The sequence below is a fragment of the Lygodium microphyllum genome, chromosome 14 (assembly GCF_053477565.2).
Source record: "Lygodium microphyllum isolate KBCC chromosome 14, Lygodium_microphyllum_v1.1.10, whole genome shotgun sequence".
NCBI lineage: Eukaryota > Viridiplantae > Streptophyta > Polypodiopsida > Schizaeales > Lygodiaceae > Lygodium > Lygodium microphyllum.
Window position 1 is genome coordinate 63,259,279 of NC_141148.1, and position 144,179 is coordinate 63,403,457.

The 144,179-nt window shown below is 42.3% G+C and overlaps 1 protein-coding gene across 4 annotated transcripts; it reads right to left on the reverse strand.

Moving 5' to 3' along the window:
• Window positions 1-10,351: 10,351 nt before the first annotated feature.
• LOC148025664 (actin-related protein 2/3 complex subunit 1A-like) lies at window positions 10,352-78,776 on the reverse strand. 4 transcript variants are annotated; one of them, XM_087692878.1, is made up of 15 exons: window positions 78,336-78,775; window positions 54,201-54,295; window positions 52,144-52,220; window positions 51,609-51,703; window positions 51,331-51,400; window positions 50,558-50,627; window positions 49,548-49,621; window positions 49,378-49,420; window positions 32,195-32,272; window positions 32,010-32,102; window positions 30,389-30,474; window positions 30,234-30,297; window positions 11,681-11,787; window positions 11,065-11,120; window positions 10,352-10,564 (listed from the first exon to the last, which is right to left on the reverse strand). In XM_087692878.1, the coding sequence occupies exons 1-15, from the start codon at window positions 78,403-78,405 to the stop codon at window positions 10,494-10,496; spliced, it is 1,149 nt and encodes a 382-aa protein (XP_087549004.1). In that variant the 5' UTR covers window positions 78,406-78,775; the 3' UTR covers window positions 10,352-10,493. The 4 variants fall into 4 exon arrangements, with proteins under 4 accessions (XP_087549004.1, XP_087549003.1, XP_087549006.1 ...); XM_087692877.1 differs by having other exon boundaries at window positions 32,010-32,098; window positions 32,191-32,272; window positions 78,336-78,774; XM_087692879.1 differs by lacking the exon at window positions 11,681-11,787 and having other exon boundaries at window positions 10,367-10,564; window positions 32,010-32,098; window positions 32,191-32,272; window positions 78,336-78,776.
• Window positions 78,777-144,179: the final 65,403 nt, after the last annotated feature.

The window sequence follows — 144,179 nt, forward strand, 5'->3', positions numbered from 1 at the left end:
CCAAAAGTGTTGTAGTAAGCCTGCTTGGCTATATGCATACTATAAACTTGCTCCTGAATCATTCTATTAATGCGCTCACCTATACCATTCTAGGGTGGGGTGTATAGGGCAGTCAACATATGCTTACCCCTCTCATCACAAAACTGATCAAAGACTTTAGATACATACTCACGCCTATTCTCACATAGTAGGCATTTCAGCCTATACCCAAACTTGTTCTCAACAAAAGCAAGCCAACATTGAAATGTAGCCAAGACTTCTGATTTCTACTTTATGGGGTATTCCCAAATCTTATGCAAGTAATCATCAATGAAACTAATGAATACTTCGCACTACCTAATGATTTGTAGGGTATATATCCAAAAATATTAGAATAAACAAGAGCCAGTGAACAAGAGCCAGAGGCTCACACATGCACGTAATGTGAGACTTTCTATACGAGTTACAAGTCTTCTTGCTACTATAAAAACAATAATTAAAATAATCAAAACACTTATAGTCAAGGGGTAGAAGATACTACAAAACAAGTAAGCACTTTCATTCCCTTTAATGACATGTGTCCAAGGCAACGATGCCATAATGATACATGTGACATGATAGCCATTGCTAAAACATAGTCAATAGACCCAAATACAAGGGATAAAGAGTGCCAAACTTGGCATCTCATTCCAGTACAAGATTCCCATGGGTAAACCTCCATGAGGAATCACCAAAAGATATAACATAACCTACATCATCCAATTGTCTAGCCGAAAGCAAGGCTTTTGGTCAAAGCCAAAACATGGTATATAGTATGCAAAGTAAACATACTACTTGAAAGAAACCGCAATTGAACATCTTCAATACCAACAATATCCAAGGCCATGTCATTTTCCAATCTGATATATCTTGTCTTAGTGTACAAATTGGATGTCGTATGCGTACGTAGCGAGCACCGGAAGGTCCCCAAGAACAAAGAACTCCACTTTAAGCTCGAAATTCAAGAGAATAGACTTGCACGACATGAGGCAAAAAGACCAATTGGGTACAATCTCCCCCCGTGCCTTGTGTGAGCACTCCACAAAGCATGTATTTAATATTTTATTCATCTCCAAGCTCAAAAATAGCCCAATTTTACAATTAGCATGCTTTAGCTTTTGTGTTTGCTTTTGTCCAAATAAAGAATAAAGAGGTTGGGCGGCCCAAGAGTCGACAATGCCTAAATACAATATCCAATAATGAATATTTAAACACTGCACCAATGCACATAAAAAATAATAAATATATGTCAAGCGCTTCAATAAATAAGCACGTCAAAATAAGTATTGGCGCCACGCTTAAGATGCACGCCTATCAAAAATGATAATTTCTTCTGAATAACTTATATATACGCTATCGCCCAGTGCTTCCTAGCGCCACCACCGCCTACTCTACACATCAACTGAAAGCATTCACAATTGTTAGAAAATAATAAAATTAAACCGACAAAAGTGAATACCTAACAACCTTCATCTACAAAATAAATAAATAGGTTGGAACTCTGTCCTAACCTTAATTTAATACGAGTGCACACTCTAAACTCATAAACGTCTATTAATTTAAATATATATTTTACAGAATCACTCGTTATGGAATCACCCACTTGCACGTTAAATTAACGTGACACCCAAAAAGGACAGGTGTCCCCATCAACTTTTCGCACAAGAAATCCACATTGTGTACAAGCCCCTGCAAATAAATATAATTTTATGAAATCCACCCCAAAACCTCACGGAATCCACCGTGGAATATGCTTCTTGGCATTATGTCCTATTGTGATAGGACCCACTCTCGATGAGGGATGACATAAAATGATGCCCTTAAATCAACCAACCAATAGGGAGCATAGGTAGATTAGACACCAATCAGCTGTGAAGCATCAAGGGAAGAAGCTGCAAGTATGTAGTCATCATCAAAATCAATCTACACGACATTAATCTCTTCAATCTTAACACTGGACTTGCTAGGGACAATGTTGCAATCATCATTCTTGACACTGGACTTGCTAAGGACAATGTTGTGATCATCATTCTTTTTATGCACTTTATCCTTTCCCTTTTCTTTGCGCTTGTCATCCCGCATTTTATGACACTATGGAAGAATGTGACCCTACTTTCCGCAATAGTGACAAGCTAATGCGTACTTACGGCCACAGGGCTTACTAAGAGACTATCCATGTGACTAAGAATGGGACTTCTAAGAGTCTCTCCCATGATGGTTATTATCTCTCCTACCATTATTGCCTCTAACTGTCAAAACATGAGGTGCAAGAAGCATTGACATTCTTTCTATTAACCTCTTCATTCAAGAGCGTACCCTTTACATCCTACAATTTCAACCCATCAATAGGCATATTTACACACATAGTAATACACAGATGGTGTCCCATGACTCAAGCAATGTAACCAACAAAAACAAGGCAGTAAGATTGCCCTTAAATTCAATTCCCTATAAAGAAAAGTGGCTAAAAATAGAATGAAACTCATTCGAGTAGACATGGAGGTCCCCTCCTTCACACAAAGGTCCATGAATTACTTCATCCAATACATTTGAGAGGCAAGGCTTCGCTTATGATAAACATTGCAATTCTTATCCCATAACTCCCATGCAGTTTGCGTGTCAGAGGAGACAACATCATAGTAGACCTACTTAGAGAGTGACAAAATAATTGTAGATTTATTTAACTCATCCAGTTCATCCCAATTTTCTACATCAAAGCATTGGGCCTTTACATCCTCATGTCTCAATGGCATAATATGTAATTTCTACACTAGAATCTACCAGATTTGTACCTTCCAATAGCTATAATTTATGTCATCCCACTTCTCAATGTTAAAGGTATTCAACCCACCAGCCATAATGCAAGAGATGAAAGCACAATCCAGGGCAAACATGTCATTATAAATGACAACAAAATAGCCCCAAAATCATAGATAAATCAAGGACTAAGCAAGAGAAACTTCCAAACGGATGAGCTATCCACTATCTATAAAATCAAGTAACTCTAAAATCCAAGAGATTGCCCTCATATAGAATGCATACAACTAAAATGGTAGGCTATTATAATAAATTGTGATAATATGCCAACAACTAGGTATGAGCAACCAAGAAAGAAAGACTAGGAACAACTGGCAGTGAAGGTTGTCGCAATTGCAATGTGCCAATAACCATACATGCGGTAACCATAGACATCACGTACATAGGAGATCTCAGGGTAAAGAGAGGAGAGTTGCCAAATTGACAACACACTAACAGACATAAGTGCCAAGTCCAAAGTAAGTGATCAAATCAACCCACTATGGGGTAACTCCATCTCATACATATCAAGAGAGCATGTACATAAAGTGGCTCAAGCTCAACTACATAAATCCAAAGCTCTTTGTAACATACAAAGTAGTGCAAGTAACTCCCACTGGGACAAAATCGAATGCCAAATGAGCAATGCAAGCTCAAAATATCAAGTAAATGACATCGAAGTATCCAAGGTACATAAAACCCGATAGATTCTTCAAGATTCTAAATGTGTAAGCCATTGAAGTAACCAAGGCATATAACCACAACCAAGATCAATGTAATGAAGCCTAAATCTAAGCTCAAAAGCATACCATAGTATATTCGAAAGTATAAATCATAATAACCGAAGTAGTAATACACCCACTTAGTGTGAGCTATTTCAAGCTCAAATAGATCCCAAAGACATAACCATACCATCCAGGCACCAAATTAGTGTTGAGAAATAGACAAATAATGTATGCTCCATGAAGAGATGTCCTGAATCCCATATGCACAATGAGGAGACTGGAACAACCCAACTTCTATAAAGCATTGTACTTGACTATCACTTTCACACATAAATGCAATATCATGATGTTGTGTACTTTCAGTTAGTCTCATTGCCATTTTCAATCTCTTACACAAGATTGTGTTTATGAGTCCAAGCTAATCTATCTTGGAACTTAATTCACTTGTGTAACATTTGATCCAGTCATTATCCATGTCACTATGAACTTAGTCTTCCTCTTCCAACCTCCATAGCTGCCATGCTCTAGATCCATGCATTTTAACATGGTATTAGAGCTCAACTGAGCATGGCATAACTCACTTCTCTGCTCTCTCTGTTCCTTTTAACCTCATGTCAACTCAAATCCAGCTCATGGTCTCATTTCTCACTTCCATCTCCACTTGACCTTGTGGCGATCATAGCCAAAACAGTACCTACCTACCTTGGAGCCTCTGAATCTCCCAAATCAAGCAATATCTACTAAAACTTTCTTCTAGACATATCCCCTACATCTCAAGGCGCTTCTTTATACCATGTCACAACTCAACATTAGACCCTCTAAAAGCCGGAATTGTGGAAATTCATCCTCGCTGTCCAGAACTGTGCCTCCTCTGGTCATGTTGCTGCTGATGCACGCACATACCACATTTCTCTCTGTGAACATAGGGCAATCAAAGATGGGCTAATGAGCTTACTCCCCATCAAAGGAATCATCAATTGGTTGCCTCTACAGGCTACTGTGATCAAAAAATCAATCAGAGGCATCCTATAGCTAGAAATGAAGAGTGTGATGATAGGTACAGATTTGGTTGGGCACTCATAGAGTTGATTTTGTGTTGTTTTCCATTCTTTGTTTCACATAGAACAAAAAAAAATTTCTTTGGATAGCAAACAATAAATTCCATAATGCATATTCGATGCTTCAAGAATGCTATTTGTTAAAATGCATGGATCTAGAGCATGGCAGCTATGGAGGTTGGAAGATGAAGACTAAGCATAGTGATATGGATAATGACTAGACCAAACGTTACACAAGTGAATTAGATTCCAAGATAGATTAGATTAGACTCATAAACACAATCTTGTGTAAGAGACTAAAAACGACAATGAGACTAACTGAAAGTACACAGCATCATGATATTGTATTCATCATTGTGTGAAAGTGATAGTCAAGTACAATGCTTTATAGAAGTTGGCCTGTTTCACTATCCTCACTGTGCATATGGGATTTAGGACATCTCTTCCTGGATCATACATCATTTGTCTATTTCTCAACACCCCCCTCAAATGATGAGTATCTACACTTGTTGGCTTTTGCCCCCCTTACATGGTGGCATGGCCCAAGAGACTAGCTCATAGGCAGCCTAGTCAAGTTAAAGCTTGAAACTTTATATCTTTGGTAAGGGTTTTGTTTTACAAAGCAAATTCACTAAGAGAAAGATACAAATAATTCTTTAGAACAATCTGTCAGAGTTGTTGATGGTAGCGGAAGCATCTTCTTCTTCTTCTTCTTCATTCATGAGCTGGTTTTGGTGGTGATCATTTTGCATCTGCTGTGCTCTTTTCTTGTGGAAACATTCACCGGATGTATGGCCAATCTTGCCCTAGTAATGGCATATAATCCGATCCTTGTTGTTGTTGATGTTGATTCCTCGACCACGACCTTTTGGTCCATAAGTGCCCTTGGTGTATAAGAGACTGTTGTTGGTGGTGTGTTCCATTGCGTCCTTGCTTTTAACTTTGCTTTCTCCATCAAGTAGTGAGTGCTCAATATCTTTAAGTGAGAGACTTGGAACATTACTCAGGGTCGACACAAGATTCTCATATGGGTCCTTATTTACACTTGCAAGCAGTACGCTTGTTGCTTCATCTTCATCAATATTTTTCTTAAGAGTTGCAAGCTGGGTTTTTAGGCTCTTGAACTTGTTAATGTGTATGGTCATGGAAGTACTATCTCTTATATCCAGTTTATAAAACTGCATAAGTAATTTTACCTTTGAATTCTTTGCTTGGACACCAAAGATCCTATCAAGTTCATTTCAAGCAGTTCTAGCATCTCTGATGCCAGAGATATGATGTAGCACATCATTACTTAGTCCCTAGCCAATGACACCTAGTGCCTTGTTATTCATCTTCTTCTATTCTTTGGTTTTTGGTGGAGCTACTACAAGGATCCCGCTTTCTGAATCTTCTTTCTCACTATTTGCATCACCTTCATCATAAGATGCCATAGTTGTCCATGACTTCTACATCATGCTCTGTATCCACTCAAAATGGATAAAATTCCTACTCCTTGGCTCAATAAGCACTTAACAAGGATCAGCTAAGCCTTGGGAAGCTCCTTAATAAGTACGGAGCAAGCTGGAATAAGCCAGAATCAGGAAAGACTCAATGCATATCTCAAGAGGAAAAAACAATGGCTACCATGAAACCTTGAGTTGAAGCTTTGAATCTGGGTTGAATCAAAGGATGAAGAAGCTCCTCGAATGGTTGGGTGTGATACTAGTCAAAAAGCAGAGCCCAAGTGGAAGCACACAAGTGAAACAAGAGCAAAGCAAGAGCTATGAAAAATGGAGCAAGAGATCGAGAGAGAGAGACACCCTATGTGGGAACTCCAATAGTCACATCATCATGTCACTTTTGTTGATCTTTCTACTTTGACATGCGTTGTAAATACCACTCATAATTTACATGCTTTGACATTGGCTCAATTTTTATACTTTGATATCTTCAATTGTGTGCTTTGTTTTCAATCATATACAAGTTAGTTGCATTACACTCATGTATTTAAGATTAACTTGTTTGAAGCTAATTGTGTACGAATCAATTATTTGCAAGTCTTGTCTCTGAGTTTATCACATACTTTATAAGTCAATCATTTTAAACCCTAGACATTTTGTGTCTACCCTAAACATTTTGTATCTACCCCTTTACAAGCTTACTTGAAGAATGCACTCATTAAATAAATTTGTTACCATTTTCTAACTTCCCTCCTAACCCTAAGCAAGCCTACTTGAAAAATAAATTCATCAAGTAAAGTTGCTTCTACTCTCTAAGTTTCTTTTCAAAATATATTTTAGAATTATTTAATTCAAATGAGAGCAAAACCTTACCTTACAATTTTTTAAACTTAAAGATTGATTAACTTCAATAAAAATTCATTAACTATCAAAGTTTACTTATATATTACCTAAAATTTTTAATAATCTTATTAAACTTAATAATTTAAGAAGTATTTAATTGATTTTAATTATTTTAATTAGCCATAAACTTGAATTTATTTTACTTGATTACTTAAATTAATGTAAAATATATTTAATATGTTAAATTCTTTCTTATTTATTAAGTTAAGTTATTTACCAGATAAATGTAATCTAATTATTTTAGCTTATTGATCCCATAAGAGACCATTAAGCTAAAGTATATATTCAATTCTCATTATGAATTGATTATTAAATTCTCTAGTTTGTCTTCATAATCCCTTCATTATAAAGACTAGTCAGGAATCATGCAATCCACATTTTTATAATGGAATATTCTTTCATACGAAATATATTTTGAACAAAATAGTTTTTTGTACAACATATTATTTTGTACATTTCATGTTCACATATTATACCTTGTCTTTTTTGGGATCATTGTATTATAGCCCTATATTTTCCAAATTATACAAACCTTGCATTCATTTCAATGCAATCTAGGTTATTGTTCTCTAGACTAGAGTTGTGAGGTAGAGCCTTGTAGAGCTCTTTGTTCTTAATCCCATCAATAAGGAAAATGTCCACAATTTTAGGACTTGGTCTTTTAGTTGGGGGGATCCTCTTTATAGAGACTTCACACAATTGTCACATGGTCTCTTATAGCCTCATTTTCTCATAACCTTATGTTCATTAACTTAACTATTGGCATATCCACATATTCAACTTCAAAGAAATTTTTAATCCACATATCTTTTAGTAAGTCATAATTCTCCTTTTCAGCAATATCATGACTTCTAAACTATGTTCTTCATTTTCCATCAAGGCATGGTCCAAAGGCTTGAGCCTTTTGTTAGTAGCCTGAAGGCTAATAGCTTGATTGGCTTGCTCACATTGTTCTACAAAGTTCAAGGGGTGATCTGTGGCTCTTTAAATTTCTCTTTTGTGGTCAATGTCACACTTAAACCATTGATCAATGTAGTTCTTATGGGTACACATGTTTGGGTAATGTCTAAAACCTTCCAAATAGTAGTTTGGTCAAAGTTTCTCAAGGATTTGTGAGAATTTGTAAGAGTTTTATGATCTTCCTTGCTTCATCCACTTCCTTTACTACTATAGCTTAGCCACATGATGTCCTCTCATGAAATCTAACAATCCCTCTACTAGGCTTTCGGAAGCTCTTGAAGCAACTTTTGTCTTTTTTAGGACTATATTGGGATTGTACTCCAAATCTACATTGGGTGCCCTTTGGTACTAGCTGAACTAAGCTCATAGATACTTAGGGATGTAATTTGATCGTGTGATCTTCCATCCTGGCTTGTTTCTCTTTATTTAGGAGATCATTGAAAAGGTGGTAGATTAGAGGGATAGGAATGTGTGTCAAAGTCTCTTTCCTTGTAAGAGACATTTCTCAAGTATGTATAAGGTTATGTACAAGGTTGTATATTAGAGGTGGGAGTTCGTGTCAAAAGCTCTTCCCTTGTAGGAGATACTTCTCAAGTACGTATACGGCTGCATATATGGTTACTTCACAATTTTTGCATTTCTTTCTTATTTGGCTAGATAGGCCTTTTCCATTTCACTTTTGCGAGGATTAGACTTTCAAGCTCTAGTTATTAAATGTTTCCATGCTAGTTATGTTCAACTTTTTAAAAGCATTCGTAGTCTCAATTTTTGGATTTCTTTATTTTCTTTTATCCTTTGATTTTGTTAGATTTAGGGTTGTAGGAAATGCAAACACACAACTTTGAGAAGAAAAAGCTTGAGAGCACATAACATAAATTATTACTGAGTGGTATCAATAGGGAAGGTTTACAATATTAAATATATCCTAGAGTGAAATAGGCATACATATAAGATTAAGGGGGGAAAAGACCTCCTAGAAGGAAATATGAGCCCCAAAATTCCTAAGTGTGTATTCACATACAACATTATTGAAATATGGTAACAAATCCACTAGAAGTGATGAAGTAAACAAGAGTTGGCACTTAGGTGTAGGGAAGTGCCAAGCCCAATGGACTATGATCAATCCACAAAGGGGAGTAAGCCCAAAGCTTTATGAAAATCTTTGACCTTGTCACTAGGGAAAACCTTTATTAAAATATCTACAAGGTTTTCTTGTGTTGGTATATAGGCTAAGTGATCTCTCTTGCAAAGAGTCGCTCTCTAGCATAATGATAATGCACCTCAATGAGTATTATATGGGCATGGAATACTAGGCCCGTCCAACTACCAATACTCTCTAATTAGCTTCATAACTAGAAGTGGCCACAATGGATTCTACTTGAACTTGTCACTAGGGAAAACCTCTATTAAAATATCTACAATGTTGTCTTGTGTTGGCATATAGGCTAAGTGATCCCTCTTGCAAAGAGTCGCTCTCTAGCATAATGATAATGCACCTCAGTGAGCATATACCAATACTCTCTAATTAGCTTCATAACTAGAAGTGGCCACAATGGATTCTACTTCTTGCTCAACCACAATATGCATGAGGTGCCAACATGAAGCAAAACCACTTGTAGGTACACAAGTATTATAACAACCAACCTAGTTAGAATTCAAAAAATCATGTAAATCTAGTGGTAATAATCCCCTCTTGGGGTAGAATAGCCCAAGGTGCCAAGTGCCACTCAAGTACCAAAAGATACACTTCACTCCTTGCTTGGTACTTACGTTATGCATAAGCATGATCATCTATGAGGCTACTACTAAATGTCAAGCCTCATAATTGTTGGAGGTAAAGGCACCTAAGCCTAACCACCCATGTATTCATTACACTAACAATACTTGCACACCTGTACATTATAGGTGGTGGGTGCCCATCACTATCACTTCATTATTTATTCTCAACCTTCATATCTGGTTGAAATGTGCACAATGGGACCTTCGTAAAAGACACCTAGTGACCATCTTGGGTGGTTGTAAAACTCTAGCACAAGGTCGTGATGGAGGTATCCAGATTGGTCATTTTCTGGGTGACCATGTTGAAATAAACAATATGTGCCAACTGCTCCAAGTTCTATTCAGCAAGCAATTTGTTGTGTGCATCTTCCTTGTGCAGTAATCTTTCTTTGATTAATAATTCTTGCTGACCTCTGAGTTTTTAGCAGCCTTCACCTCCCAACTGCATATCCTAGACAGTCATGTTGTACATGCTAAACGTTAAAAGTTCCTCATAGGGAGTTCAGCAAACCTCTCCAATTTACTAAAGACACTTACCTTTATAATCATCTACCTACTAGAGTACCCCAACTCATTAGTGTAACACCTTCAGGACAAAGACCCTTAAGCTCTTCCAAACTAAATTGAAGACAGTCTATACTATTTACTTGTGATAGCATAATCTGATTAAGAGGGGCAAAGTTTAACTCTATTTCAACTTTATATAAGATAATGGAAAAAATAGTTCAAGGTTCAAAAGTGAACCGAATTAGATGGTTTCACAATAAGAAGCCATTAAGGATAGTGGCCCTCTGCATTGTTAAACATTGCAGCTACAAATGAAGTCCTGCTACAGCATCATTCAAGTTCTTCAGTTCCCAGATGACCACTTTCCCATCCAAACCTGTGAAGGAATTTGGAAAATATAAATGAGCTGCATTTATTGAACAATTTAGTTCATATTGGTTCAAAAGCACAACCTACATGTGCCCATACCAATTCTGGTTCAGATTTCATGGCCCAAATTATTAAGGGCACTTAAGAGCCTTTTCATGTCTTTCCATAGATATGAAAGAGAATCAAAATGATATAACCGTATAGAAGGGTGTTTTCTTGGCTACTCCATTTATAATGTCTTAAACCACCAGTTTTCTTGGCTACTCCATTTATAATGTCTTAAACCACCAGATTGCTACATGACTCTACTCTGTTATTGTGGAGGCCGACTAAAATTTCTCACTCCATGTGTGAGCCTTTTAACTATAATGGTTGACATAGAATTTAGCTGTCATTATCATAGCAGACATTTCCAGCAGAGAATGGAAGAAAGTTTTCCAAAACGCATTACACTGGTAGATATTGTTACAAAAACATGAAATAAGTGAATTATGATTCGTGTCATACCTGAAGTACTGAAAGAATGCGAAACACTTGCACTGGCAGGTATCTGGGCAATTGTCCTGACAAAAGAAAGAAAGATTAGAACCTCACTGTATGATGAACAAAGAGCGCCTTCATCTGATGCTCTCAGACCACTAAAATAAACTACTGCTCTGCAGGTAAACGGACAGGTAGGCATGTACAGAATACACACTGTCTGTACATAAATGCATGCATGTATGATCATGGATGAATACATGTGCATGCAGGCATGTAAGTAAACATGATCAAGATGATATCCTGGAGCAGAAAGGATTGGCATGCCTAGAAGATGGCACCTGCATAGTTTCATTATTTAATCAACAGAGGAATTTACAACAACAAACACAAAACTTGATAATATTTCCCTGGCATATATACTGCAAGCTTGTACAAGTTATATACCTGCACAGTTGTATTATTCTGTGCATAATTAGTAATGCAATCTTGCTTCCTGCACAATCCTATAATTTAGTTGATATGCAAGAATTGATTATTTATTCGATTGGCATTAAATCCTCTTTAAAACATTGTACTCTTTTTGTTGCTATTCGGAATATGGTAGCAAGAACAAGAGCAGGAGATATAAAAATAATAATACATTATGCAATTTTCATGAGAAGCTCCATAGGCGTTTGTCCCCTCTGCAGCATCAAAACTGGCACCACGCTTTGCTTGACCATAAAACTTGCTAAATGCTTCAGAGAACTGTGTAAATCAACAAACAATCAGTTGATGTGTGTTACATTCTTTGAGGCAAAGAGACCTTTTCAAAAAACCATGAAAATGAAGAACTGAAACTATGTAATCCTTTTGTGATAAAAAGCAAGGTCTGGTCCATATGCATGCCTTAAGACCTGCACTTTGGGATAAGTTAAATGCTTCTCACACTAAGAAGATTCTCTCATGGGATAACATTGTTTGAGATTCAAACTTCTCTACCATTTTTGGTCAAAAACAGTAAGGTATTAAGTAGCTTCTAGGAGAGAACATAATTTATATTGAACTGTTCCTTCAAAAATTTTAAGGTACCAGCGGGTGGCATCAGCATCAAACGCAAGCTGCTCTAAAAAAAGCACCAGCTGCACAGGGGCAGACAGCAGTAAAGGCAGTCTTCTGGGGCTGGAGGCAAAAGGTGGCAGCTAGTACAGCAGTTGCCTTGCTGTACACTAGTGAGAGAATGGCTGGAAAGAGAGGAATGGTGAGAGAAAGCTAGACAACAAGCACCAGTTGATGGATAGCAATGGTGGGAAGCCCCAGCTAAGATCTCGTCTGCGAATAGGGTGTGGACAGCAAAGCTCTAGCACCTGCAATCTACAAAAACGAGATTGGATTGAATGGAGGGCAGCCTATCTATTTATAGAAAGTTTGGGGTCTCCCAAATTAGGATTTGTATTTGGGAAACAAAAAACTCTAGGATCGTGTTTCTTTTTAATAAAAGGTTCAAATTCATTAATTCATTTCAGTTTTGGGGCTGTTTTAATGAATCTAATACATTTTTAGCTCAACAAAGGGAAGGGACACAAGCAAGACAAGGAGAGGACAAGCAATTGTAGGGGGGGCAATAGGTTGCAGATGAGGAGGGGTGGCATGCAAGGTAAGGTGGCAAGAGTGTAGAGTGCAAGGTGCATGCAAGAGGCAGCAAAGTGCAAGAGCCCATAGTGTAGGAAGCATCATGCAAGGTGAAATGGTAGGCAAAGGGACACACAAGGTGAGGCGGCTAGCGCAAGGTTGCATGCAAAGTGGCAATATGCAGGGTTAGGCACCATGAGCAAGAGCAACTCACACAAGGGGGGGTTTGAGAGGCAGAGATGGCAGCCAACAAGTAGCTGGATGGGGGCCATCAACAACTTGCGTGGAATGGGAGCAGCTCAATCATGTCTCTAGACATATACAGAAATAAAGAAATGAAGATGAAGATATACTAACGTCTTCTAAGGCCAAAATCAGCCTATGAGACAAAACCATGTACAATGATGATTGTCACTAGACATCAAAGTGTGACATGCTAAAATAATAAGTGGCATGTTATGCAAATAAGCTAAAGTGGTGTATAAGGCAAGACAATGCCCATATACGGATACAATGCAGGGATGATGGGGTGGATATATGAAGCAGTATGTGCCTAGCTGTGTGGCTGAATATAAATGTGATACACTAATAACTAGCTCCATCTGGTCAAGGTCAGCAAATAGCCCAAAAGTTAGGCCAGCTAAAAAGATTTTCGTGGTGACCCAAAACCAAGTCGAGTGAACAAGGTTAGAAAAATTTTAAAAGAGTTACAATAATCCTGGCCAATCCCACCACATTCCAAAATCTAGCACCTCCGAGGTTCAGTGCTTTATGGATAAATACATTCTAGGAAGGAGTTGAGTGACACGTAGTACTTCCTGTGAAACCCTAGGAGATGCCACATGTTGAGGAATCATAGATACTAGAGCTACTGCTATTATAGTCAACCACATCATACTCCAAAGCTTGGGGCAATCCCATTGAACTAGTGCATTTCAACCTAACTGTCGTTGATGGATTCAAGGTTAGACCTGGTGCGTACTACTCATGTCACTTATGGATCTCCCTCATCCCTCTCTAGAGTAGCCTTTCTATCACACACCCCTGCATCCGCAGTCAGCATGCTGCTCTAATCTCCTCAGCCCTATCAACTAGCACCCCTCTCTATATAGGTGTTGTGTGATCACAATTTGGAGAGGTGGGGGGAGTTATGTAAGGGTATGGGCTTTGTAGCTATACCATGGCATTGGAATCAAAAACACCTATATAGGGAGAGGTGACCCTGATCTCAGCTTGGTTTCCACTCTACGTGTGATTCCCTATACTCAGTAGTGAACCCTCGCATGTGCAGTGTCATGAGGGTGTAGTCTTGAGGTGCACCTCAATGTTGTATCTTTCAATATCATGAATACAAAGATTTCTTCTTGATATATCTTATGTGCCATTCCACTATCCCTTTTTGTGCCTCATGACAGGTTATGACTTGAAGTCCCGTAAAGTTCCGTAAGACTTGGTATCAAAGCAACTCTAGCGCGGAGCATACTAGCTCAAGATAAGAGCAGACTCACGGATGCAGAGATCCTACCATAACACGTCGCACAATGCGACGCGAAGACCTTGACACAACGCGACACGACATGACATGACACGATGCGGCACGACACAGCGCAATGCCCCCCCCCCCCCCCCCCCCGGAGTGTGTTACCTACTGAAAATTGGAAGAGAACCTAATGTGCCAACAAAGTTGAGAGGGAGCCGTGGGGTGATAGGGACGTGCAGCATACCATTCAAAATGACTCGAAGAGAGCTGAGGCAATGGGAGGACACTTTCTTTGAAGAGGAAGATGAGCTATATCACTGGCTCAAAATCACATACAAAAAAAAGAGCTATGGCTCAAACTGATCGAGCAGATGAAGACCATCAAAGCGCTAAGGAAGACCTACAAAGGAACAGATGTGCTGCACAATCTTGAAGAGAGGGTTGAAGAGCTAGATGAAGACTTGGAGGAGGTTGACTACCAATTGATCCTGGTGCAAGAGAGAGCTAGATTATGGCAAGTGAAGATGACCTGAGACCTTGACACGGAATTGCAAGAGAAATCATGCTGAGGTAGGACTGGGAGATTGCCTTTGGAGCTGCAGAAGCCAAAGAGAGGGCTGAACCATACTTGAAGCAAATGCGGGCCAAAAGAGTCCAAGAGCTGAAGAATAGAATGAAGCCAACCAAAGAAGGACCAAGGAGCCAAGAGAAACAAAAATAGGTGAAAGAAGAAGAAGAAATATGGTCAAATGAAAATGAAGATAAAGACTTGTGAGAGGCTGAGCTCAACCCAGATCTTGGAACACCTCGTCCCCAACAAGGAGCCAAACTACTACCCCAACTACTACTCGCAAGACCACTACCAAGAAGGCTGCCCTGAAGACCAATACCTCCACATTGAATTCCCTCCTGAAGAATATCAATACTACTACCCTAAAGATGTTCCCATTGACTACCACCCAAAAGGAGAATACCCCTACACCGACTACCACTATCCTGAAGAATGCCAACCCGAAGGAGTTCAAGGAGAAGAAGAAATGATTGAATATTATCTGAAGGAAAAATGATGGAAAGTGAATGTGAGTTCAAAGGTATAAAATATTATGATGGAGTTAAGATACACAAAAGAAAATGAAGCAAGGTGGACATGTCAGAAGGATGAACCACTGCACCCACAAGTTGCGGCCCACTTGAAAGAAAAACCAGTGTTAAAAGAAGAGAACGGGGAGGATGAGCTCAATCCTAATCTTGGAGCACCTTCACCCATTGAGATTGAGGGTGAGGCCAAGTTTGCGCCCTCTTGTGAGGCACGAGATGCCTTTGATGAAGAAGTAGATGAAGAGATAGAGTTAGAAGATGAGAATGGAAGGACGAAAGCACCTGGGTAGGGCATCCGCTACATGGAGCCAACACTTCTACTTTAGATGATGATATAGAGGAAGGAAAAGAAAAAAGAGAGGAATTAGAAGAGAAGAAAGAAGAAAAGGGGGAGGATGAACTTAACCCAAATCTTAGAACACCTCTATCCCAACAACCCAAAGAAGAATCGAAGGGCAAGGAGGAGCTCAACCTAGATCTTGGAACAACTTGACCCGGACAACCCTAAACCCAACAACCAACCAAACCCTCACAGTTTAATGATGATAGTCTAGGAAAAGAGTTTAAGGAGAGAATCATGCAAATATGGGATGAGATAAAGAAGATGATAGGAAAGAAGAAGAAAAAGATTTATTAGATGGAGCCATAGAGACGATCAAGAAAAAGATGAGACAAGAAAAGAGAAGAAAAGAGATAGAAGAGCAAGTAGAGTTAGCTAGGAAGAAACTAGAAGAGAAAAAAAAGCTAGAGCAAGATATGAGAAAACAAATAGAAGAAAAAAAAAAGTTAGGAAAAAGATTAAGCAAGTAGAAAGAGACGCAGAAAGTAAGTTAGAAGAATGAGTATGGAGAGCTAAGAAGCCAAAGGAAGAAGATAGGCTAGAACAAGGAGAGCAAGAAAAGATAGATCAAGGCATGAAGGCCAAAGAAGAAAAGATAGAAGGCAAGAAGGAATAAGAAGAGCAAAAGATAGAATAGAAAGAGAATGAGAATGAGATGAAGCAGAAGGCGAAACCAAACACCAAGAAACAGAGGCAAGCCGCTAGAGCCAAGATGAGAGATGAGAATGAAGATGCCTCCAAAACCCCCCAAACTCAACTCGTGGCTAAGGACGAAGCAAACCAAGCTTTTGATCCAAGGCCGCATCCCATCCCAGCCAACTCGGATCAAAGTAGGAACCAAGCGCACTTCAACAATAGAGTCATTGGCTACGCCTCTTTGAGCCTGAAGAGGCAAAACCTTATGAGCTTTGGAACAAAGCCTCAAAGAAGGGAGAGCATGAGGGAGTGTTCGCAATATGGTCCAATCAAGGTAACTTAGTGCCATGGAATGGAACCTTGCTAGTTGAGCCTTGGAGAACTCTCCAACTCACTCTTAAGGTAAATGTCTTTGGACTATGGAACCCATTGGGACTCAATGCTGGCAAAGATTGAGATCTTCGCATTCAGGCCGCAAGCAGTGCAAGGAGTTGTCATCCCGATCTTATGGATTCGTGACACACCAAGCACCACACATATATGGGCGTCACCCCAAGAACTTCAAGGATACCTCTACTTCCGCAAACCAAAGTCCGGTCTAAGTGTGACGACTTAGTCCATTCCCCTCCAAGAAATTCAACTCCAAATGAGGCTAAGAAGAGCCACAAAGGTGCCATGCACCAAGACCGCACCTTCCATACGAGAAGGCAAGTTGAACCAACCGGCTTGTCTAAGTTCAAAGCAAGCAAGAAAGATCCGGTAAGGAGGCCAAGGAAAACAGCCCAAGTTCTTAACTTGGCGATGAGGGCAAAGCGTCTTGGCAACCGAACCAAGAGGCCCAAGTCCCCAAGGCCCAAGGCAATGGCACAAAGAAAGGAAGGAACGGCACAAGGAGCAACTCAATGTACTGCTAGACGTAGCACAACATGGCTACGACTGCGCCACCATGCCTTGACCCCAACAATGCGACAACTTGGGATCGCGCCTACAAAGCTTGGTATGCAAAGCCATAAGCACCAAGCCACCTCAAGTTAGGACCATGAAGCCTTCACTCCTCAAATGTAATTGAGTCAAGGGTGGATTGGAATGCAAAAGAATAAAAGAATCAAGTCTAGATGGGTAGACCCTGGTCAGTTTTGATAGAATAAGCTATGTTAAGACCCCCAAGTCATAGTGCAGCAAACACTAACCAGCTTGATAGAAAAGGCTGCATTAAGACCCCGCTCATGAGTCAAAGTCCTAGACCGGCAAACATTGACCAGCTTGATAGCATAAGCTATGTTAAGACCCCGGAATGAGTCAAGAAACACCTTAGATTGCTAAGGACAGCAATTCATTAAGCGGGGGTGAGTGTAAGGGTATGGGCTTTATAGCTATACCATGGCGTTGAAGCCAGAAACACCTATATAGGGAGTAGTGGTGACTCTGAGCTCAGTTTGGTTTCCACTCTACGTGTGATTCCCTACCCTCACATGTGCGGCATCACGAGGGTGTAGTCCTGAGATGTGCCTCAATGTTGTATCTTTTGATATCATGAATACAAAGATTCCTTATCGATATATCTTGTGTGCCATTCCGCTATGCCTTCTTGTACCTCATGACAGGTTATGACTTGAAGTCCCGTGAAGGTCCGTAATTTTGGGGGGGGGGGGGGGGGGGGGGGGGGGGGGGTTTTGTTGGGGTTCTCAAGAGAATCCATGGAGATGAACTGTCCTGTAGCGTGCATCAAACCTGGAGAGCAGTGATGTCGATCTGGAGCAATATATCTCATGCCAGACTACCAGCTCACAACAGAAACAATCGGCAGATCAAACAGAGACTAGCAGGACCTACACTGACTACACACCATACCAGCTGCACAATATTGGATTTGTCATCATGCTGCCCTGCTGTGAAGCCCTTCACCAATGCACCAGCCTGTGTATCTTCAACCTGTGTGACCCTGCACAGGTTGCGAGCAGACAGCTCTCTGTTCGACATTGTCAGCTCTATTCTACTCTGTGTGCACTGTTGTGCAGCCTGCCTGCTGCAGGTCATCAGAGAGACAGACACGGGAATACAAAGGTGTCAACCTCTCTGGTGCTGTGCAGACCTAGGGGCCTGCTGCACCCCTGCTATTCTGCCTTGTGCAACTGCTGCTCTGTTCCTGTAGCATGCAGGAACAGGGTTGCCAGAGAGGGCAAACGAGTAAAAGAGTCCGTCTTCTTCTGTTCAGCCTGTGGGATGCCCTATTTCTGACCTGTGCAGTGCTATTGTACGCAGCCTTACAGTAAATTCTCTTTTTCTACCAGGGGTATACAATGAATTCTCTTTTTCTACCAGGGGTATATCTACTGCAGCGCTTATCCAACGACAGAGATAGTGGCAGAATTATTGTGGACTGTGGGTAGATTGATCTACAGCACACCGTTTTAGTCATCATCTTTGAGCTCAATATAGCATTCATAGATCAGGTGGTGGATGCTTTGGGACCCAATTCAGAGGGCAAGGATGAGATGGTCCCATACATGGAGATGGCTGAGGAAGTGCCTCCAAGCTCCGATGCACAACCTGCAGTGAAACGCAGTAAACATGATGTGGATGCTCCTATGATGATTGTTGATAGCCCTGCCCCTTCGGAATCCCAGCTGTGCTCGTATGCCTAGGCTGCCAATGCTTCCAATGATTCCCCAAAATTGGATTGGAAACATCTACTAGAGTTTACTAGGGGAATATGTTCAACACAATCATAGTAATCTTCCAAATTGTCATGAACAAGGCATTGGATGCACATATTGACATGCAAAAAGTGCTTCGATCTTTTTTTGCTTTTATGAACGTGGAGTTATACTTTTTGTTATGGGCAGGATCCAAATGATCCCTTGGATCTGCCAGTGGTTGGCTTCCATTCTCAGCTGTGACTATGTTAACAAGGTTTTCATGGGCCCCAAAGGTTTCTATGAGGTCACACTTACATCATTCACAAATAGATATGACCTGCCCATGAAAGGTAGTTGGTGCATGTGGTACAATGAAGGCCCATGTCTGATTTTTAGAGTCTACTTAAACAGGAATGTCCAATGTGGATTAAAGTAGAAAGCTGTCTTGAAGTTTATTGGCCTCTATTAAGGAATACAATGGCAGCTATTGGTATTGTATCGGTGCCTCCCAGTATGAGAGCACGCAGCAAATCGTTTATGCATGTTGTGGAACACCTCAAGAAAAAGGCCCAATTGGTTGCACCTTAGTTGCACCACCATGCATCCACTATGTTTTCAGCTTAACCAATTCACCTTTGCAGGTCACTATTGTTGAGCTAAAACACGCTTTACAACTGATTAGCATCTTTAAACAACCCCAAAAAACGCTTAATTAATGAAAAACGCAAATTTGGTGCACAGTTTGAGAGAGTTTCAATGGTCCCTCAAAACCCTATTTTGGGGCACCCTTCAACATCTATAAATAGACAAGCTGCCCACCATTCAACCTCATCCCTTCGATGCAAGTTCTTACTCCTTTGCAACATTTGGTCCATTTGCCATCACCAGCACACAAACTACCTCCTTCCTGCATTTGACTCTCCATCAACCAAGCAACAAGTGGCAGCCTCTCCCTCATCATCAGGTGTCAGCCCTACAATTTGTGTTCGGCCTTCTTGCCCTGGACAGCAATTGGCGACCATCTTCTTCCTATCGGCAGCCATCCTACACCCATGTTTGCAGCTTCCTATTGCCACCTACAGCTCCAAGCATCATCCCTATTGCCGCCTCTATCTTCTAACTGCTTAGTGATTAGCATTTGGTGTTTTCCTCGCCTTGCGCACTCTGACTGGTGGTCACAACACTTGGGATCCATCTCCGGTGGACATTACTCCCCCAACAATCCATTACTCTGCTCTTGGACATTCTGTACACTCTCACATTCATTTACAACGTTCATTCACTTCAGAGTTTCTTCTCTACACTTCATGTTATCTATCTTTTCTTGCTTGCTAGAGAGTGAGGGAGAGGGTGAGTTTTGCTTGTCACTTTCTAAGTCTTTGTGTTTCAATCTTGGCGTACATGTTGTGTTTCCTCGATGCAAACCTGAGCATATATTCACAATTGTTCCACTTGTGGCAAGCTTAGTCATTTCATGGTCGAGTGCCCAAACAAAAAGTGCGCTACTCTTACTCGTAATGTGGATACTGATATGATGGTTGAGGCACCACTCGCTGGGGAACAACGGCATTCGCAAAAGGATGTGGTTCAACATAAGCAGCCCGTGCTTTCTCCAAACCTAGATGATTCAAGATGGGTTGATGTTCAACATAGAAAGCGTTAGAAGGTTAAAATTCAATAACTAATGTTTCATCATCAGGCACCCAGGATTCCTTCCATACACATGTGCATAGAAAGGACAATCTTCTAACGTACCACATGCACCTGTCGTGGACCCTTCTAGTTCGAAGCACACTACCAATCAAGATCACAAGCTGAGCGCCCTTGAGAGCATCCCAAGGATCCTCCGACACGCCTTGCTTTTGAACACAAGGGCAAGGCGATCATCCCATGGGATCATAAATATCCTCATTTGCCTACAACAAATGGAAGTAATCCTTCCCCTACAAAATTTGCTCGCACATAACTAAATGCTTTTGTGGTTTTGGCAGCTTTTTGGATGAAGGAATTTTAAAGGCTTTGGTTGAGAAAGTTCAAGCAAGGTGTGAACAACCTCATCCATTAGTTCTTTGATTTTACATATGCAAATTGCCACTTGGAATGCCTGTGGGATTTGTTTCCACAGTAAACAACATGTCATGTGGCATATTTTGCATGAGAACCATCGGGTTGCTTTATGTGATGTTGAGCACAAAAGTCGTGATGATGCTAGTCATATTTTGGATTGTCATGGATTCCGTCTTTTTTATGTTGGTTGCAAGGCTAAACACTATTCAGGCGTCCTCATGGTTATACACGAGAAATTCCAGCCGGTGCTTGTTAAGAATGATATTCGTGGACACTTCTTGGTGGTTGAGATTGTTTTTGAAGAGCAGGTTTTATGGCTGGTTGGCCTTTATGCACCCCATGACTCATTGCATAGTCAAGCCCAGTCAACCCGCCTTTAGGATTCTCCAAGCCTAGAAAGAGGATTTGCTTATGGGCTACTTTAAACGTGTGTGCTGACCCATCCCAGTCTATTTCGCAACACTCTTTGATGGATAACCCAAAAATCAGAGCATGGCAAGCTTTTGCAACAGATGTCCTTAAACAAGATCTTTGGCCTTGGCTTTCCATTGGCGTCACGATTTACCTTTCATTTGCCTCAATACTTGGCCACATGGTCTCGACTAGACCATATTTATGCCATGCCTGAAGACTCCTTATGAAAAATTTTGGAAATGTGAGTCTTGCAGCACACAGTCTTATTCGACCATTTCCCCTTGTAGCTTAACATGATTAGGCAATCTAGTGCCGCATTCGCTGGTCTCCTAGGTAGGCTGCCCTTGAGGTTCAACTCTTCCTTTTTGAGTCATGCTATTTTCAAGGGCTACATGACCCAACTATTGGAGAGGATTTCATGTGATTTTCCACTAGAAGGATTGGACTCTTTTAACAGATTGATTTCCAATGTTCAATGTTGGGAATAAAGGCCTTGTGCCTTTAAAATGTGCTCAGGTGTGAACACACCCTTAGCACTTGTAGTTACACATATATATCTATCTAAAAACCTAAAGGTACACTCTCGTCATTGTACCTGAAAACGTGCTCATTCTCTACTTTGCTCTCTCTCACTCTCTCTGTCTCTCATTGCGTGTAACGATAGTCTGTCTCGATCTCCGTGCCTAACTAGTCCCTACAAACTGGTATCAAAGCGTAAGGTGCTACAGACAATCGTCAGGCTGAGGCAGAAGACCAGCATGGTGACAAGACAGCTCAAAGGCGAGCAGGAGAGTCACAGGCGTGAGCTGCAGGCATCGTGTTGCCACTCATAGGTGGCAGGGCCAAGCATGAGCTGCAAGCATCGTGTTGCCAGTCACAGGGGACAGGGCCAGGCTCCAGCGAGGAGAGTGTGGCGGACTGGCGTTCAATCGTGAATTTAAGGCTACTTTCTTGCTTTGCACTCTACCAGAGAGTTGGGATATATTCCAGAACTGCTATGAGCAATTCTAATGTGATCCTTTTGTATACTGACGTAGAGAGTGCTCTACTTATGGAAGAGATGAATTGGCAGAACAATGCATCCGGTAAGTCTTCCAGTGCTTTGCATACTAGGAGCAGATCACAGCAAAAGGGCAAATATGATGGCAAGGGACGCAGTAAATCATGTGGCAAAGATGTTGAATGCCATCATTGTGGCAAGAAGTGTCACTCTAAACGTGACTGCTACAAATTGAAAAAAGAGAAAGGAAAAGGCAAGAAGACAGATGATAGCAAGGAAGAGAAGAAGGACAGTCAGCCTAAGAAGAGCAGTGTAAAAATTGAAGAGGTGAATGTAGTCACTCATGACAGTGACAGTGGGAGTGACGTACTCTTTGACTCTTCACACTTTGGTGCACATGCTCTACTTGCAAATACAGATGATAGCATGCATACCTGGATTCTTGATTCAGGTGCTTCCTTTCATGTCACCCCTCATCGTGGGTAGTTCTCTACCTATACAGGGAGTCGACATGGTGTTGTCCATCTTGGGGACAACTATGCATGTGAGATTGCAGGTATTGGCAGTGTGTAGTTATAGTTTCAGCATGGCTCTGTCTTTACGCTTCAGCATGTATGGCATATACCTCAGCTCAAGAAGAGCTTGATTAGCACAGGGCAGCTAGATGATGATGGTTTTCATATCACCTTTGGTGATGGAAAATGGAAGACCTGTAAGGAATCTAGGGTTATTGCCAAAGGTTGCAAGAGTGATACTTTGTATCCACTTCATGTATCTAGTGTGCGTGACCATGTTGTTACCATGACCGAGCAGCCAAGCATTTCTTTGTGGCATGGCCGGTTGGGACACATGAGTCAAACAAGAATGAAAGTGCTTTCTCGTTTGGGTTACTTGCCTTGTCTTCGTTATGCTGATTTTGAGCATTGTAATCATTGTATTTAAGGCAAACATGCACAGACGTCTCACAAAAAGTCTCTTTCTTTGAAATCTTCTCCTCTAGAGTTAGTACATTCGGATGTATGTCAAATGCCAAGATTATCTTTAGGGAAAAATAAATACTTAGTCACATTTCTCGATGATGCTACACGGAAGGTATAGGTTTAACCCATTCGTAGCAAGGATGAAGTGCTTGATAAGTTTAAAAAATTATTGGCATTGGCTGAAAATCAAACAAATAAGATACTTAAGTGTCTTCGCTCTAACAATGGTGGGAAATATGTGTCCAAGGCCTTTCAGACATTTTGTGACAGCAAAGGGATAAAGAGAGAGATCACTACCCCTCATAATCCGCCCCAAAATGGAGTTGCAAAGCGTATGAATCGGACCATATAGGATAAGGTACGTACAATGCTGTCTCATGTTGCATTACCCCATGGTTTTTGGGCAGAGGCTGTTATGACAACCGTTCACTTGATTAATCGGTCACCAAACAGGTCTTTGGGGGGGGGAGTTTCCCAAGAAGCGTGGTCGGGCAAGCCACCTTCATATGCTCATCTGAAAGTGTTTGGCTATGAGGCTTTTGTGCACATTCATAAAGAAAAACGCAGCAAACTTGAGCCAAAGTCTTGTAAATGCATTTTCCTAGGATATGGCGACGAGGGTGAAATGGGGTATAGATTGTGGAATCCCGAGAAAAGGAAAGTAGTACGCAGCAATGACGTTATCTTCTGGGAAGATTGCATGCACAAACAGCCCGAGACGACTGAGGAGGCCCATAGGGTTGTATTCCAGGAAGAAATACCTTTTGGACAACAAAATGTGCCCGCTGTACAGCAGCAAATACCTGCTGTAAATGAACCTATAAATGCAGGAAATGATGCTGGAAATGATCTGCTAGCTATTGCCCATGAAAATGAGCCATTACATGTGCAGGAACAGCCAGGACAGCAAGCTGTTAATGTTGATTTGCAGGCTGAAATGCCAGGACAGCATGCTGAAAATGGTAATTTGCAAGAACAGCCAGCAAACAATGACCATTGGGTTAGCAGATTGTCTAGGGGTACTAGACAACCTGACAGATTTGTTCCTGGTGCAATTAATGTGGCTGATTATGTCATGTTGACAGATTGTGGTAAACCGTCTTGCTTCAAGGAACCAATGGACAGACAGGACAGCAAGAAATGGTATAAAGCCATGTTGTCAGAGATGGAATCTCTTGAAAAAAATGGCACTTGGGACTTGGTGCAATTGCCTAAAGGGCAGAAAACCCTTCCATGCAAATGTGTTTACAAGATGAATGTCACTTCTGGTTCCTCACCAAAGTACAAAGCAAGATTGGTTGCAAAGGGGTACAAGCAGGAGCATGAAATTGACTTTGATGAGATTTTCTCTCCTGTAGTCAAGATGACTACATTGAGAACCATTTTGGGCTTGGTTGCAGTTGAGGATATGGAGCTCATATAGATGGATGTAAAGATTGTGTTTTTACATGGTGATCTACATGAAGACATATATATGCAGCAGCCTGAAGGGTTTGTTGAACAAGGGAAAGAAAAAATGGTATGTAAACTCACAAGGAGTTTGTATGGGCTGAAACAAGCACCAAGAGAATGGTATCATAAGTTTGATACATTTATGCAGTCCCAAGGCTTTCATAGAAGACAAGTGGATCACTACTTGTACACCAAGAAGGCAGCAGATGGCAACTTGATTATCTTGGTTTTGTATGTTAATGACGTGATGCTGATTGCTGGCGGGGATACTCATGCCTTGGATTCATTGAAGCAAAGTCTTCATGGCAGCTTTGACATGAATCTTAGTGATGAAAATCACATTCTTGGCATGGGAATACTCAAAGATAGATCGAAAGGCTTACTCTATCTATCTTAGCAGGAGTATATCTCCAAAGTTTTGCAGCGTTTCAATATGGAGGGGGGGAAAAACAATTGGGGTTCCATTGCCTCCATATGTGAAACTTAGTGCAGAGGACAGCCCTACATCTGATGATAAGAAGGCTGAAATGGCCAAGATACCATATGCTTCAGCTGTTGGCAGTTTTATGTATGCTATGGTTGCTACACGTCCAGACATTACCTTTGCAGTGGGAGTGGTTAGCAGATACAACCCCTGGCAAGAAGCATTGGGATGCAGTGAAAGGTATTATGAGATACCTCAAAGGCACAAAGGAGTTGTGTATCTACTTTGGAAAGCAAAAAGCATCTGTTGTTGGCTTTACGGATGCAGACTATGCTGGTCATGCGGACTGCAGGAAGTCCACTTCTGGGTATGTGTTTACTTTCACAGGAGGAGCAATCTCTTGGATCTCCAAGCTACAAAAGTGTGTTGCATTGTCTACTACAGAGGCAGAGTATATGGCTGCCACTGAGGCATGCAAGGAGACTTTATGGCTTTCACGTCTAGTGGGAGAGCTTGGCATCACAGAGTTACCTGTTCTCCATTGTGATAGTTAAAGTGCTATCATGCTAGCACGGAATCTTGTCTTTCATGCAGATGATAAACCTGCAGACCTTCTTATGAAGGGTCTTCCAGCAGAGCGGTTTGCTCATTGCCGATAGATGATGGGAGTTGGATAGATATATGTATTTCAGCTTTGTATATACCTAGACTTAGCTTATTCTTTTCTCCTCTTCGGGCACATTGCCTTTAGGTGGGAGGTTGTTGGGAATAAAGACCTCATGCTTTTTAAATGTGCTCAAGTGTGAACACACCCTTAGCACTTGTATTTACACATATATATCTATCTAAAAACCTAAAGGTACACTCTCGTCATTGTACCTGAAAACGTGCTCATTCTCTACTCTGCTCTCTCTCTCTCTCTCTCTCTCTCTCTCTCTCTCTCTCTCTCTCTCTCTCTCTCTCTCTCTCTCTCTCTCTCTCTCTCTCTGCGCGTAACGACAGTCTGTCTCGATCTCCGTGCCTAACCGGTCCCTACATTCAAAAGGTATCAAGACAATATGGGATCTATCAAGCTTCACTTAATAGGCAATGTTTGCATGTTGTGGAAGACATGTTGGCCTTGGTCCATCTAAGGTTACTTGATTTGCCACATGATAATAATTTGATCTCATTATCGGCACGGCTGGGTGAACTTATTCAAAGTTTTCAGAAGCAGTCTTACCAACAAGCTAAGCTCAAGAATTTGACCAATAGTCTTTGAGACAATTCTTGTCAGACTCATAAATTCTTTTGAGCCTTACATGTATCCCCAACGCACGAGAATGTGGTAAGATTGCAAAAGGTAAAAGGTCACATGGTTACTAATCCCCAATCTATTGTATGTCTCTGTTAGGAATACTTCACAAATCTTTTGGATTCACAACAGCTATGTTCTTCTCGGATTGCTTAAGCCTGTGTATCCTTTTATGCCTTTAGTAAGACATTAGGTTCCCCACAACATGCAAGACTTCTTGGAAGCTGATATTCGTGAGGGCAAAGTTATGGATGTCTTGTTGCATCTACCAAATGATAAAAGGCCCAGCTAGGATGGTATCACAAATGAATTCTTTGGCACTTATGCATCTCTTTTGGCTAAACCTTTCGCTACCATGTGCCAACAAGTTTGGGCTTTGAGCAACATTCCTTTAGCGTGGAAAGAGGGGATAATTAAGTTGATTCCTAGAGTCCCTCCCCGTCCAAACTGTTGATTCCTAGAGTCCCTCCCCGTCCAAACTTACATAAGTGACACCAATTTCATTGATGGACTCTATGTATAAGATCTTTGCGAAGGTGTTGGCAAAACATCTCCATAGACACTTGCCTGATCTTATTCATCCTCACTAATATGGGTTTATTAAGGGCAAAAACATTCTTCATAATATCCTGAATGCAAAGATGGCCATAGATTATATAGGGCACATATAGTAGGAGGTCATTCTAGTGCAATTGGACTTGGAAAAGGCCTTTGACTTCTTGGAATGGTCTTTTGTTGCAGATCTCATGCAAGTCATGGATTTTTAACCTCACATGTCTAGATTGATCTACACCATCAATATGGGTACCATTTCCTATGTTACGCTAAATTGTAGAGTCATTGAGCCCTTTTCCCTTGCGTGCTTAATCCCACAGGGTTGTTCTCTCAATCTACTCTTTTTAGCACTTGCTACTCACCCTATTCTTTCCATGCTATCACATCTTGTGGATACGAGGTAGGTAGTTGATCTATCTCTACCTTTGCAACGACAGTTTGTTGGTTGGGCACTAGCTAATGATACTTTTATGGTTCTAAAAGCGGTCCTCCTGATCTTCGAACAGCCTTGGATGTATGGGAATTATGTAGGCATGCGTCGGGGTTGTGAATCAACACTACCAAATCTTCCCTTATTGATTGTACAGGCTCCAATTTGCCAAATTTATGGTGGCATGGTATGCTTATTGTAAGACATCTTGGTTACCCCTTGGGGGTTGATGTGTAGCCAAGAGCTTTGCTGAAATGGATATTGCAAAAATTGGAAGCCAAGTTTGTTTATTGGAAATCTCAAGTTGGTCATTCCATGTATGCCCCAAAACAGAGCCCAAATCATTATGCTTGCCATGCTAACCTATTTCTTGTGTGGGAGGTGGGGTTGTTTTGAACGTGGGGACCCATATGACAGCCCTCCATTGGTCCTTATTTTAGGCACTATGTATTGGTCAACAACCCTAGACTCTTATTGCCCACGCTTGCCTTTAGGATTAGGGCCTTTGGCACGGTAATACAAAGACTCAAGATTCATTGGTGGCATGTGCTTAATGTTGAGGTTCACTTTTCTATGTCTACCTCAATTCATGGTGGCATATGCTTAATGGCATGCTCATGGAAAATGGTCCTTTCCAAGCCCAATGGCATCCAGTAGAGGACAAATGGACAGCTAATTTATTTTGCAAATGGAAATTCTAGCGGTGTCTCCTCTTCTTTCTTGGGAAGGAAAATTGGAGCAGAGACCTAAGTTTAATCGCATGGCTCATCCTTGATTGACCTCAGTGGTTGGTACCACTCTCTTGCCTTGAGGCACTCAGATGTCCTTTCACACTATCAGACAAGTCTTTCAAGTACATCATGGCTAAGGTGATCTTTGGGGTAGAATCTCCGATCTCTTGCAAGACTGGTGACCCTTTCTTGTCATGTGCCCTTCGCCGGATGATTGGAAACTTGCAAGGCATTTGACCCTTCAATCTTCTTCAGTTAATCAAATATATCATTTCATGATCAAAGACCATGCATGGTTAACCACCAAAGCCAATATATGCAAATCTAAAGCTTGGTGGAAATTGACAAAATAATGGAGGGATGGATCAATAAGACGCCACTTAAATGCAAGGTATCCATTTGGAGAATGTTGGTGGGGGGGGGGCCTCACCCTCGTCTCACCTCTTCACCGCAAAGGTATTCCTAATGGGAATTGTCTCTTCTATACCACTATGGTTGAGTCTTTCCGTCACAAATTCATAGCCTGCCCCTTTACTCAGAAAATTTGGGCCCTTCTCTCAGACATTTGGCGTGCTGTGGTGGGGACTAGGATGCATCCGCTTGATTGGATATTTGGTGAAGCTAAATATCATGGTACACCACAACCTCATATGAAGATTCTGTTTCACTTTTTCAAAACTTGGGGTTGTCGGATATTTAGGTCATTTGCAATGCATTCATCATTTATGCCACCTTGGGCATTCAGCGTCATATTGCAATGCTTAAGGGATGTCTCCCTTGACCTTATATAGCATGCTGATATCTTGGTCAAAGATGATTTAGTTTCTTGACATTGGATGGTCTCTTTAGTGAACTTGCCCCGACTTTTGTATTCCTCTGTACTTTGTCTATGATTTAATATAATATAACAACTCATTACAAAAGAGAGAGAGAGAGAGAGAAAGTGAGAAAGAGAGAGAGGGGGGAGAGAGAGAGAGAGAGAGAGAGAGAGAGAGAGAGATCCCAAGGTGCCTTTTGCACTCTCGTCTTGTTGTACTTCCTGATTCAGAGTATTTGGTTCATACATGATGGCCAAGAGCCAACCTGCACTTCGTAATCTTGATATGCTGTACTTTTTTTCGTAATCAATATCAAAGTACCCATACAAAAGAGAGAGAGAGAGAGAGAGAGAGAGAGAGAGAGAGAGAGAGATTGGTTTTATTGTAATGAGTAATTGAATTAATTACAGAAAGGACACGATTATCAAATTGATTTTAATGAGAAAGAGAAAGGATGGAAACTCATTTATTTAATGAAAGAGAAAAGAATGGTCCCACATTATAAAGAAAATGAGAAAAGCCACAAAATGTTATCATAGACTTGCAAAAGCATTAATTCTTATTTATTACTCAATTTTATTTCTCATTCGCACAAGGAAAATACACACTCCACTACATAATCAAAAAGGCCTTAGCAGGCCAAAGTAAAGCAATTTATATCCAAGAATTTGTTATCTAGCCCAAAAATAAAGCTAGGAAAACATCACCTGATAAAAACAAAGCAACAATAGGCTTTTTTGGATTAACATCAATTTGACTGGCAAAGCTAAGGCAGCTCACACAACAAAAATTTAGATGTAGATGAGAGTTGAATACACAACGGATAATTTACTCTTAAACAGCTTGTCTCTCTCCACCTAAGCCTGAAACAACTCCTGAAGAATGCACATTGGCAGCAAACTCTTCATCTATTTGCTGATGACAGGTGTTGCAAAAAGGTTGCAGGGTTCACTACTGCCTATTCTTGCAGCAGGGGATCGGCAGCAAAGTACTCTTTCACTTGGTTGTGACAAAAAACCTAGTATCTTGCAGTGGTGAATGCTGTATATTGTGGTCAGTTTGAACTTTGTATTGATACCTTACGGTACTAATACATACAATATGGTACCTATAGTATGGTGTAGTATGAACCTACATTTACAGCCAAAATCCTTTCAAGTTTACATTTCTACATCTTAATACAGCTTTCTCCCTTGATACTGCAAAAGAAAATTGAGTCATTACCTGAGTTCCAGCTTTGATGTCACGTAACGCTTGCTTTTGCTCATCCACATAGCGCACCAACCTCCTGCCATATGAGAATATTAAACTCAACTGACAACCAAAAGCATTGACTAAATCGTTATCTCTAGTATTTTCATTAGGATCGTAACCCTTACCAGATCCCCTTGTTGTCTCCCACAAAAAGCATGGGATTGCAATCATAGCCTCCAGCTACAAGCTTGGTCTCTGATAGAAATAACACCTGATTTACCAAAAAAATTTATTGATCAGATCTTTTACAAACAATTCCCAAATTTCTGACAAGTATAGCAAGCATGCTTCTTTTTCTTTGATGTTTGACATGTTATCCGATGGTATAGTCTCCTGAAAGAAGTTAGGAACTAATTAATCAGCTCTTAGAGATGAGCTGACTTTAATTGTGGTGCACAACCTTTTGTGATATCATGTGCTTCCAAGTTTTTGGAAAAAAGAAAGAACAACTCTTAAGAAAAGAAGTTGATCAAAACTAATTTTTGCAACTGGCAGAGGTAATCGTATGATTGGCAAATGCATAACAGCACTTCAACCAGTCTCTAGAGCATGAACCTGACAACAACCATTTAGCAGTTTCTGGCATCTAATCCCTTTCTCCATTCACATAGTTTCCTATAGTTCTCTAGTCTAGAGAGAGAGAGAGTGGCAACTATGTGCTGCAATTTGATCTGTAATCTCACAGCTTGTGAAGCATTCCTAAAGGCAGTTCCAGAATTCATGCAATGGGACTGTATCCAGATAGATAGCCCTGCACTTGAGCAAGCTAAGCATGTTCAACTAAGAGAGCAAGGAGTACTTCACGAAAGTTGAGAGGAAAAGCGATCAACCCTACAAGGAGATTCAAAAGGATGTCATAAATATAATGCACTATACTACACATCAACTTCAACTTGTCAGTCTCAACATAACTGACAAGTGGGACATTAACTTTCTCTTCAAGCTGCCACATCCTCCGCCGCATAGCACCCAACCTTGGATGTATCTCTTGGGGAGCTTTCTACTAACAGGCAGTCAGCTAGGGTCGTCACCTTCTGTATGTGGCTGGGATGCAGGACACGATCTTCCTTATTGAGGCGGGGTCGTGCACAGTAGCCGGCTTGGAGGCTCTACCCATCCGCCAGGTACTGGAGCCCACAGTAGACCGCTCTGAGGTATGGGAGATCGTAGGAAATCTCACTAGATGGCATATCTCAACGGCACAGTGTGAGAGGTTTTTGGAGGAGATAGACTTTCTGTACAGGTGACTTTGGCAAAGCTCTAGACCTCCATTATCCGCTCCCTTCGTGGCCAATGGGACCAAGTGCAAGGCGAGTCCCGAGCTCGTCAGGAGCTCCGTCTTCACTTCATGCACACTTGGGGCTGCCGCGACTTGTTTTTCGTGATGCAGGCAGGCAGCCCCAAATGGCGATACACCCCCTCACCATGGCTTCTTGCCCCCATCCCCCCTAGACCACCCTGAGAGGCATGTATATTTGATATTTCTGTGACTTTGTATCAGCTCCAGCTAGTCTGTTGAGCAGGAGCACTCCTTCGTATTCAAGGTTTTTCTGAAGTAATATAATTAGCCACTCTTTATTTGCCCAAAAAAACAAAAAAAAAAAAAAAAAAAACTTTCTCTTCAAGCTAAGAATACCGTTATCATCTGAGAACTTGATATTAACGGCTTCAAATGACAGGACACTTACAAAATTAATAACAAAATGATCAAAAGCATGTGTTTAACAATCAAGTAAAATCTCTTACATCTCTCAAAGGAAGCCCACTCAGACTTAGAAGTTGTGGAGAAGCTGTTCGCCCAGAGATTTTGACAAAACAAATGGTAGAATCATGACCTGTCTAATGTCCATACAAAAGAAGGATCATAATCACTCTCTTCCAAAAACCTCTTGCTTGGATAATACAAATTAATATGGGCAGGACTTACCTACATATGCAAGGGAATTCCCACTTGGAGACCACTTGACACCAAATGTCCATCCAAAAGTAACATTAATTTCAAACAGTTGCTGCATCCACATAAGTTCACACTGAGGCATTACTGGACATCAAGTACATAGCTGCTGATTAAATAGCAAAGTTTCTGAAAAGTTTGCAACTTACAGTTTGATGTGTCACTAGAAAGTGCATCTAGATTACACCACCTATATTGAACCTGATAGCTCATAATTGCTCTCTGAATATACAACCAGCTATTTTCTAGTACAAACAAATAGCTGTGTCAACAAGGAGCTGCTATGGGAGATCCTGCATACCATGCTCACTAGAAAAGGTAGTGATCATAAACCCTCTCCAATTGAGCTTTTAGATTACTTCAAAACCATTGAAGCAAGTCTTGTCACTAAATGCATGCTTGGCAATGGCAGAAGAATGAAGGGTGAGTGAAGTGTCTCATAGTTGGGTGGCATTGAGTAGCCCTGCGGTTGACTAGGGTTTAGATGCGGCGCTTAAGATCGAGACTTGGTGACTCAAGGTGTTTGCCCAGTCCTCTGTTAGCAACTCTCACATCCAAGAAGGCACCTTGCTTGGCTAGTATGTTTATGATTCAATTTGTAAGGAAGAAAACAGGAATTAACAGGGAAACTTGGTGCTCTGCTCTAGGAGCATCATAGGACAACTAGCATAGAACAACTAGGGGGACGATGGGGGGATGGGGATATGTATGAATATTAGATTTTTTCATAGCTAAAGAGAGTGAAAAAAAGAGAAAGAAGAAGAACATAGCTAAAACTCCTTTGGAGAGATTATTCAAACTATCTACATTATGAACATTAAGGGCCATGCTCAATGTGAGCATAGCCCATGTCAATTCTTGTAACTCATCATGGTGATCACAGTTATAAAAGTCATTGGGTTCAGCCTGGCATGACCTGCCTGACGTGACCTGACAGCGCCGCGAAGTCAATTGCCAGACATGTTTTGGCTCTCTACCTTGCCCGCCCTCACCCACTCTGCAATACTGCTGTTCATCAGAACCTCGTCTTCCAGCTGTGCTGTCTTTCACCCTCCCAGACACCTGTTGCACTATTCATCAATGCCTGCTCCTGCCAGTCCTGCCAACAGCCGCCTGCCACCCTGCCTCTTCTGCATCTAACCCAGCCTTGCTCTCCTCTTCAACCACCCACCCCCACCCCCCACGCCCAAACTCCCAAAGCTTCTCTTCTCCTTCAACCATCTCCAGCCCCAGCCAGCAGCTTCCTTCTGTGCCATGGCAACCTCCTCTCTTGCAGCCTCCTTGTATACAGTGACAGCTATCCTACAGTTCTTCACCCAAGCTTTCTTCTTCTCCACCTCTTCAATCATCTCTTCCCAACAAGCACCAGATTCATCTCCGAAGGGTTCGGATGTGCACACAGTCCAAGACACTACAGCACATAAAAGAGAAAGGAATGAGCAAGAATAGCAAGATAGTATCCGGTCTTCTGCCATCACTAGGGGATTCCAGTGCAGCCTCCCATGTAGCCGCGCCTGACATTTTCCCACATATCTGCTTCCCTCCGAATACTAATCTCACCATCATGGGCAGAGTGTGGTTTTGAGGCATTGTCTCTGGCCTGCCAGTTGGTTGGAGATCACCCTCCTTTTCACCCCCTAAACAATTCCATCAAGCACCTCTCATTGGCACCCCAACCAAGGTCATTCAAGTGGTACCCCTAAGGGAGGGATGCTTCAAGGTAGAATTTGGCTCATCCAAGCAGATCCGCATGCATGTCTGCCACAACAGTGCCATGTCACCTTCATGATCATCGTCATGCCAACACTCATCATCTTGAGCCTATCAACCTACCACATAAGCTTGTAATTCAGCATCTTAGTGATGTGATCTTTCAAGGTTGTACAACAAAGAGCTCCGATAGCTCCATCCTAAGGGTCATCCTATGGGCAAAGGTCTTCACCTGATAAAGAGAGGATAATCTGGTCCAGACCTCAAAGGCATTACCCATGTGTCAAACATGCATGAGCATTGAATTATGGTAGCTCATGAAAAGGAAGGAATGGGCTCAAGAGCTGAGCTGGTCCCACACGGCTGCCAAATCCACTATGGAACAAATCTGTGGCTCCACAATTGGATGGGGAGTAGGAAAAGTGGCATCAAAGTCCCAAGGATCAAATGCGTCAAGGATGCACACTCAATCTTGCATAACCAACTAACCCAATTAGAGCCATCCAGCTTGTCTCTCTCTAGGAGATTAGGGCGCTTGTATGGGGGGTGCCATAATGGTCGTCCATGGAATTAAGATGAAGGGATGGAGACATGAAGGAAGCTGGTCACAGCCACATCTTGATCCATGTCACAATCTTTTCAAGCTTCACAATCATACTTGTGATCCTCATGTTCACAATGGTCTTCACAACAATCACCTCGATCTCTATGGTCTTCAAGGCCATCCTCACAGGTCACAATGGTTGGAGCACTGGTCTTCACAATCTTGATGATCACTTTGGCAGTCCTCCTGGTCTTGCTTGTATTCTCTATCCATGAGATCTCGCCAATCATACTCATACCATGTATATCCTTCAAGAAACCTACAAAAAACAAGAGAAAAGTATGTTGTTTTGGTGTCAGGAGGCCCCAAATGATGATGACAACCTGCTATAGGCTGCGTTTCGGATGGCACCCTGCAATCATGATGACATCTGCTGCAGATGATGAGAGAACTGTTCCAAACAATGCATTTTCCGGTCTCTAGATGAGGAAAGAACTGGACAAAGGCAAAATGCAGCAAGCTAAGGATGCAGCAGATTAGTAGGTCTCCATGGCGCCACATGGTGATGATACCATGTGAGAGTGCAACGGAAGCAGAATGAACACATGGAGAAGAGAAGAGAGCTAGAGAAGATAAACAATAGAGAAATCTAAAGAAAAACACTCTGATCTGAATGTAATACTTAGGCTGTGAATAGTCAGCCCCTGCGCATGTGGGAGCCGAGTCAGTGAGGGCACTAGACTCGTGGCCACTAAAAAGGATGATGCAGGTGATGATATGACAGCTGAGAGGATAGGCTGCTGATAACCAGAAGAGGAATAAATATGGCTGCCCATATGGGCAATGACATGAGCAACTGCCACACTGCTAGCCCAAAAAAGTGGCTGACCTGATGCAACCCAAAAATATGGTCAATTTGCTGTTTAAGGCTTGCAAAGACTCAAAACATTCCTCTCATGCTCCAAATGAAATTGCCCACACTGCCACGGCCCACATGGCACAATTGAATGCACCTAATGAACCAAGCTGTAACCAATACTAAGGAACGAATCCTAATGAATGCACATGCAAAGACACATCAAAGTTCTCTATCACACAGCCGTGAATTTTTAACTTAATGCCCTTTGGACGCCCAAGTTATCCACGTGTGGCACACATGTGAGATTAAGTTAAACATGTGTCATGGTGACAAGACAATCCTAGCTTGGACAATCATTGGACTGAGAGAAAAGAAGCTGAGAACTCGGTCAATTCAAGAATATCTGATTAAATGGCAAGGTTTTACTTTTGGAAGAAGCCTCCTCGAAACCAGCAACTATTTTGGAGGCATTAGCCTACCTGAAAGATGCAATTTTTGCTGAATACTAGCTTATCTTGGCCCAGTTTGGACTGCAAACAGCACACTGTTTTAGAGCAGTTCTTATCTTGCATTAATGACAGTCACATGTAACCTATATGGGGCTGAAAGTACACTTCATGAGCTTTGTTTGACATGTCACGCGTCTTAATTGCAGCCACCCATTGAAAGTTACAACCAGTTTTCTCCAGCAGGACTGTTTTGGACAGCATGCTGTCTAGACCTAACTATCAAGAATTGATGGCCAAACTCAAACACTATCAACTTGTACATGATATTCACATCACATATACATCTATATGCCCATATTCCACATGAGATTGAGCTTTCCCACATATATATTGCCCTTTCTAATGCTGAACAGAGTAGTACTCTGCAGCCCCACTGTGACCCACACCAATAAGTCCTCTTTTTGTTTTTGAGGGTAAAAACCTTAGGGATCTAGATGGAATGTAAAAGAGTGGGATAGACGGGCAAGACATGGGATTAGCATGGACAAAGCCCAGTTACAATGACAAGTTTTTTAAGGTGTTGAGAGACTCAATTGGGGCAACAGTTATTTGCATAATCAAATCTCTTCGCCTTTCCTTCTAGTTTTCATGGCTTCTTTGCTCTCTTTCTCTCTCTTCCTATATTTCTCTCTTCTACAAGTTTTTCTCTCCAGTTCTCTCACTTTCTCTCTCCCCTCTATAGTCTTATGTCTCTTCTCTCCCTCTCTAGTCCTCTTCACTACAATAAACCATACATGGATCTCGCCCCAATAGCCCCATCCCCCAAAGATTCATACTGCAAGGACCACTTTATCAAGACAACACTAGAAGGTTTCATTGAGAGACCTTGATACCTAGACAGATACATGCCACACGAGATGGGGGTAGCCATTTGCCAGCTCAAGGTCTCCTCTCATCAACGTGAAATCAAGACTAGGAGAGCTGTCCACATTCCCAAAGCTGAGCAGATCTCCAAACTATGCCAAGAGGAGGTGGAGAGCAAGGAGCACTACATCTACAAATGCACAATCGAAGCTAGATACCCCACGTTGTTTAGAGGGGACACCTTCGTTAGACCAATCATGGAGTCCCCAAACCAACGCCACTAAGATTTAGAGGCTCCACACACCATTACTACATGCAAGCACTCTGCAAAAAGGGAGACGACAATCACATCTCACCGATTTCTTCTAGACGATGACCATACACACTACCCCCACATAGAGAGGGGTGATAATCCAAAGAGCTAAGGAAATCAAAGCAACACACTAACCACAAGTGCAAGGTTACCAAACACAAAGACTGCGCTAGAGAGAGATGAGGGAGATCCGCCACCAACGCAAGCCATACCTAACAAAGCTAAGGGATCAATACAAATGCTACCCCCACACTACGGATATATCACATGCTTTACCCACCATTGATCCCAATTGAGTGGATCTAGTTATTAGTGTATCACATTCAACCACACGCCTAGACGTGTATTACTCCATTTATTCATCCTATCATTTTCTTATTATATCCCTACATGGGCATTGTATTGTACATCACTTTAGCTTCTTTGCACAGTATATCACCAATTACCTTTTAGCATATCACACTTTGATGTCTAGTGACGATCATCATTGTATATGGTTTTGTCTCATATACCATTTTTGGCCTTATTTTTTGCCCACCAATCCACGTCTTCACTCAAGACACTAGAGGAGAATATTGATAATGTTAACATATCATCGAGTGGCTCTACCTCCACACGTCAGCCTATACATGCTAGACAAACCCTTGAGGGATATCTTGAGATGATATTGATCCCTATATCAATTCCCCATCATATTCGATTGCTAGTGCTTTTTAGTATTTTCCATTATTTGTTGTTTCCTAGCTAGATGTTTTTCCCTATATTCTACTTGGGATACATGACATTTCATTGTACTTTAGATGTATCTACTTTTCCCTCGTAGGCGGATTTAACCTTTAGTGGACGTTAATGCAATCTCTCTTGTTAGCAAATATGTCAACTCATGTGTGAGTCTGTGCATGCCAGATTGGGCTGGGCACATGACCGATATTTTAGAAACAAGAGCTACTGCTCTCTATCTCTCATCACAGGCATGCCCAAAATGTGTTCAGCTGCACCCAAGTTCTTCATGGAAAAGGCTGAATTCAGCTATTTTTTCAATGCATTGACTTGGCCTTTATGCTCACCAACAATAAGCATATCATCCACAAAGCACAGGTATAATAAGGCTCCATCATCAGCCTTCTTGATGTATAAGATGTGACCTGCATTGCTCCTTTTAAACCCATGTAAGAGAATGAAGGCATCAAACTTTTTATACCACTTTCTGGGAGCCTATTTCAAACCATAAGCTTCTCTGAAGCTTACATACCAAATGCTCCTTTCCTTGTATAACAAAGCCTTCTCGTTGCTTCATGTACAGCTCTTCTTCCAAGTCACCGTGCAAGAATGCAGTCCTAACATCCATCTAATCAAGTTCAAGATCCATAGATGCTACAATAGCAAACGATACCCAAAGAGTGGTCATTTTGACAACAAGTGAAAAGACTTCTTGAAAGTCAATCCCCTCTTTCTGTGTATAGCCCTTAGCCACAAGCTTGGCTTTGTATTTTGGTTTGACATCCACACACTTGATTTTATAGATCCATTTGTTAGGAATAGCTTTCCTAAATGGAACCAAATCCCATGTATCATTCTAATACAATGACTTCCTTACCCAATGATCTGTATTATTAGGTAATGGATCCCATCCAAAGGATGTCAATGCCCTCATTATTTGGTTGCTTAACTGCATGTTTAGGTTGCTGTAATACATTTTCAGGCTGCTGTAATTCATTTTCAGCATGCTAATCTTGTTATCCAAGCTGGTTTTCAGCATTCCTTTGCTGCCCATTTTCATCTGGCTCAATGATGATACGCTGGTTCTCATAACTAGCATCAAATGGAGCTGAATTATCACTGGTTAATAGTTGTTCAAGTGGCTGATCATTCTGAAATTTCACTTTCTTTTTGTCAAAGTCATTAGATGTGTCATTTTTCAACAGCTTTGACTCATTAAATACCCATCCCAGCTACGTACCACATTTCTCATGCTTGGAACCCAAACTCTATAGCCCATTTCACCTTCATCTCCATAACCCATGAAGATGCCTCTATGAGATTTCATGTCAAGTTTGGTTTTGCTATCAACAAGTACATGTACATGTCAAGTGGTAATATGAAGCAAGTTTGCTAGACCAAACCTCTCCCACTTCCAAGTGCATGATGTGGAGATCAGTTGCATATATGCACTGCGGTTTTAAGTGCCTCTCCCCAAAACGATAACGGAAGATTAGCTGTGGACAGTATGCACCGAATCTTCTCACATAACGTACAATTTATTCACTCAACCACACCATTAGATGACGGATTATAAGGAGCTATAAGGTCCCGTTTAATCCCATTGACATCACAAAACTTATTGAATTCTTTAGATGCATACTCTCCCCCATTGTTTGTTCTTATGCATTTTAATTTTAAACCCTTTTGAGTACTAACAAATGCATAAAACATTTTAAAAGTGTCCAATGCCTCGCTTTTCTACTTAAGCAAGTAAACCCATAGCTTTCTAGAATGGTCATCAATAAAAGACTAAATAACGAAAACCACTGTGAGTTTTTATTAGCATGGTGCATACATCAAAATGGACTAAATCCAAGATACATGCATTCCAAGAGGCTCCATGAGAGTATGAACTCTTTGCATACTTTTCCAAAACACAATCATCACAAAAGTCAAGCTTTGAGTTTTTCACATCAACTCTTGCAAGTGAAGAAAGTGCTTGCAAACCCTTTTGGCTCATGTGTCTAAGACGCTTGTGCCATAACTCCATGTGTGATTGCACTTGGGCAACTGCAACAAACTTTCCAAGAAGTGCCTTGCGCTAGAGATAATATAGAGTTCCTTTTTTACCACCTCTAGTAACTAGTATAGACCCTTTATGTATCTACCACATTCCACCACCAAAAGTAGTGAAATAACCCCTACTATCTAGCTGCCCAAAAGAAAGCAAACTCTTCTTGATGCCACGTACATACCTAATATCATGAAGGATCAATTCCTGACCATTTTCAAGAGCCAAGTATATGGTGTCCATTCCTTCAATATCACATGCATGGTTGTTGCCTAGATAGACTTTTCCAAGATGACCTTTTGTATAAGAAGAAAAGCACTCCAAAGATGGAGTTGTTGAGCTAGAAATGCATTAGCTTTACTTAAACAGCCCCAAAACTTACTTAATTAATTAATAAACCTTGTTTATTTAAAAGAAATGCGATCCTAGAGAGTTTCTGTGTCCCAAAAGCACAATTCCACTTAGGAGGGCCCAAACTTTCTATAAATAAGTATACTGCCCTCCATTCAGCCCTTAATCTCATTTTTGCAGATTTCAAGTGTTTCAGCTTGCTGCCCATACCCCGTTTGCGGAGGATATCTCAACCGAAGCTGTCCATTGCTATCTACATCAGTTGGCGCCTATTTTCCAGCCTTCTTTACACAGTTTGGAGTTGATCCCAACCAGACGACTATTGTTCCTGCACCGACCTACTGTCGTACAGTCTGCCACATCATCACAGTCCTTGCATTTGCTGCTGCAGCTGTCATACTAACAGTTTTCTCTTTGCTCCAAATGCCGCCAGCTCTTACAGGCTGTCGCCAAGCTGTCGTGCCCTACATTTGACACTTTTCCTCTCTCCTCTGCTATCATCCATCATCTGCTGCCTACGTTTGGCTGTTTTCTCTCTCATCAACCTACATTTACTGCATATTCTCTCTCCTCACTGCCATCTGCATCAGATCCACCTTCTCGCTGCTGCATTTGCTAGTGTTCAACATCCAAAGGCTGCCTTGCTACGATTCAAGATCCGTTCAAAGTACGACACACTCTCCAGCTCATTACCCTTGTCCTGATCGTTGAGATACAGGAGTTCAAGGTTTAGTATTCATTCACTGCATAGTGTGTTTCCTGCATGAGCATTGTATATTCAGCAGTATATCACTTCATTTATTTTTTGTGTTCATTGTCTCTGAGTTACCCTAACCCTGACTATATTCTTTTATCAGTCTGTGCTTTGTCGTATGATTGTTATTTGTGTTTCTGCATTAGGGTATTTCTTTACATGGTATCAGAGCTTGGTACTCTCTGAGAAACCTAGGCCTATGATCTAAAAGCTCTCCGCAAGAAGCAAGAACAATAGTAGGTTCAAATGACTTTGAACACATCAACACCAATTCAGTCTCCAAAACAACCTATGCCGAGAACTGAGTGAGAGTGGGTAGAACAGCTTGCTCTACAAAGTTCTGACATGGTGGAAGACACTTCTGACGACACGGAAGAAAGGCTATACAAGCTTTTCACTGAAGAATATCATGTGATCACGGACTTTAGACGAAAGAAGATTGAGGAGCTCGATCGAAGGATTGCCCTTCAGGAAAAGCTACTCAATGAAGGTATGCATGAATTTCTCTCTTCAGATGTTGCGCATAAATCTGATGATATTGTAGGGCCGTCGAGACCTCCCTCAGGAATGGGCCCCCCTATTGGAGAAAGAGATCCGGAGTATGATCCATTATTTCATCCTCTTCCGTCCACTGCGGTGCAAGGTACTTTAGATTCGTCTTTTGTTCCTTCGTCTTTTACCTCTTTTACTTCGCAATATACTGGTAGAAATCATGAGGAAGATAGAGTACAATCCGTTGACTACGGAAAAGGTTTTCCTAAGGACCAATTCTTATATGTTAACACGGATCAACGGACCCATTTTCCATTTTTTCTTCAAAAATATTTAGGTTATTTTTATCTTCTCTCTTCCAGGTGTTCGCACGCGCAGGCACAATGTGCAGATTTGTGCAAATTTAGGCTCAGAAAATTGGGACTTTTCCAAATTGAGTGTTGTTCATGCAAAATTGAGGCATCTGTGAATTGGGGATTTCGCCAAATTTACTGAAAATTTTGCTCATTTGAGTGAAATTTCTCAACATTGAACCCATAAAATTTGGGGCTTTTGCTATATTGGTGAAATTTTGTTCAGTTGAGTCAGATTGGCTGACATTGGTGCACAATTGGACCCGAGAAATTTAGAGCTATTGCAAAATTTTGTGAAATTTTGCCAATTTTGCCCGTTTTATGCTCTCAGGAACATGTATTAATGCAATTGGGGCAGATTTGATAGTGAAATTTTGGGGCTTTCGCTGAAATCTGTGGATTCTAGCAAAGTTAATGCATGAAATGCACTTTGGAAATATTGCTGAAGCAATCTTGTGGTTATAAGCAGAGTGATTTGAGCATTTTTTATCTCCCACTTGGGCGACTTTGGAGAAATTGCAAAGATTTCTTGGTGTTTTGGGTATCAGAAAATGATACGAGCACATACGTATGCAATACACTTGTCAGACAGCTCCCATTGAGTTGATGTATTGCTGATTATTCATGTTGCAGCAGTCTTAGTGATCATTTGCAGATCTGGGATTGGTGCAGATGTAATTTTTTGTGATATTGCTGAAGTTGGAGTTACCTGGCAGTGATGTATGCATTTAATGTATGCTGAAATTGCAGTCATACTGCTGAAAATCATTCGTTCTACTGATGTATATGTACTTGGACTGAATCTTGCTATTATTTGCTGAAAATTTGGCCTGAAATCAGCTAAATAATCAGCTCATTTTTGGTATCATAAAATGTAGCATTGAATTTCTGATTTATTGCTGAAAAATGGCTGCAAATGCTTCTAGCAGCAACGACATTAAATCCCTCTTTGAAATCAAGAGGTTTGATGGCACTGGCTTTGACTTGTGGAAGGATAGGATGCAAGGGATTTTGTTTCTCAAGACCTATGAAGATGCTCTCTTGGAGACACTTAATAAGAAGGCCATTGCATACATTAAGATGCCAGTGTCTGGTGATGTACTTACAGACATCAAGCGTCTTGACACAAGTTATGCTATATGGAAAAAGCTTAAGGATACTTACGAAAATACAACTCCTGTGAATCAAGTGCATCTTATGCATAAGCTTGTGAACAAGGAGTCGGATGAGTCTAAGCCAAGATCTGAGCATTTGAGTGTTTTCACAGGGGTTTTGAGTCAATTGCAGGACTTTGGTTTGGCAGCTTTCGATGATAAATTGAAAGCTATTTTCTTATTGATGACTTTGCCTAACCGCTGGGAATCTTTAGTTGTGTCACTTAGCAACAATCCCGCTTTGACTTTTGATGGTGTAAGAGGTTCAATCCTTAATGAAGAAATCAGAAGAAAGTCTAGTGGTGAAAGCAGTGGCTCAGCTTACCATGTGAGAGGCAAGTCTGAAAAGAGGGGTAATGCAGCCAGTAAAGGTAAAAGCAAAAGCAAAAGCAAGGGCAAACAGCAGGATGTCACATGCTATCAGTGTGGGCGTTAAGGGCATAAAAAGCCCGGGTAAGAAAAAGAAGGATGATAAGAAAGATGATGACAGCTCTTTCTCAAAAGAAGTTGCAAAGGCAAATGTTGTATCTAGTGTGGTCATTGAAGAGCTTCATGACACTAAAGAGATACTTCTTGTAGCCTCATGTAATGATGTAGATATTATAGAAACAACAAGTGATATGCACATCACCAAAAAGGAGATAATTGATGCCTTACTTTCAACTCGTAATTGATGCCTTACTTTCAGCTCATTATGGGTTGTCACAATCATGGATAGTGGACAGCAGTGCCTCTTTTCATGTTACCCCCTCTTTGGAGTCATTTTCTGAATACATTGCAAGTTGCCTAAGCAAGGTTTACTTAGGTAATAATAATGCATGTGAGATAGAGGGTGTTGGCACCATTCACTTGGCTCTTGAAAATGGCCAAGAGCTGATTTCGCAGGATGTCAGATTTGTACCTAGCATAAAGAAAAGTCTACTATCAGTTGGGCAGCTTGATGCTAAAGGGCACTTTACTACCTTTGGTGGTGGATCTTGGAAGGTCCATAAGGGCTTTATGCTGATTGTTAAAGGCAACAAAAGGGGGACTTTATATTACTTGCATTGTAAAGCATTACCTAGCAAGTTCTTGGCTGTGGCTGAAGTCCATTCACAAATGGAGCCTTGGCACAAAAGACTTAGTCATGAGCCAGAAAGGCCTTCAGGTTCTCTCCTCTTTAGGGAGATTTTATGTAAAAGGCTTTGGTCTTGAATTTTGTAATGATCGCGTATATGGAAAACAAGTGAAGTCTCATTATTACTCTGGTGTCGTTAAGAAGTCTAATGCTCTTGACTTAGTACACTCTAATGTGTACACTATGCCTGTTAATTCGTATGGGGATGCACGGTACTTTGTTACTTTCATTGATGATTTCAGTAGAAAGTCATGGGTGTATGTACTTAAGAGCAAAAAGGAAGTGTTGGATTCTTTTAAAAAGTTTCATGCTTTTGTTACCACACAAAAAGGGCTTAAGTTGAAAGCCATAAGAACAAATAATGGGGGTGAGTATGTCTCAAATGAATTTAATAAGTTTTGTGAGATACATGGCATGAAGAGGGAGTTGACAGCCCCTTATAATCTTGCATCAAATGGCGTGGCTGAAAGATTTAACCACACACTTTGTAAGAGAGTCAGATGCATGCTGTCCACAGCTTATCTCCCGCAGCAATTTTGGGAAGAGGCTCTTAAAACTGCAGTTCATATATGAAATCACTCTCCCAATCGTGCATTGGAAAATGGCATTCCTGAAGAGGTTTGTTTTGGCAAACCTGCTTCATATGACCATTTACGTGTCTTTGGTTGTGATGCCTTTGTGAATGTACCTGTAGAATAGAGGACCAAACTAGACATGAAATCCATCAAGGGCATCTTCATGGGATACGGAGATGAGGGAGAGATGGGTTATAGAGTTTGGCTTCCTCAGGGCAAGAAGATATTACACAGCTGAGACGTAGTATTTAATGAGGCAAAGTTGCTGAAAAATGCTACACATGGTGATCTTGACAAAAAGAATGTCAAATTTCAGCATGAACAGCCAACCATTCAGCAGCCATTAGCTGAAAATTCTGTCCCTTTTGATGCTGAAAATGAGCAGCAACCTATTGTGCTACAACCAGAAGATCATGGACAGCATATAGATGCACAGGATGAAATAGGACAGCAAGAAGAACATGCTGAAAACAGATTACAATAGCAAGAAAATGCTGAAAATCAGCCACCTGGTGATGGTGTGCACATTCCTCAGTATGTAGGCCCACTACCTGACAATACAAATCATTGGGTAAGACGGTCTACACGTGTCACAAGGCAGCCACAGAGGTTTCAGCCATCTTTGGATTGCATTATGTTGACTGATGAGGGTGAGTCTCTGACATTTAAAGAGGCATAGTCATGTGAAAACAAAAGAAAGTGGGAGCTTGCTATGTAGGAAGGGATGAAGTCTCTATATGCAAATAACACATGGGAGCATATTTCAGCCGCTGAAGCTTCTAAGGAAGCTATTTGGCTTGGCTGTCTAGTCAAGGATTTTGGTCTTTCTTCACGTACTCCAGTGCTTGGTTGTGATAGCCAGAGTGCAGTATGTCTAGCTAAGAATGCCATGTTCCATGCACGTACCAAACACATAGATGTTCGGTATCACTTTATTCGATAGGTCTTGGATGATGGTCTTGTCACACTGACTAAGGTCAAACCCAAGATAACCCTGCAGATGTTCTCACATAGTCTCTTGCAAAAGCTAAGCATGAGCATTGCATTCATTTAGTGGGAGTTGGTTAGCTTAAAGGTACCACTTCGAGCCTTTAAGTGGGAGGTTGTTGGGTGTAAAGTCCATTCGTTTCCGTGTAAATAGACTTACAGGTGTAAACACACCCTTAATGTACCCTAACATATAAATACATTCTTTTTATTCTTTGTGTACCATCATAACGGTACACCTATCCCTGCGTTCACTTGCTCGACACCTCCCTCAGACTAGTCATGGAGTCCCCACACCAACACCACCCCGGTCAGCTTCTAGTCGAGATTCAAGGGCTTTGCACATCACTACTACATGTTGGCACTACACAAAGAGGGGGATGTCAGAAATCTCCCAGCTCACCAATTTCTCCAGATAGTGACCATACACACACCACCCACATAGAGAGGGATGACAGTCCAAAGAGCCTAGGAGATCCTATGCCATATGCAAAGTGAGTACAACTCAAACACTTGCTTCTATATACAATGTAAAATACAACTCAAAGCTTTTCTAATTCTATACGAAAGAGCTCAAGTGTGGTGTTCCCATGCAGTGTATAGTCACCCACCACTTAGATGGCTCACCATCCTCGATGAGAATCAATAAGTCTGTCCTCCAAGCCTCACAAGGAATCATGAACTTGCCGAAAAATAGCCCTGTAGAGCAACACGCCACCCGCAGATACAAGGGTACCAGACACAAATGCTACATCAAAGAGAGAGAAGGAAGATCCGCCAGGAACATGAGCAACAGTTTATAGAGTTAAGGACCCAGTCTAGATGATATCCTCATATTATTTCATCCGAGATGTATGGCATACTCTATCCACCAATCCTGACTAGGTGGAACTACATATAGGGGTATCATTCAACCACACAACAAGACATGTACTACCTCATCCTCCCATTGTATCCCTATATGAGCACTATTTTTTTTTGTATATCACCATAGTGTCTTTTCACCGTATATCACTAACCATCTTTTAGCATGTCACACTTTGATATCTAGCAACCAACATTGTACATGGTTTTGTATCATAGGCTGATTTTGGCCTTAGAAAACATTAATGCTTCTTTATTTATTTATTTATTTCTCACATAAATAAATACTCTCAAGCACACATTACAAACACGATCGTACAACAAAGCACAAATTGATAATAGAACTCAATAGGGTTAAGGTAACTCAAAGACAATGAACAAAAAAGATAATTGAATGAATGAATAGATACAATGTTCAATGCAGTAAACACACTATGCAGAGTGAATACAACACCTCAAACTCCCATGTCTCTAAAGGACTAGGGCAGAGAGTATGAGCTAGAGAGTGTGTCATGCTCTATATAGATCCCAAAATGCAGCAAGCAGTCTCTGTAAATGATCATTAACAGCAAACACAGATCAAGGTGATGTAACTATCCAGATCAGGCTGACCAATAGCAGCAGCGACACAATGGCCTAAATAGAGAGAAGTCGGGCAGAGCAGCAGCGTAAAGCGCAACTCTGTCTGAAAACACAGATCACCCTGCACTAGCGACTACTCTAGAGGGGAGAAAATATGTTGGGCAATAATATGCAGCAATAAATGGAGATCTGGGACAGCTCCTAGATGCAATAGGATTGATGCCCACAGCTGCCAAAGGGCACCACAAGCTGGAAAAGAGCTCGCAACAACACAAACTGAGGTATTTGCCAAGGAGGGGTGTAGACAGCACTGTGTTAGCAGTCTAGTCAGCTCATGTGTGAGTCTAGGATGTGCCGAGCATTCTAGTATTATTTAGGTTTTTTTTTGTGGTCATTTAGATGCTTATTTTGGCATTTTATGCTGGCTGACCTGATGCTATTTTTAGCATTCTTTTGTCCTATATATATTGGGCTCCTTCTCCACATTCAATCATTCATCACTTGCAGATCCAGTGCATGCCCTATGGAGAGAGGGAGCCAATGCCAGAGCCCATGAAGCCAGTGACTCACTATTGTACACGACTGTCTCTTGTTTGGTATATTGATTCCATTTCCCAAACACATCTCTAAGTTCTCTTTTGCAGTGTTCTTGTGTTTTCTCTTTTCTCTCTCTTCTGTCTTGTGTTTAGTAATCTATTTCAACATTCTTTTGGAGAAGCAGTGTCCAACGAAAGTACCCCACTTGAGATGACACCAAAGAGGCAGCATACCATTACAATTGAGGCGTTACCAATTGGGCCCCTTCTTGGCTATATTCCATTGCATGCAAAGCCTGTTTCTTGGCTGCCTTCAGACCAGGGGGCACACAGATGACCCACTACAGTCATAACATCCTTGAGGAGGGCCCAATAAACAGCCGGGCAATGCTCCACTTCCACCCATACCGGACATGCCTGCTTGAGCAAACATTGGATATCTACCATCGGATGCCAAGAAACATTAGGTACCAACTATTTGTCAAAAAAGAGGGGCTGCTAATGAACAAGGAAGTCTCGTGCCAAGGGAGAACGAAGCACAACCTCATAAAAACCACGGCTAGTGAAGAAGAAAATAATACCTCTCTCATGAAAGGCAGAAAAGAAGCGAAGAACCTCCTAAGCATTCACCTATGCATCTAAAATCTCTTCCTCTGCGCAAGCAGGAATATCTCAATGATTACGCTCGACATAATCCTCCAAAAGAGAGTTGGCAAACTCTAAAAACTGTTCCCAATTTGGCTCTTGCAAACTATGCGGAAGAGGCCACCTGTGCATACGAGCGTAGCGGAGAATCACCTGAATCAGGGACCTCATGGGCAATAGAAAATTCTTCATGCTTGCTGTGTTTGATAGAAGGCTGATCATCACAGGGTGGAAAAGCCATCAGGGGCCTCATGGGCAATAGAAAATTCTTCATGCTTGCTGTGTTTGATAGAAGGCTGATCATCATGGGGGGTGGAGAAGCCATCTCATTAGTGTAGGGGACCATAACTTCTTCTGCTGCATCATCTTCTACATCCATGGCCGGGTCTCCGGCCACGGGAGGTAAATCAATACAGTCCATACATGGGCATCAGCCTCGAACAGGAAAGGCGAAGCAGGGCCCTCCAAACGTCAAGGCCACAGGGTGCAGCAGAGGTCACAGGCACTGTACAGGCAGCCCAGGCCTGGTACAGAGCAGGCCGGCAGAAGAGTGTGTCAAGGCAGGGCAGGCATGTGACCTACAGGACAAACAGGACAGGGTAGCTGCACGCTGGCCAGGGGACAGGTAATCATATACCAGGCTGACAAAGAAAAAACTATGAGTGCTGCTACAACTTCCACATGTATATCTCAAAGTATTCAGCTCCCCAGGCAATTCACTGACACAACTCATTCAGTTGTAAGCATACAGTTTCCTCAGCCTTCATTGCCTACAGCTTATGCTCTCGTCACAGTCAACTTGCCAAGCCTTGACTTTCTCCATATCTTACATTTGAAGCCACTTCTCATTCAACAGCGGTTCTCCACTTTGCATCAGCTTCCCCTCACCATTCTTTATGAATTTTCAATCAGCCTGGGCAGTTTGCCCAAACTCCATCTTGCCAAAGGAATTAACAAACCTCAATAGAAACTAAAACCTGTATTGCTCTCTTGCTTAGGAGGACCTTAGACAAGTGGAGGAACTTGGAAGACTGAATTGTGGATGCATTATCTTCTCAGAGATATTGAATGCTAAAAGGTTTAAGCAAACAAAACAAAATCCAGTACAGCAATTAAGTTCAGATGGTTTTATTCAGGGCTCTCAAATAAAACTGGCAATTCCCCTAAAGTAAATTTTTGACTGAGCAAATTTAGCTAGAAGTCAAACTGGCAGGTGCAGAACCAAATCAGAGACAAACCTCTCCAAACTTCATTTCTCCCAATGAAGTATTTGCATCCCCCCTGACAGCATTGGAGAGAGTAAAATCAGAATCATATTTGGGCCAGCATTCAGAAGTTGAAAAATCATAAACATATCTATCATTAGGTGACGACCAAATGAGCTAGATGGACATTACGAAATACTAACCTACTATCAACACCTTTGATGTAGGCAGAAAAAATACGGCATTTACAGTCGGTTGATGTGGTTGCCAGAACGACCTGCACCACATTGATAATTGTACAAAACACAACCTGACAATTGTTTGTATAAAATAAAGTAATTGACCAAGGTCTAGAGACCAAACATTTAAAATCGTTCATTTAGGCTTATATATTATAAAAGAGTAAAGTCATATCAAGTTTTGTGTCATGGGGAAAAATTTACAGCTCGGTTCCTAAATTATGCACTTAAATGGACATTAAATTTTGTTGAAACTGTAGAAGAATAATCTTGAGCAACTAGGGACTAATACCACTTAAATGGACATTAAATTTTGTTGAAACTGTAGAAGAATAATCTTGAGCAACTAGGGACTAATACCACATTTATGCTAATGTCTTTAGTAAACCATACTGTATTACATTAGTTTCTCCACTTCTCTCCCACTCATCAGCCCAGCTGCGTTTCCCACTCCCAACATGATACAGTGTATGAGTTACGGTATCAAGAAAGATCACTACAGTAAAGCCCACGAACATATGCACAATTCCACTACTACAAACTATTGGAGGGTCTGAAACCATCAGATGAATGAGCATGCATGAAGCACCTCTGAATAAAAAAGGTTTAGATGTGCATGGTATATCAATAGCTGTCTAAAAGCTAAAACTGAATATATATTAACAGAGGTCAGGAACCGCCATCCTTGAAGAATAGCCAAAGTTCAGAGTACTCTGCCCATAACAAACCTGATGGCACCTAGCTAAATACAGGGGTGATTCATAATCAATTGTAATGCAGTATGCTACAAATTATACATCCGCATAGTGAATTGTGCCCCCAAAAGAAAGCATCAATCAACATTCAGGAGCAAGAGAAAATCTCCCTCGCAAGCCATTATCTAATAGATCTTTAAGAGCATCCTATTGTTCTATCCCTTTACGCCTGCTATACCTATGTTCTCAAGCATAAGCACAGAGATTGCTAAAGCTTACATTATTAGGGTGCCAAGCAACACTTGTCACAGTTGAATTGTGTTTCTTACGAATGATCTTGCTCACCCACCTGCACATCCCAAAGTACCATGAAGTTGTTGAAGAGAGTACTTTTTTGTTTCAAAAATGATGTGGCACCATATTCTAATAGTATCTCCATCCCTAACCCATTCTTGTGGAACTGCTTACATTTGAAATCATACTTGATTAGCAAAAGTACTCAAGATGCCTTTTATTGAAAACATCAAAACTTACTGCAAGAATGCTGGATGAACACATCAAGGGAATGAAAAAACTCGTAACACAAACCCTCAAAATTGGTCAGGTTTAAATACACAATCTCCTAGGAAATTGAATTATAAGACAAAAGACAACAAGGGCAAAAGAAGATTGGCACAAACACCCTGTTCTGGTCTAGTTGCACAGCTTGCAAATTTCACTTGAGAGTATCAAAATCCAATAGTATTGTACCTGCTTAAGTGGAGGCAGGAATAACAACTCAAGTTTCACCTTACATAAGGGAAGCCTAAATCAAGGAGGTGGAGGGAACAAAACCTAAAATGAAAGTATGACTATTTTTTCATCGAGACATCTGCGAAGATGGGCAAGAGGAACTTCAGGAACATAATCGACTAAAGCAAACATAATGATTACAGTCTCAATGCAAAACACCAAATAGAGGAAAAGATGGAAGACCAAAGTGCACACACTGGATTTGATCTCAACACAACACAAACACTAAATGCTAAGATGCAAGTGTCATAAATGCATACCAGTTGTTCTCATTTTCATAGTAGCAAATGCATACACTTTTTGCGCCACTTCCAACAGCAAATTTGTTCTCTGGGATTCCAGCAAAGACATAAAGAAAAAAGCCTTTTAATATAATTGTCTGAGGACACCAGCTGTTGAGACTCTAAAAAACAGTTCATATAGACAATATTGAGCTCCATCGATGGAGAATGGCAAATGCAGAGGTGAAATTTTCTGAACTGAAACACATCATCAGTTGACAAATTTAGTTCAACATCACAAACCAGATAGGTGTCACCTTTAGGACTCCATTTTACTGAGGTGGCAGCCCTATTCAGTCTCAATATTACCAAAGCAGGAGTCCAAGTGTCACCATCCAAGCTCCAAACATACCTACAAGGGGTTGAAATTCAAGAATAGAAACATAGAAGCACTGACAAATAGATTGGCATTATTACACTCCAGAGCACAAATGCCAGTATTCAAACATAATAATCTTATGGGAGACAGGCAACACTAATAATGATTAACATGCATTAAAAATAGAAGCACTAGAAGATTGGTATAGATAAGAGGTTAATGTTAAACTGCCTTAAAGAGTATGTATATTTTACACACCTCAGACAGCTCAAAATTTCATAGGGGGTTACATTGGGTACACATAACCATCTGTGTGGGGGTGTGACCACCATAGTGTTGAATTCTGAGAAAAGTTTTCCAAATACCTTTTACACAAGATCCACCTCAGATTAACATATCTTATGAACTGCAACAATTGATTTGAATGATCCACATATATGTTGGTTATCATACTGAATCAAAAGTGATCTTACGAGTTTCTATCATGAGAAGCAGTAACAATGCGATTGGAATGTGAGCTCCAATCTATTCCAGAAACCAACTGATCATGCTGCAGATCAAGGAATGTGCAGAGATTAGTTTAGCAAATACACATAATACTAGACTTGTAACCATCATAAAGTAACTAGTCAAGTCATGTGCAAGCGCCGTAAATTAACCCAGATGGATTACAAAGACAGGCTTTGATGAAGAAATCATTCATACATACATGCATATATTATATATACATACATACATACATACTGCATACATACATGCATTCCAATGTTCTATGATGATATCTCCTTTTTAAACACGGTTCTAAACTCCAAAAAAATAAAACAAAAATGACTTTTTGCCTAAAGCAATATCTGCCCTATCCATGTTCATGATTTGGAAATCAAGCTTTTCTTTATACTTTGAATCTCAATTTCCAAATCAGACACCATTTGTCCTATACTTTGCTATCCTGTCTTTTCATCATCTTTACTATACATTGATGCCAACTGGATACTTGGGGAAAATTAAGCTTCTTGGCATGGGGATAAATGATAAGATTGTGTGCGCCCAAGTCGCCAATCATAACTCTAACCATATGCCCTCCAATGAATAGATGCATTCTTACCACTCGTAACCCGAATGAAATCACAGGGGCTCTTTATATGTTCTAGGACTGTGTACAATCTACCAGCTACACAACTCATAAGGGGTAAACTATCACCTTGCCTTGCAAGTGCTCAGAGATATAATTCATGACAATACAAGCTCACGAGCTTAGACTATCTACATGACAAGTGGAAGACATTGAGAGGACTGAGCTACGTTCATGATTTACAAGGCAACTGCTGCAGAATAAATGGGGAACTGCATAAAGAGCACAAGTGGGGAAACCACAAGCTGGCCGCCAATAGCAAGACTGACACATTCACAGGATGCGATTGGGAAAACACAAAATGGTGAGGACACTGTTCACAAGGCTCACAGAAATTATGTCCAAGCAAAATGCAAAGGTGTAGACAGTCAAAACACAAGGCTGGATGATCTTGCTCATTGCAGTATGGCATACCTAAGGCAATGATAGCTTGTCCTCCCACATGCCCTAGAATAGACCAGCACTATGATAATTCTCTCAGGTCCATATGATGTGATAAATAGGAAATTGATTAGCTGGCTATCATGTGTATGCACAATCGAAAATGTTGAGCACCCATGACTACTAGAGACAGGCAGACTATTGACCCGTCAAGATTCAACAGATATACAAACCTCACTCCCTGATTACCCTCCTCTTCCCTAGACCAGTCAGTCAGTTCACCACAGTATTGTAAGAGAGGATGAGGCTAGGTTTTCTAACTTCACAGTCAGTCAAGACTCTAGGCAGCCATATCTACTGAGTAATATGCAATAGCCGGTTACATTACACATCCACAGGCATGGCCACATTGTTATGTGCAGAAATTGGCCATGCGTTGGAGTTTGTGACTGGTCCGGACAGGCAAGATCAACTAACATTGGCATCAAAGACCTCACCATTAATGCAGGCTTGCAGGGCCCAGGCAGGTTTTCTAGCATTAGAAATGAGTGAAATCAGGTAATAAGCAACAGCTCATTACAGATATAAAGCATTCAGTTTGACTAAGCCAATAGGTGAATCAGAGGGACAGGGCTGTTTCCAACTTGGCACACATGAGACTGAGGCACATGGCAGGAACTATCTGAAGCATGTCGAGGCATATGGGCACCCTTTAAGGTCTACCATCCGGCTGGCATCAACATCACATGAGTCACCATAAGTCAGGATGAAGAGGGATTCAAGCCTGCAGTAAACTGCCTTCTTGCACATATCTGAAGAATGTGGCTGCACAGGAGTTTTTTTAGAGTTACCAGGCTTCTCTAATTCTACTGCACACCAATACTACCAGGGCTGGGCACTGTGTTTACTATGGGCATGTCCAAACATTAACTTAGTAACAGGTCAAAAGTTGAAAGCTTATTTTTAATTTGTGCTTGCCAAGGAATAGAGTGATAACCTCTTCCCCACTGCACATACCTGTTGTAGAACATGCACTCTTTCCCAGACAGAGTGGAGGCTGGGAGACGCCTTATAGATGTGTACTTCATTATTGTTGGGACAGATTGCAATCACTGCACCACAAATAACACATTAATAACAGCAGAATGTAATCTATAACATTTTTTCCCCTTGTTTGGGATATTTTACACATGGACTGTATATCAAGTTAAGCTCAGAAAACTGGTAACAAAAAGTAGAGTTTCCCAATTCACGCTAATTATCGACAAAGCAATTTGAACTCTAGTAGACCAACTCCTTGAGACCTAGATTTCTTTTCAACTTCTACTTTTGTTTGTTTTTCCCAAGAAAAGAGAAATCTATCCATTAACACCTCGAAAAAAACTTCCTAATGTAACATTACGAGCCCAATGTATGAATTTTACAATACAACATATAGAGAGAGAAGACTCACAAAAGGGATTAGCCAATCATGTGGTCTATAATGTCAGACCATATGAGACTCTAAGTAGAAGAAGGCATTAAGCTGAAAAAGATGCATTACACACTAAATCTTCATTGGCTCTTTAAAACAGCCCCAAAACTCACTAATTGCCAAAGTTTTTGTGTCCCATAAACCAAAACCCTGATTGCAGAAGGATCCACTTCTATATATAGGAAGCTGCCCAGCACTCTGTTCATCCCTTCTTTTGCAGGTTCAGCCATCAGCCCACTGTTGCCACACCATCGTCCAAGGCACCAATGTTTTCAGCTGCCGTTTACTCTGGCTGCCACCCTACATTCAGGTGACCTCTCCTTACAACTCGTGCCTTCATTGCTGCTGCTCCAGGTTGCTGCATTTGTCGCTGCAGCAGGCCACCCTGCTATCCAGCACCGTACACAATAGTTTCCAGCCTGCGTTTGGCTGCTACACAAGCCACCCACAAACCACCCTCTTCCAACTGTCACCCAAACACATGCTGGTGTGTGCAACTGGCTGCGCACTCTTTCAAGCGACACCCAGCCCTCCAGACTGCTGCATTTTGGTTTTCAGCTCGCTTCAGCATCACCTCAGGTCTGACAGGTGGTTACAGCCCTCAAGTTCTTCGCTGGTGGATGTCACTCTCCAACTACTCCCTTAGCTTGCTCCCACAAGAGTCACCGGCTGTTGGACAGCTTTACCTTTGAGCATCTTGTACACTTTTTCATTCATTTACAGCATTCATTCATAACTTCAGAGTTATCTTTCTTCTTTGTTTGTGTTTTTGTGTTTTGCATTTTGGTCTGAGTTATTGTGTTTTAGTCGTGATCTTACATTTTGTGTTTTCTCCATGCAAACCCTAGTACATCATCACATGCTATCAAAGCTAGTGCTCTTCTAAAGAGTATCCTACGACTATTGTGGAGGCTTGGTTTGTGCAACGCACACAAGTGACACATAACCAATTCACAATGTCTGAGACTCCTTCCTCTTGGGATCCTACAGTGTCTATTTAGACTTCCATCACTCGAGGCCTTGAGGAGACATTATGGTCTCAATGAGGAGGACAAGGTATCGTCTCTTTCTTCTTATTTGGCCAGATGTAGGGCTCATGATGGAAGTGGAGTTCAATGAATTTTTGCGTATCAAATATTCCCACCACCCTCAAGCCACTCCCAGGAGCCTTGCACATCAATCAAGATTGGTTGGTGAGGCTAGCCACCTATCCACTTAGGGAGGTCATGTTGCATTCAGGACGATTGCGACCCATCTTCTTCATCCATAGACAAGCCTGATGTCAAGTTCATATAACCCTTTTGAGTCATATGAAACAAAACCCTTTTCTTACTATTGCTTCTAGTGTGTAGGATCTAGAGCATGAAAGGTTTGATTATGTTAACTTCAATCATGGGCTTCAAACGCAGGGCTATCCATCCTCCACTTACGGTGCACTGTCACAGACTCCATGGTCACCCCGACGTAGGGATTTCCATTCTTTGCTTACTATGTTCCTATTCACCCTCCTTGGGCTACTCATGTGGCTACCATGCCCGTGCCCAATTAATCCACATCCACTTATGAATCCACTATGCACACATCCCCCATGCTTGGTAAGCACTCTCAGGTTAATCCCCAAGTGTACTCCTTTCCTCCACCCTACCCACCCCTCTCCTCATTCACCGCTAATACTCTTGTTGCTACAGCCAAGTATGCCTTTAAAATAGGACTCGTTTTAATAGGTCTAATTTCACCATCTGATCTAACCTTATACACGAAGTGCTCGAGTATCAAGGTATTTGGGACCTAGTAGTTGGTTTAGAGGCTAGAGCCTATGTTGAACCCTCGCCTAGCCCATCCTAACCATATCCATCAATGGAGAGATCATAATACTACAACAAATGTCAAGTTAATGCAAGGTTTAGTTCCTAAGTTTCACTCCCAGTTACAACACTTTTCCATAGCATCTAGTTGTTGGAGTCTTCTCTTGACCACTAAGTGGCAAGAGATCGAACCCAACATATCAATCTCAATTATGAGCTGCGTGAGTTTTCTATTAAGGAAGGGGCAGTCATGAGACGCACCATAAGCTGAGGATGGAAACACTTGCGTATGAGTAGTCATGGGAGATGTGAAGCTCAGGATAGTGAGAGGGATGCCCATCACAGTCGTCCCAGGAGTTATGGGTGTGCTCGTTTGCTGAAAGGTGAGAGGCATTGTGTAAAAGGGTGGCATTCCCCCTAACGAAGTACCATGGTGCAAAGAGGTACAGAATGGGGTGAAGGAAAAGGTACTAGGAGCGGAGATGGAAGATCCAACCCCTAGGGTGTGTGATGCAGATGTGGAGTGTAATCCAAGGTTTTGAAAAGATGATGAGAGGTGTGATATAGAAGAGGATGGGATGGGAGGGAAGTGAGAAGTGTGTGTGATATGCTCAAATGAAACAGAAGCTGTAGATGTACTTGAATTTTGTCTACTTCGTGAGCCCCCTCTATTGAAGTTCACATACGCAAAGCCATCCGAATCCTGTACCTCAAAAGAAGAAACAGGCGAGGGTTTTGATGCATGCAACACAAAAGAATTGTATTAACCTGACATTGGACCTGGCTGAGATGATGAAGATGGATCGCCATACGTTCCAAATGCCGTATGTCCTCCATGATCGGAGAGATGGCCAGCCTCACCAACGGTCCGGATGTGGTAGCAAAATTGGTAGGAGGTATGTAAACATCACCATACTTGTTGCAATAATACTCCCCAAAGTCCTCTATCATGTTAGTGAAATCTGGTGAAGGTGAAGTGTCGTCCTCCTCACCGAGCCCATAATGCCATCTCAAGGCCTCCAATGATGAAGAAGCCTGATAAGACATCATAGGAACTGGAGAAGAAGGTGTCTGGGACATTGTGATTCGGTTACGAGTCGTATTGTGTGCCTCGCACAAAGACTAGCTTTCCACAATATCCCCAAGATACTCTTTACAAGAGCACCGGCTCTGACACCATGTGAAGGAAGCTGCTAGGGTTTGCACTGAGGACACACCCAGTGTACAACCACAACAGAAATACAAAGAGACAGACACAGACACGGAGAGCAAAACTCAAACCCTAAACGCAAAACTCAAAACTCATACACAAAAACTCAAACACAAACAGAAGAAGAGAGAGAGAGAACACAACTTTGAAGTGAATGGATGCTGTAAATGAATGCAAGAGTGTACAGTGTGCTTAAGGGCAGAGCAATGTCGGATTGTGACGTCCACCGAAGACGGATCCCAAGTCTAGGACCACTAATCGGAGTGTAGGGGTGCTGAATAGTGAATGGCAACAGGCCGGTCACCAAAGCGCAGCAATCTGGAGGCTAGAAACTAGTAAACACAGCAGTGTACCACCGATCGGAGGCTGAAAACTGTGCACAGTCTGCTATAAACAGCAGGCTAAAACAGTGTCTAAGAGTGTCAGGGCCTGCAATGCTGAAAACGCAGGCTGGCTGACCTTGGAGATGATGGCAGCAGGCTGAACAGCAGTCTGAACAGCAGTCTGAACAGCAGTCTAGGACAGTTTGGAGCAATCGCCAGCAGCTGAGAACTGTCGCTTACAGCAATGAACAGGCTGAAGATAATGTGGCTGCAGTCAATGATGGCTGGACAGCAGATGGAGGCGGGCTGCAGGCTGGAAACTGGGCGCCAACAACAGCAAAGGGTGCGTGGGCTGGTGTAACCTGCAAACAAGGATGATAGCTGAATGGGGGCAGCCTATCTATTTATAGATGTGGAAGGGTGCCCCAAAAACTAGGGTTTCCACTAAACTCTCTCGAACCACTCCCCGTTTTAGGGTTTCCACTGAACTCTCTCGAACCGCCCCCTGTTTCAGGGTTACTCTAAAAGAGCATTTTTAGTGTATTTTGGGGCTATTTAAGAGGCTAATCAGCAAGTAATGCATATTTTAGCTCAACAGGAAGCGTATGACCAAGACTGAGAGTGAACAGAGAGAGGAGGGAGAGAAAGAGACAGTGGAACACAAAAAATCTACAATGAAGAATGTTGTATAAGGAAGCAGATATGTATAGGGGCACAGAGTGTCTGTCTGTATAGATCTCCACCTCGAAGATCTCACAAGTTGTGAACCTTGAAGTATGTGCAGCAGTGTCCACGATCAGTAATCTGGAAACTTGTGATCAGAGTATGTGAAAGTGTGTGGAGGCTCGACAGAATAAATAGCCCAAAAAAAAAAAGTTAAAAATAATGTATATCGGCTACATCAAATGCAATTGACTGCACACAAACAAGCCAACTGCTCCTGTTGTGCCACATGGCACCTGCGATGACTACAACCAGCTGTATGACCCGACTGCCACATGTCCTTCCTACTGCAACTACATAGAATTCTGCCACATGGATATCCTTCCTGCTCCACCACACAAAACTGCTCCCGAATATCTGTCTGAAAGGAAATGCATATGTACACAATCTATCTGACGAATGTCTATCTAGGAGATGACAATCTCTAACACCCCCTCTCAAACCCCGGATGTGGCATAAGGCTGAGGGATCTAGAATGTTGTCGAAGTAAAGCCTGAGAAAGCGCCTCCATAAGCAAGTCTGCAAGATTGTCCTCTATCTTGCACTATACCACATCAATAGTGTCATCCAGAAGCTTTTCCCGAATGAAACGGTACAAAATCTCGATGTGCTTTGTCCTAGCATGAAACATAGGGTTTTGGGCCAAGGCAATGCAACTCTCATTGTCGCACTGAAGAACAGTAGGACCTATTTGCAAACAGCCAAGTTCCTCCAATAACTTGCGAAGCCACACTATCTCACATGTGGTAGGAGACACTACCCGATACTCCCACCTCAGTCGAAGATAGGACAACCATGGGCTGCTTCTTGCTCCTCCATTAAACAGCACCTACATCCATGGTAAAGCAATAATCTGTCGTGGACCTCCAATGATCCATATCGCCAACCCAATCGAAATCACTCCATTCTATAAGTACCAAGTCTGCATCACCTCTACCTATTGGATAATAGATCCCGAGATCGAGGGTCCCCCGAAGGAACCACAAAATTCTCTGAGCAACCTGCCAATGCACCATCTTGGATTCACTCATAAACCTGACAAGCACGCCTACAGCATAACATAAATTAGCACAAGTGTTGAGAAGCCAAATCAAGGAGCCAACCAACTGCCTATAACGGGTAGCATCCGCCAAAAGAGAATAGATATAGGTTGTGGCCTTCCAGTTGGGATCCATAGGGGTGGTAATAGACTTGCATCGTTCCATCTCACACGTAGTCAAGAGCTCCTGCTCATACCGCTGCTAGGAGAGAAAGATCCCCCTCGGAGTCTGATAGATCTCATGACCTAGAAAGAAGTGAAGAAGTCCCATATCTGTCATCTCGAACTTCTCATGAAGTGCTACCTTCATCTACTCAACCATCTAGGCATGGTCACTTGTCACAATCAGACATGGGGAGCCTACTTAAGGCCATAGAGGGCTTTCCTCAACCTATACACCTTACCATCAAAAGAACCGAAGCCTGGAGGCTGCTCAACATAGATCTCCTCCTTCAACTCCCCATTCAAGAACTTCACATCCAGCTAGTAAACTAGCCATCTCCTATGGCTAGCCAAGGCAAGAACTATACAAATAGTAGCCATCTGAACTGTAGGGACAAAGTATCATGGAAATCAATGCCTGGGCATTGTGCAAAACCTTTAGCAACAAGATGGGCCTTGTGTTTGTCCAACATGCCATCACTGCGGTACTTGGTCTTGAAGACCCATTTGACTCCAATTACCTTTTTATGAGAAGGCTCAGGCACAAGATACGAAGTGTCGCTCCTCTCAATCGACTCCAACTCCTACTCCATCGCTTTCCGCCCATGATCATGTTGTAAAGCCTCCTACATAGAGGTAGGCTCCCTGTCCTACAAAGCACGAGTCATCAGACACTAATTGGTGTACATGAAACCAACCTTCCTTCTTGGAATGGATGGTAATAACCTGATTTAAGAGTTAATTACAGCAATAAATAAATGCACATAAAATGAGATACACACTTTACCATAACATTCTTGGATAGTAGACTCCCTGTTGGCCCCAAAAGCGCCCCTTGCGGTATTTCTTTAGCTTTCATTCAATTGGAAGGAGTACAACTTGAGATTCTTCAATCTCCTCCTGCTAACCAATTGCTCTTGCTGTCATAAATGACCAGCAAGCCTTTTGGGTCATTTGCCCCTTGATTCACCTAGGACTTCTTTTCCAATTTGACCCTTGGCTGGCCAAATGCTGCCCCCAATCAATTCGGGATGGGCTGGCTCCTGATATCCCTTGATAATCTTCAATTATCAGCTGCTGATTCCAGTCCCTTGAGCCTTCAATCTTTGGCACGGATCCCAAGGTAGCTGCTAAAACCTAAATTCTACTGTAAATTAGGGTTTATTGCAAAAATTACAGATCAGCCCACCAAAAATGCCTGAGATCTCCTCCGACTGGCTGAGAATGGCTGAGCATAGGCTGATGAAGGAGATGAGAGAATGCTGTAGAGAGAGAAAATTCTAAGATTTGTCGCGAAGAACTGATCAAAATCAGCAGCTGCCCTGTTGTACCAGCCCCAAACGGATGTACCAACAACAATAGGAGCATCAGAGACTGTGATCTTCAAGAGAAAGTGCATCAGCAGCAATTGCTAGCTTCCCAAGGTCAAGAATATGCAATCTCCATCACCAAAATGGTCTCCAATGGCTAGGAAATGGCCCCAAAAGCTGGGGGCAACAGTCCAACACCTCTTCCCAATAGCTTCAAAATGAAAAAACGAGATTTCCCTCTCCCTTCAGCCCTATTTAACCTTTCCCTCACTTGCATGGGAAAGTTTTGCCAAGTGGCAGCTTTCTTAATCCATTTTTAGTAATTTCCAATCATTTAATTAATTTTCAGAATTAATTAATTCAGCCCTAAATCCATGCCCAGAAAATTGACCTTGCCCATCCAAAAATTAATTGGCTAGGCCATTTGCAACCCAAAGTGGTCCCATGTATTAATTGACCCTTGGACAAGCATTAATCCATTAATTAATGCCTAGTCCCTAGTGTCACCACTCACACTTAATGGCCAATTAATAGTCCTAGGGGCAAACTGACACCAAAATTCACCTAGAATCTAACAAGTGTAACTTGTTATAACTTTTGCCTTTGACACTCGTCTTTTTCACAGGGTCCTTCGACCTTCAGCTGTGAAAAAGTAGCTTGCACCTCACATGTGCAACACATGTGCATCTTTTAATTGCACATTTAATTAATCCTTTAATCAAATGACAATTAAACATAAGCAAAGCATCAAATTTTCACGTCCTCGTGACAGTACACAAGCTCGATGAAATGTGCTTGGTTCCTTCAAGAATGCCGTGGGCCATCCTGCCGCTACCACTCCTCAAGGACCCCCTCAATCCCTACATCACGAAGAGTGTCACGTGCCCAACGAGGAGGAGCCTAGATCTCTCCTCGTCGCTCTCCATCCACTAAAGTCTCTAAAATGTCCACTGATTGCCGGTGCTCAAGTGGAGAGAAATAAGCTCTTCATCCAAAGAAGAATCCTCAAGAAGCACAGGCTCCAAAGGTACAATCATTGGTGCCCAACTATGAATCGCCAAGAACGGGGTGCTCCTCACCCTCCTCTAAGGCTGAAACTTCCACGAATAGAAGATCACAACTCGTGTAGACATCCCACTTAATGGGATCATACAATCAGTAACCCTGAGACTACGAGCTATAGCCCCAAATACCTATCTTTTGGAATCCGCTTCAAACTTGTCACCCTGTGTTTTCAGGATGTGAATATGGGCATCACACCCAAAAATCCTAAACTAAAAAACATCTGGCTTAGATCCAAAATACACCTCATAAGGTGTCATACCAACAACAGTGGAAGTAGGAGATCATTTAAGAATGTGGACTGCAGTAGCCACAGCCTCAACCCATAGACACTAAGATGTCTGTCTATGCTCGGGCCATCTCGATCACACTACTATTCTTCCGCTCCAATATGCCATTCTCCCGAGGGGAGTTTGTGTTGGCAAACTCCTGGTGGATACCACGATCTACACAAAAACGAGCAAGCTCATTAGAAACAAATTCTCCACCCTTATCTAATCGTAAGGTATTCGATTTTCGATCTAATCATTTCTCCTCAAAGAGTAACCAATCCGTGGAGTTGGAGAAAGCCTCAAACTTTAGTTTCAAAAAATAAGCCCATGTCATCCTATTGTAATCATCTACAATTAGCATGAAATACAAGCTTCCTTTAAGGGACTCCGTTTGCATCAGTCCACAAAGGTCAGTAGAAACAAGCTCCAAGGGTGCGGAAGACCGCCTCAAAGCCTTGTTGAAAATAGCATCATGAGTTTGCTTCCCATGGATGTAGGATACATAGGGCTGATGGCTCACCATAATATCTAGCAAACCTCGAACAAGTTGTCCCTAGATGCCTTCCAAAGGTAATTATAGTTGAGGTGGCCAAATCAAGCATGCCATAGCTCGAATTGTACCTAAGGTAAGAAAAAGAGAAGTCAAGGCAGAAGAAGACCTCAACTTGTAGACTCCATTCTCCGCATAACCTAAAGCAAGGACATGTCTCAATCCACGATCAAGGATCCAAAAGGAATCCACATCAAACTCCACCAAGAGGCCAAGGGCACAAATCTTGTGCACTGAAAGCAAATGGTATCCCAAGGCCAGCACATAAAGCACCTCGAAAGTATAGGTACCACCCTGCCCATCTAGAATAAGCTACATGTTACCCCATCCCTAAATAGGAATAGAACTATCACCAATGAGAATTTGACCATACAAAGGCTGAAAATGAGCAACACCAACTGTAGAAGGAGTCATATACTAGGATGCACAATTGTCAACAATCCACTCTCGAGTATATGGGGCCGTCAATGCAGCATCAAGGCCTTCAGGGTTAATGCCTCAACCACCTCCAAGTGGAGAAAAGCAACTTGTCAAGGCAGTCCTCCTTCCAGTGACTTGTCTTGCCACAGATGTGACAAGTGGACTCGTTTTCCTTGTTCTCCTTTGATTTGTCCTCCTCTTTTTGGTCCTCCCCTTCCTCTAAGAGGGCTAACCGCCGATCAAAGCCTCCCATTTAGAAGCATTGGTCCCTTTCAACTACTCCTCTTGGTCCAAAGACCATAGGAACCAACTCCTCCCAATGAAGAGTCTCTGACCACCCTAAGGCAATCAAGGCAAAATTAAAACCACTGAAAGGAGACTGTAACATTGATAGAATAGTTATCGCCATGTCTTCAGAAGTGATCACTTTCCCCGCATTTTGCACCTGCATCTAAGCTGCCTCAGGTTGTTGATATGGTTCCACATAGAAGATGACTTGTTGACACTCGTGGTCCTCATTTGCACTTCCAAAGAAACTCGTTTCATGACGGTCATTCGATTATACATCTGATCAAGCTCCATCCATATCTCTCGAGCCAACGTCAAATGCTCTATATGGGAGATCACAGTTATAGTGCATGAAAGGTAAAACCGAGCAAATACGAGCATTTAGTTTGTCCCAATGCACCTGAGCCTTTGCCAACCCCAACTTATCACTTGTAGAGAGTTTGGACTCATCTCTCGATTAAAGACGGTGGATAGGCTCCGTAACAAGCTCCGCCAAATCATGGGACTCCAAAATGGTAAGCATCATAACAGGCCAAATGCGGTAGTTCTCCCATCGAGCTTTTGATCTAATGGAAGAGCCGGTAACACGGGCACCTTCCGGTCCATGATCACCTGAAACTCTATCTCGACCTCAAAAGACATCTTCACCTAAAATGCCTGCACAAAACACAAAAAGCAGCCCCTCTGACTACAAAAATGCAAGCTGCTAGGGCTCTTCTCCATTTGTCCCACTCCTTCACCTAACAGAGGTCATAAAAAGAAAAAGTATGCACTTGAAGGCCCAAAATGCAGCCTTCTTCCTTCTTAAATAGCAAAAATCAGCAACAGCAGCAACTTCAGCAACTTTGCTCCTTTCTCACACACCCACACTCGCCTCAACCTTGTTTTGATGCACAGCCCTCCTGCTTACCCTTGAACACTGAAAACGCAGCATTGTGTCGCACTGAATTCTCCTGTTCAAGTAGGCCCAAGTCCTTCTGATACCATGTCAAAGTGAAGTGGTGCGGAAGCGTATGACCAAGACTGAGAGTTAACAGAGAGAGAAGAGAGAGAGAGAGAGAAAGGGACAGTGAAACATAGAAAATCTACAATAAGGAACATTGTATAAGAAAGCAAATATGTACATGGGTGCAGAGTATACGTCTGTGTATGTCTCCGCCTCAAAGATCTCACAAGCTATGAACCTCAAAGTATGTGCAACAGTCTCCACGATCAATAATCTGGAAACCTGTGATCAAAGTATGTGAAAGTGTGTGGAGGCTGGGTAGAATAAATAGCCCAAAAAGAAATGCTAAATATAATGCAAGTCGCACATTGCACACAAACTGGCCAACTGCTCCTGCTATGCCACATGGTGCCTCCAATGATTGCAACCTGCTGTATGATCAAACTGCCATATGTCCTACCTACTGCGACTGCACAAAAATCTGCCACGTGGATATCTTGCCTGCTCAACCACACAACACTACTCTCGAATGCCTGTCTGACAGGAAATGCATATATACACAACCTATCTGATGAATGCCTATCTAGGGGATGACAATCTCTAACACAATCACCACAGGATACTCTTTAGAAGAGCACCGACTCTGATACCATGTGAAGATATGCTAGGGTTTGCATTGAGGAAACATAGCATGTACAACCATGACTGAAACACAAAGACTTAGACAGAGACCCAACACGTACGACCATGACTGAAACACAAAGACTTAGATAGATATGCTAGGATTCACATTGAGGAAACACAGCATGTACGACCATGACTGAAACACAATGACTTAGACAAAGACAAGCAAAACTCAAACCCTAAATGCAAAATGCAAAATGCAAAACACAAAAACTCAAAACTCAAACACAGAGACAAATATAAAGAGAAGAAACTCTGAAGTGAATGAATGTTGCAAATCAATGTAAGAGTATACAGAATGCCCAAGGGCAAAGCAATGCAATGCCGGAGAGTGACATCCACTAGAGACATTGTAAAGAAAAATACCCTAACACAGAAACATAAACAGAAACCGTACGACAAAGCACAGACTGATAAAAAAAACACAGTTAGGGTTAAAGTTAGAGTAACTCAGAGATGATGAACATGGTGAATAAATGAAATGATATGACTACTAATAATACGATGCTCATGCAGCAAACACACTATGCAGTGAATGAATATTGAACCTCGAACTCCTATATCTCTAGGATTAGGATAGGGGTAATGAGCTAGAGAGTATGTTGTACTCCGAACGGATCCCAAATCGCAGCAAGGCAGTCTCCGGATGTCGAACACCAGCAAACGCAGCAGTGAGAAGCTAGATCTGATGCAAACAGCAATGAGGAGAGAGAGAGACTAAAAACAGAGCCTGCAAGAGAGAAATAGACTAAAAACGCAGGCAAAACAACCCGCAGGAGAGAGAAAAACTAAAAAATGGATCTGCAGGAGAAAGACTAAAAACGCAGCCAAGACAGCCTGCAAGAGAGAGAGAGATTGAAAACGCAAGCAGGACAGCCTGTAGGAGAGAGAAATACTACATCGACTGCAAACAGGAGAGAAAACTGTCAGGGCGGCAGCTGGAGCCTGCAAACGCAGCAATTTGCTGGCGTGGCAGGCTGTACGACAACAGTGCAGATGAACAACAGTCAGTCGCCAAGCAGAAACAGCAGCAATCAGCGTGTGGAGGGCTAGAAACAGGCGCCAGACTGTAGCGAACAATGATGGACAGCAAGGGCTGAGATGTCCTCCGTGACCGGGGTGTGGGCAGCAAGCTAGTAACACCTGAAACCTGCAAAAACGAGATTGTAAAAGAGTGGAGGGCTGGCTGCCAATTTATAGAAAATTAGGGTTCTAAATCCTCTCCCACTTTACTTTCTCGATCCACTCCCCGTTTTAGCGTTTTGGCTAAAATAAGCCTAAAATAAGCATGTTTTGGGGCTGTTTAAGTGGGTAAGTGCATTTCTTAGAGATCCGCTTCCCGTTTTAGGGTTTTGGCTAAAATAAGCCTAAAATAAGCATGTTTTAGGGCTGTTTAAGTGGCTAAGTGCATTTCTTAGAGAAACTTAAGTGGGAGAGAATCTAGAACCTTAATTTTCTATAAATTGGCAGCCAGCCCTCCACACTTTTACAATCTCGTTTTTACAGGTTTCAAGTGTTACCAGCTTGCTGCCTACACCCGGGTCACGGACATCCCAGTCCTTATTGTCCATCATTGTTTCCTACAGTCTGGCGCCTGGTTCCAACCCTCCACACTTTGATTGCTACTGTTTCTGCCTGGCAACTGACTATTGTTCATCTGCACTATTGTCGTACAGCCTGCCATGCTAGCAAACTGCTGCGTTTGCAGGCTCCAGCTGCCGCCCTGACAATTTTCTCTCTCCTGTCTGCAATCCCTGCAATCTTTCTCTCTCCTACAGGCTATCCTGCCTGCGTTTTCAGTCTTTCTCTCTCCTGCAAGCTATAAATGCCTGCAAGCTCCGTTTTTAGCCTCTCTCTCTCCTACAGGCTCTGTTTTTTGTCTTTCTCTCTCCTCGCTATTGTCTGCATCAAATCTAGCTTCTCACTGTTGTGTTTGCTGGTGTTCGACATCCGGAGGTTGCCTTGCTGCAATTCGGGATCCGTTCGGAGTACGACACACTCTCCAACTCATTACCCTTGCCCTAATCCTAGAGATACAAGAGTTCGAGGTTCAGTATTCATTCATTGCATAGTGTGTTTGCTACATGAGCATCGTATTATTAGTAGTCATATCATTTCATTTATTCACTGTGTTCATTGTCTATGAGTTACTCTAACCCTAACCCTAACTGTGTTCTTTTTATCAGACTATGCTTTGTCGTACGGTTTCTGTTTATGTTTCTATGTTAGGGTATTTTTCCCATGGAAGCCGCCACCGTCTCTTGCTTACGGCTAGACCAAGAAATGGGAGCCATGCCCAAGGTAAAGAGGTAGCCACCATGGAAATGCCGGGTGTCAGGATCTCCTGCCCAATTAGAATCAGTGTAGCCCTACAAACATAAACCAGAACCATATGTCAAGCCATAAGAAAAAGTACACCGTAAATAACGCAACACACGAAGACATGCAATTCAATGTGACATCCTAGGTGTTGTGAAATACTGACTGAGTATGCTAACTGAGTAAGCTAAATCTGGCCTAGTGTGAATTAACCAAAGAAGTTTTAGGACAACAGAACGATAGGTGAGTGCATCGAAGGGCTGTCCTAGGGTATCCTTCGACAAGTGGACAGTAGGATCAAGAGGCGTGGCCACTGGCCGTGTCTGATCCGAAGTGCTAAGCTTGCCTATCTTGTCATTAGGCTTGTATGTGTACGCACGACACCCAAACACTCTGAAATGGAAAATAACAGCCCGAGAGTCAAAAAATGCCTCATACGGGGTCTTCTAAGGAAGAGCCACAGTCAGGCACCGGTTGAGAATGTACACCGAAGTGTTAATAGCCTCGACCCAAAGGTGCTCAGGAAACTCTGCTGCAAACAGCATAGAGCGTGCCATTTCCATGACTGTGCGGTTCCTACGCTCTACAACTCCATTCTGAGAAGGGGAGTTGGTAGAGGTGAGTTGGCGAGAAATGCCATGCTTCTGTAGAAACTCGGAAAACTCGTGGGAGATAAACTCACCACCGCTATCACTCCTCATGCACCCAGCACGACGACCAGTCTGGTTATGAACCAGCAGCACCCAAGCAGAAAAATATGCAAAAGCATCTAACTTATGCTTGAGGAAGTACACCCACATGTATTGAGAATGATCATCCACTATCAAAAAGAAGTAGAGCGCGCCGTTCAAAGCAGCACTGGATGTCGGCCCACAAAGATCAACGTGAATTAATCTAAGAGGCTCCTCAGCTCTATGTGTAGACTGCTGAGGAAATGGGGCACGGTGCTGCTTCCCGAGTTGACACGCTTTACAGACATCTCGAGCTAGCTTCAGGCATAGAAGGCCCTCAACCAGCTCACGGCGTGACAACTCATAAAGTGAGTCATAACCAAGATGCCCTAAGCGAAAATGCCAAAGACGCTCATTGTGCGTAGACTCCCGAGATGTGGCTAAGGCCTGGAAGCTATGGAACACGGAGCCTTCAACGGTCGGCTCGGTCAGAAAGTGTCATGTGATATAGGCCATTAGACTGTGCCTCACCGCGAGCAATCATTTAACCAGTCAGAGAGTCAAGGACCTCGACTGTGGTCGCTGTAAATAAAACTGCTCGCCCCAACCGGCAAAGCTGCTGAATAGATGACAAGTTCACCCCAAGTTGAGGAACATGATATACATTGTCCAGCGAAGCCAGATCTGGACCCTTGTCAATGGCAAAACTGATGCAACCTTGAGCCTGAATCTTGACCGAGGAGTTGTTTTCTATACGGACCCGCCCAACTGCAGGGGCTTGGGTACGGAAAATGTCCTCTATAGGAGTCATGTGATGTGTAGCTCCACTGTCCACAATCCAAACTGGAGCTCAAGTGCTCGGCTGTGACGAGTGGGCCTCTGCAGTAACCTCGTCGGGAGGCAACTCACAGATGTGGACGAGGCTCGCATCTGATGTCTCTATGGAGACAATATGGGCCTCTGCAGACTAATCAGACAAGCCCTTTGGAGTTGAGAACGTTGTCGGCTGAGATGACTGTGCAATGGCAGTATGAGTCTGACTTTTAAACAGCCCCTTGTCATCACCTTGCCTCCCCTACTAGGGGTTACCCGACTGAGGGGCAGGGGTCTGAGACTTAGGTTTCGGTGTTGTGCCTCGTGCCTTTGATCGACACTCGTCATCAAAATGGCCAGTCTTTTGACAATGTTGACTATACCTATTCTTTTTAGATACATTCTACCACCCAGGTTTGAGTTGTGACTAGGAGTTTCCTTGAGAATCCCCAAATTGATTTAGCTTTTGAGTTTGATTTTGATTTTGAGTGAAGGTTTGGTTTGGTTTGCCCTTCCCTTGTTGCCCTTTCTAAGAATGAGCAAGAAGAGTCCCCCTCTAAAGAGGAATTCATATGAAACTGATCGAACAACCGTGCGTAACGCAACAGCTGACACTCAAATTCATAGAATGTAGGCATGGTAGGCTTTGAAACTATTCCTTTCACAAAATTGAAGTATTTCTTGGGGAGTTTATTTAGGAACAATGTGACCTGATCGCCAGAGAACTTGGGAGTCCCAGTAGTGGAGAATTCAACGAGGAGATGCCGATACTCAACCAACTTGACTTTCAAGTCATCCCGGTCAGTGATTTTAAAAAGCTGAAGCTCATGGTCAAGATTAATACTATGGGTCCTATCTCAAGCCGCATAGCGGTCAGTCAAGTGTGCCCATCGCTCTGACGCTAAGTCAAAATGCTGAAGCTGGAATGAAACTCTAGCAATAAGCCTTGCATCAGCTCGACAATAGCGGAGGCATTCCTAACCTTCCATGAGCAGACGACCTCGTATGGAACAAATGCGAGATCGGGTTGGGATTCCAACCCCTGCACTAGATCCCATAGATTCTGTGAATCAAGGACATGTCTCATCAAATTCGACCAAGTAGTAAAGTTTGACACGTTAAAACGAGTCTTGTCATTAAATGCATTCTTAGCAGAAGATGAGCTAGAACCATGAGGTGTCGGGTGGATGGAGTAAGATGATGGTGGGAAAGATGGTGGAGGTGAGAGTGTCTAATAAGAGTAAGAAGGAGGGGGAAGAGGTGGGTAGGCAAAGATAGGCTCTGAGTGTCCAATGAGTGTCGATTGATGCGGAGACACTGGAACATGAATATTTCCATAAGATGCCGGTGTAGGTGGAGGCACTGGGACACAATAGCCTTGTCCAAAGTAAGGCTGGGATACAGCATTATGACCAGAAGATCCACTAGGCAATGCCATGGAGGCAAACTGTGGAGGCAACTGATCCACACTTAGGAGAGACTGAGTGAGATACTCAGGCTGCAATGATCCCAAAAGTGTGTATGAGGTAGGTGGAACACCATCCAGCTGAGGGAAGGATGAGGTCCTAAAGGATGTGTCTATGTTTCCATAACCCCCCGGAGTGATGTGTGGTACGACATGAGGTGTCTGAAATGGAAATGTAAATGGTATAAATGAAAGTAGTGAAGCAGCGGAAGAATGTGGTGGGATGGGTGGGTTTTGAAAGTGAGGTCTATGAGGTGCAGATTCTTTTTGTTCATTTTTATCATTTAAAAATTGAAAATGAAACTGTGAAGATGATGATACACCATATAATGAAGTGAAAGGAACACCAAATTCATTCTGATTATGTGAAGTAGACGAAAAAGAAGGAAGCACAGAAAAAGAGTTACCTGGCTTTTTCTTATAATCCCTGCGATGTGTGTTAACATACAAGAATTGCTTCTCTAGCGGACCTTTTCCATAGTCAACAGACTGGACTCTTTCTTCCACATGATCTCTACTAATATATTGCAAAACAGAAGAGGTAAAATAAAAAGGCACAAAAGACGAATCAAAAGTACCTCGCATCGGAAAGGACGGAAGAGTCTGAAAAAATGAAACATACTGCGGATCTTGCTCTCCAAGAGGAGGGCCCATCCCTAATGGAGGTCTCGACAGTCCTGCAACATCATTAGACTTACGCGCAACATCTGAAGAGTCAAATCCATGCATACCTTCATTTAGAAGCTTTTCTTGAAGGGCAATCCTTCGGTCGAGCTCCTCAATCTTCTTTTGTCAATAGGCTATGATCAGTTTATATTCCTCAAAGGTCAGCTTGCCTATCTTTTCTTCCATGTACTCAAATGTTTCTCCCACCATGTCGAAACTTTATGGAGCAAGCTGATCAGCCCACTCTCACTCGGTTCTCGGCATAGACTAATCAGGAGACTAATCGGTGTTGATGTGTTCGAAGTCATTTGAACCTACTATTATTTTTACTTCTTGCGAAGAGCTTTCAGATCAAAGGCCTAGGTTTCTCAGAGAGTACCAGGCTCTGATACCATGTAAAGAAAAATACTCTAACACAGAAACATAAACAGAAACCGTACAACAAAGCACAAACTGATAAAAAGAACACAGTTAGGGTTAGGGTTAAAATAACTCATAGACAATGAACACAGTGAATAAATGAAATGATATGACTTCTAATAATACGATGCTCATATAGCAAACACACTATGCAATGAATGAATACTAAACCTCGAACTTCTGTATCTTTAGGATCAAGGCAGGGATAATGAGCTGGAGAGTATGTCGTACTCTGAACGGATCCCAAATCACAGCAAGGCAACCTCCGGATGTCGAACACCAGCAAACGCAGCAGTGAGAAGCTAGATCTGATACAGACAGCAGTGAGGAGAGAGAAAGACTAAAAACGGAGCTTGCAAGAGAGAGAAAGACTAAAAACACAGGCAGGACAGCCTGCAAAAGAGAGAAAGACTAAAAAACGGAGCCTGCAAGAGAGAGAAAGACTGAAAACGTAGACAGGACAGCCTGCAAGAGAGAGAAAGACTGCATCGACTGCAGACAGGAGAGAGAAAACTGTCATGGCGGCAGCTGGAGCCTACAAACGCAACAGTTTGCTGCCGTGGCAGGCTGTACGACAGCAGTGCAGATGAACAGCAATCAGTCGCCAAGCAAAAATAGCAGCAATCAGCGTGTGGAGGGCTGGAAACAGGCGTCAAACTGTAGGGAACAATGATGGACACCAAGGGCTGAGATGTCCTATGTGACCGGGATGTGGGCAACAAGCTGGTAACACCTGAATCCTACAAAAACGAGATTGTAAAAGAGTGGAGGGTTGGCTGCCAATTTATAGAAAATTAGGGTTCTAGATCCTCTCCCACTTAACTTTCTTGATCCGCTCCCCGTTTTAGGGTTTTGGCTAAAATAAGCCTAAAATAAGCATGTTTTGGGGCTGTTTAAGTGGCTAAGTGCATTTCTTAGCACAACAGACATATCCCAAGTGCAATAACGACCAGTCGGAGATGAGAGTGCTAAATAATGAAGGGCAACAGGCTCATCACCAAAACACAACTATTGGAGGGTGAAATCTAGTAAGCACAACAATGTACCACCAGAGGAAGGCTGAAAACTGATCACCCAAGGCAAAGAACTGTCAGGTAACAACAAGAGAGGTGTTTGCTAATGTAGATGGCCTGTTGAACAAAGCAAACACAGGTACTGTAGTAGTCGCCCGATGGCAACGGCTTGTCACCTAACACTAGATGCTGAAAACGCAAGCTAATTAGGTGCTATGATGACACAATAAATGGAGACCTCCAAACAGCACAGCAATGACTAGACACAGGCAGCCTAGGGCTGGATAGTGGTGGGCTACAATCAATAATGGTTGGATAGCAGATGGTAGGTAGTTGATGGCTGAAATCTACACAGTAGAGTGAGAAACCTACACAAAAGGATAAGACTGGAATGGTGGGCAATCCGTCTATTTATAAATGTTGAAGGGTGCCCCAAAAAAGCACGGTTTTGGGGGACCATTGAAACTCTCTCAAAAAACCGCGCACCAAATTTGCATTTTTCATTAATTAAACATGTTTAGGGCTATTTGAAAATGTCATCAGCTGTAAAGCATGTTTTAGCTCAACAATTGTTGGTATTGGAGATGTACAACTACAATTTGCTTCAAGCAGCATCTTTCCTTGCATGATGTACGCCATGTTCCGGTTTTGATCAAAGCCTACTCTCTACTAGACAATTGGTTAATGCAGGTTACTTTGTATCTTTTGGAGATTCCTCATGGAAGATTACCAATGGGAATCTTGTCCTAGCACAAGGTGCTAAGTCTAGCACTCTTTATCCCTTGTATTTAGGCCTATCGACCATGTTGTGGCAGTGGCTACAATACCACATATATCATTACGACATGGTCACCTTGGGCACACGTCATTAAAAGAAATGAAATTGCTTACCCGTTTGAAGTACCTTCCACCCCTTGATTGTAAATGTTTTAACTATTGTGATCGTTGTCTTTATGGCAAGCGGACACGCAGTTCACATAAGAAGTCTAGCATCACGCACATGGGTGAGCCTCTGGCTCTTGTTAATTCTAATGTTTGTGGACCTATGCCCTACAAGTCATTAGGTGGCGCGAAGTATTTTATTACTTTTATTGATGATTACTCACATTCTCTAGGTCTAGGTTGCAATACCTACGATCTAACAATGGGGGTGAGTATGTATCCAAAGCCTCTAAGCAATTTCATGACGAGAGAGACATTAAGCATCAGTTGACTGCTCCATCCACCCCACTCCAAAATGAAATGGCTGAGTGCATGAATAGGATGATTCAAGAAAGAGTCTAGCTAGGCAAGCTTACCACACCACTTTTAGGCTAAGGCAATTACTACTGCCATACATTTGATTAATTGATCCCCATGCACTACTCTTGCCTATCAAGTTATAGAGGAGAGATGGTCTGGAAAACCTCTATCATGCACTCATTTGTGTATCTTTGGTTGTGAGGCTTTCTACCATGAAATGCATCTTTCTTGGTTATAGGGACATAAGTGAGATGGGTCATCACCTATGGAATCCGAAAGCTCGGAAGGTCATCCGCAACCATGATGTTGTTTTCCACGAGGAGATAATTCATAAGCAACCTGAGTAGGCTGTTGAGGTACGCATGGTAATATTTCAAGAGGAGCCTCATATTACTGTACAGCCCGCTAGACAACTTGTAGCAGATGATGCTCCCACGGCTCATGACCGTGATGTTAAACAATATGTACAATATCCACAATCTATTTTGAGACAGTCTACTAGAGACAAATGTCAACCTAATCAATTTGCACCCTCCATGGATTATGTTATAATGGCATATGTTGGTGAGCCCTATGATGAGACCATACACAAAGGTAATAGTCACTCTTGGGAGAGAGCCATGCAGTCAGAGTATACCCCTCGACGCCCCAAGCCAGCATATAAGGCCACATTGGTTGCTAAGGGTCTTAAGCAAGAGCATGGTGTTAACTTCAATGAAGTATTCTCTCCTATAGTCAAGATGACTACCCTATGACTGGTTTTGGCCTTGATTACAGAGCTAGATCTTGACCTCTATCAGATAGATGTCAAGACAACTTCTTACATAGGGACTTGCATGATGAGATTTATATACAACAACATAAGGGCTTTGAGGAACAAGGTAGGAAATACCTAGCGTGCAAGTTGAGAAAGAGCCTTTATGGCCTTAAGCAAGGACCTAGGGATTGGTACCACAAGTTTAATGCTTTCATGCATTCACATGGATATATCCGTAGTGATATGAACCGTGTTTATACAAGAAGGAGGCCCGTGATGGCAACCTTATGATTTTGATACTCTATGTGGATGATATGTTGATTGTTGGGAGTACTCATGATGAGTTGGATGCCTCAAAAAGTCAGCTCGAGAGAAGCTTTGAGATAAAAGACATGGGACTCGCCTCACATATTCTTGGAATGCACATCACGCGCCGTTGATCTAACGAACTCCTTTACCTGTCACAAAAGGAGCACATCCAAAAGATCCTTGAGCAATTTCATATGCAGGACGTAAAAGCCTGTCGATTGTCCTTTGCCTTCTCATATAAAGGTTAGTCGAGCTGATTTTCCGCAATCTAATAGAGTTAGAAGGCCAAGATGGCCCTTATGCATCCACAGTGGACAGTTTGCTACATGCTATGATAGCCACTAAACCTGACATAGCATTTGCAATGGGAGTTGTGGCCCACTATATGGCTACACTTGGTAAGTGACCTTGGGATGCTATGAAGGGTATCATGAAATACCTTAAGGACACCCATCATTGTCACTTTATTATTTATTATTTCAGTAACTAATGGAATAAGAAAGGCCAATCACACATTGTGACTGTTGAAATTCCTATATCTTAAGTCTCTCTATTGCTCTCTTGCTCCATCCACCGTAGCTCACATCTCCTGGGCTTTTGCTTGCTCGTGCTCTCACTTATGCTTCTCCCTCAATAATGGCTTCTCCATATTGCAGTATTGTTGACAAGCTTGAAGGTCCTAACTATCTAACTTGGGATGCTTTGGTAAAAGCTTGGTTTGTGCAGAAACGACTTGGGTACATCGTTTCAAGATTTGACTCGTGTCTTTAAAAGCCATCTCCTGATCCATCAAATTGGAACAAAGAAAACTATAAGGAAGCGGTCCTAGATTGAGACAATGATGATACCAAGACATATCCTCTCTTCTTTGGTGCATCTATAAGAACACCCGCTCAGTGGTTCTCTCTTATAGGGCATCTTTAGAGGTGTGGAAGAAGCATCAACTTTTGTACAAGGCTCCATCAACCATGCAAGTTATGACCCTCTATGGCCAATTGTAAATCATCCAATTCAAGGTGACCAATACAATTCAATTATCTCTTCTCACAGTGATAAATGCAAGATCAAATTCGAAATATGCAATTCACCCATGTCATAGTCCATCTTGTTAGGATTGTACTCTACAAACTACAAGATAACTCTATACCACCCAAGCCTACCTCAAACCATGCCCATATACAACCAATCATGGAAACTTGACCTATGAAATAGAAAATAGCAACATCTCATAAGAAGGAGGTATCTACTACACCACCAAATCCACACCTAAAACTACATTTGCATCATCCCCTTCAAGTAAAGAAGCTGCCATTGCCAAATTGGCATGAACATAGTCCTACATAATAACATTTACACTTAAATAGTATATGGGCAAAAGCCACATGTCCGGACTCCTTCCTATGATGGAAAATGGTCAGCAACAAGTGTCTCCACCCCCATTTTTCCCCCTTCCTTATACGTCAACTTTTGATGCTTACCAACATCCTCAATTTCATTCTCAAAATTCCCCCCTAAGGACCCTCACTTGGTAATAATAACCCCTATCTATATATAAATCCAAGTGTTCAACAAAGTCAAAATGAATTCCATTCTCCGCAGCCATCTCAAGCAATTTGAACCTTGCACATATGATGTTATTAAATGAATTTCGTATCCCGCTAGATGTGCCAAAGACTAGTCCAACACAAAAAATGAAAAAGATGGATATGCAATCGCTATGAAGTGGTCAAATCTTGCACAAAACCCAAGAACAAAAGATTAGACACTAATGTGTAACTTAAGTCCATACTAGGAAAATGAAACCCCAAACCCGTCTAGCAACTAGACCAAAAATAAAAAGATGAGCAAGTGTCTCATCACATGCAATACAAAAGACACATCTACTAAAGGTCTTGCAAGGGCGTAGTATATCCCCTATGGGAGACCCTAATAAGAAGCCTCCATATAAAACCTTTTCTTTGGTAGGGAAGCTTAAACCTCCACACCCTAAAGCAATCGATCATGCCACTTAGCTATCCTATTTCAAGACTATTTCAAGAAGACCAAACTTTATTTGCTCTCTCAAACACCCATCTCCTATCCTCAACCATCTATGATAAACTTGATTGACTCATCGTTTCAAAAAATCATTCAAGTGAACAGAAGCCCAATACAACCATGGGGATGAAGACCAAAATGCAAGCAAAAGGGAATGCCACTAAAGTCATTTCTCCAAGCTGGTCCAAATCAGCCTATAACCTTGAGGAACTCGTAAGTATTGATAGATACAAAAAAAGAATAAACTTCAGATGACCAAGAATGATAGCATCTCATATAGTCATCAAATCCAATCATACCATCCAATTAAACTTATCACATTTGATGTATGTATTAGGCTACTCCAAACAACAGCTTGGATGTGACCAGAGCCTTAGCTTGCAATGAGTTAGCCTCCCTTCTAGAGTCTAGCAAAGTGAAGTATCTCTTGCCATGAAGCAAGCAAGTGTGAAAGAAGAAAAGAAAATGGCATTATAATTTCTTGAGTCAAATTTGGGACAAACCACAAGGAGGCCACGATTCTAGTGCAACATGTGAGTAATAACTTCCTCAATGAAATCCATGGCAATGTCTGCCCAAGGATGTTGGTGCTCACATAAGGACTATAACAAGGCCATCCACAAAGCTGTCATATATGAATCTTGACATACATATTTCATCTTGGCCTGATGAAAAAATGTTAAGTCATTGATGCCCACAGAAAGGTTATACATTGCATGTCTTTGAGAAAAGCCGTATCCATGCAGCCAAATTTGGTCTCGATGTTCCTCCTTTCATTGGTGATTCTCACTGATGTGTGTTATTAATAGAATTTTCTCTTCTAGGAGGACAAGGTCTCGTATTTATCTTAGTCGTGATTATTGCTGTGCCAATTTTGATACAATTTTCTCGTTTTTTGTTGATAGAATTTCTCTTGGCGCATGCGCAAAAATTTCTCCTTCAATGAACTGATCAGGGAATGCATGATGGTCCATGAAAACATTATCAGCTACGACAATAGCCATACACAAATGCACGATCAGAAACGAGTGCAGGGACGCCACCTAAACTTCAAGATCAAAGCCATTAATAGATGCTACTAATACTTTTTTCATTTGAAGAACCAAAGGAGGGCAATTTCCTTACAACAAGAAGTTAATTAGGAAAAACTGAAGCTCTCTTGGCGAACTTACTGGACAGATCTGCATTCCATACATGGCAGGTGATGCAGGTGGCCAATCGATGGAAGGCCACTGCTGCCATGCAAGCTCTTTCAAGCGCAGTTTACTACTCGTGTTTCTATTCTCAGGAGCACTCTGAACTTGGTTTGAGCTTCAAATGTCAGATTGTCTCTCCTCTCGATGGCCACGAAATCATGCAGAATTCACTTTCGGCGATACATTCCTCGCTTGCACGCTAATTCACCCGCGGGGTTGGTGCGGCGGACAGGGGGAGACGGGGGAGGGGGGAAGAGGAGAGCGAGAGAGTTCTTTGATGTGACCACCGTCACCCATTTAGACAAAAATAAAGCAACGCCTGATTATTCTGTTGTCACGGATGATACTCAGGAAACCCTCGGTGCCCAATGAGATTCTTAAGAGTAGAGTTTGCTACGAGACCCGTGGAGATAGCAGCTCTTTTCTAGATCATCACCTTTATACAACGGGTACACAACATGACATGTGACCGATAGGTTACCATGGAGGGCATTGGAAGCCTATAGACACATGGCCCATGAGGGATGTGAGAGGTCATGGTACTTCTAGTTGGAATAGTTGTTGCCTAGGTATGACATCAACATGATGAGCCTACCTCCCTTCTAGTATAACCCTAACTCGTCTTGTGTCCAACTCTCACAAACAAAGAGGAACTTGATCATCATGTAGGATGTGTCAAAGACACACATATGGGACATGGGTGGCACCCCAAACTCCTCTTCCCACGAAGATGCAACACTACCAAGACCTTTCCCTAATCCTCACCAAGGATGTGTTCATTACTAAACCCTTGTATATGGATTGTTACATGCAACATGCCATATGAGTTGCCATAGATCAACTCAAAGTATTGTCACAACAATTGGAGATAGAGACAAGCATGGCCTCATGAGTACTCAAGAATGAGAGGATCTATCGACTATGTCATGAGGAGGTGGAGACAAAAGAGCATTTCCTATGCATATGTAGCACCTACACTGAGATACGAGAAAAGTATCATACATTGTTTCACAAGGAGCAGACTATACAATTGATGATGAGTACATCGATAAGTATATTACATCAGAGATACTTTGCCTGATGCACACTAGAGATCCAGAGCCTCAATGCATCCCTATTGGTAGTAGTGCACAAGACAGAGCATCATAGATAGTGTTAATAGAGTTCTATCAACGATTCGCACCAATTAAGGGACTATACAAGGAGACCGAGAGTGTTGTCCCTACAGAGAGCACAAGGTATTAGGGTTGTGGACAATGACCAATTGCATTTAATAGAAGGTGTCCCACCAGCAAGAGGTCATCCAAATTCAACAAGCGTTAGACAACCTAGCCCACTGAGAGAGCATTGGTCCCCTAGGAGATACTTAAGAGCTTGTTCGAGGAGCCCCAATCCAATTATCACGTTTTACATCCCCTATACTCATTGGATGATGTTAGATGTGCATGGCATCATTGTATCTCACATACATATGGCTTCATGTCTCTAGATGGACATACTTATATACATTGAGGGCTTGCCCAGGTGATGATACCTACACTTATTGCACATTTAGATAAGATTTTTCATTTTTCATTTTTTCACTATCATGACATCATGAGGATATTCCTTTTTTGTACATGGATATCTCATAGGTTGATTGATCTTTAGTAGATGTTAATACTCTCTCTCTCTCTCTCTCTCTCTCTCTCTCTCTCTCTCTCTCTCTCTCTCTCTCTCTCTCTCTCTCTCTCTCTCTCAACATTTTCCTTCTAAATCCATTAACTTATCACCTTATCTTTATAAAACAATTTTATCCTTAACCTTGCTTGCCTCTAGTTCTAAATCCACTTACCACATACACATATTACTAGCCTCCAATGATTATGAATTGTGTTGCCCTCCTTATATGCCCAAACATATTTACGGATTGCTTCTATCAGATTGCTTCTATCTAATGTTTCATCTACTTGCCTTAATGCAATTATTTGAAGAGGAGATCTCCATCAGCCTTCTACTTGGCACTTTTTCCACTTCCTTTTTTTGCAATTGATAAGTCTTCCCAAGGCAACACGTATTTTGGTTGGTGTTCATCAATCCATGTGGATCGTGGGCTCAATGCATGTGACCATCTCTTTCACAAGAGATTTAGAAATGGAATGCCACATTGGTAAACAAATTGGCATTCCATATGGGGTCATTTCCTCACCAAGCTCATTACAAAGTAGTTGGATGCAATTACGACAGGAAAACTTGTACCTAAGAGCCTAATAGATCCCTAGAGTCTTTTTGATTGCTAGATTGTGATCCATGGTTGTGCATTTGGAACATAGCTTGAGTTTGATAATCATACATTCAAGCAAGTTATTTGGATTTGATTACAATGCATTTCAACATCTTCTACAACAATTGCATCTTCATTGGCCGAGAGATGGTGATGGAAAATTTGTTAGCATGTGCATCAAGCTCAAGAGAGCTCTTAGTTGTGTTGTGCCTTGATTAGCACACAGTGACTCCACCCACCAAATTGCCAACACCTCTAGTATTAGTGAGTCCACATTGTGTAAATATCGCCACATTGTTGTGGATATTTTTGCCACAAAGCTAAGGTCAAACTTCATCTCCATTCCTTCAATGAAGCGAGTAATGAACAAACTATAGATTTTTAGATCATCACTTCATTGCGAAATGTTTATGGTGTTATTGATGATACACGCATAAAGCTAGTGTGTAAGTCCAACATTGAAGACATTCTAGCTTAATATTGGTGCATGCATCATTTCCACTATGTACTTGTGCAAAAAATTTGTGATGCATAGAAGCATATACCAAATGTTCATGTCATGGCTCTTGGTTGCACCAACAATACTACATGCTAGAAGGCCTCCTCCATTTATAGGCACTTGAAGAGCAAGTAAAATCTTGAAGAACTTGCCATCATTCTACAAGGTGTACGTATGCTTCCAAATTGAGGGTGTGAAGCCTATGCTCACCTTGTAAACCCTTTCAAGGAAGGCCACCCACCAACAAGTGTAGGAGATTAAAAGGCGTTCATCATCTTGCAAATTCCATTGAAAAGAGTGCACATTTGTATGTTACATGCAAAGAAACAAGTTCTTAGCAAATTGTTAAGTTTGAATTTGAATTATTCTTGCTCTATCAAGCTTACATCACATGCAAACACTATATTACAAAACATAAAGAACTCCTTTCAAGAACGGGCTTTCATTGGGGCCATGTGCAACTTCAAAAGGATATACAACAATCTAGAAAATCAAGTGATGTATAAGGCATTATATCAATGGAAAGAGCGAGGGCTATAAGACTTCTCTCTACTCTTTAATAATATCCAACTCAATGCAATATGGAAATGTTTAAAAGAGTTAACACTTGTCTGTAACGTGCCTGCCCGAGCTTTCCTTGGCGGTACGTTCTTAGTAGCCCATCATGAGATATCCTAGGAAGCACTGTCAGGGATTTTGATGAAAACCCTTAGAGTTTGCTAATTAGGCTCGCTTGAGTCTACTGTGTAGTGAAAGTTCTAACCGTTCCCACAAGGATTGACCTGAGTCTTTTGGTCCAATCAACTACTAACAATTGACTAGTATCAGAGGTTTGAGATTCCATCCCTTATAGGATTTGCTGACTGAAACAGACTTACGTTGCGCTGGGTGCTATGAGAATGGAAGAAGTATGACACTTTAATCCCTTCAGCCAAGGGTTCTAAAGTGATGCGAGTCAAGCTTTTTGATCTCCAATGGTCTATCATTTGATCCCTTCTTAGGAAAGCTCTCGGCTTACCGAGACCACCCAGCCATAGGTCTGGATCCGTCGGGATCCATCCTCCCACTTCCCTCAAGAGAGTATTTTTAATTACCTTATAACCTACCACTTTAGGTTCAACATATGAAAACAACTTCTTTGAATTATCTCATGATATACATTTGTTACATGCCTTCAATTCACGACAAAAAATAGAGTAAAGCAATTCCTTCTTAATAGTTCCTTTCAAAAAAAAGAATTTTTACAATGTTTTCTGTTTGAAGGTATTATTCTCTCCAAGTTTCTTTCCCCAACTAGTATTAGAACTTCCAAGACACAGTCTAGAAATCGAAGGGTAGTTGGTAGTTCATAAGAGCCTAAGGAGTTTATGACCAGAGCCGCTTCGTACCCTCATCTCCTCCTCCTGCCGACTAGAGTTCCATACGACGAGACCTTTTGCATGATGATTGGTCTATACTCACTAACGTGAAACAAAAAGAGAAAACCCCTTGGAGTAGGTTTTATTTACATTGGCCTTGGGGAGGTTTAGCACCATTAAGAACACTGCCTTAGTCGGCGTTCTATGCTCACCGGAATATTGCCTCAGTTGTCGGCGATCTGTACTCAGTCATCCATCTTTTAGCTTGATGATTTTAGGAAAGATCGATACCTGACTTACAATCACAAACATCTTATTTTGAATGCATTACTTTTAACAAAATTATTTTCAAGACAAATTTTTTCCTTCCAAAAATAATAACATCAAGGCAAATTTAGCGTAAGTGGTAATATCTTTCAATAGTCTTCTCGGATTTTCCCTTCCTCAGGATCTAGTTGGACTGCATCTAACAAGAGTTTTATTCTTGAGAATAACTCCCTTGGAGTTTCGTGGGTCCTTGCCCGCGATAAAAGAAATCTTGGTTAGTTTTATTATGAAAAGTAAATTTTTGACAATTCCATCACAAGGTCTTTTATATATCGAAAATTAATGTATGTGATTACCCATCACAGGTTTCTTTTGATCAACACAAATAAAAAATATTAAATCTTTTAGGGACAAAGTACCTTCCTTGTACTCACTTAGGTCCATCTTTTACAAACCCAAGTTACCCCTTGGAATTTGCAGTTAAAAATTCATTTAAAAGATTATATGAAAGAATTGAATAAAATCTTATTTTACGAATGCAGCTTTTGTTGCCCGTTCATGGGATGGTAGCCTGTTAGCTGCCTTTATTATAAAAATATAGTAACTGGAATCCATAACGCGTGCATGTTGATGGCATTCATAGCTTCGTTTGTAACCCCAGTACTTGTCATTCCGTTTGTAATGATTGTGTCCGCAACGCTATTTGTAGCTTGTGTCTCCAAAGACCTTCGTAACTTTCTTCTTCAAGGCCATGGTCTTTAATTGCAAGATTGAAAAGGGAATTTTGGCAAAGGGTCTTGGGGGTAATTAGATTGATAGAAATTTGATTGATGGGGTAAGGCAATCACTAGGAATCTAGAAAAATCGAGAAGAGTCTTGATTCTAGAGAGAAATCAAATAGAAGGGATGGAGAATTCGAATTCAAGAGCTTGCAGAGTATCCTCCTTGTCTTTGTGATGAGAAATTCCCATCTTTGCGCTTCCCTTGCCCCACTTCCTCTTGCTCTATACTCCTGGGACGGGTCCCTCCTCTCTTCCTCAGGCTTCCTCCCAATGGCTCCTCATGCCTCATATTTATAGCTAAATTGAAGAAGAAGAACTCTTTATGGAGGGTATATTGGCAAGTTAGCAATTTAGAATGCTTTCAAGATGCAATTTGATGTTGGCGATTTGATCTTTGAGTTTCAGAGAGGCGCCAAAGATGCCATGATTAATTCACTTGGCTCTCGGATGATCTTACTTCAATCCAAGCCTCTCCTCGAACTAAGAAGTGGGGGAGATTGCTGGAGTTAATTGCTAAATTACAGAAGAAGAATTTAGTCTTTTTCATCTAGAAACAAGAACTCCAAATTTGGAGGTTTATGGCACATTTTTTAATCAAAAAGGGGGGAGGGGGGGGCCCCTGTTCATCAACGTCTTGTTCTCCTTCTTTTTTATCTTCATAAGCTTTTAAGCTTTAAAGCTTAAATCTTTGTGATTTGTCTTACTTGCCAAGTTTTAAATGGGTTTGGTCAAATTCGACTTATGGCCCATGACTCATGTTCACACGGTAACTTCCGTGTGATGGATGGCTATAGTCCTTATCAATTTGGGAAAATGTTAGGTTACAAACCTCAGACCATTTTGCTCAAGACCTTCTCTATTTAATGATTTAGAGCTCTTCAAGTCCATTTTGCGAGAAGTTGGGAAGATTTGAAATTAAAGTCGGGATATCACATTGTCTAAGGGGAGAGTTTGCACGAAACATGTGTTTACATGGTTAAAAATGAATGAAAAATTCACAAAGCTATAAATGAAGACCTAAACTGTTACCTAAGTACATTGTTGCATGCTATACATAATTTTATTGTTGAGAGTACTCACAAGGTGCATCATAAGAGGACTTCAATCCTATGTTTAAGGAAATTGAGGGTCAAGCCCTATGTCAAGCAATGGTCCCATCACATGCAAAATTCTCGACTTTTTCCTTCTTCTAGAAGATTTTTCACCTTGAAAGTTTTCACTTTACTTGTAAGCAATGCCTCAAAGTTCATTCTAATTCTTAATAATGTCTTGATTTTTCCACTTCATTATATGCTTTCTTCATATTTATGTGTTGTAACATTTCTATGAAGTTACCCTTGCTATTGCATTGCTAAGGTATGGGCTTATTGGATCATTTGTTCTTTGTATGCTTTCTTCATGTTTATGTTTATGTATTTGATGAGTATGCATCAATTCGATGTATTGCACATAATTAGAGAAATTGGGTGTGATGTTGCATTTCAAAAGTATGGGTTAATTGGATTTGACTAACTTATCGAATTCCTAAAACTTTTAGTAATACAATATGCAATGGAAATTTAAAGTACTTGATGAGTTAGTATTAAACGGACGCACAAGGCACAATTAAAGAAACTCAAGAGAAAATATTTTCATAAACACCAAATGGAGTGGCAACAACCATGCCCATTATAACAAAGATCTCTATGCTTAAAAACCCACGTTTAGAAGCCTAAAAGTAAAGAGGGATGTAGAGATGCTTGGTTTGTTTAGAGAGAGGACCTCACCTCCAATGTTGGGATAGATTCACAAAATATCCCAAATTGTGAGGATGATACCAGGAGGCATATTCCACGGTGGATTCCGTGCCACGGTGGATTCCGTGAGGTTTTACGGTGGATTCCGTAAACTTAGATGACCGGGGCTCATACACAAAGTGGATTCTTTGTGCGAGAAGTTGATGGGGACGCCTGTCCTTTTCGGGTGTTTCATTAATTTAGTGTGTACATGGGTGATTCCATAGCGGGTGATTCCGCAAAATACATATTAAATTAATAAACATTTATGAGTTTAGAGTGCGCACTCGTAATAAATTAAGGTTAAGATTTATTTCTAACCAGTTGATTTATTTATGTAGCTGAAGACTGCTAGGTATTCACTTTTGTCGGTTTAATTGTATTATTTTACTAACGATTGTGAATGCTTCAGTTGATGTGTAGAGATAGCAGCAGTGGCGGAGGAAAGCATTGGAGCCTAGCGAGTATTCGACCTATGGATTATATTTTGATAGGCGCCACGCCTATATTTTGTTATGTCTATTGAGGCATCGATTATTTATTATTATTTTGTATGTGCCTATGCGCACGGATATGTTATTTCTATTTGGACATTGAGATTGGGCGTGCCAGACTCCATGGGCACCGTCCATTAGCTTTATTTCCTATTTTTGTAAAAGGCAAACTCAAAAGCTAAAAGCTTGTCATATTTTTGTAAATTGGGCTATTATTGAGCATGAAGATGGAAATATACATAAAATACATGCTTTGTGAAGCGCTCACACAAGGCATGGGGGGAGATTGAACCCAATTGGTCTCTTGCTCTTGTCGTTCATACTTTTACATTGTTTTTTGTGCAAAAAGGTAGAGTTCATTGTTCTTGGGGACTTTCCGGGATTCACTACGTGAGCATACAGCGACCGATCTGCGCACCAGTGGTATCAGAGCGGAGCTGAGATCAAGAGCTTCCAATCACTACCCATCTCGTGCGAAGGCGGAGCTCCTGGAACGATCGGGCTCTACAGTCAATCTCGTCGCGAACCGTCGATACAGGCAGACTTCTGGCGATCAAGAACCCCTGTTTCTACTCTCAGATCGCGAAGGACCAGGCTGTACAGGCGGAGGACGACGCAATCATCTCCTTCACCAAAGTCGTGGATATACTGTGAGAAAACTTCATATCTCTTCTCTCTCCAAAGTTTAAGCTTGACTTAAGCTTTAGAAGAAGCTTAATTACTTCAAAACTCATCGCGTGGTATAAGAGAACCTTCCGAAAATTTCGCGCCGTGCAGAAAACGGCCCCCCCCTCCCCCCCCCACCCCCACGAAATTCAACGATTAAGCCCAAGGCTTAATCCACTAAAGCTAACCTTACTTACCTAAGTCAGACAAGACAAATCTCCACTCTGCAAGTCAGCAACTCCAGGTCCTGCACTCCAGAAATCAAGTCCTGTAAATCAACTGTGATCAAGTTCTGCAAGTTCACTAAGTCGGCTAAATCTGCAACTCTGTAAGTCGGCTAAGTCTGCAACTCTGCAAGTCAAACTAGTCAACTTGAGTCAGAACTGACTAGTGCTCAAAACTCCTAGAAGAGCTGTTTCTGCGCAGAAACTCTGAACTGCAAAGTTGTTCTTGGCAAGGTATTCTACCCATACGCAGGTCCGTTGAAGTATTTTCAGCATATGAAACTCATCAAGCTCAAGCCATTCCTCATCTAGCATAGTTGCAGGCGGATGCCCCCTCAACCTCAAAGGCTTGATCTGTGATTTTTGCACCAACACCTGCCAAATCTAGCTCTTCCAGTAAGAGTAATTCGTACCATCAAGCTTGGTAATGTTGAAAATAGCATGATCAGTGGACGAACTCGCCATAATGCAGGCTGGAAGACTATAGACAGTTCAAAACTGCTTGATGTTTACCACAGAAAATGACCAAAAAATCACCAAACTTGAGAGAAAATGGCGAGAAAAGTGTAACCAAAGCTGCTATCCACCAAGTACTAGTGAAAGTACATCATTTCAGAATATTTTAGCATGAAAAATCCATGTTAGTCCATACATATATGCTTGCTATAATAAATTACAGATTTCAGTAAATGAGAGCTAACAGTGCCAAAATCAGAGCCCAAGTCAATCAGATACTGCCAAGACCAAAGCCAGCATCATGCGGGCATAACATAGGCATATGACAATCGATAAGCATGAATCCAACACCCAAACATGTCATACAAACATATGCTAGTGAGTAGGCACACCCCCTAGACAACGGGGCAAAGTGTTCCTGCCACTACCAAAACTTAACACAAGTAGGTGTCAGCTCACAAAGATATGGATCCAAATCTAAGACTCGGCTCATAAGCATACAGTGAACCAAGACATATAAACCATGCATCACCCTAAAGGGTAAGAAATCCCAAAGTCTCAAGTGTCTGTAATAACTGCTCAATAGCATGTAACTGCTCAATGCATAAAAGCACCGTCTGCTCAATGTCTGATAGGCATTCAAGAATGCTCCCATTGGCACAAAAGCCGTATGTACGAGCTCAAGAGCTCAAACCAAGGCAAGTCATAGTGCCAATGACATAAGTCCAAGACAATACATCAATAGTACATCCCGAACATGTAGGCGGTAGAGCATCCGTATGTAGCATCCATAAGCATATAAGACATCAAGTACATCCCAATCCAAACTCTGACAAGCCAAGTAACATCCAAGACAACTCCAGATAATCCAAAATGCATCCAAGGTAGAGCTTCAATGAGCACTCAAGCTCAACATATGCATAGGGTAATCATCTAGGACATGAGCATCAAGCCGTAGGCAACGGGTATGCATAAACCCAAGGAGCATCACTGTCAAAGCATATACCACTGTCAAGCATGAACCATGTCAATGAGTGTGTAATGTCAAAGCTCTTCCAAAAGCATCTGGAATGAAATCCAAGCTCGAAGTTGTACCCCGAAGATCAATACTTCATGGCATATATCCAAGACATAGGCCGGAACCAATAGGTATAACCCAAGGCATGTATAATAGCTTCAGCCCGCTTTTATTACAGACAAGAATGATTGTCAAAATTGAGAAATTTCAGCACCATAATCAGGTCCAAATGGTTGCCAAACAATAGGCATACATTCCCCTAACATGTAGGCATCATATAGGACCAACCAGGCATCAAATGACAATGCCGAGCAAGCATAAACATCAAATGTTACTGTAGCACTATTATAAACTGCCTATGGACTGTTATGACAGTCCCAAAATAGTGCTAAATGAGACCATAAGCAATGTCAATGCTCAAACCTTCGATACCAAGCATCAAAGCATGTGCAAATGCCTTAGATGAAGCATGTTTAAGTGCCCAATGGCTTGGAGCTTGAGGAGTACCCTGTGATGCAGATGGAGGCCATCCTAGAAATCATGCACAAATAGCATTCTGTTGTCTTGGGTGGCCTACAGCCCACATGGCATAAATGGGGCAGAGGAGGGGCTCAAGTAGATGCCCAAGGGGGCACACAACAAGCCTCAAGAGGTCTTGATCAAGGGCAATGTAGATATGAAGCAAGGGAGCTTCAATGTGTCAAGAATCGCGTGGTGGGGGGACTTGCTCAAGATGCTGCGCCGAACACACACAGAATGCACAAGGAGAAGCTCACTCAAGAGACAAGAAGAGAGATGGAGGCCAAAACGTTTTCTTGCTGGTTTCTTCTTCTTCTTCCACACACTTTAGAATGTACATAAAGTATAGATAAGATACAACATAAAGGAAAGTGGCCTACTAGGTCAAACAATGCATAACTGACTACACTAGTCGACTGGCGCTATAACTATGCCAGCTGTAAATAGGTGTAACAACCTGAATATAATAAGTAACGAGTCAGTGACCATGTGAGAGTCATAATGACCACCGACATGCTAAGTGTAGACGTGTGGACCCATCTAACAAGGCGGTCCATCATCAATGTCCGCACGTGTTGAGCTTGTCATCTCAACACTCCCCCTCAAGCTCAACTGCATCTCTGCAACTCCAAGTAAGCTTCGAAACTTTTGAAGCTTCTCGGTAACCAATGCCTTCATGAATATGTCAGCTATTTGATCCTGTGTGCTGACATACACCAAATCAATTTTACTTGCTAGTACCTTCTCTCTCACAAAGTGGTAGTGTACCTCAATATGTTTTGTCCTGGCATGTAACACAGGGTTCCTAGCCAACTGTATACTACTCATGTTGTCACAATAAATGACAACTGGACCTTCCACCTGCACATCCAAATCAGCCATTGACTTTTGTAGCCATACTACCTTACATGCTGCAACAGCAGCACCTCTATACTCAGCCTCTGTACTCGACAAAGCAACTGTAGATTGCTTTTTGCTGCTCCAAGCAACTGCCGCACTAGCAAGAGAGAACATGTATCCGCTGGTAGATCTTCTATCAGACATACTACCAGCCCAATCTGCATCTGTGTATCCAAACACATGTACATCTGTACCTGCCTCATAGAAAAGTCCATAATGTAATGTGGACTTCACATATCTCAATATGCGTCTGACTGCATCCAAATGTGGCTTTTTAGGTACTTACATAAACTGACTCACAAGACCAACAGCGTAGCTCAAGTCTGGCCTTGTAATGGTCATGTAGATCAAACTCCCCACTATCCTCCTAAACATAGTAGGGTCTTCTATCTCATCCCCAACATCAACACTCAACTTTACATTCTGCTCCAATGGGACTAAAAGTGGTTTGTATGTTGTCATACCATACTTGGACAACATATCCAAGCCATACTGTCTTTGGGACAGCCATATACCATCATCGCATCTGATTACCTCAATGCCAAGGAAGTACTTTAGCTCACCTAAATCCTTCATCTCAAACTTCTTCTTCAAAAAATCCTTGACTTCAGCAATCCCACTATCACTATCACATGTAATAATCAAATCATCCACATAGATGACTATGACCAAACCTGCATCTCCCTTTCTCACATAAAGCGAGTGATCAGCATCAGAAACATAAAAGCCAATATTGACAAGATACTCTCTGATTTTGTCAGACCATGCTCTAGGTGCTTGCTTGAGCCCATAGAGCGCCTTCTTCAACCTGCACACATACGTGGGATGCTCTAAATCTTCATAACCTACTAGCTGATCCATATACACTTCTTCCTGCAAATCACCATGCAAGAAGGCATTCTTCACATCCATTTGCTGCAACCTCCAACCTTTGGCTGCTGCCAAAGCAATCACACATCTGACAAGCGATCACTTCATTGATGAAGTGTGTGCCTTCCAACTCTATGGGGCAACTGAACCGTGATAGTACTTGCTCCCAAAGGAACTTGGTTGTGGTCCTAGCATCATTTTTGTGAATGCTCGAGCTTCCACCCACTTGGTGAGATAGTCCTCCGTCGTAATAATGATATACTTGGCTTGGGAGTATTGTGCTACAAGGCTGATTGGGCCAATGAAGTCGATTCTCCACTTCTCAAATGGATGGTACACAATCATCGGGGTTAACTCCATTTTGTCCTTATGAGTAGGGACTTTGGTCCGTTGGCACTCATCGCAGTGCTTCACAAACTTAGCTACATCACTGAATAGAGTTAGCCACCACAATTGAGACTAAAGCACCTTGCATGCTATAGTGTCTCCATTGAACTCCAGCAATCCCAATATGTGCTTCCTTGAGCACATCATACATTTCATGTTCATAGACACATCTCCTCAAGAGTCCATCATGTCCTAATTGATACAGTTGTCCTGCAATCAGATAATAGTCTTTTTAACCTAGCTTTTTCTATGGGTCATCCCATCAATTTGTTCTCAAGGATGTGGACTATGTCATCCATCCAATATGGTATGAGGTCTACTCTAAACAAATATTGTTCGTTGGATACTCTAAAAAGATGCACATCTGGTAGGTCATCACTAATTCCCTATCCCTTGGCTTTGCCAATGGGTATACGAGGCATATGGTCTGCCATATAATGTTGTTTGCCCTTGCATACAACCACAGAGAAGTCAAATTCCAAAAATAGAAGTAACCATCAAGCAATGTATCTTGTTGCACAAGATTTGTTTACAAGATAAAGCAATGCTTGATTATCCACAAAGAAGGTAAAGGGTATTGTTAGAAGATAGTTTCTTAAATTATTTACATTGAACACCATGGCTAACCCTTCCCTCTCTGTTTTATGGAGTAGTTCATTTTTGTCTCAGTGAGTTGTCGGCTAGCAAAGCTCCTTGGTGGATAGTCTAGGTTAAGTTCGCCAAGTTGGCACAACACTACCCCATGGAAATTTTTGATACATCAATGTGCATGCGAAAGGTAATGGACTAATCTGAGGCTCTTAAGATAGGACCTTTAAGCCTTCCATAGGCATGTTGACACTCTTCGATCCACTCGAATACTATTAATAGCTTGTACAAACATCTGACAATTAACACATAGTTTAGTACAAACCGTCAATAGTATCTTATGTGGCCTAAGGAACATTAAACTCCCTTGAAGTTGGTTGAAGGGGGAACGTCTATAATCACCTTGACTTTAGAGTATGTGGCTATCCCATTCCTCAACACAACATGCCCTAAAATACAACTATGCTTCACCCAAAACTGGCATTTTAAGGGGTCACTGAGAGACCATATTGTCGATACCATTCAAAGACTATTTGCAACTTTTCCAAGTGTTCTTCCTAGTTGGTATGGACACATGGGTCATTGACAAAGACTTCCAATCATTTTCTGAGCATGTTCTTCAAGAGGGCATATATGAGGTGCTCGAAGGTGGTAGGAGCATTGATCAGTCCAAATGGCATGATTATGTAGGCAAACACATCCCATTCAGTGGTTAAAGCCGTCTTGTGTCTATTGTTTGGATGGACTTGCACTTAATTGTAGCTTAAGAAGCCATTTAGAAAACCATGGGCTTCCTTTCCTACCACTCTCTCAAGCATATGCTCCATGTATGGTAACGGGTAGTTGTCTCTCTTTATAGCTACATTGACTTTCTTACAGTTTATGCACACTCAAATCTTCCCATTCTTTTACATGACTATGACTATAGGTGATAGCCAAGCTTTGTGCTCTATTTGATAAATGAATCTTGCCCTCAATATCTTATCAATCTCTTCCTTTAATGCATGTGCATGCTTAGGATTCATTATGTATATCATTGCTTGACTAGAACTGCTTCGAGAGTCATTCAATATTGTGAATCACTATGCTCGGATCTATTTCCTTCAACTTGTCTAAGGACCATGCAAACACATTGGCAAATTCCATTAAGAGATTTATGAGATCGTTCTCTTCCTCTTGGTTAGGTCATCCGCTATGTACATGGGTCAAGGCTTGTCCTCCTCTCTCACCAAGTTTTCCTTCTTAACCTTGACTAGTTCGGGTTCACTTGCTTACCCTTCCTTTTGGCTCCTACTAATACCACTATTATTCAATCACCCTTTTTATACTTTGTGAAGCACTTGGGCAGGTCCTAGGGTTTCTTCTGCCCCCATTTAGCTTCTAAATACTTTGCCTATTTCTTTTTGTCCTCCTTTAGCCTCATGTACCTTAGATAGACTAGAAGGTCTCGCTTGGTGCATTAGGTCCTTAATGCTGTGTGGCTAGTACCTTTGCCGATGCATGTATTATTTTCCGAATGTAGGCATTCCAATTCACCTCATCCAAGGTGTTGGCTGCAAGGCTTTCCAGCAAGGGTACACCAATTCTACTCATAAGAACGTCGTATCTCTAGCTTGAAAAAAGTGTGTAGACCATTTTAGCTTGTAGCTGAATGGTGGGGTCTGGAATATCAACTAGATTGATTCATCATTGGTGTAGACCTTTCTTTTGTCCATCCTCAGCATTCCATACACATCCCTCTTGGGTCTCTTCTCCAGCTTCTCTACTAGCCCCAATGTCTTCTCTATGATCTCTAAACTAAGGGTAACCACCACACTTCTAGAGGTCTCACCTTGCCTAATAGTCACATGCCACTGTTCCTTTGGACATTGAAAGTCCTTAGGAATTCTGTACATTTGTTGTGGTCTATATCTTGTCCCACCTTTTCTAGGTACTTTGGTAAGGTTACATTGCTCTATCAATCTATGCCACCACCTCTTCGGATGTCACGAGTTCTTCCAAATTGTGTGTGCTACGATATTTTAATTGGTTGAATGCCCAAATCTCCATGGCTAATCCATATCTTCTATGTTCCTCCTCTGAGAACGGGAGCCTATTGGCTTTATCCTGATGTCCTACCATTTAGGTTCCTATCACCACACAATATCCCACAATTAGTTTTCTTTAAACTATAAAGTTCATAGAGAATTGGATTCTTGCTATCTTTAGATGCTAATCCTTCAAGACTCCGAAAGGTCTAACTTTCATCTCATTCACTAGAGTGACATTGAACCATGCGATTTCCACCAGTGGGTTTTCCCAAGCTTGCAAGATTGTGTGACTAAGATACTCATGTGTCTACTATCCCCTTTTGTGTAGTATCTCTTAAGGCAATGACAGGTAAGACTGCATGCCTCTCAATGCCTTTCCAAAAGGCATTCACTTGTGGAGACTTAGACCTTGGATTCAATGTTAGACTTGGTATGTGTGTCACGGCATTGTGAACTGGGAAGTCTTGCATTGTATGTTCATTTTTGTGTTCTACCCATCACTTCAATTCTTGCCAAAGTGTGGAGTTTTCCCTAAGCAATTCTCCCAATGACAATGTCACAAGCATCGTTATTAGTATGGTTAGCAATTTACCATCCATCTTTCTCTTGTCGGCTTCAATGGCTCCCTGCCAAAATGCTCTTGAGACATTTCCCTATTCATGGCATCCTCATTTTGCCTATACAGTTGTTCATCTAGTGGTGTTGCATCTCCTACTCTTAGGTATGTGGGAGAGACTGATAGGCTTATGGTTGATAGTTCATTGATCCCATCCTCAATGATAGGTTCAACTTCTTGCAAGTGACATTTTTCTTTCTTTATCCATTCCTTGACCTTATCCACAACCATTAGTTATTGGTTGGGTCAGGATACTCCAACCCTAGTGCTTCCCTTCTCTCTTGTCCTAGGACCAGATGTTTTTGCTTTAGCATCAGTGACATGTTTCCCTTTTGTTAACATGGTTTCACTTCCTATCTTGAGCATTATTTTTGACCTCGATCCTCTTTTTCCTCCTTCGTCAACTCTTCTTCCCTATAGAGGATACATCCAGGTTGCTAAGTCCAAGAAATACAATACCAGTCTACTTTGTTTGAGCTCGTGTCATGACATTTATGGGGATAGGTGTGGTATCATTGTCACATGACTCAAGACAAAACAATCTAAGTGGCACAGATGGTACAATTGTTGAGCTAGCACAGAGTTTCTGCCTAAGGCAATCGGCAAACATGTGTGTGACTCCACATTCGGGACACCTTAAGTCAACCTTCTCTCTATTTGTTTGCTCCTTTTTAAGGTAGCGAGATAAGATATGCCTTGGATGGCCACACATACAACATTCTATGGGTTCCTGGTTCTGAGCTCCTCCTAGATGTTAACCCCAACACGAAGAAAGCAAAAGGAAGTGGAAAAGACGCAGGGCAAAGGCGGAAAAAAGGTAGCCCGACTGAAGAAAGAAAAGGAGAAAAGGCCAAAAGCGCAAGGGCAACCTTAAAAGTCCAAGGCAAAGGCAAAAGGGGAAATACGCATTTTAAAATAAAAAGGCGCACCCTGAAATCTTGTAAAAGAGCGCCGGGCTCTCACCCGTGCAATTTATAAATGTAGACGGGCGGTGGAAAGGAATCTAGGAAGATAGAGGGACAATGGGAAAAAGGGCCTAGGCTATGGCCGGCCATGTAAAAAGGGAAAAAGGGGATGACCGCCCAAAAGGGATTTAGGGTTTCGTATATAAAGTTGAAAAGTGAATGAGAAGCTCATTCTTGTGTGTGGCCAAAAGTAGCTCTCCTCTTCTTCTTCTTCTTCTTGTTCTTGCTTGCTTGAGCTTGTGCTTGAGAGAGGGAGTGCGAGAGTGTGAGGGAGTGAGTGTGTGAGGGTGAGGGACCGAGGAGGAGAAGCTCTCCATCGTCTCCTCTCTTCTTCTCTTCTCCTCTCTTCTCTTGTCTTACTCGCGGCAATGGAGCTTGGAGCGTGGAGCTTGAGGATGGAGCTTGCTTGAAGCTTGCACTTGGATCGTGGAGCTACCGGAGTGTGCGGGAGAGGAGGTAACTCGAACGGCACGGAGGTAAGCTCACTACACCCGTAGATATGGATGGCACGTTGGCTATGTGAGAGGTAGCCATTAGTGCTCGGCTTGGAACGCTTGAATCAATAAGCGGTCCGTGGGTCTTGGCGGTTGAGTGAAAGCTCCCACATTTTGGTTCCGTTGCCGGGACCAACGGATTCAAGCCTTGAGCGCTTCCGCGCTTCGAATCGAGCATCAAAGTAAGGGGTTTCCCCCGAACCGGTGCTTGAGGTAGATAGGTAGGAAGCGAGGGGTTTGAAGATGGTGTTCGATCTCCTTGGCAAGTAGGTTTGTTGCTTTCTGAGATTTATATGGTGGAATGGAGTAGTGTAGGTATTTATTTTGTGATTTGGATGCATTTAGGGTAGAAAAAAACAAAGAAAAAGAAGGAAAAAACAGGCAAACAGTGGGGTTTTCTGTTGCTGTATAACAGGCTTAAACAGGGAAACAGGGGACCAGATTCAAGTTTCTGGGTAAGATAGGGACAAGGAACTAGCTGTGAGGTTCTGTAGTGCTCGGAAAGGACCTTAAGAGGCATGGGAGGCCAGGACAGACCTCATTTCCTTGGTTTGCCTTGTGAGAGAGAGAGAGAGAGAGAGAACTTCTGGTTCACAGGACGAGGAAGCGCTGCCCCGATTCCTAGGCATCGGTGATTCGTGCTGTTCCAGGTGAGTCTGATGTCTTCCAACAAGTGCCCTGATCAGATTTAGAAAGTCTGTGGTGATTTTGTGCACCAGACAGTGAGAAGGGGACAAACGCGCGGGAATCGCGTCCGCCCGCCGACGCACTCGGACCAACTCGCTGTGGTCCGATTCCTAGAATCGGACCACCCGAGTTCAGGAGTCAGACCGTCCGATTCCCAGAAGCGGACCAGCCCGATCGGACGTGCCACGTGGCACTCGGACCAACCCGTCCGATTTTGAGAATCGGACGCTCGGACCAATCCGTCCGACTCGGACACTCGGACGAGTCCATAATCGGACCACTCACAATCGGACCAGACTGGTCCAATTCCCAGAATCGGACTAGCCAAAATCGGACCACCCTGTCCGATTCGATTCTCAGAATCGGACCACTTTGAAAATCGACCACTTTTTCGATCCAATTTCCAGAATCGGACGTGAGCAAAATCGGACCACTGGTCCGATCGGACCAACCCAAAATCGGACGTGTCCGATTATGATAATCGGACTCCTGAAAATCTGACATTTTAGAATCGGACCAAAAACTGTCAAAATTGGATAGGCACCCAGAACACAGATTCTGATACATCTAAACCCCGAGATCGACCCCTAAGGCTACGTAGAGCTGAAGGCACATCACAGATCCATAACCGAGCTAGAATTTAGAGCATGTAGTTCAAAACTTGGCTATAAACGGTCCTCCAAATTGCATATGGCGTCTACCGTAACGGCCCTGCGGGCCGGGGGGGACTGCCCCCCCCGGACCCCCGCAGAGGGGGCTCTGCCCCCTCCGCATCTCCCCCGAGTAGGTTGGAGAGAAAACGCGCGCTGTGACAGGTCCTCCAAATTGGACCTTAGTGAAGTAATGGCTCTACACGAGCATGGAGTCTCACTTGCAATAGAGCAACCAAAAGCCTATACCCGAATAGAGACAAACAGAGACCCTAGAACAGCAATGGGCCAACCTAGCCATCAAGGGCAAACAGGCCACATCACGAGAACACAAAGACATTGTGTTCAAATCATGTCTAGTCAGAGCAAAATGCAACTTCAGCAAGCTACAAATGCGAAGATGACTAGACATGACACTCTTGACGAGAGATGTACCTTGAATAGCACTGCACAGACGATCCAAGACAGCAGTGGAGAATCCACATCTGGTCGTGCAGTCGAGAACTCAAGGGCATCTATCAGAAGGCTTAAATTTACAAGCCAAGACCCGGAAGATGAAGACATAGTACCACCTGCTTATCTTAGGGTCAAACTCACCGTAGAAAGAGAGCATAGTGTTGATGCTCTCATTGATGAAGGAGCAGATTTCAATATCTTGACTTACGAAGCATGGACTCTACTAGGTCAACCAGAGCTGACACCGACTAGTGCAACTCTTAGCCCTTATGGGGGACACCCACAAGCACTCATAGGGAAGTGCAAAATCCTTGCAACAATTGAAACAGAAAGCTTGCCTATCCTATTTCATGTTCCTCCAAATAGTGCTAGCTGCGGGAAAGAAACCCTCCTAGGTAGACCCTTCAAAAGGGCGACCAAATGTGAGGCTGACTATGCAGCACAGAGGATACACCTGACACTACCGGGTGTGAGGATAGTCACCACCTTTAGCAAGGGTGACCTCATCGAGCCTCAAGGGAAAGGCAAGGAAGGTGATGACATAACAGTCAAGCCTACAAATGAGGGCAAGGACTTGTTGGAAGAGTTGATACAAGCACAGGTCGAACAACGAGAACCAGTGAGTGAGGCCATGCCGGAAATAAGAAGGTCAAGAGACAAGGCCAAGGACAGGGTTTGGACTCACAAATATCGTAGAAGACCACGAAAGAAGCCCAAGCCTTATAGACGGAGGCGTCGACGGAGAGCTAGCACAATGCTGCGATGGATATCCAAGGCGTTGCTACGTGCTCAAGGATACTACGCAAGTAACCAATGGATTTGGGTATCGAAATCCCCTGCTAAACCGCCTCCTTCAGCTGAAGGCCAGAGTGCCTCAAAGGCATGGCACAGGAGGGAATCGAAGAGAAACTCTAGGTCTCAAGGCAAGAAACCAGACATGACTGTTCGAAGGAAAGAGCCCCAGCCTAGCATGCTAAATAGACAGATGTCATACATAGCCATTGAGCAGGCACAAAAATCGTTAGCGCCCAAGGAGCCTTTGATTCCCCAAGGGGAGAACAAGCATCATGGGCACAAGATTGCTCAAGGCAAGGCTGATTGCTCAACAAAGCAAATGGCACAATCATCTAATAGCCTGGAGAAAATCATTCAGCTAGTGCCACGTCCACCCAAGAGTCCTAGATCCCCTACGCCCTCTTCTCCCAAACAGACACAGGAAGCACCACAGCAGTTGTCAAGGGCGACTGCTCAATTCCAATCTCTATCTCCATCTAAGCTTCCAATCGTCAAAGAAGTGGGACATGATGCCATCTGTAGCTCTCGACCCAAGGATATGCTTGAGCCACCTAAAGCGACTAGATCAGCTCACGTTCGATCTACACAGACGAGTGCTCAAAGGCCAACAAAAGACACAACCACTTCTGATCGCCCTAGGGACTTGACATCGCAATCCACCAAGGGTGGCCAGCCCACCAAACTAGCTGCTACTACTCCCAATCAGGGATCACAGCAGTCACAGCCCTTGGCTGTGACAATGCCCCATGTGGGACGTGTCCTTAGTAGTTTACCTGTGGAGGAGATGTCGCAACCAAATCCCTCAACAACTCCGGCACTTTCAAAGTGCCTAAAGCCTAGGACGGGGGAGTCAAACGCAAGGGAGTTGGTTGAAAAGCTAGACTCTCCGAAAAGGGCGGCAGTTGTGCCCTCACAACCGGGCAAGGCTATTCAGCAAACCACGGCTATGTCCCATAAGGACACACTAGAGAAGGGAAATGCTGAGGCCCGACCAAGCACATCAACGGTCGATATAGCCCAGGGTCCTGTGTCGTCGAGAGAGGCACCTTCATTGACCAAGAAAAAGAGGAGAAAGCAGAGAAAACAACAACAGTTGCAGGTGGTTGTGGACCCCAAGAACATTGAGACGAAGAGCGCCGAAGAGCCGATGAATAAAGCCTCAAGTCCATCCACCAATGAACTCATTGATGCCTCTCCTAATAGCGGTGAACCCTCAGACACATCCGTGTGCTCTGAAAAACCAAAGCAACCGTTGCCATCAACAGTTGCTTCCAACACTCTATCCACTGACAATAGAACTCATATTGATCAATCAAGAGTGGATACAATGCTGTAAGAACAGGGTGACAAATCCATACCAGTCACATCCGAGAAGAACCAGGACGAAATAACAGCAAAACCTCAGGAGAACCGTAAGAACCCCAAGAGCATAAGAAATCCTAGTGTTGACCAATCTTGCTCATCTAGGCCTGAGCCCCCAGCCATGCTAAAGCCTAAGGAAACTCTTAGAACTTTGCATGAGATGGCAACCGAGCAAGCCCTCGTTGAACATAGAGATGTCGCAGAATGCTTGACTGAGTTGGAGGCTAAGCTCAAAGTGGTCGCACGTGTCTACGTCCTTGTGGACGTGGGCACGATCCCCAAGGAGCAGCTTGGAGAGTACTTGACCTTTCCTCTATTATGGGAAGAACAAGAACATCTTAACGGGCACTACGACAGGCTCCTGCATGAACAGATGCGACTCATCCCTGACGAGGAGGCTGACGAACTACGCTTAACCGTCACGTTCAATGAAGTGCTCTGTCGACCGAACCTCGTAGACATAGAGCTACTAAAGCGACTGTCAGCAGGCCAGAGTCAATTTGAGTGGTGTTGGTGCGAAAGCCGCGTCATAATGGCCGAACTAGGGGCTCAGATCATGACGGTCTCAGAAGAACGATTGGCCAAATGGCAGTCTCAAAGAGACCCAACCTACGTGGCACCAACTTCCCTTCGAGTGCTCACTAACATTCGGGGTGCGGACTTGGCTGAGACTAGGCTACAGGGCCCTTTGATTGATAAGGTTCTCACCGAAGAGGAGTTACATATTGCCAGTAGACTCGGTCAAGGTTCCATGCTACTCGACGTGGCAAAATATCTATCAGTATTAAGTCAGCTGCCATGAATACTAGATGCGTGTGCCATGCTCCGGTACAACCCCGAGTTCTAATGTACATAAATAAACACTGATTTTTGTGTCACCATGTATAAACAAAATCAACACACACAAGCAATGATAGTCAAGCGCAGGGAGAAGAGTCGGGTTTGATAGGCTAAGCTCCTCAGGTCCTCCTCACATCACACTTTTAAAAGTCGTGTGACCAGCCCCACCTCCAAGTGAAGGGCATGCAACCCATATTGCCACCATAGGAGGCCTTGACCAACAACTCTGATGGTGTAGACTGGGTGTAGTCCCTTCCTATACACCTTCTTCCCTTTTGGTCTATCCTCCCGAGGATGTACCCTGTCCCACTCCACGACAACCAGTCCACGTGACTTAGCATAAACTAATATCCGCTAATGACTGGAGGCAATGCGAACATCAGCATGGGGACCATTCCCCTACAACAAACGCCGCATGCCTCACCCCTCCCTTTCTTGTCATATGCGCTTGATAAACCACACTAAAATCCCTTTCATACAAACAGTTGTATCTTGTATCAAGGTCTGACCCTTGGAGTGCGTCTGGCAGGTTTCCTTTTTTGGCGGAACGCATGGAGAATCATGAAGAGTTGGCTTGCAAAGACGCTCTTCGCAGAAGGCGAGAGCATGTGGCAGGCGCCCCTCCGCCGGAGCGCTATGTGTCCACCATCAAGAGGTATGCCAAGAAGCGAGGCCCTAAGCGACATTGCCGAGGGCGAAGGCTGAAGAATCCTCGAGTCAAGAAAGTCGAGACTCGAAACGCGCAACAGGTGGCAGCACTAGTGGTGCGCACTCCCAGCTCCTGCTCGGGCCCCAGACACTCAAAGGCAAAAAGGGAAGCTCGAGAAAAAGAAGAATTTAATGAATTATTTAAAGAAATTCTGGAGACGGTAGCGAGTCGGGATTACACCATTCATATCCCGGCCAACATGTTCCCTGCTCACCCCCACGGGAGTCCCATACCAGCAGAGCCCCAATCACCCGGCCATCCAGACTCGCCCCGCCTCGTACAAATCGAGTAGCCCATAATGCATACGGGGCTTATCAAATGATAACTGGCCAGGACTTTTTGTTTTAAATGATTTGTTCCTGACTTGTTAAGTGTTGACATGTTCCTGACTTGTATGAAGTTATCATATCTGCGTTTAATATATGCTACGCCTTTAGCAAAAGAAAAAACTAATCAAGCACAGGTGAGAAATATCTAGTCAACACCATAGAATTCAAATAAGTGATGTCTCCTTGCATTGCACGGGTTTATTATAGTTGTGGCATACACAATGCATATTCTCTCATGAAGCGACAAGTGGATGCAGGATGATACAAGTCCTTGTGCGAAAATGTTCAATGCCCAATCACCGCAACACCCACAACCCCACAACGAGCCGCAGCAAAGCCACGCTGCCGAAAGCACCCTTGCCAACCGCCCACATTGCATGGCCCATAAAACATTCCTGGGCCACGCCCCCTTTTTGGGTCAAGCTCTATAGTTGGCTCACGGCAGCCGTTACCTCAATTGTACCCACATCGCATGTGCCGCAAGGAGGGCTGCAATAGCTCAAGTGTATCTCCCCCTTTCGCCAACTGCTTCTCTAACAACGAGGCTAGGGCACCATCATCATTGTACTATTCATTTTCTGAGCCTTCAAAGCTTAACATTTTCCAACCCATTGGAAGGCTGATAGCCTCAACATATTGTAATGGTTGTACTCAGGCAAAAAAAAAAAGAAAAGAAAAGAAAAGAAAAAGAAGTGAATGCAAAAATAAGAAGCACCCACTATCACAGCACAGCACCTAGGGGTCCTCAAATTAGGTACGTCTGGTGACGACCGGCTTCGTTCCTAGTTCCCTAGCCCCTTACAATCACCCACAATTGTTCAGGGCACATCAAGGGCAGGACATACCAGGGGAGCTTGTCTCGCCTAAGGTTAGACCTGTCACCCTGACCCACTTGCACAATTTTCTTTTGCACTCTGCCTTAGTACCATTGCAATCAGTGGTGATAAGCACCGCACGCTTAGCCATGAAAAGTAAACCGTACTCATCAAGCAAGTCCAATAGTTTCCAGCTACTACTGAAAGTGCGGTGTCCTTGTATTCCATTATGCTACATCGTGCAGTCGCAATGCAAAGGATGTCTCATATGCCTTCACGCGTACTCCTTCTCCACATGGACAACTTTGCTTCATCCACGAATTGTTATGAGAAACTAGCCCACGGTCTTCTAACTATGTAAAATCTAAGTACACACGAGCAATCACATAATATTTGTACCAAAGTATATCCACAGTTTGGGTCCTCAAGTGCAGGACAATACTCTCAGCTTGCTTAAGAGTTCGACCTGTCTCCCAAACTAATCAAATATGTATTGTGCACGATAAAAGACTAGCACTACCCCTTAGGGAGAGACCACATGAGAGGTTTTCAAATTGCAGGTGTTGAAGACTCCAACAAAAGTGTCGTTCGATCTTCATCAACACCCAACTCTGAATGCTTATCCCTTACCATCCGACAAGCCCACAAAGAATCGACAGGTGCAGAATCCCCAACAAACCAACACTTGTGCTGACCATCAATGCAATCCCCAACACACCATAGCCCTACCACTAACTCCAACAACCTTCCACCAGCCACCTGAGCCACCAACAGGCCCCCAGGACCTTCTAACACCACCACCAACACTCCTCCATGGAAACCACAGGCGTCCTTGTCACCCACGTCTTCAGTGCATGCTACAGCCTGCTACCTACGACGGTGAGTGCCATGGGACTGGCACTCGTCTAGGAGGGGGGTAATGTTAACCCCAACACGAAGAAAGCAAAAGGAAGTGGAAAAGACGCAGGGCAAAGGCGGAAAAAAGGTAGCCCGATTGAAGAAAGAAAAGGAGAAAAGGCCAAAAGCGCAAGGGCAACCTTAAAAGTCCAAGGCAAAGGCAAAAGGGGAAATGCGCATTTTAAAATAAAAAGGCGCACCCTGAAATCTTGTAAAAGAGCGCCGGGCTCTCACCCGTGCAACTTGTAAATGTAGACGGGCGGTGGAACGGAATCTAGGAAGATAGAGGGACAATGGGAAAAAGGGCCTAGGCTATGGCCGGCCATGTAAAAAGGGAAAAAGGGGATGACCGCCAAGGGATTTAGGGTTTTGTATATAAAGTTGAAAAGTGAATGAGAAGCTCATTCTTGTGTGTGGCCAAAAGTAGCTCTCCTCTTCTTCTTCTTCTTCTTGTTCTTGCTTGCTTGAGCTTGAGCTTGTGCTTGAGAGAGGGAGTGTGAGAGTGTGAGGGAGTGAGTGTGTGAGGGTGAGGGACCGAGGAGGAGAAGCTCTCCATCGTCTCCTCTCTTCTTCTCTTCTCTTCTCTTCTCTTGTCTTGCTCGCGGCAATGGAGCTTGGAGCGTGGAGCTTGAGGATGGAGCTTGCTTGAAGCTTGCACTTGGATCGTGGAGCTACCGGAGTGTGCGAGAGAGGAGGTAACTCGAACGGCACGGAGGTAAGCTCACTACACCCGTAGATATGGATGGCGCGTTGGCTATGTGAGAGGTAGCCATTAGTGCTCGGCTTGGAATGCTTGAATCAATAAGCGGTCCGTGGGTCTTGGCGGTTGAGTGAAAGCTCCCACACTAGACCTCTACCTCTTCCTCTCCCTAAGGCCATGACCAACACATGTCTATACTCCATCAATATGGGTTTAGCCTCTTTGTCATAAGAGACATAAGGGTTCACATAAGAATCTTCCTCTAGTGGCTCCTCCACAAAGTGCACTGGAGCATTGCTTGGTGGATGGGTCACGATAGGTCATGGCAATCTAGGGATTTCCATTGGGTTGATGTCTATCCTCAAAGCGGCTAGCTTTGAATTGCTAGGTGTTGGTAGAGCCAAAGGAAATCCCCTTCCAAAGTATGGCTATTTGATTCCTAGATAGTATTGCTAAGTGTATGGTTGATGGTCAGGCAACCGCCTTGGCAACCAGAAGTACATCAAATCTTCCATAATTGGCACAAGGCCTTCATCTTAGAGGATATCCAAATGGCAGGTGGTTCCCTCCATAATGGACACACTGCACATGAGGTTGTACTGGCCCTTTTATTGATTCTTACAGTCTGGACAGCTCCAATTTTAGGTCGGCTATAGCTTGGGATTGATCAACACTCCTTTCTTTTTCTTTTTCACTGGGGGTTGCTCTCTCACTAGTTGTTGCAATTCTCTTGGTGTTCCCAAATGCATTGCTCCCTTATTGCATAGCCTGAGAGCTTCTCTCTCTGAGCAATTCATCCATCTGTATGGCCTCCTCAAAGACTCTTGCAAGCACATCCCTCTTCATATTCAAGTTTCTCTCCATGTCCTTATAGATTTCTTTGTTGCAGATCATGTTAATGAATATGGTAGATACCACTCTCTCATTGGGTTGCTCTGATGTAGGTATCCTCTTATAGAGACTCCTCACATGTGTGGCATAGTCTCGTATGTCACATTCATCAATTTCACAATGAGGTTATTGGAGTATCTTGCCTCTAAGAATCTCTTAATGAAGAGATCCTTCAATTGAGTGAAGTTATTGTGTTCTCTAGACTGGTAAACCAAGTATGTCCCTTATCTCCAAAGAAAAGACCAAATGTTTGTGCTTGTTGAGCAGGGTCCAAGCCTCGTACACCTACTCAAATTTCTCAATGAAGTTGTAGAGGTCATTGCCTGCTTGGTATTTATCAGGTTGGTTTGTATTTTTATTTGACTTTGGTGTTTGGGCTGGCTAGCAATGATGCCGCCAAGGTTGCCCCACTTTTCTCAGTGCTGGTGTTGTTTAGCAATCTTTTCGTGAGTAACTTGCTCCTTATAAGGTTAGCTTCTAGGGATCTCTCCCTATCAACATTGCCTCCCATTCTGTTCCTATCTAAGTTGGTTAGGATCCTATGAACCTCATTGAACTCTTTCTCCTGACGCAACCTCTAAGCCCTTTGTTGCTAGCTATAATTTGTAATGCACTTCAATGCTATCCTTGCCAATCTCCTGAGCTCCTCAAGGTCGGCTATGATATCGATTGTGCTAGTCTTCCATGGTGCGCTATCCTTGTCTATTGATCATACTATGTAGTGTCGTGTTAAGGTCAAGCTCAAGGTCATTCGAGCTGTGCCTGACATAGTGGTTGCCTCCTAACCCACGAGTGCTTCTATGAGATCAACTAGGCCGAGTTGAATCCCTAATCTTGGCTAGTCTTTCCTTCTCCCAGCAGTCTGATGGTTTTGTCCTCTCTGTGTGGGGTCCTCCACGGGTCGCCTCAAGTGGTCTGTAGGCATTCAATCAAGTAAGTCAACTTAGGTCTCTATCTAGGGTAGCGGCTAATGGTCAATTCTTTTAGTCCTACTAGACTACAAGGTCAATGTTTTTGAGTGCAACAAGTCTATGGTTTCACCTACTAGTCCAAATTTCAACCTAGTTGCTGGTTAGCTGGAAGTAGGCCCTAACATGTCTCAAAGTGGCCCAAAAACAATCAAAAATAGGGTTCTAGACAACTTGTTTGAGTTGTCTAGAACCCTAGTTGTTGGTTACCTGGAAGTAGGCCCTAACATGTCTCAAAGTGGCCCAAAAACAATCAAAAATAGGGTTCTAGACAACTCGTTTGAGTCCCAAACTCTGCCATGTCAGTCATAGATTTGGCCATCCAAGTGGGCTCCTCAGGGTATATGCCTATCTAAGTTGTAAGACTCGAACTTGAATGAGGGATGCCCATCCGAGCTTCGGAGTGGTCGTTCAAGGCCCAAGATTTGGCTGTTTGAGTGCTTACACTCTTGTTCAAGTCAAACATTCGAGTGGGTCAACTAAAGTGGCTTGGACATTAGAGCCAAGTCAAAACTTGGTCGTTCGAGGCTTGCAGCACCATCTGAGCGGCACACGATAACACATCGAATGGCACAAATGTCCACTTTAATGTTATAACAATCAATACTCAATGCATCCAGGGTTCTAGAGTAACACAACGACTCAAAACATGCCTGGAAGGCCTGGATATGTCAATGGCAAAGATTGTAGGTCATGTTGCCTATAGACCTATCACTCCCTGTCTCGCTCTTAATAGCTCTCGCTCAATCTCACTGAGTGCAAATGAGCTCTCTCTTGCCCTTTCTCACCTTTTGTGTTCTCTCTTTCTCCCCTCACACTCTGATTTCCTTCCTCGACATTAAAAATATACGTCATTTCTTCCCATATGCCCCTATTTCCTAGTTATCCAGAGAGTTAACTTTTCTTTGTTTTTTCTTATTTCCCAACTCTTAATGTCTCAAATCTGATCGAAATACACATCTCCTACTCTAACCAATGCAGACATTAAGCTTCCTAAACCTAAGTTAGCCCATAAAGAGATCAAATGGCCTTCCACTCTCTTGCTTCCTTGCTTCCTACCTAAAACCAAGTGCCATTTTTGGAGATGAACTCTTACTTCATCACTCGATTTGGAGCACGAAAGCACTCAACAAAACCAAAACATTGTTGCTCTCGTGAGTAAACCACCAAGATCCATGGACCACTTATTGCTTCAAGTGTTTCAAGCTAAGAGCTATGACTACCTCTCACATAGTTGTGCACACTCTTTTACACACCAATGTAGTGATCTTATCTTCGAATCCAATCGAGTACCTCCTCCCACGAATCCGTCGATACTCCACAATTCAAGATGCACCCTCAAGCAAGCTCCATCATCAAGCTCCGAGTTTCAACCTCCAAAGTCATGCACGCAAGAAGGGGAAAGAGAAGAAGACGATGAAGATGAAGAGAGGAGAAGAAGAGCTTCTTAACAGCCCCTCATTCCCTCACACACACTCTCTCCCTCTCTAATGCATAAGAAAGAAGTAAGAGCAAGAAGCAAGAAGAGAGAAAGTTTAGCCACACACAAGAATGAGCTTTTTTATTCATTTCTTGACTTTTATACATGCTCTTATTTGATGCCAGGAGGCATATTCCACGGTGGATTCCGTGAGGTTTTGCGGTGGCTTCCGTAAAATTTTATTACCGGGGCTCATACACAAGGTGGATTCTTTGTGCGAAAAGTCGATGGGGACGCCTATCCTTTTCGGGCGTCTTGTTAATTTAATGTGCAAGTAGGTGATTCCATAGCGGGTGATTCCGCAAAATACATATTTAAATTAATGGATGTTTATGAGTTTAGAGTGGACACTCATAATAAATTAAGGTTAGGATTGATTTCTAACCAATTTATTTTTGTAGCTGAAGACTATTAGATATTCACTTTTTTCGGTTTATTGGTATTATTTTTCTAACAGATGTGAATGCTTCAGTTGATGTGTAGAGCAAGCAGCAGTAGCATTGGAAAGCATTGGAGGATAGCGTGTATTCAAATAATCATCAATTTTTTATGGGCGCGTATCTTAGGCATGTCGCTTATATTTTGTCGCGCTTATTTATTAAAGTGCTTGATATTTATTTATTATTTTTGTATACACATGGGCACACGATTTAAATACTTATATTGGACATTGTATTTGGGTACCGCCTGACTTCTTGGGTGCCCATTAGCTTTAATTATTTAGTGGCACAAAAGCAAACTCAAAAGCTAAAGCGTGCTATTTTGTAAATTGGGCTATTATTTGAGCTTGAAGGTGAACAATATATAAAATACATGCTTTGTGGAGCGCTCACATAAGGCATGGGGGAAGATTGCACCCAATTGGTCTCTTGTTCATGTCTTGCAAGCTTTCTTCATGGGTTTTTGTGCAAAAAGTAGAGTTCTTTTGTTCTTGAGAACCTTTTGACGCTCACTACGTGTGCATACAGCGTCCGATCTGTGCACCAGTGGTATCAGAGCGAAGTTGAGATCAAGAGCTTCCAATCGCTTACCATCTCGCGGGAAGGCGGAGCTCTTGGAACGATCGAGCTCTACAATCCGTCTCGTGGCAAATGATCGATACCAGCGTGTTCCTGGCAATTAAGAACCCCCTTCTGTACCCTCTAATCGTGAAGGACCTCTCTTGATAGGCGAAGGACCGGTGGTAAAGCTTCTATATCAAGTCGTTTTGTTACAGAGAAGAAAGAAGAGAAGTTTAAAAATAATTAAAGTGTTAAGCTTAAGGCTTAAGCTTCAAAAGCTTAAAGCTTTCAAATCATCGATTTGCTGCCGCGGTATGCCATTATCAGAATCGACGGCGTGAAAAATGCCCCCCTCAAAAAACGAAAACGGCGACACCTAAGCTTCATTAAGCTTAGTCACTTAAGCTTTAAACTCTAAAGTTCTCCAAGTTCCCTAAGCAATCCAAGTCACAAATGTCATTAAAGTCATCTTTAACGATTACCATAGCGGCAGTTCATACTCAGAAGCACACAAATCAGTCTACTACTCCTTGGAAGCCCTTGTTCACATTTGCAGTCTTGCTGAACCAGTTTCAGCAAAAACAAAAGTTCACACGCAGACTATACGCAGTTTATACGCAGTCTATATGCAACACTATTTTCTTGGAAGACGGTTGTGACAATGAATTCCGCAATTGTAAAGGAGAAATGCCATAAAAGCCAAACAAAATATACAAGCCTTGTAAACCCGCCTTTAAGCTATGCTTATCCCGCTAATAAGATTTCGAGAGTGTAAGGTCTTTTGGAATTTTGCAGGATGACTGAACAAAACATGGACGATTTTATGACTGAAGGTGATTTACCCGAACCAACAATGGAGCAAAAGTTGAATTTGATTATGATGCAACTACAAGAAGAACGAAGAGCTCGACAAGCTTTGCAAGTTCAATTGGCCAATTTGCAACGATCTACCACCGACCAAGATGGATCGCAACCTGAAGATCTTATACGACGTACCATCGATGCAACACTTGAAGCCCAATCCATTCGCAAAGAAACAAAGATAAGTAAAAGAAACTTCAAATTTCATACTTTCAATGGATCACGCGATGGAAAGACTGTACTTGCTTTTATCAGTCAATTTGATGATTACTTCCATGAAGAAACATATGCTGAGAAAGACAAAATTAAATGTGTCACTAACCATTTAGTTGACCGAGCATCCTTATGGTGGACTATGGTCCGCAAGAGCATTGATTGTCCCACTACTTGGGAGACTTTCCAAAAGAAATTTTTGCAAAATTTCCTTCCTCCTCAATTCCACGAAAAAGCTATCAAGCAATGGGATCTTCTACAACAAAGGGATCATGAACCTATTTCCCAATACACTGAACGTTTTTGGAATGCTCTACTACAATTACGAATGCTCGAAGATGTACTTGAAGCAACTCATAAACGCAAGTTTATGTCTGGCCTACTTGGGCATTTCTATGCGGAAGTCAATATGTTCAAGCCAACAACACTTGAAGATGCAATTTCCTTGGCCCATGACACTGAAGACAAAATTCACGGACGAGATAACCGACCACAACAATTTTCAACTAATGGTAGCTATGGTTCCAAACAATTCAATTCAAATTTTCAAAGATTCAATCAAAGTTGTTTTCTTCCATCTTCATTCCGTAAATCTTGGACACGACCACCTGCCTTGCCCATCAAACACAAATCCAAACCCTAAGCCATCCCCACAATCAAATCCCAACATTCCTAAACTTCCTGCCATTACCAATAATGTATCCAAAGCAAAATCCATAGTTTGTTACAAATGCCATCAACCTGGACATCTAGCAGTCAATTGTCAATCCAAAAAGCCATCTGCCCATATTAATTATATGGGAGCAATAGAAGAAGACGAACGTGAGGAAATGCTAGACTTTATGGAAGATGATGAAAACATTCGTACTACTTCGGATACTTTGCCAGGTATGTCAACTTTTCATTCTTTATTAACAATGAAATGTTTTGTGCATGGTAAAGAAAAGACTATTTTACATGATGATGGGAGCATACATGACTTTATTTCTGCAAAATTAGTCAAAGAATTGAATTTACAAACTGTTTCTACACATTATCGCATTAAGGCTGCATTCTTAGGTATGAGATATAATGGAACACAAGAGGTGCATAATTTAGAAATTAAAATTGATGATTATATTGAACAAAGAAATTTCTTAGTTGTACATTTACACTCTAGTGACATTATCTGAGGAATGCCTTGGCGACATCAATACAATCCTGATATAGATTATTCTACGTATTCAATTAAAATTTATTTTCAAGGAAAACAAATCACACTGCATGGTATGCGCGCTTCCAATAATTTTCCACTGCTTACTCATACTCAAGCTAAACGTGTATTACGTAAAAGTAGCAAATCTTATTTAATATGGGTGAATAAACTTCAAGCTAAAGAAAAACAGATGCATCCTAGGCATACACAATTTCTTGCCCAATTTTAAGATTGTTTTGCTGCTGATTTACCACTTGGATTACCACATTCACGTCTTGAAGATCATAAGATAGATTTAATTCCTGGAACACAACCACCATGTAAAGCACCATATAGACATAACCAAATTGAACAGAAAGAAATTCAAAATCAAATAGAAGAATTACTTAACAGAGGATTAATTAGACCTAGTAGTTCTCCATTTGGTGCACCTGTCTTATTAGTGAATAAGAAAAATAATACTTATCGCATGTGCATTGATTATCGTGCCCTAAATAAAATTACTGTTAAGAATAGATATTCGATTCCTAGGGTAGATGATCTTATGGATAAACTACAAGGATCTGCCATATTCAATAAAATAGATCTTAAATCTGGATATCATCAAGTAAGATTGGACAAATCTGATATATTCAAAATTGCATTTAGAACACAATTTGGACATTATGAATTTCTGGTTATGCATTTCTGTTTAACTAATGTACCAGCCACATTTAGTCGCATGATGAATCGCATATTTTTGAAACATCAGTATTGTGTCATTGTTTTCTTTGATGACATATTAGTTTTTAGTAAAAATGAGAATGAGCATTATGAACATTTGTCTTTAGTTTTTAAGTTGTTAAAAGACAATCAATTATATGCTAACCCCGAAAAGAGTGAATTCTTTCAAACAGAAATTGAATATCTATGACATATTATTTCATCAAAAGGTATTAAAGTCGATGTTGGGGTAAAGGCGCCTCCGCCGTGCTGCCCCATGTATTACTACACTGACAGTACCCGCCACTACACACTACAGGTGACGGGTACCCGTCACGTTACTTTATTCTTTACATTCATTTTAGTGACTAGTAAATAAAGGAAGGCCCCGTCACACATTGTGACTATTGGAGTTCCCATTTCTTGTCTCTCTCTTTCTTGCTCTTGCTCTCCCGCCATAGCTCGCGTGCAAGCTTCGATCCTTCTCACCTTTCAACTGGTATCAGAGCTTGGCTTCCTCTTGCTCGAGCTCGACTCGGTGCTTCATTACCTTCGCATTGGCTCCATTCACGCATTGGGTCTCCATCCCATCAGCCATAGCCGATCTCCCGAGCTTCCAACACTCTCCGGCTTCCCGAGCTCCCTCCCGGCATTATTGGGCTTCTTCACGGCCTTGCTCTTGAAGTATTGCATCAAAGTTTGAAGGGTTTTACTTCAGTTCTCAGTTTTAAATAGGTGGAAGAAGAGGAGCAGCCATCATTTGAAGCTTCAAAGCTCCATATCTCCCTTGCCCTTTGCTTTGGGCATTCATGGCTTTGTGTATGCCCTCTTTGGGGCCTCTTTAAGCCTCCCATCCACACCAACATTGCCACATGGAGCAGCCACTTCCCAGGACAGCCTGCGCTGAATTTGCGCCAGATTTCTGCCGACCTACTCATCACGTTTTCAGCCTATATGCCTTGGCTCCTAAATGAGCACTTAAACAATGGTTTCTAGAAGGCATTTGAGCTACTTTGAAAGCCTCTTTAGGCCTTGTGCTTGGCATTGAAGCTTTGGGGCTGACATTCTCTGATTTGGGACTGTCATTTACTGTTATACAGTGCTGGAAACAGGGCAGCCACACTTGGCATTGGCATTTGATGCTTATACTCTACTCCGGTTACCTTGTTTGATGCCCGTATGCGGCCTACATGATGCCTAGTGCCTTGGAAATGTATGCACATGATTATGCCATGATTTTGGCCTGAAATATTGGCTGAAATTTCTCAGTTTTGACAGTCAAACTTGGATGTAATAACAGTGGGTTGAAGGTACTTTTGATGCTTTGTCACTTACCTATTGGTACCGAATGTATGCTTTGGGATTTGCCATCATGTATCTGACATTTGGGGACGATTTTGAGCTCATGTTTGAGTCTTTGGAATGTATTTGAGCTACACATAAGCTCCGTCTTGGTTGGTATTTACTGGCATTTGGACCGACTTGGCATGCTCTTGGACCGCTTATGCCTCATGTCTATGCTTGACAGTTAGGCTTCATACATTACATGCTTTGGTTTGTGATATATGCCGCTTGGTTCATCTATGCTTTACCGACATTGGGAGCTTTGCCTTGGATGTATTTGAGCATTTCGGACTCAGTTTGATCATTTACTTGGTTGCTATCGGATGTCATTGAGTTGACAGAGATCTTATTTTGGGATAATGTATTGCTCGTTGGTTGCTTCCATCAGTTGCTTCATGTATGTCATGCTCTTGGGATGCGTATGACGCATTGACTTGGTCACTTGTCACTGGTACTTTGTCTTGGGTTGCTTAAGCCCTTGAGCTTGTTTGTACGCCTTTTGTGCCAGTGGGAGCATCTTGCATGCTTACTTGACCTTGAGCAGGGATTACATGCTATTGGAGCAGTTACATATATTGGAGCAGTCTATGTCATTGAGCAGTTACAGATGTATTGAGACTTTGGGATTATACTCAGACAATTGGATGTTGCATTGAGTATATGTCTTGGTTCACAGGATGCTTATGAGCTGAGTCTCAGTTTTGGATCCGCTTTCTTTTGAGCAGACACCTATTTGTATCAGGTTTTGGCAATTGCAGGTACATTTTGCCTAGATTGTCTTGGGGTGTGCCTCTTACTGGCAGATGCTATTTGACATCTCTCGGTGTTATGCTCATGTATTTTCACTGTCATTTGGCTTTGCTTTGTCCTCTTTATGCTAGCTTTGGACCTAGCATTGTTTAGTTGACATTAGATCCAGTTTTGGGACAGTTTGCTCTCATTATTGCAGTTCTGAAATTTATTACAGCAAGTATCTATTGGTGGACTGAGCAGTTTTTTTTAATGCTAAAATATCCCGATTTGGTGTACTGCACCTAGTACTAAGTGGGCAACATCTTTTGGCACACTTTTCTCGCCATTTGGAGCTCATTTCAGTGGATTTTGGGCATTTTCTGCAGTAAAACAGCAAGCAGTTTTAGACTGTCTGTGCATTTTCAGCTTGCATTATGGTGTCCTCTTCGACTAATAATGCCATATTTAACATCACAAAGTTGGATGGTACCAACTACTCTTATTGGAAGAGTCAAATTTGGCAGGTCTTGGTACAAAAATCTCAGATTAAGCCACTTCAGTTGAGCGGGTAGCAGCCTGCAACTATAAACAATGACGACTGGCTTGAACTTGATGAGCTATGCAAGTCCATGATTGTATTGTCTCTCACTGAACAAGTACATTATAATGTATTTGAGGAAGCACAGAGTGCATGGGATCTATGGAATAAGATCAAGAATCTTTATGATAAGAAAAGTCCGGCGAGTTAGATGTACTGGTTGAAGCAGCTTATGGATCTGCACGCATGAAGGATAATGTGACTATGTTTGCTCACTTGAGCCAGTTCCATGCTATACTGAAGAACTTGACTTCGCAGGATATCACCTTTGGAGAGGAAGTAACTCCTCTTTTCTTGCTTGGGACTCTGAATGAGTCATGGGATGTATTCCGCACTGCCCTATGTGCCTCTAGTGCTACTCTGAAATTGAATGATGTTGAGAGTGCTCTTCTGCAGGAAGAGGTTAATCGCAAAAACTTGGATGCCTCTCGTGTTTCACATGCTTTGACAGTTAGAGGCAAGAATGACAAGAATGATCGTGGTCATGGCCGTGGCCGTGACTCGCAGAAGGGTCGGTCTAAATCTCGTGGAAAGTCACGTAATAAGTCGCGTGGGCGCAACGCTAATGTCACTTGTCATCATTGTGGAAAAAAGGGCCATATCAGACCACAGTGTCATGAGTTGCGCAATGAGAAGTGCAAGGATAAGGGGAAAGAGAAAGTGCAAGAGAAGTCCTCTGATCGCAGCATAGTACCTGCGAAGTCCAGCATCAAGATTGAGGAAATTAATGTCATGCAGACCGAGGATTTCGATGGTGGTGATGAGTTCATACTTGCAGCTAGTTCTTCTAATGCCTCACACTTGACTGAGACACCTAGTATGTATGCACAGTGCTAGTTATTGGATTCAGGTGCGTCCTTCCATGTGACGCCTTACTGTGAGTGGTTTCACTCTTACCGTACTGTATCTGGATCAGTCAGACTTGGAGATGATAGGTCTCTTGATATTGTGGGCTGTGGAGATATTCAGTTGCAGTTTTCCACTGGCAGTTCCTTTTTGCTCAGGGATGTACATCATGTACCTGCGCTTACGTGCAGTCTTATATCTGCAGGACAGTTGGATGATGCAAGGTTTCATGTCTGTTTTAGGGATTCTGCCTGGAAGATTACCAGAGGCAGACTTATGCTTGCTAGAGGCGCCAAGGCTGGCAGCCTCTATCCTCTTGTTGTATCTGGGTTTTCTGTAGACCATGTCTTGGCAGTGGGTTCTATCCCACATGTATCACTTTGGCATGCCCATTTGGGGCATATGTCTTTGAAGGGAATGAAAATATTATCTGGTTTGCAGTATCTTCCACCTTTGGACTATGCATGTTTTGACTCGTGTGATCATTGTCTTTATGGTAAGCAGAATAGGTCTACGCATAAGAAATCGGGTAGGCCATGCATGAGTGAGCTCTTGGCTTTGGTGCATTCAGACGTTTGTGGGCCCATGCTGTGTATGTCTATGGGTGGCGCGAAGTACTTTGTTACCTTCATTGATGATTTTTCTAGGAAAGTGTGGGCTTATCCCATAAAACACCATATTGGGGAGTATGGGAATTTCCCATAAGTTTGGGACACATGGTCAAATCTTTGGATTTGTCATAACTTGAACACTATAACTCCAAATCAAGCGCTCTATAGCTCAATAGATTCCATTTTTAAAGCACTTTCCAATGATAGGTCACATCATATGGTTTTGAGAAACTTATGGGCATGTTATCCGGGTGCCACCTTTTTAGTATTCAACAAATGGAAATTGGGAGATTCCCAAACTCACTAATATTGTATTATAAAGCAAAAGTCCAATGTCTTGGCAGTCTTTCTGCATTGGCTTGCTCTTGTTGAGAACCAGACTATGTATAGGCTGAAATGCCTTAGGACTGACAATGGGGGAGAATATGTCTCACGTGCTTTTGAGCAGTTTTGTGATGACAGGGGTATTAAGCGTCAGTTGACCGCCCCTTACACCCCACCCCAGAATGGTTTGGCTAAGCGCATGAACAGGACTATTCAGGAGCGTGTCCGCTCTATGCTTAGCCATGCAGGCCTACCACAGAGCTTTTGGGCTGAGGCAGTTAGTACGGCAGTGCATGTCATAAACCGATTGCCTTCTAGTGGATTGGATTTCCAGGTTGCCGAGGAAGTTTGGGCTGGTAAGCCACCCTCTTATGCGCATCTTCGTGTCTTTGGATGTGAGGCATTCTGCCATGTGCCCAAGGACAAGAGGAGTAAGTTGGATCCAAAGAGCATTAAAAGCATCTTTCTTGGTTATGGTGATTTAGGAGAGATGGGCTATCGCCTATGGGATCCGCAGGCGCGGAAAATAGTACGCAGCCATGATGTAGTCTTCCATGAAGACAAGATGCACAGGCAGCCTGAGAAGGTGGTTGAGATCCGTAGAGTGATCTTTCAGGAGGAGCCTAGAGCTCCTGCACAACCAGTTGGATAGCTTACAATTGCAGTAGATGCTCATGGTCAGGATGTTGGACAGGCAGCTTGGGCAGGCAGCAGAGCCTGTAGTGAGATGGTCTGCTAGAGACAGATGTCCACCTGATAGATTTCAGCCCTCTATGCATTATGTTTTGGTTACAGATACAGGAGAGCCTTTCACTTATGATGAGGCTATGCGCAAGGGTGACAGTCACTCCTGGGAGAGGGCTATGCAGTCTGAGATCAACTCCTTGCATAAGAATGAGACTTGGGATTTGGTTGCCTTGCCTAAGGGCAAGAAGGCTTTGCCATGCAAGTGGGTGTACAAGCTGAAAAGTACCCCTGGACACCCCAGGCCGGCATACAAGGCTAGATGGGTAGCAAAGGGTTTTAAGCAGGAGCATGATGTAGACTTTGATGATGTCTTTTCTCCTGTGGTTAAGATGACCACTCTGCGCTTGGTCTTGGCTTTGGTTGCTCAGCTTGACTTAGATCTATATCAGATGGATGTCAAGACGGCTTACTTACATGGGGACTTGCATGATGAGATCTATATGGAGTAGCCTAAGGGCTTTGCAAAACCTGGTAGGGAGCACCTAGTGTGCAAGTTGAAGAAAAGTCTTTATGGCTTGAAGCAAGCACCTAGGGAATGGTATCATAAGTTTGATGTCTTTATACAGTCACAGGGCTACAGCAGGAGTGTTATGGATCCGTGTCTTTACACGAAGAAATCCCGTGATGGTTCATTGCTTATTTTGGTACTCTATGTGGATGATATGCTGATAGCAGGGAAAACTCATGATGAGCTAGATGCTCTTAAATCTCAGCTGAAGAAGAGCTTTGAGATGAAGGATTTGGGACAGGCCTCTCACATACTTGGTATGCGCATTAGACATGACAGGCATCAGGGACTCCTCTACTTGTCATAGAGGGAGTATATTCATAAAGTCCTTGAGCGCTTCCGCATGCAAGACGTAAAGCCTATTGGCTGTCCATTGCCTTCTTATGTGAAGGTATCACAGGTCGATTATCCGCAGACAAACGAGCAGAGGGCCGAGATGGCCCAGATCCCTTATGCTTCAGCCGTGGGCAGTTTGATGTATGCCATGATAGCCACTCGTCCAGATATTGCCTTTGTAGTTGGTGTTGTGGCACGCTATCTGGCTACACCTGGCAAGAAACATTGGGATGCCGTGAAGGGTATCATGAGGTACCTAAAGGGCACAACAGATATGTGTATTTGCTATGGCAGCTAGGATAAAGGGGTCATGGGGTATACTGACTCCGATTATGCAGGACATGCAGATAGTAGGAAGTCCACTTCTGGCTATGTATTCACCTATGCTGGAGGTGCTGCCTCTTGGATGTCCAGGGTTCAGAAGTGTACAGCTTTGTCTACCATTGAGGCCGAGTATGTTGCAGCCACTGAGGCTTGCAAGGAGGCCATATGGCTAGGCCGTCTAGTGACCTTGGGATTGATGCTATACCTACACTGCATTCGGATTCTATGAGTGCCATTCAGTTGGCTAAGAATCCGGTCTTTCATGCGAAGACGAAACACATTGAGGTGAGGTATCACTTCATATGTGGTGTCGTGGAGGACAAGTCTGTTGACCTTATCAAGATCTCCACTGACGAGAATCCTGCAGATCTGCTCACAAAAATCCTCACTACTGAGCGATTTGCCTTCCTCAGGAGATTGATGGGCGTTGGATGAGATGTTGCCTTTTCGCATCCCTTGTACCTATGTACAGTTGTACTGTCTTTTTTCTTTTCTTTTCTCTCTCACTGGGGCAGATTCGCCTTTAAGTGGGAGGTTGTTGGGGTAAAAGCGCCTCCGCCGTGCCACCCCGTGTATTACTACACTGACAGTACCCGCCACTGCACACTGCAGGTGGCGGGTGCCCATCACGTCACTTTATTCTTTACATTCATTTTAGTGACTAGTTTTTAAAGGAAGGCTCGGTCACACATTGTGACTATTGGAGTTTCCATTTCTTGTCTCTCTTTCTTGCTCTTGCTCTCCCGCCATAGCTCGCATGCAAGCTTCGATCCTTCTCACCTTTCAGTCGACCCTAAAAAGATAGAAGCAATTTTAAATTGACCCATACCCAAAAATGTGCATGAATTACGTTCTTTTCTAGGTCTTGCTAGCTTTTACAGAAAGTTTGTGAGGAATTTCTCATTACTTGCATTACCTTTGACAAAACTTTTAAAGAAGGGTATTGTGTATAATTGGTCTGATAATCAACAAAAGTCCTTTGATTTGCTGAAACATGCTTTAACTCATGCTTCTGTATTACAATTACCTGACTTCAATAAACCATTCTTCTTAGTAGTTATTGATGCTAGTGGATCTGGAATAGGAGCAGTGCTTATGCAAGATTCTCATCCCATAGCCTACTCTAGTTGCAAACTCAAACCATCTGAACTTAAATATTCTACCTATGACAAAGAATTGTTAGTCGTAGTACAAGCCTTACGTCAATGAAAACATTATTTAATGGGACCTGAATTTATGATCAAAACTGACCAACAAAGCATTAGAAATCTCCTTAGTCAACCACAAATATCTGACCGACACATTAAATGGGCTGCTTTTATTCAAAGTTTTCATCCCCTTATACAATATCAACCTGGAAAAGAGAATGTTGTAGCTGATGCTTTGAGTAGAAGACCAACAATTCAAAATATTTCTGTGATATCATTTGATTCCCTTATTCCTATGAAAGATACTTATCAACAGGATCCTACTTTTCAAGCTGATTGGAATAAACTAGTTGCAAATAATTGGATTCCTATTGATTCACTGTCTTACACTAATGGATTCATGTTTTATGAAAAAAGATTATGTGTGACTGTTCCATTTCAATCATTTTTTTTGCATGAAATTCATTGTTCTCCATATCAAGGTCATAGAGGAATTATATCTACTTTGCGTACATTGATTGAAGATTTTTATTGGCCACATATGGACACTGATGTATCTAACTTTGTATCTGAATGCTTAATTTGTCAACGAGTTAAAAGACACCATGATAAACAATATGGTTTACTAATGCCATTATCTATTCTGTCACGACCATGGGAACAGATTTCAATGGATTTTATCACGGGTCTACCTAACACTAAAGCTAACCATGATATGATTTGAACTGTTGTAGACAGGTTTAGCAAACAAGTATATTTTATTCCATGCAAGAAAACTTTAACAGCATCTCAAGTTGCTCAATTGTTTTCACTAATCATGGTTTACCAAAAGTCATTATTTATGATCATGATTCTAGATTTTGCAATAATTTTCGGATTACTTTGTTTGCTAACTTAGGAACAAAGATTGATTCTTCATCTGCATTTCATCCTGAAACAAAGGATCAAACAGAAGCTACTAACAGTACTATTTTAGATCTTTTGCATGCTTACACCATTTCAAAGCCACACACATGGGATACACATCTATATTTACTTCAATTTGCATATAATAACACACCACATACAACTACAAAGAAAGCACCATTTGAAGTTATTTATGGATATCGATTGCCTACACCTGTTGCATCATTATCAAACAAAATTCAAACTACTGATGATATTGCTAACATGCATGTCACTATTTTTTATGAAGTTAAAGATATAATTACCAAAGCCCAGCAATCATATACAAAACAAGCAAACAAAAAAAGACAGACTATGAATTTTAAAGTTGATGATTATGTTTGGTTACAAATTGAAAAACGAAGATTACAAAGTGTAGATAAACACCCCGTTGTCAAATTAGCACCTAGATTTTATGGACCATTCAAGCTCATACACAAAATCAATGACAATGCATTTAAACTAGAATTACCACAACATTGAAAAATTCACAACACCTTCCATAACAGTTTATTACGACCTTTTAGAGGCCAACTACCTGTACACCTTGTCTATGAAAACCCTCCTTTGTTAGATGATGAAACTGAAATCCTTGAGCCTGAAACTATTATAGATACTGACTTTATGACCACTAGAATTGGCCGTAGATATTCTAAATATTTGGTCAAGTTTAAAAATCATCGTGTTGAAGAGGCCCAATGGATGCACGCTAGGGACCTAAATGCTTTTCCCATACTGCTAGCTCCACATTGAGCTAATAGCAATTGAGGGGAATTGCTATTCCACCCCGGGGGTATGATGCTAGGAGGCATATTCCACGATGGATTCCCTGAGGTTTTGCGGTGGATTCTGTAAAAGTTTATTATCGAGGCTCATACACAAGGTGGATTCTTTATGCAAAAAGTCGATGGGGACGCCTATTCTTTTCGGGCATCTTGTTAATTTAATGTGCAAGTGGGTGATTCCATAGCGGGTGATTCCGTAAAATACATATTTAAATTAATGGACGTTTATGAGTTTAGAGTGCGCACTCGTAATAAATTAAGGTTAGGATTGATTTCTAACCAAATTATTTTTGTAGCTGAAGACTGCTAGGTATTCACTTTTGTTAGTTTAATTGTATTATTTTTCTAACAGTTGTGAATGCTTCAGTTGATGTGTAGAGCAAGCAGCGGTGGCATTGGAAAGCATTGGAGGATAGCGTGTATTCAAATTATCATCAAATTTTTATGGGCGCGTATCTTAGGCATGGCGCCTATATTTTGTCGCGCTTATTTATTAAAGCGCTTGATATTTATTTATTATTTTTGTATGCGCATGGACACACAATTTAAATACTTGTATTAGACATTGTATTTGGGTACCGCCTGACTTCTTGGGCGCCCATTAGCTTTAATTCTTTAGTGGCACAAAAGTAAACTCAAAAGCTAAAGCATGCTATTTTGTAAATTAGGCTATTTTTTGAGCTTGAAGATGAATAATATATAAAATACATGCTTTGTGGAGCGCTCACACACGGCATGGGGGAAGATTGCACCCAATTGGTCTCTTGTTCATGTCGTGCAAGCTTTCTTCATGGGTTTTTGTGCAAAAATTAGAGTTCTTTTGTTCTTGGGGACCTTCTGACGCTCACTACGCGCGCATACAGCGTCCGATCTGTGCACCATTATCCCCTCTGGGCAGTCATCTCCTTTTTGGTCCTTTGTCCATTCCTCTACTTTCTTTTTTTCTCCTTCCTATTAGCATAGGCCTCCACCCGCATCTCTCATTCTTTACAATTTGCATGAGAGAGAACCTAGCACTCTTTTACATAATGAATTGCAATGTGTCCGGTGCTTCTCTTGCTAGCATATCACAATGCACTTATTATTGTGTCCTTCCTTTTACATTCAAGACTTTTTCCTACACTTGATGTCTTCGGATTTTTTTTCTAAGTATGCCTTTCTCCATTCTCCTCTCACCTTGGGACTGCCTTCCATTTTTTATTTTTCAACTTTTCATCTTGGTCTTCTAAGGATGTAACATCTAGAAACACCTTCATGGTTGTTGAAATATAACACGTATAATGTTTTCTTTCTAACACCCAAGCTTTATCAATTGTTGAATACACTTTATTTACTGTTAAATTCTCTATTACAGCAACACTTCCAATTAGTCTCCTTATTGTATTTGATGTTGTTTCTACATTTATGGTAGCTATACTTGCATTAATGACAATTGTGCCTACAACTATAATAACTATCACTCAATTTTTTGCAGTAAAACATGCATTTTTAGCAACAAAATCGACCTCCTATCATCTTTCATCATCTGCTCTTCATCCTCAAAGCATACTCTTGATAATACGTCAGTAAGTGGATTATTGCTTCTTGTAATATGCTACAACTCAAGATTACATGTCTTTATGTAAGCAACCCCACATAGCATAGCAATATTTGGAGTTGTATAGTTAGCAATCATCCCCAATTTTAGTAATTTATTTTTATAACCATAGGTGCACCAATAAAGTACTCTTGATCACATTTGAGGGCTATAATAGTTGCTACTATTGATGTTGTTGCCCCTCCTCCTACCAAGGATTAGCGGAGGTGGGGACTCAAAGGATGCACAAGCAGTATTCTGCACATTCGGTCTTATAGGACCTCAAAAACTACTTGAGATCTACTTGAGTGCATGTTTGCAACATGCAATGAGGCCAGGATATCTTATCTCTGCAAAGAGTTGGCCAATGTAAACATGGATGAAGGTGATAGTATGACAGATCATCTTACACATGTACATGATTTACATGAGTAAACACTCAATGTTGATGAGGTCATTAGGATGTAGAATTGGTAAACATCACATTGAACTCTCTTCCTAAGTCATATCTTGGTTTCCACACATCTTTGATATTTTCTTTGGGGGGAACAGCAGCCCCTTACATTGTGGAATTGGAAAGCCTCTGACTGCAAAGAGGAACATACTCAAAAGAATATTGCATTGTGTTCAAGTGATGTGGTTATGCTTTCAAAGTATAAAGGCAAAAGGAAAGTTAGGCAAAATGTGAAAATTTAGCAAAAGGCTGATGCTAGATAGCCACCAAGTAAGGCTACCCAAGACACAGAAAGGTCTAAGAAAAAGGAAAAATGACATTATTGCAAGAAGCTCGGTCATTATATTGATGAAAGCAGGAAGCAATTGGCCAAAGAGAATAAGGACTCTAATTTGGCTATCTAGGAGACATCAACCAACTAGTAAATTTACTAATGGTGAGGCTTCAATCAACTTTCTGGAGGAGGACAATGCATTTCTTACATGAAGTTTTGATTATTCGATGGCTAATTTAGCATGTAATGCTATTGAAACACAGCATACATTGTATTTTGATAGTGAGGCATCAAAGCATATCACTTCCAAGAAGTGTCTCTTCACCTTTTTGCATTTAGTCCCTACTAGGAAGCATGCTACATGTGCAAACAATAGCAATTACTACTTTGCAAATGGTTCCAATTTCATACTTCTAGATGTTTTCTTTGTGCTTGGCATTACAAAGAATGTATTGTTTATATCTACTTTTAATAAGCATGTGTTTCAAGTCATCTTTGAAGATAACAAATGCATTATCAAAGACAGAGATATGGATTATGCACTCAGGCTATCTAACACCCTATATAAGGGTCTTTTTTGTTGGATACATATGATAGATGGTCTCATGATGCTCTCGCAATTAGTACTCTTTTGCCCACAATGCAAAATGTGGAGCTATGGCATGCTTGCTACGGGCATATGAGTTTTGGAACTCTAATGATCCTTTAGTAGTATCAGATCATAGATGCATTGAATCCAGTGGAAGAAGCCCCCTCCCCTTGCATGTGAGGGGTGTATTTTGGATAAAATGCATTGGTTTGCTTTCAAGAAGGATGGTGCAGTATGTGCTATCTAGAAAATGCAACTTATTCGCTCAAATATTTGTGGTACCATAAGGATGCGCACACTTCGGGGTCATCTTTATTTTGTCACCTTTATTGATGACTACTCTTGGTATACCTAGGTCTATGGATTGAAAGAAAAATCTAATGTGTTTATGTATTTTAAACATCTTGTTGCAATGCTTGAGGCTGAAATTGTCTTGAAAGTGTAGTCACTTCACATGGATGGGGGGGAGGTACATGTCTCGTGCTTTTGAGACATATTTGCTTAATAATGGCATTACAGATCAAGCGATTATAAGAATGACACCTTAACAAAATGGTGTTGCTGAAAGGAAAAATCAAACAATTAAGGAGATCACTCATTGTATGCTAAAAAGTAAGGGGCTACCTCATAAGTTTTGGCTAAAAGACCTTTAGTGTGCAAATCATGTATTAAATCATGCACCCACTAAGGCACTAAAGACGATCATATTGTTTGAAGCTTGGCATGGCAAGAAACCCAATGTTGATTACTTTTAGGTGTTTGGATGCATAGCTTATGCCCATGTTCCCAAAGAGCTTTATGGAAAGCTCAATGACAAGGCTATAGTATGCATATTTATCATCTCCATTTTTGGAGAGAAAAGGCTATTGCTTGTATGACCCACACACAAAGAAAGTTTTTGTTAGTAGGGATGTCATATTTGTTGAAAATGCTACATTTTCACATGATCCATATACCAGCCACCCATGACATTGTTGATTTTTTTTAGGGTCTTTTGCCACTTTCTTTGGAGTCCAACCTATTGTAAATGATCAAGCAGACATAATGCAACAAGCTATTGCTGCACCACATGCTCTCAAACAGCAAGGTTATGATGATGGTTTACCTCATGCAGTGGAAGATGGACTAGATTCATGAAAGAATTGATGTAAATGCAGCCAAAACAACCCCTGAATGGCTATTACACTCTCCAAGAGAGTACAATGGAAGCTCCCTTACCTCAGTGCACTAGAAGGGCTGCTAAAGCATGCAACACATGATGCAAGGGGGCCCAATTGGCTGATTTCATGGAAGTAGATGATTGTGATGAACATGTGTTTATGAGCACAATAATGCATGATGATGAGCCTACTTCCTTACATGAAGCTCAGCAAGATGTACATTGGATGCAAGCCATGCAAGAAGAGTTGCCACTAACTCTATGTGGGATCTTATGGATTTACCACCTGATAAAAGAAGGCCATAAGCATGAAATGGATTTCTAAATTCAAACACAAGGCTGACAACACTATTGATAGGTGCAAAGCATGATTGGTAGCAAAAGGCTATGCATAAAATAAGGGCATAGATTATGAGGAATTATTTGCTCCTATATCTTGTATGAGTACGGTCAAATGTAGGATTGCTATGGCTGTGAATTATGGTTGGAAAGTAAATCAACTGGACATTAAGACTGCATTTTTGAATGGGGATCTACATGAGGATGCTTATGTATCACAACCTCCAAGGTTTGTGATTAAGGAAAAAGAGTGTATGGTTTGTAAGTTGCATAAAACTCTTTATGGTCTCAAACAAGCTCCTCGTGCATGGTACTCTAAAATTGATGCTTATTTGGCTAGTAAAGGATTCAATAATAGTCCACCTACTCTCACTCTATACATTAAGAATGAAGGGGGGGACTTGTTGATTATCATTCTTTATGTGGATGACATGCTACTCATTAGTGGAGCTAAAGATGATAAATTTTCATATTTCAAGGCTAAATTGAAACATCCATTTTCTTTGTTAGATATGGCCTGCCTACACTACTATTTGGGGATTCAATTCACCCAAAATCAGTAAGGCATCATGTCATAGTCATAGTATGTAGACAAGCTTTTACATAGGTTTAACATGCAATATTGCAAACATATGTGCACTCCCATGGAGCCAAGCTTAAAGTTGTTAATGCATGATGGTGAAGAGATGTTTGATGTTGCAATTTATAGCCAACCTATTGGCTATCATATTAATCTTTGCAACACATGCCTTGATATTCAGTATGTAGTATCTGAGGTGAATGGGTATATGCATAGCCCATGAACCATACAATGGTAAGCTATTAAGTGGACCTTTACATATTTGCAATGTACTCAATCAGATGTATTATTATTTCCTAGGGGGGAGACTTACATCTACATGCCAACTTACAGTGATTCAGACAGGGCTGGTGATGCAAACACTAGGTAGTCTACTAGTGGACATTGTTTCTTTCTAAGATGCTCATGCATTTAATGGCTAAGTAAGAAACTACCTCCAGTGGCTACCTCATCTTGTGAGTTTGAGTACAAGGCAGTCTTCACTCCAACAATGGAATGTGTATGGTTGTGTAGATTATTGGCTAATCTACATATTTATTCAGAGGATCCTACACCCATTCATTCTAACAATCACGTGCTATTACAATGGTATGGAATCTTGATTATATGAAACACATTGAGGTACATTACCATTATGTTAGAGAGAGATGCTATGCAAGAGAGATTAGTTTGATGTATGTCCCTACATAAGAGAATGTTACAGACATTTTCACCAAAGCACTTTCTCGTGAAAAGTTTGAGGCTTTTCAAAAGTCCCTACATAGGAGAATGTTACATACATTTTCACCAAAGTAGTTATTTGGTTTTTAGTTTGAACACAAGGATCGATATGAAAGTAGGAACCTAATTTAAATGTTATAGTCACCTATTAGCCATCTAACATCAACTTCTAAGGTGACTACATTGCTATTATCTCTCAAGCTGAAGCAAGCCATTGTTGCACTTGGTTCAAAAAGAGTGAGAAATTAGAGGGAGTGATGTGCATCAACCCCTCTATCCATAGGGTAAATTCTCAACTTCACCTCCCTAAAACGGCATCAGCTGGGCTCTAATGATGACATCCTAGGATGGTCAATGTTTGGCCTTCCTAAATTTGCCTTATCTAATGTTTGAGTTGTGATGGATGCCTCTTGAGAAACTATGACCACCCTGCCATTGGAAAGACCTATCAAGGATCTAACCACCCACTTTCCTCAAGGGTTTTTCTTTAGTTCTTTAATTAATCTAGCACAATGAAGTTAGACATATAACAATCAAATTCATTAATTAACCCTTTAAACCAATGTTCATTCATGTAAATGAGGCACGTATATGAATACAAAGAAAAATAATCTTTTTAAAAGGAAAATATTTATTTGATCTTTTAATTATCTTTATTTCAATAGGTATTCTAATTCATGTTCGAACTCTACCTCAAGGTCAAAATAAACCACAAACTCAACCCGCAACTACCATCAATCCTTCTAGGAGATCCACCTAGGCTCACAAGGGGGTAGGCTAGTCCTAATATGCCCAAGGAATTATGGCTAGCACCCCCATGGCTCCTTGGTGGCTCTTAACCTATGATGAGTCCCTATGGAGAGACCTCTCACATTGGTGGTGGGTGAAAATGAGCGACCGGGGACATGATGCTGCGTGGGGTCAAGTGGGGTAACACATGCAAATATCATTTTTTTGTCTTTCTGACACCTAACCATAGCAAGAGTTGGGTTGATAGGTGGAAATCCCAAGTGATACTATGCATGTTTGGCATGTGGTTGTGATATTTTAGTTTTAAGACACGTGCCTCATGCAAGAAGAGATATCCTCATACAAGGAATGTGTTCTCGCTTCCAATTTTGAGTCCCCGAGTGGAATTTTATGTGGTAGGGGGCATGTTTACCATCTAGTAACTGAGGGAAACTAGGGGGGGGAAGCTTGGTAGAATAGGGGGAAAAGCAAAAATAAGAGGAGTTTTTTTTTTTAAGAAGAGAGGGGGAGAAGGGTTCTACACAAGACAATTAGCGTATCAAAGAGAGAGAGAGAGAGAGAGAGAGAGAGAGAGAGAGAGAGAGAGAGAGAGAGAGAGAGAGAGAGAGAGAGAGAGAGAGAGAGAGAGAGAGAGAGAGAGAGAGAGAGAGAGAGAGAGAGAGAGAGAGAGAGAGAGAGAGAGAGAGAGAGAGAGAGAGAGCTTTACGAAAAAAAAGAGAGAGAGAGAGAGAAGAATCTTGCGATCTGAAGAGAAGGGAGAAATATGATGCTCAAAAGAAGAAGAACAACAAGTTTTTAGAAGAAAGAGGCCGTGCAACTGAAGTTATCGGAGTCCTGAAGCATGATGGCAGTATATTAAAGATGGGGCCGTTGAAGCCAATTGGTTGATGCGAGTTCTCAATTTCAAGATGATGGCAATAAGAGTCTTCCTTTTGTCATGTTATCTTCTACTGCTTCGTGGGGCACAGAATATGCAGATTTGTTCTTTTGATGTATGGATATGAGTGAGAGACAGTAGAAGGTTGTTCTTCATCATGTTGAGAGTAATATATGTTAGTTGTTTGCATGAGGCTTCCCATCAGGAGAGAAGAATGGAAGTAAAGAATATCTACATCTGAAACTCGGTATGTGGCAGAGAATATGTATAATGGGCAGGTGTTGAATGCACAAACTCGAGTTAGTGAAAATTTGAAAGGATTTGCAATCAGGAAAATGATGAATTAGAATTCATAACATTCGAAGCTCCATAATTCTTCATCAATGCAAGATATATTGAGATGTATCTGTTGTTATGTTGAAATGATAATCTGAAATCAAAGAAAGTATCCTCTTGTTTGCAAGTTTGTGCTTCTTGGAGCAAAGAAGTTATGTATTTGCTGTATTTAGGGCAACAGTGTATTTGATGCATGAGGCAACAGGTGAATTCAGCATCATCTACACCACCAACTTGGTTTCCCATGAAAGTCATCATGATTATCCATTGCTATATCAATGTACACTCTATTTTGTTGCAGTAATGGAATGTCTACAAGAGTGAAATGCTTGTAGCAGCTGAATTGGCATGAAAATTCGTTGTATAAATATTTAGTTACCTGTTTTTTTTGTTTGTATTTATGTGTGCTCTGAGAAGAGAAAAATAGAAAGGATCTACAACTTATTTTGCACAGCTTGAGGCAACCATGCTTTGTGGGGCAGTTTCCACATAGGGCTACCATCTCTAAAAATAGGAGTGTGTGAATCTGAAAGCTTGTGTTGTCAGAGTCTCAGCCATGGTTATCTTCACATCAGTTTCTCTCTAAAAATGGTAAATTCTAAGCTTGAAGGTTTAAACTACTTAAGCGTCGAGTTGAAGTCTCATTGAGGAGTGAGTGATCAGGAATATTTGATCATGTATTCAATGTTGCTATCTCATGGGTTTTGTTGAGGGGAGATCATGGGTCTTTATCATGTGGTGTTGTCTTGGTGGTTGTTAGAGGCTGACTACCCAATTCACTTACCAACATTTGGTGCCAGTCCTAACAATCCAAAGAGGTAAACTAGGCCCCTTGGTCTAGAGCCAATGCAACTATCCTTAGAGGAGGCCTAATGTACTCAACCATAAGTTCATCATGTATTTTAAGTTTTTTTTTTAAAAATCACAAGCATTTTTCAAACAATCTTTTCATGCAACTAATAAATGCTCTTGTGTATAAGTGCCCATACCGTCAATTGACAAACATTAGTTTCATAGTCTCAAGCCATGAATTTTGGATCTTTTAACAAGTTAACTGCATCAGGACAATAGTGATGGCTCAATTTGAGTATCAAAGTTTATTTCTAAGTTATCAATCCTTATGTTGCAAGTACCTATTATTAACTACCCTAGTAAAATCAGATTAATTTCTCCCTTAATTCCTTTTAGAAGGTGGCTAGATTGAAGATTAAATATATCACATTATACACTTTCTAAATCCACAGCTCATTATTAATATGAAAATGTCCAATCTATCTAATAATTGCTATACAAGGATTCGGTGCCATCATGGGAGGATAATTCTTGTTGAATTTCCTGATAAATGCCTTGTGTTTTGTCCCTCTACTTGGCATCCTAGGTATCCATAAGAATCCTAGACTACTTAGTAGTTATGGTTTATTTAGATCATCAATGTTATTACCTAGATTTATTTACATTTTTTTCAAATTTCACCTTAAATTTTGAAGAGATAACCTAGAGTTGGGGTTATAGAGCAAGTGCATCACTCACGTATAAAGGAATATAAAGAAAAGTCAGTCACACATTGCGATTGTTGGAGTTCCCACATTGTGTGTCTCTCTCTCTTTCTCTCTTGTTCCATCCACCATATCTTTCATCTTTCTCGCTTTTGCTTGCTTGTGCTTCCGATCAGGGCTTCTCCCCTCAACTCATATTAGAGCCAACCATTTGAGGAGCTTTGTTATCATTTGCTTCAGCCTAGATTTGAATCCCTATAGCTTAAAGATTTTCATGGTAGCCATGGCTTCTTCACCTTGAGGTATGCATTGAGTTCTATCATCTCCCAACTTTCTTTCACTTGCTCTTGCTTGTCACGGAGCTTTCCTAGGACTCCTCAAGCATTGTGAAGTGAACTTTGACCTTAGCAAACACCAACCATGGGCAGCATTAGGTAGCATGATTTGTGCATGATGTGCTGTCCTATTTCATTGACTCATTACATCCTTCTTATAGCTCTTGGATCTCCCAACACTTGGAAAATACCTATGCAATCATTCAACATTGTGTGGCTTGCTCTTGAGCTTTGATAGAAGTATCCTTGGTTGACCATTACTTCATTGCTTGGTATAGACATGTTGTATATCCTATGGATAGCAAACATGAAATCCATTATGCTTGTTTGATGCCTTTGTGATGCTATTTTGATACCATGATGTTATGTTTATGCTCTGGGATGCTACTTGGATTGCTTAGAGCTTCATTAGCTCAGTTTTGTAGAGGTTCAATCTTGTAATAATTGTTTGGGTAGCAAGCCTTTTAACTCAGAAGGTTACGCCTATTGAGGTTTGATGCCATTCGAGGATATACTACTTGAATGTATTGATGCTTAGCATTGACGTATGATCCCAAATATGATTATGGAATGATTTGGCACTTGGATTTGAGCTATCTTTGATATCTTAGAGCTTTGGCTATATGCTTTAGTTGCTTCAATGATGAGTGATTGGCATTATAGGTTTGAAGACTTATTGCATTGCTTTTTTACACTCCATATATGTTTTAGTGGATGTGCTTCTCAGATATTTGCATTTACTTGGATACATTGCATTAGAGCTTTGGATTTTCTATGCAGTTGAGCTTGGTTTATGGAGATATTCAGACTCTTGCCTTATCTGCATGCTCTCTTGGATACTCTTGGATGCAATTACACCTACTATATGGGCTAATTTGATTTACATGCTTTGGACAATAGCACTTATCTCTATCAGTAAGATTCGGTGATGTGTACATGGTTCTTGGTTGTATTGAGCTTCATTTCTCTCTCCTTAGTCAATTGTGTATTTGCTTTGTACTTGATATTGAGATCTCTTATATACACAATGTTTATGCCTATGGGATGTATTGGTTGTTGACTCCCTTAAGTTTATGATACACTTTAGTACCAGTTGTATGCTTATTTATTAGTCGCTTTTACATATCCTCGTTGTTATTTGGATATTTCTAGTAGTAGGAGCCTAGTCTTTTGTGATCATTTGCCCACCCATGGTCTTGGTCACACTATTATAATTACAATTTTTAGTGTTGTCTTGGAGAGCAGACATTGTGCTTTGGCAGTCTATTGCTTGCAATTGGTGGATAGCTCTCTAATTTGGTATTCCCTCCTGTTTTTCCCTTGGTTTTGGCTAAGTTTTAGAGCTAATCTACAGTCATTTATAGCATCCCATTATCTTGGATTTTGCATTGGTATACTACCATTATGGCTGGTTCTTCAAAGGATGGTGCTATTTTTCATATTGAAAAGCTTGATGACACTAATTTCACCTATTGGAAGATGCAAGTATGGTAAGTACTTGTCCAAAAGAAGCAAGTTAGGCCATTGAATACTAATAGTATAAATCCCAAAGGGATGGATCACGATAATTGGGATGAGATGGATGAGATATGTAAATCCACCCTTATACTATCATTGTCTAAATATGTTTATTTCAATGTTGCAGCACCTGAGGATAATGCCTGGCAATTATCGAAAAGATACACAATCTTTATGATAAGCAAAGTCTTGCCTCACAGATTTATTAGTTGAAACAGTTCATGGACCTTCACATGAAGGGACTAGTGTGTCTGCGCATTTGAATGGATTTCATTCAAATTTCAATCTGTTGACTTCACAAGGCATTGAGTTTAGGGATAATCTACATCCCTTATTCTTGCTTGTGACACTTTCTAAGTCATGGGACACTTTTCATACTATGATGTGTGCTAATACACCTAAGGATGGGTTGAAGCTCTAGGATGTTGAGGGTACTTTACTCACATAGGAGATAAACTGAAAGAATGTAGATGTAGCCCCCCATACTTCTCATGCAATGACTGCTAGGGGAAAACATGATGGTAAGAGTAGTAATGACCACCATGGTAGAAACTCAAAGAGATCCCTGTCTCACATAGGCATTCTTGCTATAAGTCCTATGGTCATAAGGCCTCTCTAACATGTCATTATTATGGGAAGCAAGGTCATATTTGGTCGCAATGTCACCATGAGATTCATGATGATAAGTGCAAAGAGAAAGGCAAGTGCAAAGTGCAAGAAAAGTATGATAATCGCAGCATTGTCCTTAAGTTCTATGTAAAGATTAATGAGATAAATATAGTGAATCTTGAGTCTAATGATGAGTATATCTTAGCAGCTTCATCTCTTGATGCTTCTCAGTTGATAGATGCTTTGTCTACATATTCTTAGTGTTGATTGCTTGATTCAAGGGCTTCTTTTCATATTAACCCACATAGGAATTGGTTTCAATCCTATTGCAATATGACACATTCTATGAGATTGGGAAATGACTTGGCATTGGATAATATTGGCATTGGGGATGCACTAATGAGATGGAGGTGAAGATGACGATGATGATGATTATGATGATGATGATGGTGGTGAGGATGGCGACGGCAGCACAGCCTGGCGGCGGTAGCCTGCATCAGCAGACGAACGGTGGTAGCAGGTCCTCAGGCGGCAACAGCATGGCACACGATCAGTCCTTCCTCCTCTCCCTCAAGCTTGAGAGGGGAGGTCATATAGTTTGAAGGGGGAGGGATAGCCACACACGTGGCAAGTTGCATGCCTCCTCCCCCCCCATGCTCTCCTACTCCACACCCACTCCTCTCACACTCCCTCTCCCCCGCCATGCAACGGCTGAAGGGGAGGGGAGTTTTAATTAAAAAAATTTGCCAAAAATTTATCCATTATCCCTTTTCCCCCCTTAAAGGGGTGTTCCCGCGTGGAACTACGGCTTTTGAGCCACAGCCTCTTATGCACAACGTGGGCTGGAGTTTGCTAGTGCACGTGGAGGGAGCACTTAGCCCAAAAAATTTATTGTTGTGGGAGATTACTTTAAGTTGCTCTTGCGCGGGATGTGCAGGGTCTAAGATCATTAATATTTCGTGCGGAAATATTACACTCTAGTAGACCATCTCAAAACAAGTTATGGGGCATGTACATCCTATCATCATGATCATGGGCCATTGGAACATCAGCTTTAAACTATTTAGTTGGTTGTATGGTAATAGGAGGCTCCTCTTAAAAGATCGCCATGCATACCTCAACTACATGCTCAAGCTACTTATGCATCTACTCCTCATGGAAGACAATATCATGGCTATGGATGACCTTCTGAGATGTAAATCCCATAGGTGATAGCCCATCTCACATGTATCTCCATAACAAATAAAGATGTATTTCATTGATTGAGGATCCAACTTATTGCATTTGTCCTTGGGTACATGGAAAAAAGCCTCATCCAAAGACTAAGATGTTTATATGAGGAAGGTTTTATAGACTATATCTCCTTTCTAACCTAACAATAAATAGCAGTCAAGGGATCTAGATACAATGAAAGGACAGGGGATGCCAACCTTGGTACCTCAAGCAAAAACAAGATTCCCATGGATAATCTTCCAAGCCAAATCACCAAAAGATACATAATAGCCTACATCATCCAATTGTCTAGTAGATAGAAGGCTTTCGGTCAAAGTCGATACATGACATACATTATGTAGAGTAAAAGAGCTGGCTAAAGTCCATTAAGGCTTCCATAGGCCTTGTTCACACTGTGTCTCCCGGGTTTTTAAATCCGTGTTCCCCAAGGCCTAACTCTCGTGCTGTGAGGGAGATCCCAAACGGAAGGCAATTTCAGAAATCGAGAAGGGAAACCAAGGGAGAGTTGATGAGTCGAGATTTAATTCATCAGTGGCGCCTAAGCAAAAGGCAAGAGGAGCACATGCGGGAGCTTCCACCTCGAGTACACGAGTGGACAACGCTCCGATTCCTAATGCCCAGGTTCCTAAAATTAATTCCGCATGAAAAGGATGCACTAGGCATGTTTAATTCTCACAGACAAGTTTAAATACATTGGGAAATTTATTTGCTCGCCCGATTTACAAGATTTAGTTGCATGTCGTGCATTCGCAATTGTTTGCACTTCTGTGGTCAAGTTGCAATCCTGAACGCATGATGCATAAGCAAAAAGACGGAATTGTGCATAGGCATCCTTGTTACATCTCGCAAAGGATAGGACATATAACACGTAACGCATTTATGTAATAAAATTCTTGGTTGTTCTTGCGATTAAGGTAATCATAAACGGACACTAAATGATGTCTGAGTAGTTGCAATGCATGGAAAGGATTTATGTACCTTGCAAATTGCATGCGATGATAGTTACATTTTGAGTCGGGTTAAGTGCTAAAGGAAGGATTAACTCAATGATGGACTCATGGCATTCGCTCAAGCATAGAGTTCTTTATCAAAGTTTGAACGCATCTTCATTAAAAGTATTAAAGCTTTGACTTCATTGCATCAACGTAGGGTTTATAGAGTTAGCTCTGAATGTCAATCATTATAGTATAGTGCAAGGAAAAGAATGATCTCTAAGTTGCATAAAGGCAAAAAGATCCATGGTCTCGAAACTGCATGGAATGATGCATCTCACCTATCTTGCAGTTACTTACATATTTTAGGGAAAGATTCTTACTAATTTAGAAGAAAGTATTTGCATCTTTAAAAGGGATGATCATCTCTAATCGTGGGTTAGTTAGATCAACTAAGTAATTCGTGTATAGTTGAATAGCTTACATGAGAATCATAAAGGTATGATTAGCTAGTGTATGACGATCACCTCAACGTGCTAGGTAGGGTTATGCTATGATAAAATTCTGCCTAGTATCGCACTTGGGTTGCCGACCTAATATTTCCAATCCCAAAGGTCCTACCCACATTCACGAAATGTTAGGGTTATCTAAATGCCCATGCAATAATGATTTAGGGTTCTCACCCTAAGGATCAATTGACCAAATACTAGACTTCCGTATGAATTTAGGGACCCTAGGACCAAAGCTGTTAACCCCAACACGAAGAGAGCAAAAGGAAATAAAAAAAGATGCAGGGCAAAGGTGAAAAAAAGGTAGCCCGACTGAAGAAAGAATAGGAGAAAATGCCAAAAGCGCAAGGGCAACCTTAAAAGTCCAAGGCAAATGCAAAAGGGGAAAGGCGCATTTTAAAATAAAAAGGCGCACCCTGAAATCTTGTAAAAGAGCGTCGGGCTCTCACCCGTGCAATTTGTAAATGTAGACGGACGGTGGAAAGGAATCTAGGAAGATAGAAGGACAATGGGAAAAAGGGGCCTAGGCTACAGCCGGCCATGTAAAGAAAGGGGAAAAGGGGATGACGCCCAAAAGGGAATTAGGGTTTTGTATATAAAGTTGAAAAGTGAATGAAAAGCTCATTCTTGTGTGTGGCCAAAGCTTCTTCTTCTTCTTCTCTTGTTTCTTGCCTTCTTGCTTGTGCTTGAGAGGGGGATTGAGAGTGTGAGGGAGTGAGGGAGTGATTGTGTGAGAGTGAGGGATCTTGGAGAAGAAGCTCTCCATCTTCTCTCTTCATCTTCCCCTCCTCTCTTCTCTTCTCTTATCTCGTGCGTGGCTATGGAGGATGAAGCTCATGGGAGAGGGATTGAGGTTGCTTGAGCTTGCCTCAAGGATTGTGGAGCTACCGGTGTGCAAGAAAGAGGAGGGTACTCGATCGAGCATCAAGGTAAGCTCACTACACCCGTAAGGTAGGCATTGCGCGTAGGCTATGTGAGAGATAGCCATGGCCGCTCAGTTCGAAACACTTGAGAAATAAGTGGTCCGTAGGTCTCGAGGTAGAGCTCGTAGCTCCCCTTCATTTTGGTTCCGTTGCCGGGACCGACGGAATCGAGCCTTGAGCGTCGCGTGCATCAAATCGAGCATAGAAGTAGGGTTTGCAGCCCGAACCGGTGCTCGAGATAGCTAGGAGATTTAGGAGATTTTAATCTGTGAAACAGGTAAGTGTTTTGGTTTGTTGGAAGCATTAGTGTAGGACTACCATTCTGCGTCTCTGTTTTGCATTTTGGCTGCACTAGATTAAGGTTAGATTAGGTTAAGAAAAGAGAAAACAGAGGTTTTGGCTGTTGTTGGAAACAGGAAAACAGGGGATCAGATTCAAATTTCTGGGTAAAACAAGGAAAAGGGATCTGGCTTTAAGGTTTTGCAATGCTAGGAAAGAACCTTAAGAGGCTTGGGAGGCCAGGACAAACCTCATTTCACTGGTTAGCTTTGTGAGAGTGAGAGAGAGAGAGCTTCTGGTTACCAGGAAGAGGGAGCGCTATCACGATTCTGGGTGCCATCGATTTGTGCTGCTCCAGATGAGTCTGGTGCTTCTTAGTAGTGCCCTAATCAGATCTAGAGAGTCTCTTGTGATTGTGTGTAGTAGGTGTCAAGTGGGATCGAAATGCGTCGAAATTGCTCCTGTCACCAGATGCAGTCGGACCAGGTCTTAGTGGTCCGATTCCCAGAATCGGACCACCCGAGTCCTGGAGTCGGACCGTCCAATTCCAAGAATCAGACCATCCGGCTACTAGAGTCGGACTAGCCCTGTCCGATCCCAAGAATCGGACAGTCCGATCGGACGTGCCACGTGGCACTCGGACCGCCCATCATAGTCAGACCGTCCGACTGAGGGACTCGGACCACGCTGTCCGACTGTTGGACTCGGACCACTCTGTCCGACTGAGGGAGTCGGACCACGCTGTCCGACTGCTGGACTCGGACCACTCTGTCCGAATGAGGGAGTCAGACCACACTGTCCGACTGCAAGAATCGGACCGTCCGACTACTAGAGTCGGACCAACCCTGTCCGATTCTGGGAATTGGACCATCCTGCCAGAAGGAAAAATAAGAATCTTTAGTTGATCCTGCCACAGACCTGACCCCCAGGACACAACCTTGAACATCCCCAAGACCCAGTTTGACCATTAGAACCTCAGAGACCAATCGAACTTAGAGCAGAATAGAAAATGTAGCACAGACCTTCAGAAAGACCATAGAATAGCCGAGAACCGAGCTTAGAACTCAAATCAGGCTAAGAATGTGGAGAGAAACAGAGTGGAGTTCGCATTAAACGCTTTCTGCATCAGCACTTCACTCTTGTGTTTCACTAAGTTTGCACTGCAAGAAAAGAGAAAAGCCTGTTTTCGCACCAAGCACCACGAAAGCACTAAGCATAACGTGTGAATAAGGATTGCAGCTGCTTTCAAATAACAAGGAACACATTAGCATATCTAATAACATTAAGAAACCCACTAGTAGGAGAAGACCCCAAGACTTAGACAGGTGCCTGAGTGCCCTACTAGTAGGACCTGGAGAAGACACGAAGACATGGAAAGCAACAATATAGAGAATTTTGGATGCTGCCAGAGCTGCCTGGATTTATTGACAACCTCGTGGAGCTGGAAGCAGAAACAATGTCGGGATCAAGAGGCGAACGAGGAGAGGACCAATTAGACTTAGGAGAATTTCCAACCTCAGTCCAAGAACTGGTCCACAACTACGATCTACTCACTAAGACCATGATCCAGGGAAGACCTGTAGAGGAAGTGGTAGCAAACCTGGAAGAAGAGAGAAGAGCAATCAAGAGAGTGCTAGAAGGCATAATTGCCTACAACGATGAGCAAAGGGCTAGAAGGCTACAGCAAGACATAGATATATACGAGGCTAGACGAGTGCTAGACCTAGCTGGAGCGGTCAAATCTGGACCGAATGTAGAGAGGGAACGGGCAGCAGAGGCTGACATGATATTGAGCGAACTGGTAGCAAAGTGACTCTTGGACAATACGTCCGTTGAACAGAGCGCTACTGCCCTAGCCACCGCACTACTATCGGGATTGGGAGTCACACAAGGGGCTAAAGGGCAAGCTAAAATCCCCATCGTAGCAAAATAACTAGCTAGGTACGAACCTAGCAGTGACCCGTACAGCTTCATGGAGCAGTTCGAGCAAGTATGTCAGGCAAACGGTCTTACTGACCCTGCGCAGCGAGCTCAAGCTTTCGGCTTGTGCTTAGGCGATAAGGGGAGGACCTGGTATTCTAGTCTAGATGACGCAGAACGCACGAACTTTGTTCGCCTTAAGGGCCTCTTCATCAAGAGGTTTTCGGAGGCAGGGTATTCGGATAACCTCATCGTTAAGTTGATGAATATCAGTCAAAGGGAGAAGGAAGACGTTAGGGATTACGTCACTCAGGTGCGTAGCCTCTACAAGAGAATCCCTGCCAATGAGCGACCTACCGAGAGGGTAGTGTCTACAATGTTCATGAACGGGATTCGGAGTGAGGAGCTCTACAAGGCTTTGGCCAGTAACTCCACCTTGCAATGAGACGTGCTAGCTAGAGTTTTCGAGGAGGCAATGTGCGTAGATGATCAACTCAGGGAACGCAGCATGAGGACTACCAACCGAGAGAGTGCAAGCCAGAGGGACCCTGAGAGATCAACTACTTCGGGGGGAAAAGCAACTGCTAGTGTGCAGGATAAGGGAAAGAGTGTAGACCACGACCAGGGGATGGCAGAAATGAGAATGGAGATTGCACGGTTGCAAGAGCTGGTAAGGAAGCCTGTGAGATCGCATGTACAATGTATATACTTCGGCGGCAATTACCTCCCAGTTGAGTGCCAAGATCCTAGATCTCGGTCGTGCTCAAATTGCGGTAGATTCGGGCATGATGCAGTGCATTTCAGAATGCCAAGGAGATTCCCATACGCGCAGCAGTACAACCCTCCATACTTAGGTAATAGGCCACCCAATTTCTTTGGGAGGGGAGCCCAGTTAGCTCTCCCAGCACCGACTGACTCAAGACCTGCCGTACCTAGGCTGGAGATGAACCCAACTGGTATACCCAGACCACCAGGGCCTTTTGTAACCCACCCATCTAGCGATGCTCCTGTTCACTTTGTGGAGGAGCCTAATGAGGAAGAAACATATGTCAACCCGTACATCTCCTATGACGAGGAGGACAACCCAATCCTGATGGACTATCATCCGGTGTCGGTGATGGCTTTAGGAAGAGGAAGAGGCAGAGGCTTTAGAGGGCCAAGCCAAGATCCAGTCACATGCTGGACTTGCGGCCGGACTTGCGGCCATCCAGGCCACATTTCATCACGCTGCCTAAAATGATAACAAGCTAACAAGGACAAAGCGGATATCTGATGCACAGAGTGTGGAATCACACATCTATTTCCTGACTGTCCTAGGTGGAAGCCATCAACCAGCTCTGCCAACATGCCATCAGTGCCTTTGGGGCTTTTTGGAGTGGAAACCTTTGACAGTGAGGATCCACCCATCCCACAACATGTTATGATGTGAGCTCAAACAAAACAGGCAGGCATCTCTTTGCCAAGGCCAAGTAACCTTGACGCAACCTCAATAGGAAAGAAAAGCCGGAGGAGACGAAAAAAGAGAACCGATGCAAAGATAACTCTTAAAACCGAGGAAGCGACTACGTTAGTAACGGGAAAGAGGGTCGCAGACGCAGAGGCGGAGACCTCAGCTCCTAAGACAGCCGAGCTAGGGAGTGCCAAGGTAGGGGAATATCCCCATCCCAAATGGCAGCTCGAGGCTATAGCTAAGGTCAAGGAGTGGGTCAAGGACGCCCAAAAGCACCTCAAGGATACTGAACCCATATTAGAAGATCCTATTGATGATTTCTCCAGCGTGAGCACACCAGTCTCACCTTCAAAACCACAAGCTGCGAGCATACCTGCACCACTGGGGGCAACTCAGCAGCAAGGCCAAGGGGAAACTTACCAGGGCAGACATAACGCATGGCCTAGAAATGCTAGCCTTAGGGGAAGACAAGAGCCCAGTAGCCTCCTCACAACCTTGTTGTCTACTCCAGTAACTCTAAGCTTGGAAGACCTGCTTAGGCAGAATCATTCCTTATGGCAGGAGTTAAAAGACTTGATGGAGGGACACACAGGACTTGCGGGTGCTGATCCACAAGATCGTGATGCGGTTACACAGATCCCAAGTCTAACTCTACACTCAACTCCTAAGTCTTTGCACATCAATGCTTTTTGGGAAGGCACTGAAATACATGCAGTTTTACCTGTCCTAGCCTTAGGAGATATGATGCGAAAAGGAGTTGTAGACACAGGCGCAGGTGTTAGTGTACTAAGCCATGCAGTCTTAGAGGCATGGGGAAACCCTCCTGTAGAGACTGCCAGGTTTAACGTCACGTTAGCAAATGGAATGAAGGTACGACCATTCGGGGTCTTAAAGAATTGGCCAGTAAAGATTGTCGGTGTGCAGTTTTCTGCAAACTTCATTGTCATGAAGGGAGTGGATTACGACATATTATTAGGCCGACCTTGGATGAGGAATGCGCGTGTGATTGAGGACTAGGGCAATGGTTTGATTTTCCTAGGGAACAGAACTAGTGCAGTAAGGGTAGAGATGGACACTTGGAAGACGACCGCTGTTGACCTAGATGCCATCTCAGCTATACTAAAAGGTGATACTCAAACGACCAAACCCTATGGATCACTCACTAAATATATTCCTTGCCCTGAGGATGAGAGGGATTGGATGCACGTTTTGGCAACCATTTACCTACCATTCTCGGATGAGAAAGAACTATATCGGTAGACTACTAAAGCCGCAACCATGCCAATTGAGGAGCCAATTGTGCACTCTGCATGATGGCAGGAAGCTCATTCAACCCAGGCAAGCCAGCCTCGTTCCGTATCCCCAACAATAAATTAGAGCTTCAGGAAATCGTAAAGTATCTGACCAATAAACGGTAAGGCAACTTGGCTAACTTAAAACCTCTACATCATCTATTAGCTAAGCCAGAATGGAAATGGACCAAGGTCCACGACCTGAATTTGTTATATAACTGGGCTTTAGTTGCTGATGACAAGGAGACAGGAGAGGAAAGCTTAGGTGATGATGAGCAGTCAGAAGGACAGGACTCTGATGACGAGGAGTATGAGGACTATCGCTCTATGGGAGAGGAGAGTGAAGAAGAGATAGATACAATAGAGTACGACACAGAAGGAAAAGCGATAGAACAAATTAGGGTAGACTCGAGGCCTAGGAGAGGAAGGACCTGTCAGAACGAAAAAGGAGTCATGCGAATGGAGTGTGACAGATCCTGGCTAGAACACATAGGAGCTGTGGATTATGAGCAAGCCGGAGTGGCACGACCATGGGTAATCCCAGTGCTCAAGACGGATGCACCTATTGAACTACAACCCCCCTGGGGAAACACCTTCCTCAAGTGAGGGATGTGAGTTTAACTCAGAGTCGGAAGTCAGCACTGAGAGTGATCCCGAGATACCACAACCTTCTAAAGTCAAACGCACCAAGGGAGACTTGCCAGTACACCTAAGGCGCAGGAGGCTAAAGGAGGAGGCCAGGAAGCAAGCAAAGGACTCAGAAGTAGAAAGGCAAAAGAAACCGCAGGATCTACCCAAACGGTTTACAAAATTTAAAAAGGGTGACAGAGTGGTGATTTTGCTAGGTGCGAAAAGACAAGGCCAAACTAGTGAACCGATCGAGGGACCCGCCAAAGTCAAGGAAGTTAACTTGGCTGGGGAAGGTGAAAAGCCAAGGCCTGGGCATTGGATGAACTTAAGGGAGTCGACCCTAGGGTTGTGACTCATAATATCCCAATGGTCCCTGATACAGTGCCAACGAAACAACGACCTTACCCCATGAATCCCAAACACGCCCATGCAGTAAAAGAGGAGATTGATAAACTCATGAGGGCAGGATTTATATATGAGATTGAGCACACGGACTGGCTATCACCTATCGTTATTGTCATGAAGAAAAATGGAAAAGTCCGAGTGTGCGTGAACTACAAGAAAGTGAATGTCGCTACAAAGAGGGATAATTATCCTTTACCTTACACTGAGCAGATGCTTGAGAGGGTAGCAGGTAAAGAAGCCTACAATTTTCTGGATGGTTTCTTGGGCTATAATCAAGTGCAAGTGCACCCCGATGACAAGCACAAGACTGCCTTTACCACGGAATGGGGTATATTCACCTACATTGTCATGCCTTTTGGGCTGATGAACACACTTGCGACTTTTCAATGCCTAATGTGCACTATCTTTAAGGACATGCTTAGGCGCGAACTGGAAGTGTTTGTAGATGACTTATGCATACACTCTAGTTGGACCAAACACTTAGAGAAATTGAGAGCTGTCTTTGAAAGGTGTAGGTTGTACCACCTCTCGTTGAACCCCTTAAAGTGCCAGTTCTGGGTGAAACACGGATGCATCTTAGGGCACGTAGTGTCCAGGAACGGCATTGCCACTGACTTTTCTAAAGTCAGGGTCATTGTTAACTTACCGCCACCCGATAACTACAAGGGAGTTCAGTGCTTCTTAGGACACACTAGATATTATCGACGCTTTGTACTAAATTACGCACTAATTGCTAGACCATTGTACAAGCTGTTGATAGTGTTCGAGTGGACTGAGGAATGCCAGCGCGCATATGAGGAGTTGAAAAAGGCTCTTACTACTGCACCAATCTTATGAGCCCCAGACTCGAACATAACGTTCCATGTACACATAGACGCCTCTAAGTTTGCTATTGGAGCCGTGCTATTCTAGTCTGGTGAACATAACTTAGATTACCCAGTGAGTTTTGCCAGCAGGCAGCTCACAGAGACCGAGATGAACTATTCCACGACAGAAAGGGAGGGGTTGGCCATGGTATTTGCGGTAAAGAAATTTAGGCATTACCTGTTGGCCACTCCCTTTGTCTTCTTTGTTGACCATCAAGCCTTGTTATATCTTGTAAACAAGCCTTGCGCTACGGGACGCATAGCTAGATGGTTATTCCTTCTACTGGAGTTTGACTTCTCTGTGGTTGTACGCAAAGGAAAGCAGCATTACATGGCTAACCACATGTCCCGCATACCCACAGGAGAAGCCGCTGGACAAGGCATACCTGACAATTTACCGAATGCTTATCTCTTTAACCTGTCTAGGGAGAGAGAATTGTTTAAAGCTGACCTGACGCCGTACTGGGCCTATGACATAGTGCAAGTGCTAGAGAGCGGACTACCTGAGAGACCCATTGAGAAGGCCAGGCTGAGAAGACTTATCCTGAAAATTCAGCCATACCAACTGATCGCCAGCCAACTCTACAGGTTGGGACAAGATGGTTTATTGCACAAATGCGTATGTGAGCACGAGATGCACGATGCATTGAAAGAAGCACATGGCAGAATCGCTGGAGGATACTTTAGCGGGGACACAACAGCCCGAAAGGTGCTACAATCCCAACTATGGTGGCCCACCCTTTTCTGCGATGCAACTAAATTCATAAAGCACTGCGATGAGTGCCAAAGGACCAAAGTGCCTGTGCGGAAAGACAAGATGGAGTTGACCCCTGTCATAGCCCGACAACCCTTTGAAAAATGGGGCATCGATTTTATTGGACCTATTAGCCTTGCGGCACAATATTCCCAAGCTCGCTACATCATAGTGGCAACCGATTATCTAACGAAGTGGGCGGAGGCACGAGCCACGAGGAAGAATGATGCTAGAACCACTGCAAAGTTCTTGTGGGAGCAGGTCATTTCACGGTTTGGCTATCCAATCGAACTTGTAAGCGACCAAGGCACGCACTTCATTAATGAGGTGATTTCCCACCTGCTCTCTACCTTCCTAATAATTCATCGGAAGTCCTCTCCCTATTACCCTCAGGCTAATGGCCAAGCTGAATCCATGAATAAAATCTTAGTCAATGTGCTTACAAAGGTAGTGTCTACTTCAAGAAGTGACTGGGACAACAAGCTAATGGCGGCCTTGTGGGCCTATCGCACAGCTTATAAAACGGTTGTAGGATAGACGCCTTTTAGGGTGACGTATGGAACTGAAGCCATTTTACCCTTAGAATTCTTCATCCCTAGCTTAAGGATAGCAGTCCAGGAGCGTTGGGAGGGAAGAGAGGCTTGGACCAATCGCTTAGTGGAGTTAGAGTGCCTAACGGAGACCCGACTCCTCGCCACTCACTCTCTGATTTGTGAGAAGGCTCGACAAAAGATGTAGTTTGATAAGCATGTCAAACAGCGAGACTTTGAACAAGGGGACCTTGTTCTGCTATACTCTGTAAAAGGACATAAACAGAAGATGAAGTTTCGGGGGCTAGGGCCTTTCATAGTACGCATGATTGGTAAAATAGGGAATGTTGAGTTAGAGACACTTGAAGGCAAAGGAATAGGCTTTTTTAATGGCAGCCGCATAAAGAAGTACTATCCTCCTTCCCATCCATTGCATGAGCCACCCATGCTAGAACCCCCAATGAATGTCTGCATGGCTACTATAATCGACCTTACAGATCAGGACGAAAACATCT

Excerpts from the sequence above, each read along its gene's own strand:
- LOC148025664 (XM_087692878.1), bottom strand. The coding sequence starts at position 78,405 with ATGGCAGCAGTGGCCTTCCATCGATTGGCCACCTGCATCACCTGCCAT. Across the intron at positions 32,103-32,194 it reads GTGGGAATTCCCTTGCATAT|ACAGGTCATGATTCTACCAT; the intron begins GTAGGTAAGTCC and ends TATGGACATTAG. Across the intron at positions 11,788-30,233 it reads ACATCAAAGCTGGAACTCAG|TTCTCTGAAGCATTTAGCAA; the intron begins GTAATGACTCAA and ends TGATTTACACAG.